Source organism: Oncorhynchus mykiss, chromosome 2 (assembly GCF_013265735.2).
Source record: "Oncorhynchus mykiss isolate Arlee chromosome 2, USDA_OmykA_1.1, whole genome shotgun sequence".
NCBI classification, from domain to species: Eukaryota; Metazoa; Chordata; class Actinopteri; order Salmoniformes; family Salmonidae; genus Oncorhynchus; species Oncorhynchus mykiss.
The window spans coordinates 13825480-13969658 of NC_048566.1; the positions used below are offsets into that span (position 1 = coordinate 13825480).

General features: G+C 43.0%; 7 protein-coding genes across 10 annotated transcripts in view; 3 read left to right on the forward strand and 4 right to left on the reverse strand.

The window, feature by feature from the left end:
- Positions 1–2799: 2799 nt before the first annotated feature.
- On the reverse strand, positions 2800–88897 carry LOC110535394 (copine-4). 2 transcript variants are annotated; one of them, XM_036962010.1, is made up of 16 exons: positions 88628–88894; positions 77382–77575; positions 45414–45593; positions 44000–44071; positions 40439–40513; positions 35511–35594; positions 35337–35426; positions 28919–29017; positions 23365–23451; positions 19810–19869; positions 15210–15343; positions 14820–14874; positions 14207–14258; positions 4984–5117; positions 4538–4774; positions 2800–3586 (listed from the first exon to the last, which is right to left on the reverse strand). In XM_036962010.1, the coding sequence occupies exons 2-16, from the start codon at positions 77550–77552 to the stop codon at positions 3455–3457; spliced, it is 1662 nt and encodes a 553-aa protein (XP_036817905.1). In that variant the 5' UTR covers positions 77553–77575; positions 88628–88894; the 3' UTR covers positions 2800–3454. The 2 variants fall into 2 exon arrangements, with proteins under 2 accessions (XP_036817905.1, XP_036817911.1); XM_036962016.1 differs by lacking the exon at positions 23365–23451 and having other exon boundaries at positions 88628–88897.
- Positions 88898–90258: 1361 nt separating this feature from the next.
- Positions 90259–95062, forward strand: LOC118944102 (ectonucleotide pyrophosphatase/phosphodiesterase family member 7-like). Its single transcript, XM_036962031.1, has 5 exons — positions 90259–90743; positions 91986–92131; positions 92697–93320; positions 93444–93666; positions 93865–95062. Exons 1-5 carry the CDS (start codon positions 90506–90508, stop codon positions 93933–93935), a joined length of 1302 nt encoding a protein of 433 aa, XP_036817926.1. The 5' UTR covers positions 90259–90505; the 3' UTR covers positions 93936–95062.
- A 910-nt stretch (positions 95063–95972) lies between these two features.
- On the forward strand, positions 95973–100411 carry LOC110535355 (transmembrane protein 116). The gene is made up of 11 exons (XM_036961641.1): positions 95973–96571; positions 96933–96979; positions 97086–97149; positions 97359–97487; positions 97897–98013; positions 98109–98158; positions 98348–98431; positions 98685–98826; positions 98912–99056; positions 99183–99262; positions 99347–100411. The coding sequence occupies exons 1-11, from the start codon at positions 96497–96499 to the stop codon at positions 99560–99562; spliced, it is 1149 nt and encodes a 382-aa protein (XP_036817536.1). The 5' UTR covers positions 95973–96496; the 3' UTR covers positions 99563–100411.
- A 290-nt stretch (positions 100412–100701) lies between these two features.
- On the reverse strand, positions 100702–109797 carry LOC110534076 (gamma-aminobutyric acid type B receptor subunit 2). The gene is made up of 20 exons (XM_036962206.1): positions 109454–109797; positions 109107–109244; positions 107647–107817; positions 107365–107466; positions 107172–107237; positions 106792–106980; positions 106365–106607; positions 106178–106238; positions 106025–106096; positions 105761–105905; positions 105451–105583; positions 105240–105347; positions 104999–105121; positions 103813–103923; positions 103496–103720; positions 103112–103282; positions 102802–102962; positions 101213–102358; positions 100973–101120; positions 100702–100816 (listed from the first exon to the last, which is right to left on the reverse strand). The coding sequence occupies exons 1-18, from the start codon at positions 109700–109702 to the stop codon at positions 102190–102192; spliced, it is 2637 nt and encodes an 878-aa protein (XP_036818101.1). The 5' UTR covers positions 109703–109797; the 3' UTR covers positions 100702–100816; positions 100973–101120; positions 101213–102189.
- Positions 109798–110358: 561 nt separating this feature from the next.
- On the reverse strand, positions 110359–112060 carry LOC110535382 (ribonuclease P protein subunit p25-like protein). Of its 2 annotated transcripts, none has more exons than XM_036962145.1 (2): positions 111974–112060; positions 110359–111330 (listed from the first exon to the last, which is right to left on the reverse strand). In XM_036962145.1, the coding sequence occupies exon 2, from the start codon at positions 111312–111314 to the stop codon at positions 110601–110603; it is 714 nt and encodes a 237-aa protein (XP_036818040.1). In that variant the 5' UTR covers positions 111315–111330; positions 111974–112060; the 3' UTR covers positions 110359–110600. The 2 variants fall into 2 exon arrangements, with proteins under 2 accessions (XP_036818040.1, XP_036818045.1); XM_036962150.1 differs by having other exon boundaries at positions 111890–111987.
- Positions 112061–131550: 19490 nt separating this feature from the next.
- Positions 131551–134775, reverse strand: LOC110535305 (protein asteroid homolog 1). The gene is made up of 4 exons (XM_021620220.2): positions 133305–134775; positions 133008–133221; positions 132747–132918; positions 131551–132618 (listed from the first exon to the last, which is right to left on the reverse strand). Exons 1-4 carry the CDS (start codon positions 134604–134606, stop codon positions 132210–132212), a joined length of 2097 nt encoding a protein of 698 aa, XP_021475895.2. The 5' UTR covers positions 134607–134775; the 3' UTR covers positions 131551–132209.
- A 765-nt stretch (positions 134776–135540) lies between these two features.
- Positions 135541–144179, forward strand: part of LOC110535330 (protein asteroid homolog 1) — a 15542-nt gene continuing 6903 nt past the window's right edge. Inside the window, exons 1-4 of one of the 2 annotated variants that reach the window (XM_036961964.1) lie at positions 135541–135890; positions 136177–136273; positions 136398–136610; positions 136705–136863. In XM_036961964.1, the coding sequence (XP_036817859.1) occupies positions 136710–136863 (154 nt within the window). In that variant the 5' untranslated portion in view covers positions 135541–135890; positions 136177–136273; positions 136398–136610; positions 136705–136709. The remainder of the gene's footprint in view (positions 135891–136176; positions 136274–136397; positions 136611–136704; positions 136864–144179) is intronic. The other variant, XM_021620271.2, reaches the window with a different exon arrangement.

Below are 144179 nucleotides of genomic sequence, written 5' to 3' on the forward strand. Positions count from 1 at the left end.
CTCCTTCCTGAGCGGTATGACAGCTGCGTGGTCCCGTGGTGTTTATACCTGTGTACTATTGTTTGTACAGATGAACGTGGTACATTCAGGCATTTGGAAATTGTTACCAAGGATGAACCAGACTTGTGGAGGTCTACAATTTTTTATCTGAGGTCTTGGCTGATTTCTTTTGATTTTCCCATGAAGTCAAGCAAAGAGGCACTGCGTTTAAAGGTAGGCCTTAAAATACATTCACAGGTACAAATGACTCAAATGATGTTAATTAGCCAATCATAAGATTCTAAAGCCATGACATCATTTTATGGAATTTTCCAATCTGTTTAAAGGCACAGTCAATTTAGTGTATGTAAACTTCTGACCCACTGGAATTGTAATACAGTGAATTGTAAGTTAAATAATCTGTCTGTAAACAATTGTTGTCAAAATTACTTGTATCATGCACACAGTAGATGTCCTAACCTACTTGCCAAAACTATAGTTTGTTGACAAGACATTTGTGGAGTGGTTGAAAACGAGTTTTAATGACTCCAATCTAAGTGTATGTAAACTTCCAACTTCAACTGTATGTTACTGTCACTATTGAGAGTGAAGGCACTTACAACTGAATGCAATGTGTTTTATTAGCCACATGGTTTGGTTGTTTTTGGAGGCTGATCCTTCTGGCTGTCTCCATGGTGCTGCCTGTCCAACTCGTCAGATAGTTCATGTTGAACCAGGACAGAATTAATTGACTGCCGGCTGCTCTGGATATGAAAGGGCCCTTGCCTGCCCTTTCTATAGTATTCATCACGCATCTCAGAAATCTCTGTCCCTCTCATTGCTATCAATCCCTCCCTCCATCTCTTCTCCCCATCTCCCTCCCTCTCTCCTTTCCATCTCTCTCCCTCTCTTCTCCCCATCTCCCTCCCTCTCTCCCCATCTCCCTCCCTCTATTCTCCCCATCTCCCTCCCGCTCTCTCCCCATCTCCCTCCCTCAGTCCTCCTCATCTCCCTCCTTCTCTTCTCCCCATCTCCCTCCCTCAGTCCTCCCCATCTCCCTCCCTCTCTCTCCCCATCTCCCTCCCTTCTCCCCATCTCCCTCCCTCTCTTCTCCCCATCTCCCTCCCTCAGTCCTCCCCATCTCCCTCCCTCTCTCCTCCACAATCTCCCTCCCTTTCTCTCCCCATCTCCCTCCCACTCTCTCCTCATCTCCCTCCCTCCCTTCTCCCCATCTCCCTCCCACTCTCTCCCCATCTCCCTCCCACTCTCTCCTCATCTCCCTCCCCATCTCCCTCCCTCCCTCTCTTCTCCCCATCTCTCTCCCTTTCTCTCCCCATCTCCCTCCCACTCTCTCCTCATCTCCTCCCTCTCTCTCCCCATCTCGCTCCCTTCTCCCCATCTCCCTCCCTCTCTCCTCCACAATCTCCCTCCCTCTCTCTCCCCATCTCCCTCCCTCCCTCTCTTCTCCCCATCTCCCTCCCTCAGTCCTCCCCATCTCCCTCCCTCTCTCCTCCACAATCTCCCTCCCCATCTCCCTCCCTCTCTTCTCCCCATCTCCCTCCCTCAGTCCTCCCCATCTCCCTCACTCTCTCCTCCACAATCTCCTTCCTGCCCTTCTTCCAATCTCCCTCCCTCTCGCCCCATCTCCCTCCCTCCCTTTTCCCCATCTCCCTCTCTCCCTTCTCCCCATCTCCCTCCCTCCCTTTTCCCCATCTCCCTCTCTCCATTCTCCCCATCTCCCTCCCTCCCTTCTCCCCATCTCCCTCCCTCTCTTCTCCCCATCTCTCTCCCTTTCTCTCCCCATCTCCCTCCCACTCTCTCCTCATCTCCCTCCCTCTCTCTCCCCATCTCGCTCCCTTCTCCCCATCTCCCTCCCTCTCTCCTCCACAATCTCCCTCCCTCTCTCTCCCCATCTCCCTCCCTCCCTCTCTTCTCCCCATCTCCCTCCCTCAGTCCTCCCCATCTCCCTCCCTCTCTCCTCCACAATCTCCCTCCCCATCTCCCTCCCTCTCTTCTCCCCATCTCCCTCCCTCAGTCCTCCCCATCTCCCTCACTCTCTCCTCCACAATCTCCTTCCTGCCCTTCTTCCAATCTCCCTCCCTCTCGCCCCATCTCCCTCCCGCCCTTTTCCCCATCTCCCTCTCTCCCTTCTCCCCATCTCCCTCCCTCCCTTTCCCCATCTCCCTCTCTCCATTCTCCCCATCTCCCTCCCTCCCTTCTCCCCATCTCCTTCTCTCTCTTCTCCCCATCTCCCTCCCCCTCTCTCCCCATCTCCCTCCCACCCTCTCCTCATCTCCCTCCATCTCCCTCACTCTCTTCTCCCCATCTCCATCCCACAGTCCTCCCCATCTCCCTCCCTCTCTCCTCCCCATCTCCCTCCCTCTCCCCTCCCCATCGCCCTCTCTCCACCCCCCATCTCTTCTCCCAATCTCCCTCCTCCCCATCTCTCTCCCTCCTCCCCAGACACCTCAAAGGGAGAGTCGTGACTTACTCCAATCCTAGGAGGAATTGTCACCGTCCTCACATGGCTGCACATGGACAGACTTGTTCTGTTCAACTTCAATCAGAACATTCCCATCATTTTTATGGAGGTTTTTAAATCAATAGAATATATTTGAAATGCTAAGAAAGTGACCCCAATTCCCAATTCCTTTGAGTATTTTGACATGCACACCAAAATATTGAAATTCTGCCAATTCAGTTCTCCGTATTTTCTACGGATTTTTCATAGAATGATTCAAATTGATATGACCACAATTCCAATTATGTTTTTGACTTGAAACCCAATAGTTTTTTTTAACATAGTATAAGTCACAAGCATATTGATAAAGCTTTTATTATTATAAGTAATTCATCATTTCACAGAATACTGCATTGCAACATGACAACGGAAAATTATGTGGCCATAATATTCTCCAGTGAACTTCCAGAATACTCAATTTGTGCTGTCAACATGCTTCATAGTAGAATGTCCTTTATCCCTACAATACTGTCAACTCTATTGTTCACTAAGAAAACAACATGAACCATGAGAAAACAGTGTCTGCTTTATTACCAGCATGCAAAACAACACTTCATGCATCTGCCTTATCTGCAATATGGACTACTGAGGACGCAGACGTTTCTAAACGCAGGTAGCTAGTTCATTCACTGTGGTCCAAAATGTTTTACAATGTATGAATATCAAGAAATTTAGCAAAATCTCAACAAACTCTTATAAAAAAAGGAACGGGGGTGTTCTATACATTCCTTCATCGATAGTTGTTCATCTGTAGGGATGACAGTTTGGTTGTTCGTTTGTGTGTCCCCCCACCATACCAATGCTTTGAATGATACAGTTGCTTTACAGATGCAAGCCTCGGAGGCCACGCATGCACAATGAAAAGAACAAACAAACGAAGAGCAAAACGGTAAACTTTTCAGTTAGTCAGCGTAAGGTGCTATCTGTTGTATCGAGTGCGTTGGGCCCCTCCTCTCAGGGGGCGAATGTCCTGGAAGACTCGAACTCACTGGGCACTTTGGGCTTGATGCCCTTGTTGTTGTAGTAGTCAACCACCTGGTTGGGCACTTCTGCTAGGACAGTCTTCGCCAGCTCTGCAGGTGAGCCCTGGAGAAGGACAGAGAGAAACCTGTCACTTCCTGTAACACTCAGGTAACCTCCCAGTTCCCCAGGTAACCCTCCCAGTTCCTCAGGTAACCCTCCTAGTTCCTCAGGTAACCTCCCAGTTCCCCAGGTAACCCTCCCAGTTCCTCAGGTAACCCACTAGTTCCTCAGGTAACCCTCCCAGTTCCTCAGGTAACCCTCCTAGTTCCTCAGGTAACCCTCCCAGTTCCTCAGGTAACCCACTAGTTCCTCAGGTAACCCTCACAGTTCCTCAGGTAACCCTCCCAGTTCCTCAGGTAACCCTCCTAGTTCCTCAGGTAACCCTCCCAGTTCCTCAGGTAACCCTCCTAGTTCCTCAGGTAACCATCCTAGTTCCTCAGGTAACCCTCCTAGTTCCCCAGGTAACCATCCCAGTTCCTCAGGTATCCCTCCTAGTTCCTCAGGTAACCTCCTAGTTCCTCAGGTAACCATCCCAGTTCCTCAGGTAACCCTCCCAGTTCCTCAGGTAACCCTCCTAGTTCCTCAGGTAACCCTCCTAGTTCCTCAGGTAACCATCCCAGTTCCTCAGGTAACCCTCCTAGTTCCTCAGGTAACCTCCTAGTTCCTCAGGTAACCATCCCAGTTCCTCAGGTAACCCTCCCAGTTCCTCAGGTAACCCTCCTAGTTCCTCAGGTAACCCTCCTAGTTCCTCAGGTAACCCTCACAGTTCCTCAGGTAACCCTCCTAGTTCCTCAGGTAACCCTCCTAGTTCCTCAGGTAACCCTCACAGTTCCTCAGGTAACCCTCACAGTTCCTCATGTAACCATCCCAGTTCCTCAGGTAACCCTCCCAGTTCCTCAGGTAACCCTCCCAGTTCCTCAGATAAACCTCACAGTTCCTCAGGTAACCCTCCCAGTTCCTCGGGTAACCCTCCCAGTTCCTCAGGTAACCCTCCTAATTCCAGTAAAGACTCACATGTTTGAAGTTGCGGAAGGGGACGAACTGGACGATGTCTCGTAGGCAGGGCTCCCCCTTGGGCGAGCGAAGGATTCCATCATCTCCATCCAGCATCTGCATGTCACTGAAGTCAGCACTTCCCACGCCTACAATAATGATGGACATGGGCAAGTGGGAGGCTTGGACGATGGCCTCGCGGGTGTCTGCCATGTCTGTGATCACTCCGTCCGTTAGGATGAGCAGAATGAAGTACTGCTGCAGATATAAAGGAAGGCAATGACTGGGGAGAAACGTGAGAGAGTAATGTCTGTGGGGTGTGTTGGAAATACATGTTGAGCATAACTCTAAAACGTTGCGGAAGTCTCCCATTGACATCAATACATGATTTAAGCTCAATCTAGGTTCAAGCTATGCTCCCAATCGATTGGTTCCAAGGAGAGGAGGACAACTGACAGCTAGCTTACCATGGCCTCCTTGGTGTGCATTTCCTGTGAAGCGGAGCTGGCTACTTTCTGGATGATGGGGGCGATGTTGGTGGGGCCGTAGAGCTGAAGCTTAGGAAGGCATGTCTGATAGGCCTCCACCACCCCTTGGATACCTGCACACCCATAGACATATGTTGGAAAAACACAGAATAACACACACACAGTAACACTCACAGTCATGTACTTCTGGAGAACTCTGGGTATTTGGGGACACACGACCATCAGCAATGCACACAGGTGTGAAGGTATCTTTGTGGAGTAATTGAGACCCATGATATTCCAGGATATTTGTGTTATAGTTGTGTTATTGCCTACCCTCACCACCTGGGGGCGGCCTGTCAGGAAGTCCAGGATTCAGTTTCAGACAGTAGTGTTCAGTCAAAGGGTCCTGAGCTTAGTGATGAGATTTGTGGGCACTATGGTGTTGAACGCTGAGCTGTAGTCGATGAACTGTGTTCTCACATGGGAGAGGGCAGTGTGGAATGCAATAGAGGTTACGTCATCTGTGGATCTGTTGGGATGGTATGCAAATTTAATTGGAGTGGGTATGTGAATTGGAGTGGGTCCACACAGAGAGAGAGAGAGAGAGATTTAATTTAATCAGTGAGAGGCTCTCCTGATGGGATGAGAGTGTGAGTGTGTGGAGAGGTGTAGAGCAGCAACATTAAGACATCTGGAGGTCTCATTACTGAAAACTATACTGCAGACATCTGGAGGTCTGATCACTGACCACTATACTGCAGACATCTGGAGGTCTGATCACTGACCACTATACTGCAGACATCTGGAGATCTGATCACTAACCACTATACTGCAGACATCTGGAGATCTGATCACTGACCACTATACTGCAGACATCTGGAGGTCTGATTACTGACCACTATACTGCAGACATCTGGAGGTCTGATTACTGACCACTATACTGCAGACATCTGGAGGTCTCATTACTGACCACTATACTGCAGACATCTGGAGGTCTGATTACTGACCACTATACTGCAGACATCTGGAGGTCTGATCACTGACCACTGTACTGCAGACACCTGGAGGTCTCATTACTGACCACTATACTGCAGACATCTGGAGGTCTGATCACTGACCACTATACTGCAATGTGGATGTGGACACCTGCTCGTCGAACATCTCATTGTCATGCTGAAACAGGAAAGGGCCTTCCCCAAACTATTGCCACAAAGTTGGAAGCACATAATTGTCTAGATTGTCATTGTATGCTATAGCGTTAAGATTTCCCATCACTGGAGCTAAGGGGCCTAGCCCGAACCGTGAAAAACAGACAGAACTTTTATTCCTCCTTCTCCAAACTTTACATTGGCATTAGACATGGTTATCTTAGGTCTGTATGCGGCTGCTTAGCCATGGAAACCCATTTCATGAAGCTCCCGACGAACAATACGTTCTTCCAGTTCTGTGAGCTTGTGGCATACTACGTCGCGGCTAAGCCATTGTTGCTCCTAGAGGTTTCCACTTCACAATAACAGCACATACAGTTGACCGGAGCAGCTCTAGCAGGGCAGAAATTTGACGAACTGACTTGTTGGAAAGGTGGCATCCTATGACGATGTCATGTTGAAAGTCACTGAGCTCTTCAGTAAGGACATTCTACTGCCAATGTTTTTGTATGACTGTGTGCTTGATTTTATACACCTGTCAGCAACAGGTGTGGCTGAAATAGCCGAATCCACTCATTTGAAGGGGTGTCCACATACGTTTGTATATATAGTGTATCTTACACAAGCACAAACACCGGCACGTACACACACAGGCAGTCTCAGCTTGCCACTCCCTCTACCCACAGTAATGCAAACGTTCACCTTCAAACAGATATCAATATCAATAATTGGTACAGGCACAAAGGAAGACAGTTTTTGACTGAGCGTGGGTGTGTGCGCGCATTGGTGTGTGTCCACATCTAACAGCATCTGTACGACAGTCAGTTTTCTTGCATGAAAAACTGCAAGCTATGCCCTCTGCCTTGGGAGGTGGGCTGAAAGCTTGCCTGACAGAGGAGTACTGAGACTGGTAAGAATCTCTGGACTGGATCAGAACCTGTCTGGCTCCTCTCCACCCATCCAGGGCAGCTGCCAATCAAAACTAGCAAGATAATAGAGTGACACGAATACAAGGTAGAAAGTGGAGGATGAGCTGAAAAGCTGAAAAAGTGTTAGGGCTATGTGCAGGTAAGCTGGATAGATCAAATGAGATCAATTTAATTAAACTTGGCAACTTTGTAACATATTTAACTCTATGAGAATGAAGCCTCACTTTTCAAGGAGAATCATATTCACTTGATAATGACGCACTTGAAGTCAGAAGTTGACATACACTTAGGTTGGAGTCATTAAAACTCATTCTTCAACCACTCCACAAATTTCTTGTTTTGGAAAGTTGGTTAGGACATCTACTTTGTGCAAGACACAAGTAATTTTTCCAACAATTGTTTACAGACAGATTATTTCACTTATAATTAACCGTATCACAATTCCAGTGGGTCAGAAGTTTACATACACTAAGTTGACTGTGTCATGAAACAGCTTTGAAAATTCCCTAAATTGATGTCATGGCTTCAGAAGCTTCTGAAAGGCTAATTGACATAATTTGAGTCAATTGGAGGTGTACCTGTGGATGTATAGTACGCAAGTATAAACACCATGGGACCACTGATCTGATGAAACAAAAATAGAACTGTTTGGCCATAATGTCCATCGTTATGTTTGGAGGAAAAAGGGGAAGGCTTGCAAGCCGAAGAACACCATCCCAACCGTGAAGCCGGGAGGGCAGCATCATGTTGTGGGGGTGCTCTGCTGCAGGAGGGACTGGTGCACAACAAAGTCAAGGTATTGGAGTGGCCATCACAAAGCCCTGACCTCAATCCCATAGAAAAATTGTGGGCAGAACTGAGAAAGCGTGTGCGAGCAAGGAGGCCTACAAACCTGACTCAGTTACACCAGCGCTGTCAGGAGGAATGTGCCAAAATTCACCCAACTTATTATGGGAAGCTTGTGGAAGGCTACCCGGAACATTTGATTCAAGTTAAACAATTTAAAGGCAATGCTACCAAATACTAATTGAGTGTATGTACACAAAGGATGTGTTTATACCACCTGTTTAACCTATTCGAGGCAGTATTACATTTTGTTTATGTTATAAAACATTTGTCTTGCTAGCAGCTTTAGAAAAGTATTTCTCTCCAGGGAGTTATGTTTTAGACATTCAGAAAACATTATTTCTCTCCAGGGAGTATTACACAAAGGGCTGTTGCGGTGACCGTATTACCCCCACACCGGCGGTCACGAGTCATGAAGGCAGTCAAATTCCACGTGAGCGTTTAGTCACGGTAATTAAGCTTCTCTGAGCTCTGATGCTGCTGATGGTCATTAGTAGCCTACCAAACTAGCTAACTACCTGGTACTCAGAACTATATTGTCCCTCTAATCACTCTGACATCAATGCAAATATAATTGAAAATCTAATCAAACACTTAATGAGAGTCCATGAGCTCATGTGCGCAACATTTCTATAGGCTATGCAATTGGGAGAGAAAACAGAGTGATGGCCTCTATTAAAAAGAGGAGGTTCCCATCAGCTTTCTGTAGGCTAGGCCTACGATATTTATTTTTCAACTTTCCTAATATTAAGTAAATTGCTTATATTTCTAACAGGAGTATAGCCTACCTGGCTGGCATGAAAATGAACCATGGGAAAAGTGTCCTCCATTCACTATTTAAGTGCGGAGATGACATGTATTTTTTCCCCTGCCGCTGTTGTTTTGAGACAGGTGAAGGATAATGGTCCATTCTAAATCAAAACAAATTTCACACATATATATTATTTAGTATATGTAATGACAAGATTAAATCAAGAATAGTCTGATGGGTGAAAATATTAGCTTATCACTTGTGAATTATATATTATCACTTGTGAATAATGCCCAGCATGAGACACATTGCCTTTTTAAGTTGTTTACTTTTTCTAATCATAGTCGCACACCTCATGTAGCCTAGCTCATTGGCCTATATGTTTTGATAAGGTTCGTATCACAACTAAAGTGTCCAAATAACTTCTTAAAATTAAGCACATTAATCCACGTTACAAGGGGTGTAGAGTCTGACTGGCATACACATGCAGTGCGTTAGTTTCACGTTTGAGGAAGATAATTTTCACAAAAGAAATGCACCTTTATAATAAAAGCATTACAAGCCAAATCACATTTGTGGCCACTTTTGATAATGGTGTTTTCCCACTAATGGAACATTCGTGCATATAGCCTATGTGTGCGCATTGCTGCTCTTATAATGTGAAGAAATAGCATAATAGTGTATCACATTTGAAGTTAAACGTTCTAATCTGTTGCGTCAGCCTCATTGCGTAAAAACTTTTTTTGGGGGGGGGGGGGGGGATGCTAGTGGTTGTATTAAATTTGGGGTCTATCACATCCCACAACAGCTCCAGACTATGTTTGGAATATTTATTTATCGCACAGAATAGGTAAACTTTTGTACTATGGGGGATAGTAGATTGACATAGGTTAGTTCTTTTGCTGTTAGTTAGACCTATTCATCTTGTAGGCTGAAAAGTAAGTGTGGACAGTTCTTCCAATATCTTCAATATGCACCTTGGAATTGGATAAGGGCGCGCACAGTTGTGTCCCCAAAGTGTCTGTCTTCACTTGTAGCCTGTGGGAAGACCCGATCACGAGATCGGGTCTCCCGATCACGAGAGCCATGTGAGTGAGAGGTGCTTTGGAGCAGCAGCACTCAGGTAGTAGGGAACAACAGCCACTGGACGCAAAAGGAATGGAGTTTCTTTAGGGTGCATTAGGGCCACACAAAGGGGATGCCGCCGGCAGGGCTTTCTCCTATAGAGCTCCATTTTTATGGAATGGTCTGCCTACCCATGTGAGAGACGCAGACTCGGTCTCAACCTTTAAGTCTTTACTGAAGACTCATCTCTTCAGTGGGTCATATGATTGAGTGTAGTCTGACCCAGGAGTGTGAAGGTGAACTGAAAGGCTCTGGAGCAAAGAACCGCCCTTGCTGTCTCTGCCTGGCCGGTTCCCCTCTTTCCACTGGGATTCTCTGCCTCTAACCCTATTACAGGGGCTGAGTCACTGGCTTACTGGTGCTCTTTCATGCCGTCCCTAGGAGGGGTGCGTCACTTGAGTGGGTTGGGTCACTGATGTGATCTCCTTGTCTGGGTTGGCGCCCCCCCCTTGGGTTGTGCCGTGGCGGAGATCTTTGTGGGCTATAGTCAGCCTTGTCTCAAGATGGTAAGTTGGTGGTTGAAGATATCCCTCTAGTGGTGTGGGGGCTGTGCTTTGGCAAAGTGGGCGGGGTTATATCGTTCCTTTTTGGCCCTGTCCGTGGGTATCATCGGATGGGGCCACAGTGTCTCCTGACCCCTCCTGTCTCAGCCTCCAGTATTGATGCTGCAGTAGTTTATGTGTCGGGGGCTAGGGTCAGTTTGTTATATCTGGAGTACTTCTCCTGTCTTATCCGGTGTCCTGTGTGAATTTAAGTATGCTCTCTCTAATTCTCTATTTCTCTCTTTCTTTCTGCTGCTCCAGTTTCAACTGTTCTGCCTGCGGCTATGGAATCCTGACCTGTTCACCGGACGTGCTACCTGTCCCAGACCTATTATTTGACCATGCTGGTCATTTATGAACATTTGAACATCTTGGCCATGTTGTGTTGTAGTCTCCACCCGGCACAGCCAGAAGAGGACTGGCCACCCCACATAGCCTGGTTCCTCTCTAGGTTTCTTCCAAGGTTATGGCCTTTCTAGGGAGTTTTTCCTAGCCAACTTGCTTCAACACCTGCATTGCTTGCTGTTTGGGGTTTTAGGCTGGGTTTCTGTACAGCACTTTGAGATATCAGCTGATGTACGAAGGGCTATATAAATACATTTGATTTGATTTGATTTGAACAGCCTGCACAAAAAAACAAAGCAGAGCTCATGCCTTTCAAGCAACTTTTTTGAAATCATCATTGGAGTCACATCATGCAGCCTTACAATGTACTAAAAATCAAAACATATAGCCCAACATTTGTAGAACAACTAAAGTTACATTAATAACTCTAAATTAAGCATATAGGAGTACCTATTTCTATGTTAACCACTCAATACAGAATAGCAGCATGTGCGCACTTTCTCAAATCAATTGGAGGAAATATCCTTTCTATTTTATTCAGCTTTGTTCAATTGTATTCCTCATACTATATAATAATGCCATGGAATTCTAACCAGATCTTGTCTGCTAAATGAACTAGTGTATCCCACAGTCATATGGCATAGCCAGATCAGGACCTAACACAACATGCTACTCTGTTGTTCTGAAATAGACTACATTTTCTTCATATCATGTTTCTTTAGACCTGTCTAAAATACATAATGGATTCATTAGACTTTTTAAAATGTAGATGTTCCAAAGGTCTGCATCAGTAGCTTGTAGGCTGTGTGGAAGCCAAAATATGTTAAATGTGTTTATGTTAATTAACGGTCATTTGGAACAATGCTTGACAATTACCGGCTGACTAAATGTTGTGACTGCCACAGCCCTAACCCAGACCATTATTCATTCGGACTGCCAGATGGTGAAGATTCATCACTCCAGAGAACGGGTTTCCAATGTCAATGAGCTTTACACAACTCCAGCCGACACTTGGCATTGTGCATAGTGATATTAGGCATGGACGAAGAGTTCTTGTACTGATGTTTCTTCCAGAGGCAGTTTGGAACTCAGTAGTAGTGTTGCAACCGAGGACAGACGATTTTTACGTGCTGAGCGCTTCAGCACCCAGCGGTCTGTTCTGTAAGCTTGTGTAGCATACCACTTCGAGGCTGAGATGTTGTTGCTCTTAGATGTTTCCACTTCACAATAACATCCCTTACCGGGGCTGCTGTAGCAGGGCAGAAATTTGAAGAACTGACTTGTTGGAAAGGTGGAATCCTATGATGGTGCCATGTTGAAAGTCACCTAGCTTTTCAGTAAGGCCATTCTACTGCCAATGTTTGTCTATGGAGATTGCATGGCTGTGTGCTAATTTTTTTTACACCTGTCAACAACGGGTGTGGCGGAAATAGCCGAATCCACTCATTTGAAAGAATGTCCACATACTATTGCATATATAGTGTACATTACAATCAAATTGCCACTGTAGCCTACTACTTGGCCATTGTTAAAGCAGTCAGATAAAGCTAGTACAGCCTCACTGTTCACAGTAAAACAGTCAAATAAAGCTGGTACAGCCTCAGTGTTCACAGTAAAACAGTCAAATAAAGCTGGTACAGCCTCACTGTTCACAGTAAAACAGTCAAATAAAGCTGGTACAGCCTCACTGTTCACAGTAAAACAGTCAAATAAAGCTGGTACAGCCTCAGTGTTCACAGTAAAACAGTCAAATAAAGCTAGTACAGCCTCAGTGTTCACAGTAAAACAGTCAAATAAAGCTGGTACAGCCTCAGTGTTCACAGTAAAACAGTCAAATAAAGCTGGTACAGAATCACTGTTCACAGTAAAACAGTCAAATAAAGCTGGTACAGCCTCAGTGTTCACAGTAAAACAGTCAAATAAAGCTGGTACAGCCTCACTGTTCACAGTAAAACAGTCAAATAAAGCTGGTACAGCCTCAGTGTTCACAGTAAAACAGTCAAATAAAGCTGGTACAGCCTCACTGTTCACAGTAAAACAGTCAAATAAAGCTGGTACAGCTTCAGGGTTCACAGTAAAACAGTCAAATAAAGCTGGTACAGCCTCAGTTTTCACAGTAAACTCTGCGGTTGCTGTAACCGTTACCCACCCCGGTGTCTGTGCGGTAGTTCTAACCCTCGGGGCTCATTATCTGACTACAGCACAGACCTGGCCTCTCTCCTCCAGACATGATGTCCCTGTGGGGCAGTAAGGGTATTTAGCATTAACAGTCAACTTTAATGTGAAGAAAGGAAGGCTGGCTGCCACCAGGTTGATTGACGTACGTTGATCCCCTGTAGTGTGCGATGACAGCGGCTTCATCCAGGCCTGTCTGTGGGACTTTATGCAGGTCACCTTTGGCTGTTCAACATTTTCCTGACGCCGTTTCGATTCTGAACAACTGTAGACTCACTGGTAAAACGTTTTATTGATGCATCCCTACAAAGTGTTTGGGCCGGCATGAGGAGAGAATGTGATAAATGTGATTTTATTATCTGGTTAATGTGTTATTAAAGACATGTGGTTTTATTGTCTGGTTAATGTGTTATTAAAGACATGTGGTTTTATTGTCTGGTTAATGTGTTATTAAAGACATGTGGTTTTATTGTCTGGTTAATGTGTTATTAAAGACATGTGGTTTTATTGTCTGGTTAATGTGTTATTAAAGATATGTGGTTTTATTATCTGGTTAATGTGTTATTAAAGACATGTGGTTTTATTGTCTGGTTAATGTTTTATTAAAGACATGTGGTTTTATTATCTGGTTAATGTGTTATTAAAGATATGTGGTTTTATTATCTGGTTAATGTGTTATTAAAGATATGTGGTTTTATTATCTGGTTAATGTGTTATTAAAGACATGTGGTTTTATTATCTGGTTAATGTGTTATTAAAGACATGTGGTTTTATTATCTGGTTAATGTGTTATTAAAGATATGTGGTTTTATTATCTGGTTAATGTGTTATTAAAGACATGTGGTTTTATTATCTGGTTAATGTGTTATTAAAGACATGTGGTTTTATTGTCTGGTTAATGTGTTATTAAAGATATGTGGTTTTATTGTCTGGTTAATGTGTTATTAAATATATGTGGTTTTATTATCTGGTTAATGTGTTATTAAAGATATGTGGTTTTATTATCTGGTTAATGTGTTATTAAAGATATGTGGTTTTATTATCTGGTTAATGTGTTATTAAAGATATGTGGTTTTATTATCTGGTTAATGTGTTATTAAAGACATGTGGTTTTATTATCTGGTTAATGTGTTATTAAAGATATGTGGTTTTATTGTCTGGTTAATGTGTTATTAAAGGTAAATTTAAGCTTTTAATATTTAATAGTTATTCAGTGCAAGGGGAAATTGACCCCAATTTTGCCAATTTAAGGTAACAACCCACCCCAGAGCTGGTGTTGAGCATTTGAGATAAAGCATTTTGACAGTCTGATTTCAAAGGCAGGGTGAACCTCTAATCTGTTTGAGGCGAAGCACCTACCTGCACATTCTGGGTTTTCCTCATTAAAATTCACTGCAAAATCGTGAGAAACCTGGAGGAAGATGAAAAATATGGACTATTGATCATCATGGAACAGTGAGACAAAGGAACACACACACACAGGCACACGCACACGCACACGCACGCACATTAACACAGAGTTGGCCAGAAGCAATCAATCACACAATCAAATGTAAAAGTCGACTGATGCATTTATGTGGGTTGGATAATGAGCATAATTGCGAGCCATGGTACCCCCCTCCCCTCCTCTCTGGACCAGAGGCAGCATCATGTGTCAGCCAGGGGTAGCACCAGTCACCCAGGCAGAATGGCCAGTATTTCCTGCTGGGCAGTTCAGTGACTCAGAGAGTCAATCCAGCAGTAGAGAACCCTGGGCTGGACCGGCCCATTCTGTGTGACAGAACAGTGCAGAGCAGAGGCCAGCGGGGTCCAGCGGGGGCCAGCGGGGGCCAGCCGGGTGTCGTAATCACTACAGAAGCAGGAGAGCAGAGCCAGAGTCTCACCTCATCTCATCTTGTCACAGGAGTGATTACGACACCCTGCTGAGGCTGAGCCATAGCCCAACTCTATGAAAAATATGGTTGGAAATTACCTTGAAGTCGGGCGGAATCTGAGCGCCGAAGCCAAACGCTGGGAACATTTTGTCACTGGATTGAAATGCATGCAGGGACAGAAAACAAAAGAGTGATTAGAATTTGAGCGATGGCACACTTGATTTTGAGCCAGGGATTGTTATCTGAAATGTGCATGCCCATAAACAAGTCCATTCTGCTGGTGACCCAGGACTACCATGGGCTCTGAATGACTTCTCATTTACATAACCTCTGAGTCACTGGACAACTAGAGGAAACTTTCACACACAAACTTTGAAAAGTTATTTTTTCAGGAGAGGACAAATCAACATTGAAGTCACGAGCAACAGTCATTGCACAACATTTGATATAATAGCTGTTAATGATTGGCTGAGTGTGATTGGCCTCACCTGTCGTAATCCTGGCAGATCTCCCCTACAGCGACCAGAGCTTTGAGGTACTCGTTAGGCTGGTATGGGTGGATGTAGTGTAGGGAGCAGCTGTTGTGAGGATCTCCGTTCGAGGCGGTGAAATCAATAGCTACCTGGGAAGACAAGTGGCAATCAAAGGGGAGTTTGACTCCAATTACCGCAAATGTATGCACCTTCCCTTTACACCTCTCACTCTGACACACACACCATCCCACCTTCCCTTTACACCTCTCCCTCACTCTGACACACACACCATCCCACCTTCCCTTTACACCTCTCACTCTGACACATACACTATCCCACCTTCCCTTTACACCTCTCACTCTGACACATACACCATCCCACCTTCACTTTACACCTCTCCCTCCCTCTGACACATACACCATCCCACCTTCCCTTTACACCTCTCACTCTGACACATACACCATCCCACCTTCCCTTTACACCTCTCACTCTGACACATACACCATCCCACCTTCCCTTTACACCTCTCACTCTGACACACACACCATCCCACCTTCCCTTTACACCTCTCACTCTGACACATACACCATCCCACCTTCCCTTTACACCTCTCACTCTGACACATACACCATCCCACCTTCCCTTTACACCTCTCACTCTGACACATACACCATCCCACCTTCCCTTTACACCTCTCACTCTGACACATACACCATCCCACCTTCCATTTACAACTCTCCCTCCCTCTGACACACACACCATCCCACCTTCCCTTTACACCTCTCACTCTGACATATACACCATCCCACCTTCCCTTTACACCTCTCACTCTGACACACACACCATCCCACCTTCCCTTTACACCTCTCACTCTGACACATACACCATCCCACCTTCCCTTTACACCTCTCACTCTGACAAACACACCATCCCACCTTCCCTTTACACCTCTCACTCTGACACATACACCATCCCACCTTCCCTTTACACCTCTCACTCTGACACACACACCATCCCACCTTCCCTTTACACCTCTCCCTCACTCTGACACACACACCATCCCACCTTCCCTTTACACCTCTCCCTCACTCTGACACATACACCATCCCACCTTCCCTTTACACCTCTCACTCTGACACACACCATCCCACCTTCCCTTTACACCTCTCACTCTGACACACACACCATCCCACCTTCCCTTTACACCTCTCACTCTGACACATACACCATCCCACCTTCCCTTTACACCTCTCACTCTGACACACACACCATCCCACCTTCCCTTTACACCTCTCACTCTGACACATACACCATCCCACCTTCCCTTTACACCTCTCACTCTGACACACGCACCATCCCACCTTCCCTTTACACCTCTCCCTCACTCTGACACACACACCATCCCACCTTCCCTTTACACCTCTCCCTCACTCTGACACATACACCATCCCACCTTCCCTTTACACCTCTCACTCTGACACACACCATCCCACCTTCCCTTTACACCTCTCACTCTGACACACACACCATCCCACCTTCCCTTTACACCTCTCCCTCACTCTGACACACACACCATCCCACCTTCCCTTTACACCTCTCCCTCACTCTGACACATACACCATCCCACCTTCCCTTTACACCTCTCACTCTGACACACACACCATCCCACCTTCCCTTTACACCTCTCACTCTGACACACACACCATCCCACCTTCCCTTTACACATCTCACTCTGACACACACCATCCCACCTTCCCTTTACACCTCTCACTCTGACACACACACCATCCCACCTTCCCTTTACACCTCTCCCTCACTCTGACACATACACCATCCCACCTTCCCTTTACACCTCTCCCTCACTCTGACACACACCATCCCACCTTCCCTTTACACCTCTCACTCTGACACACACACCATCCCACCTTCCCTTTACACCTCTCACTCTGACACACACACCATCCCACCTTCCCTTTACACCTCTCCCTCACTCTGACACACACACCATCCCACCTTCCCTTTACACCTCTCACTCTGACACATACACCATCCCACCTTCCCTTTACACCTCTCACTCTGACATATACACCATCCCACCTTCCCTTTACACCTCTCCCTCACTCTGACACACACACCATCCCACCTTCCCTTTACACCTCTCCCTCACTCTGACACATACACCATCCCACCTTCACTTTACACCTCTCCCTCACTCTGACACACACACCATCCCACCTTCCCTTTACACCTCTCACTCTGACACACACACCATCCCACCTTCCCTTTACACCTCTCCCTCACTCTGACACACACACCATCCCACCTTCCCTTTACACCTCTCCCTCACTCTGACACATACACCATCCCACCTTCCCTTTACACCTCTCCCTCACTCTGACACACACACCATCCCACCTTCCCTTTACACCTCTCCCTCACTCTGACACATACACCATCCCACCTTCAATTTACACCTCTCCCTCACTCTGACACACACACCATCCCACCTTCCCTTTACACCTCTCACTCTGACACACACACCATCCCACCTTCCCTTTACACCTCTCCCTCACTCTGACACACACACCATCCCACCTTCCCTTTACACCTCTCACTCTGACACATACACCATCCCACCTTCCCTTTACACCTCTCACTCTGACACATACACCATCCCACCTTCCCTTTACACCTCTCACTCTGACACACACCATCCCACCTTCCCTTTACACCTCTCACTCTGACACACACACCATCCCACCTTCCCTTTACACCTCTCACTCTGACACATACACCATCCCACCTTCCCTTTACACCTCTCACTCTGACACATACACCATCCCACCTTCCCTTTACACCTCTCCCTCACTCTGACACACACACCATCCCACCTTCCCTTTTACATCTCTCCCTCACTCTAACACACACACCATCCCACCTTCCCTTTACACCTCTCACTCTGACACATACACCATCCCACCTTCCCTTTACACCTCTCACTCTGACACACACACCATCCCACCTTCACTTTACACCTCTCACTCTGACACACACCATCCCACCTTCCCTTTACACCTCTCACTCTGACACACACACACCATCCCACCTTCCCTTTACACCTCTCCCTCACTGACACATACACCATCCCACCTTCCCTTTACACCTCTCCCTCACTCTGACACACACCATCCCACCTTCCCTTTACACCTCTCACTCTGACACACACACCATCCCACCTTCCCTTTACACCTCTCACTCTGACACACACACCATCCCACCTTCCCTTTACACCTTTCACTCTGACACACACACCATCCCACCTTCCCTTTACACCTCTCACTCTGACATATACACCATCCCACCTTCCCTTTACACCTCTCACTCTGACACACACACCATCCCACCTTCCCTTTACACCTCTCACTCTGACACATACACCATCCCACCTTCCCTTTACACCTCTCACTCTGACACACACCATCCCACCTTCCATTTACACCTCTCACTCTGACACATACACCATCCCACCTTCCCTTTACACCTCTCCCTCACTCTGACAAACACACCATCCCACCTTCCCTTTACACCTCTCACTCTGACACATACACCATCCCACCTTCCCTTTACACCTCTCACTCTGACACATACACCATCCCACCTTCCCTTTACACCTCTCCCTCACTCTGACACATACATCATCCCACCTTCCCTTTACACCTCTCACTCTGACACATACACCATCCCACCTTCCCTTTACACCTCTCCCTCACTCTGACACATACACCATCCCACTCTGTCTGCTCTGCTATCCTCTTCTACTCTGTTGGGCTTGTTCCCCCCCTCTCTCTTTTGTCATCTCTTATTCTTTTTCTCCTCATTTAAAGTCAGTCATCTCTTTGATTCTTTCTCTCACGTCTGTGATCTATGGATACATTGTTCATCGTTAGAAACAGTTAGAGGCAGAACGTTTCTCATCTGTTGTTCAGCCTGGCACAGAGAGAGAGCCTAACACTCTCGCCAAGGGATCTGAAGGAAGTATGGAGCCCATTTAAATGTCAACATCAACCACGGTCGCCTTTTAGGTGGTAGGAATAAAAGGAAAAGTTAGTGTGTCATAAGAGCAAACACTTCCTGGTCAATTAAGTGTACCTCAGTAAGACCTCCCTTGAGAAGTAGTTTCACACAAACACTATTTACAGGCAGGGGGCAGAGGGCATCCCTTAGCCAGAAAAACAACAGATAATTAGAACCCACGTGTTCACAGCTGGGAGAAAGGGATTCTTGAAAAGCTGCAGCTAATGGCAAAGGTTTGTTTCCCAGGTGGTGAAAATGAACCATTTTAACTATCAGAACAAAAGAGGATTATTTATGTAAGCTCCCTCAGCTAATGCCTAGGCTTAAGCTCGGCAGGCTAACTCAGTCTTGTGGCACACATATGACCCTGGTTAAAACCCAGTCTGTCACATATACGTCATCCAACTAAAAAGAGAATAATGAGGGCAGTGCCATTTTTTAAAAGTCATATGCATTATTTTGTGTATTTGAATACATTTTGGCATCCTGTGTGTGAATGTGTGAGTCATGCATGTTAGTGTGAGTGTCAGTGTGAACTCACTGTAAACTGGATCTGACAGCCTCCCATGATGTAATCCAGGAAGGAGTGCATCTTGATGATCTGTGGATGGGAGACAGCAGTTGAGGGCGGGGGACCTCAGCTATCCACAGTGAGAATTGACACCAATCACTTGGGGATGACATGACAGACACAGTAACTGACCACTTAGGAGCATCTTATCCCTTATTCCAGCCAATTACAAAGCAGCTAGTTTAGCATGTTAGCCATTAGCTTTGAGAAAGCAGCTGGCTGTGGGTGTTGTTCATTATGTCTCTGTTACAACTGGTGTCACATGTTGGCCAGTGTTGGGAAATACCAGAGAGGAAGAAGTGGGGATTTACTCCGACCAAAATCTGTCTACGTGAGATAAGCCTTTTTTTTTGGTCTATGCGAGTGTGTCGAATTACGAGGCTTATTTAATCTAACAGAAGTTAAATAATGTTTAGGCTGTTACAAATTATATAAGTGGATGAACATGGCATTCCGGCAACTTTAGGAAATACGACTTAGTTGTGTCTGTTGTTCACACACGTATCTGCCCTCTCATTAGCTAGAATTGTTCCACTTTATCTCCCCTCCTCCCACCTGCCTCCCATCTTTGAGAACATGTAAACTCAGCAAAAAAAGAAACGTCCTCTCATTGTCAACTGCGTTTATTTTCAGCAAACTTAACGTGCAAATATTTGTTTATACATAACAAGATTCAACAACTGAAACATAAACCAAACAAGTTCCACAGACATGTGACTAACAGAAATGTAATAATGTGTCCTCCTCATGGACTGCACCAGATTTGCAAGTTCTTGCTGTGAGATGTTACCACACTCTTCCACCAAGGCACCTGCAAGATCCCGGACATTTCTGGGGAAATTGGCCCTAGCCCTCACCCTCTGATCCAACAGGTCCCAGACGTGCTCAATGGGATTGAGATCCGGGCTCTTCGCTGGCCATGGCAGAACACTGACATTCCTGTCTTGCAGGAAATCATGCACAGAACAAGCAGTATGGCTGGTGGCATTGTCATGCTGGAGGGTCATGTCAGGATGAGCCTGCAGGAAGGGTACCGCATGAGGGAGGAGGATGTCTTCCATGTAACACACAGCATTAAGATTGCCTGCAATGACAACAAGCTCAGTCTGAGCTACAGACCCTCCACTTCCAAATCGATCCCGCTCCAGAGTACAGGCCTCGGTGTAACACTCAGTGAAGAGCACTTTCTGCCAGCCCTGTCTGGTCCAGCGACGGTGGGTTTGTGCCCATAGGCGACGTTGTTGCCGGTGATGTCTGGTGAGGACCTGCCTTACAACAGGTCTACAAGCCCTCAGTCCAGCCTCTCTCAGCCTATTGCGGACAGTCTGAGCACTGATGGAGGGATTGTGCGTTCCTGGTGTAACTCGGCAGTTGTTGTTGCCATCCTGTACCTGTCCCGCAAGTGTTGTCATGTCTGCTCCCGCTCTTTCCTTCCCCTGGCGCTTGAAGGCCCCAGGTTGCCCTGCATCATGCACTCCTGCCATCCATCACGCACACCTGCCTTCCCTCGTCATGCGCATCAGCATCATTGGACTCACCTGGACTCACTTATCACCTGTTAATTTCCTCCACTATATTTGTCAGTTCCCCAGCTCTGTTCCCTGCTGCATTGTATTGTTTGCTGATGCTGTTCCTGTCTCGTTCCATGTCCGTTATTTATTAAATGTTTTACCTGCTTCCTCTCTCCAGCGTCAACTCATGTGACAGAATGCAGCAGCCAACATACGAAGCATCGGGGAGTACTGGCATTCCGGTTGGTATGGTGGCATCGGCTCTGGGTCGCCACCGATGGAACCGGAGGTGCCTAGCCAGCTTGTCGTGCTTCCACGCCCTAGCTGACTCGAGAGGTTTCCTTTCCCCGGTTGGCTTGGAAGGCGCCAATCCCACATCGGGCCTCAGCCGGATTGTCAGTTCTTGTTCGCCCAGCCGGTCCAGGAGTTTTTGTTTTTGTTTTGTTGGTGACGTCGGGGTGGATTCTATGGCAGATGGAACCGGGGGTGCCTAATAAGCCGGCCCGTCGGGCTTTCACGCCCTGGCTGGCTCGGGAGGTTTCCTTGCCTCAGTTGGCTCGGTGGCTTCCCATCCCACGTCACACTCCACCGGATCTTTGGGCTCCCTCTCTGCAGCGGGATCGACAGGCGTCTTGCCTCAGCCAGATCCTCGGGCTTCCATGCCTCAGCTGGGTCGCCAGGCTCTCACACTCCTGCCGGTTTGTCGGGATTCCACGCCCCAACTGGCTTGCCCAGCGCCCACGTCTCGGCCGGTTAGCCCAGGTGGGACGCCTGGGGGGGTACTGTCACGTCTACTCCTGCTCTTCCCTCCCCCTGGCGCTTGAGGGCGCCAGGTTGCCCTGCATCATGCACTCCTGCCATCCATCACGCACACCTGCCTTCCCTCGTCACGAGCATCAGCATTATTGGACTCACCTGGACTCACTTATCACCTGTTAATTTCCTCCCCTATATTTGTCAGTTCCCCAACTCTGTTCCCCGCTACTGAATTGTATTGTTTTTTGTCCTTAGTATTAGTTTTCTGACGCTGTTCCTGTCTCGTTTCATGTCCGTTATTTATTAAAAGTTTTACTCCCCGTTCCTGCTTCGTCTCTCCAGCGTCAACTCATGTGACATGTGTGATGTTCGGATGTACCGATCCTGTGCAGGTGTTGTTACACGTGGTCTGCCACTGCGAGGACGATCAGCTGTCCATCCTGTCTCCCTGTAGTGCTGTCTTAGGCATCTCACAGTATGGACATTGCAATTTATTGCCCTGGCCACATCTGCAGTCCTCATGCCTCCCAATAGCATCCTAAAGCACGTTCACACAGATGAGCAGGGACCCTGGACATCTTTCTTTTGGTGTATTTCAGAGACAGTAGAAAGGCCTCTTTAATGTCCTAAGTTTTCATAACTGTGACCTTAATTACCTACCATCTGTAAGCTGTTAGTTTCTCAACGACCGTTCCACAGGTGCATGTTCATTCATTGTTTATGGTTCATTGAACAAGCATGGGAAACAGTGTTTAAACAATTTACAATGAAGATCTTTGAAGTTATTTGGATTTTTACTAATTACCTTTGAAAGACAGAGTCCTGAAAAGGGACATTTATTTTTTTGCTGAGTTTATTTCCTTTGTTGGAGCGGTCACTCGACTATCTTCTCAATATAATAGATCATCTTGGTAAGTAGCAATCTGCCAATAAAGACACTGAGAAAGGCCAGCACTTATTTAATGGGAATATGTCTGCATTTAAAAACAACATTAGCTATTCCACAGTGTCTCCATGCAGACATAGTTGTCCCCAAAATGGCACTAATTTTAAGGTCATCCGTGGGTTCAGCAGATGGAAGAAATGTCATATTAGTCAGATTCCATCTGATCACAACCATCCTTCACATCCATAACAGCAACAGGATGATAAATGTTCTGGAACCGTCTGCCAATGAGACTTAGACATCAGGTTAGAGAAAGTGGTGGGCGGAGGAAGGATGGAATGAGTGTGTGAATGAGAGAGAATCGTGAATCACCTTGCACTGATTGAGAATGACGATACCAGAGTTCTTGTAATTCTTCTTCTTGATCTGATACTTGGGGTTTATACACTCCCATTGGACCTGGCGTTGATCAAATATAAAAACACTATCACAATAAGTACAGTATCATCCCTACAGTATGTGACTTGGTGGCGGGAGACTGACTGTGCTAAACAGAGTTTAAAAGAATCATTCAAAAATGACAGAATTGATAGACTATATCATCCCATTGGATAACATGGAGCGATGGTAGTGGAGGCCAGACAATGGAGTGAAAGAAAGCAATATGATCCACAGCAATGAGAAGTGGCAAGGAAATGGAACTGTGGAGCGTGTTAGGGAGAATAATTAGCAAATCCAAGCAACAGCAGCCTGACGAGGTTTGGTTTCTGGATCATTTGTTCGTCACTAATGAGGGGAGCATTATCCATTCAGGACTGTTCAGATTAGCCCAGTCATTTCAATCTGCTGCTAAAAAACAGAAAACAACTCCTGTGTTAAAATCCACCACTTTTCCTCTAAGGGTCATGGGAGAGAAAAACAAAACATCAGTCACCTAATCGTCTCAGGGACAGGCTGTCCGTGCCGTTCTCTGTCGTTCTCTTTAGCTTACAAAACCGATTATATGACCATTATCATAAAAGTGGATACCCAACTAGTTGTAGCTCCATGAATGATTAGCAGATAATGGGTAAAAAAAACTAGATATCTCCATCAGCCAAATCACCAATTTCAGTAGGAGTCAAAAGCCCCTGTGTATCCTACAGCATATGTGGCATTGGAGTCAAATGAAATGGGCCGTACTGTAACGGGTTTAATGCCCGCATGTCCTGCAGTCTTCTTAAATTCCATGAAGGAGCCAATTAGTGGTGTGACCGGCCTTTAACCTCTTAGAGCTCTAGGGGCGCTATTTCATTTTTGGATAAAAAACGTTCCCGTTTTAAGCGCGATATTTTGTCACGAAAAGATGCTCGACTATGCATATTCTTGACAGTTTTGGAAAGAAAACACTCTGAAGTTTCAGAATCTGCAAAGATTTTGTCTGTAAGTGCCCCAGAACTCATTCTACAGGCGAAACCAAGATGATGCATCACCCAGGAATTAGCAGAATTTCTGAAGCTCTGTTTTCCATTCTCTCCTTATATGGCTGTGATTGCGCAACGAATGAGCCTACACTTTCTGTCGTTCGCCCAAGGTCTTAGCAGCATTGTGACGTATTTGTAGGCATATCATTGGAAGATTGACCATAAGAGACTACATTTCCCAAGTGTCCGCCTGGTGTCCTGCGTCGAATTCGGTGCGCAATTGCCAGCTGCTTCCACTTTACCATTTGATTCAGGGGAGAAAGCATGTGTCCAAGAACGATGTATCAATGAAGAGATATGTGAAAAACACCTTGATGATTGATTCTAAACAACGTTTGCCATGTTTTCAGTCGATATTATGGAGTTAATTTGGAAAAAAGTTTGCGTTTTGAGGACTGAATTTATGGATTTTTTTTGGTGGCCAAATGTGATGTATAAAACAGAGCTATTTCTAATACACAAGGAATCTTTTTGGAAAAACTGAGCATCTGCTATCTAACTGAGAGTATCCTCATTGAAAACATCAGAAGTTCTTCAAAGGTAAATGATTTTATTTGAAGGCTTTTATGTTTTTGTTAATGTTGCGTGCTGGATGCTAACGCTAATGCTAACGCTAAATGCTAACGCGAAATGCTAACTCTAGCTAGCTACTTTTACACAAATTATTGTTTTCCTATGGTTGAGAAGCATATTTTGAAAATCTGAGATGACAGTGTTGTTTACAAAAGGCTAAGCTTGAGAGATGGCATATTTATTTCATTTCATTTGCGATTTTCATAAATAGTTAACGTTGTGTTATGCTAATGAGCTTGCTGATAGATTTACACAATCCTGGATACAGGGTTTTTTTCATAGCTAAACGTGACGCAGAAAACGGAGCGATTTGTCCTAAACAAATAATCTTTCAGGAAAAACTGAACATTTGCTATCTGAGAGTCTCCTCATTGAAAACATCTGAAGTTCTTCAAAGGTAAATGATTTTTTTGAATGCTTTTCTGTTTTTTTGTGTAAATGTTGCCAGCTGAATGTTAATGCTAAATGCTACGTTAGCCATCAATACTGTTACACAAATGCTTGTTTTGCAATGGTTGAGAAGCATATTTTGAAAATCTGAGATGACAGTGTTGTTAACAAAAGGCTAAGCTTGAGAGCTAGCATATTTATTTCATTTCATTTGCGATTTTCATGAATAGTTAACGTTGCGTTATGGTAATGAGCTTGAGTCTGTATTCACGAACCCGGATCCGGGATGGGGAGATCAGAAAGGTTAAAAGCTTGCTGCGTTTGAGGCCCGAGCACCGTAGGGTTTATTTAGACTACGAAGTGAGCCACATTGTAATATAATTAGCCTAGAAGCCTCAGCCTGGAGCTCCTTTTGTGTGCTAATGAAGACACAGCTGTCTGCCTGGGCCAGTCGGCGTGATGAAGGAGAGGCGTCCAGCGTTGTACGGCACTACGGGTTGTCACCTGTCATCCTCACCTTGAACGTCGACTAATTAAATGCATTCTTTCTTGTTCTTGTTCCAAGGGAAGCTGTTCGGTTTGCAAAACTCTGGACATTAGGTAAAAACTTTAAATGTCTTGAAACAGTCTCCTCAAACTGTCTCTTTAAGTGGTGATGAAGGCTGATCTCAATTAAAAGAGTAAAAAATAAATCTGTCTATATCAAAGTGCCTTCAATTGAAATCAAGGTTAAGTACCCTTTGACCTTTTAGGGCTGCAGTCCCGTTATCATTTTACAGAAATACTCAGTTATACACATGGAATTATAGATATACCTTTCCTTAATGCAACCGCTGTGTCAGATTTCAAAAAAACTTTATGGAAAAAGCAAACCATGCAATAATCTGAGACGGCGCCCAGAAAATAAATAAAATTATCCGCCAGGTTGGAGTCAACAGAAACCAGAAATCACATTATAAATATTCCCTTACCTTTGATGATCTTCATCAGAATGCACTCCCAGGAATCCTAGTTCCACAATAAATGCTTGAATTGTTCAATAATGGCCATTATTTATGTCCAAGTAGCAACTTTTGTTAGGGCTTAGGTATACAAAACGCTCGTGCAGATCCATCCAAATGTCGGACAAAAACATCAAAAAGTTATATTACAGGTCGAAGAAACTTGTCAAACTAAGTATAGAATCAATCTTTAGGGTGTTGTGGAGAGTTCTCCAACTGGAGAATTCCTTTGTGTGTAGAGTTTGGATTTCATCTCAGGTTTTTGCCTGCCATATGAGTTCTGTTATACTCACAGACATCATTCAAACAGTTTTAGAAACTTCAGAGTGTTTTCTATCCAATACTACTAATAACATGCATATATTAGCAACTGGGACTGAGGAGCAGGCCGTTTACTCTGGGCACCTCTGGGCAACTTTCATCCAAGCTACTCAATACTGACCCTGCAGCCATAAGAAATAAGGTAAGGGTTATGGTTAAGGTTAGGGTGAGGGTAGGGGTTAAGGTTAGGGTAGGGATGTCACAAGGATGCCGAATAGCACTAACCATGGCTCAATGGATCCATTACCAAGCATTCTGAGCTGGAAGGAAACAGCAAGGATTCTTTCCCAAACACACCAGGCAGGACAGAACTTTCACTCTCTCACACCCTTGTCCTCCATACAGTGAAGGAGAGAGTGCTGATTTCTGAATTATACTGGTACAGAGAGAGAGACAGAGGAGACGGTGGCTACCGGATGATGGGGAGGCTCCTAGCTGAGAGATATCCATTGTCATTTGTTTGGTTTTTCCTGAAGGCTTCTGTCCTACTCTTCCCTGTGGAGCGCTGAAATATCCTCAGCACCCAATAAGAGAAGTAAGTATCTCCTCCGGGGGAGAAAAATGTCCTGAGCCCCAAATGGCCCCATGCCACTGCATTTGGTCATGTCCCCCAGAGAGAGGACGCTACCCTCTGGTCACATCCCCCAGAGAGAGGACGCTACCCTCTGGTCACATCCCCCAGAGAGAGGACGCTACCCTCTGGTCACATCCCCCAGAGAGAGGACGCTACCCTCTGGTCACATCCCCCAGAGAGAGGACGCTACCCTCTGGTCACATCCCCCAGAGAGAGGACGCTACCCTCTGGTCACATCCCCCAGAGAGAGGACGCTACCCTCTGGTCACATCCCCCAGAGAGAGGACGCTACCCTCTGGTCACATCCCCCAGAGAGAGAACGCTACCCTCTGGTCACATCCCCGAGAGAGGACTCTACCCTCTGGTCACATCCCCCAGAGAGAGGACACTACCCTCTGGTCACATCCCCCAGAGAGAGGAAGCTAGATAAACCTTCAGAGGAGTTGGATGAAAACAAATCTCCTGTCGGCAACCCACATGAGCTCTGCCTCTCTAACCCACTTTTTCTCTGCTCTGACATATCATCTGGAGAGACATACATTGCAGTGAGTACAGAATCATATCAGAGTGTGATTCCTACAGTCTGAGAAGTCTTAGGTATATAATAATGACCATGTTTCACATTGTATAAATGATTGGAGACAAGCGCAGGAATACGTAATAGGGGTTTTAATACTCCACCCAAATTACACAACATAACATGAAAGGCAGGACGAAGCCCAAAACAAACACGTATACAAACACACAGGGATGTAACCCAAACAAAAGAACGAGGTTAAACCTATAATAAATACAAAGGACGAGACCCAGAATAACAATGCACGGGATGAGACCAGTAATTACACTGCACGGGATGAGACCAGTAATTACACTGCACGGGATGAGACCAGTAATTACACTGCACGGGATGAGACCAGTAATTACACTGCACGGGATGAGACCAGTAATTACACTGCACGGGATGAGACCAGTAATTACAATGCACGGGATGAGACCAGTAATTACACTGCACGGGATGAGACCAGTAATTACACTGCACGGGATGAGACCAGTAATTACACTGCACGGGATGAGACCAGTAATTACACTGCACGGGATGAGACCAATAATTACACTGCACGGGATGAGACCAGGAATTACACTGCACAGGGTGAGACCAGTAATTACACTGCACGGGATGAGACCAGTAATTACACTGCACGGGATGAGACCAGTAATTACACTGCACGGGATCCGTAATAACAATTGCATAAAACACGCAGCACGAACGCCAAAACACAGGTTCTCACAGGACCAACAGACATGGTAACAATAATCGACCAGGACAATGGGGAACAGAGGGCACATATGCAGTATACAATTACTAATCAGGGAAAATGGTAACCAGGAGTGCGAAATTAGACAGTTCAGTGAAGCCTAGAAGGCCGGTGATGTAGAACTCCGGAACTGGTGCAGGAAGGAGCAGCAGTACTGGGGGAATCCGTGACAGGCATCTAGAAATGATCATTTTACAAACCTGATTGATGCCTTCGCTACCTAAAAGAAAAACAACCAACGCTATCTAAACCCCACTTATAAACTCGCACAACACCTGTACAGCCTACCTGTCTCCCATCCATTGCCCCTCTCATCTCTTTGAATGTGGCCTGATATTCACCAATATAGTCGTGCTTCCCATTGGAGTCCCAGTCCCACACTGTGCACTGAGAGAGAGAGAGAGAGAGAGAGAGAGAGAGAGAGAGAGAGAGAGAGAGAGAGAGAGAGAGAGAGAGAGAGAGAGAGAGAGAGAGAGAGAGAGAGGAGATGAGAAGAGAGAAAGAGTAGGTTAGAAAAAGTGACTTCAGTTAATGATCAAATACTACGGTGTCAATATGTACATATCACCTAAACCCATCTGTGAATGCTGCAGTTGAACAAGATCTCCAGACTGAATGTGACCAACTCTGTGATGTCATGTAGATTCTGGTATGGTTGAAAGCTCTTCCCCTGGTGTTCACACTCATTACAACTCACTGTGACCAGTTTCAGAACTAGAGCAGACTCCCCTGTGATGCTTCTCCATTAATAAATCAGTAAGGCGACTTTGCTGGAGTTTTAATAGTCTCATGAAATATAGAATTGAGGATGTGAAAGGCTTTTGACATAAGACAGAGAGAGAGAACATTGAATTTGTGTGTATATGTTTATTTTGTTTAACATTATATATTTTTAAGTGAATTCCTACACTTAATTTTTAAGCACACATTTTATCATAATTTCTTATAAAAAGATCTGTCAGCGGTATTTTGCAGAGGGGGAACACTAACTGGACCAGGCAAAAAGTACCCTCTCAACCCCCCTCCCTTTTCTCCTTAGTAAGTGGTTTCTTCCAAGGTGCACCACCGAGCAAAGATATGCTAAGCAGGTCACTAGATACTCTTGTGCATGCAGACAGTATCGTCAGTTGAGGAGGAGAGAGAGTGTTGAGTTACATGCACAGCGTTTGATTTGATTTTTGCTGCCAGTGATGGGCAGGACTCGCAGGAGGAATGTATGTAAATCATTGTCCGGGTCGTTGTCCTGTTGGAAGGTGAAACTTTACCCCAGTCTCAGGTCCTGAGAGCTCTTGAACAGGTTTTCATCAAGGATCTCTCTGTGCTCCATTCATCTTTTCCTCGATCCTGCTTGTCTCCCAGTCCCTGTTGTTGAAAAACATCCCCAACGCATGATGCCGCCCCCACCATGCTTCATCGCCAGACGTGACATTTGGCATTCAGGCTAAAGAGTTCAATCTTGGTTTCATCAGACCAGAGAATCTTGTTTCTCAGAGAATCTTGTTTCTCATGGTCTGAAAGTCTTTAGCTGCCTTTTGGCAAACTCCAATCGGGCTTTTATATGCCTTTTACTCAGGAGTGGCTTCCGTCTGGCCACTCTACCATAAAGGCCTGATTGGTGGAGTGCTGCAGAGATGGTTGTCCTTCTGGAAGGTTCTCCCATCTCTACAGAGGAACTCAGGAGCTCTGTCAGAGTCACCATCGGGTTCTTGGTCACCTCCCTGACCAAGGCATTTCTCCCCCGATTGCTCAGTTTGGCCGGGCGTCCAGCTCTTGGAAGAGTCTTGGTGGTTAAGAATGAGGACACTGTGTTCTTGGGGACCTTCAATGCTACAGACATTTTTTGGTAAACTTCCCCAGATCTGTGCCTCGACACAATCCTGTCTCGGAGCTCTATGGACAATTCCTTTGACCTCATGGCTTGTTTCTTGCTCTGACATACACTGTCAACTGTGGGACACAAGTGTGTGCCTTTCCAAATCATGTCCAATCAATTTAATTTACCACAGGTGGACTCCAATGAAGTTGTAGAAACATCTCAAGGATAATTCATGGAAACAGGATGCACCTGAGCTCAATTTCGAGTCTCATAGCAAAGGGTCCTAATACTTATGTAACTAAGGTATTTCTGTTTTTTACTTTTAATAAACTTGCAACATTTCTAAAAAACTGTTTTTGCTTTGTCAATATGGGGTATTGTGTGTAGGTTGATGAGTATCTGTATTTATTTAAATATTTTAAAAAAAATAAGGCTGTAACGTAACAAAATGTGGAAAAAGGAATGGGGTCTGAATACTTTCCGAATGCACTGTATGTACAGTAACAGTGTGGCAGTTGTACTAAACTCCTAAGGCATAACATTTGTCATAGAATCAACGTGCATCATTCATTAAACTGACATGTGAACAGATAAAGAGGTAAGCTTAGATAGCTTCTGTTTCACTTTTTTTTTTTTGTACATAGTATTAGACATAATGATTATGGCTCTAGATTGCAGGAACAAGCTGTTTCAGTTGTTCGAAAAATACTAAATCCTCAGAATTCCAGAGGGGGGCTGGCCAGTCCCACACACACACACAGTCTTCATCCTCACATACCTCTAAAATAATGGCTGCATGACGCCACTGTTCGTGTGTGTGTGTGTGTGTGTGTGTGTGTGTGTGTGTGTGTGTGTGTGTGTGTGTGTCTAGGTTTCACATGGATCATGGATGAATACACTGACCTCTGACCCTCATTTGGCCATTAGCTATGCTGAACATTCATCTATGATACACATTCACTGCAGTGACAATTCCAGGACAGCCTCCTACATCCATGGTTGTGTCAAGTGTCAGAACCGTGGCATTGTAACGTCTGTTTAATAAATGTGTGTTCAATTAATGCTCTTGTATTATACAGTTTGTGATAAGGAGGTTAACCTGCGCTAACATTAACAGCATCTTGTGAAAAGTCCCATTGGAGGGGAAGACATTTTATTATCCATTAAAACTAGAGGCATATTAACTCCACAGGGAATCATTCACTATCACTGCTTCTGAAACCCACACACACATCCACCCACACATCCACCCACACATCCACCCACACCCCTAACACACATCCACCCACACCCCTAACACACATCCACCCACACATCCACCCACACCCCTAACACATATCCACCCACACATCCACCCACACCCCTAACACACATCCACCCACACATCCACCCACACATCCACCCACACCCCTAACACATATCCACCCACACATCCACCCAAATCCACCCACACCCCATAACACACATCCACCCACCCACACCCCTAACACATATCCATCCACACCCCTAACACATATCCATCCACACCCCTAACACATATCCATCCACACCCCTAACACATATCCATCCACACCCCTAATAAACATCCACCCACCCACACCCCTAACACATATCCATCCACACCCCTAACACATATCCACCCACACCCCTAACACATATCCATCCACACCCCTAACACATATCCATCCACACCCCTAACACATATCCATCCACACCCCTAACACATATCCATCCACACCCCTAACACATATCCATCCACACCCCTAACACATATCCATCCACACCCCTAACACACATCCATCCACACCCCTAACACATATCCATCCATGCCCCTAACACATATCCATCCACACCCCTAACACATATCCATCCACACCCCACACACACTCGGTCATGGAATGGAAATCTGACACTGGATTAAAGGGATCAGAAGGACTTTGACACATGCTTGTCAGCCATCCGCATCTCTCTCCACAGCAACCCCACTTTCCCTCCTTAAGTAACCATGAATACTGCAAGGACAAGAGGGTCATTCCCCTTTAAAGGCCCTGTCTCTCAGCTCCATCCAGATACCCCACCAGGTAGACGGTGAGACTCCTCATTGGGCTTGGCAAGGAGGGCTAAATTGGTGTCTTTTCTACATGACTCTCTTTTCCTCTGGTGAAAGGCTCAACCAATTGGGTAGCTGTCCAATTAACAAGAAGTGATATTCAGGGGGCAGAGAGGTTGAAGGGGAGGGCGGGACTTTCATCCAAAACCATTAGCTTCCCTCATTAACTAGACAGAACTAGAAGAGCTGGGTCATATGGAATCTCTGCTTCGATATCAGAACACTGACATCATCTACTGTATGGATTCTAGATATTCTCAACTCAAGTGTGCAGTTGAAATTACTAAAGAACTTCAAAGAACTTATCACATTTCAATAAGATGATGACTGAGACCCAAAGGAAGAGATAGGCCTACCACCCTCCTTTCTAAGCATTTACATACTGTCACAATGTGTTAGTTTAGCTGACCGTTCTATTTCACAGATTTGTATAATTTAGCATTACTTTTAGATAGCCCTGGCTGGCAAAGGTCTTCGTTTTGTGTAAGGAGGGTATGGATGAATATTATCTGTCCATTGATGGTTGTTGGGAACAATGCTCTTTGCTGCTCGCTGATGTGTCTGTACTTTCCAGCAATAACACTGTTGGGTCCAATAGTCACCATTACTAGCCGTGCTTCAAATATAGCGTTCCCTGACGTTCTAAATGAGCTACCCCTATGATTCTACATTATGGTCTACTATTATGATGCTACCATTATGGTCTACTATTATGATGCTACCATTATGGTCTACCATTATGATGCTACTATTATGATGCTACATTATGGTCTACTATTATGATGCTACCATTATGGTCTACTATTATGATGCTACCATTATGGTCTACTATTATGATGCTACCATTATGATGCTACCATTATGGTCTACTATCATGGTGCTACTATTATGATGTTACTATTATGATGTTACTATTATGATGTTACTATTATGATGTTACTATTATGATGTTACTATTATGATGCTACTATTATGATGCTACTATTATGATGTTACTATTATGATGCTACCATTATGGTCTACCATTATGATGCTACCATTATGATCTACTATTATGATGCTACTATTATGATGTTACTATTATGATGTTACTATTATGATGTTACGATTATGATGTTACTATTATGATGTTACTATTATGATGCTACCATTATGGTCTACCATTATGATGCTACCATTATGATCTACAATTATGATGTTACTATTATGATGTTACTATTATGATGTTACTATTATGATGTTACTATTATGATGTTACTATTATGATGTTACTATTATGATGCTACCATTATGGTCTACCATTATGATGTTACTATTATGATGTTACTATTATGATGTTACTATTATGATGTTACTATTATGTGCTACTATTATGGTGCTAGTGGGCAAGACAGTATAGGACTCACCATGTCCCACTGGATGACCAATCCCAACAGACAAACAGGAAGCTCTTTCCCTGAAACCACTAGTTGTTAAGCAGTGGCTCTGTATAATTTGAATATTTATTTCAAAAAGGTTTGCTGATACCGTGGGTGCAGTTAATATTGGTAGCAATATGGTCAGACAGTTTCTTAGCCTTCAACGTTTAAATGTGAATGATCTCTTTAGCTCCATGTCATTTCCTGCCCTGGGGTTAATTGCTGTTGGCCCCACCAACACACATCCAACCCTACAGTGACCTCATCACTCATACCCCTAAAGAGCACCACCGTGGCAACTGGGGCTGATTGAAATCTTGGGATGGAGAGGAGAGGTGTGATTGGTAACATGGAGGGATTGGGACAAGAAGTAGGTGGGAGGGAGTTGGGGGTGGGGGCAGCGACAGCTTAACCTCCTCCCACCTCCGCACCACCCTCTCTATCTCCTTGACTGGAGAGGAGGGAATGAAGAATAGAGGGAAGGAGAGAGAGAAAGAGAGAGAGAGAGAGAGACTCAGTGCCCCTAAACACAATGAGACACTGCTGCAGCTCATTGTTGGTGCCTAAATGTTTAATGAGAAAGTCTTATTTGTTTAGAGCAGGCCCTTCAGGCGCTCATTAGACTAACTGTAGTTTAATGATTTAGTAATGCCAGGGAGTTAGAAAGGGGGGAAAAGGCAATAATACACACACACACAAACAAGCACACACACGAGGCAATAAAGGCAAAAAGGGGAAGATGCTGACCATGTGAGACAGAAGGAGGGGGGCTGAAAGAGAACACGAGAGGGAGGAAAGAGGAGGAGTTATAAAGGTGGTGGGGGCGGGGCGTTTGAGAGTCTCTCTCTTTCCACTCCCCTGGTCTAATAGACGTCCCCCGTCTTGGTCCTGTATGATCAGGCCAAGCCACAAATGACTCGTCTAGAGAGCCCTCAAACTCAACTCTGAACCTCGATGCCAGTTCATTTTTACATTGTTCCCCTCTAATCAGGGACTGATTGACTGGAGAGGAGGAAATGAAAAATAGAGGGAAGGAGAGAGAGACCAATCAGGGACTGATTTAGACCTGGGACACCAGGTGGGTGGTATTAATTATCAAGTAGAACAGAAAACCAGGGATAAGAGTTGAATACCCCTGCTATAGAGAATCCCCTTCCTCCTTAGTCTAGCACTCCCTCCTGACTCTAGTAGACAAACCCCTCATAGGATTGAGGCCATGGTGCTGAAATCAGTATTGCTCACCTGCCAGTCAGTCCACTACTGTGGCAAAAGTGCACAATCAGGTCCCCTGGGCTGGCGAGAAGACATAGAGCCAAGCACATACATACATACATACAATCAATCAGACACACACGTCTATACCTTTAGAGGCCGGTCATGGTCTCCACTGCAGAGGGAATTCAGGGAAGTCTTGAAGGTTTTCCACACCGGGTTAAGGTTGTTCATAACAGTCTGTGAGTGAAACAGGAAAGAGAAATGGAAATAAGCTAAAGCAATTGGATGGATCTGTTTGAACAAAACGACTGCTGGTTTTACCTCTGTTCTGTGCACAAGCTGTAGCGTGTCGTCATCGTTCATCCTGAAGATCTCCAGGAAAGGGTCTGATTTGCTAAAAAAGTCCTGCACAGAGAGATACATGGTGGGCTTTCAGAAATACATCAACTACCATCTTAATGCCATGCTGAGGGATTGCAATATTTCCCTCCCAACCGCTTTGGCCCTAAAACTGTGAAAGTGGTCAATAAAATACCTAACGTTGTTGTGCGGAAGATGGTTGCCATGTTGTCCAAATTCATGCATTTATCAAAGTCAACAACACACTGAGGTCCTCTACAAACGCTCCTGTATGTGTATAGGTAATCTACATGGAATATATATTACACATAGGATATACTGTACTGACATCTAACTAACTCTCTGCCACTATATCTCTTCCTGTGAGGCTGGTCTTTCTCCTTCCTGTTCATTGATTCATAGAGCTGAGCTGTGATGCAATCTGTAGGAGGGTTATCTCTGGTAACTCCCTAGACGGGTGCCAAAACTCCTGAACAGCTAAATTAGCTGAAGAAATACTGTACCTCATACAATACTCCAGACCCTGAGGTTGTAACTCGTTACAGTATACAGCTAAGACGCCTTTCAAATTGTCTTGGTACTTTGACTTATCTAATAAGAGCAGCACTGGGAAGTAGAAAATCACAGATTGTTCTCAACACTTTTGAACAACAAGTAGAAATGTCAAATTGCAGATTGCATTTCTTCAACAAGCAGGACGCACAGGATGTACTTCAAAATCCCGGTCATTGGAAAGAGAAAGAGACGCAGGTATAGAGGACATAGGGAGAGGTGCCTTGTAAGGATCCGCCAACGGCGAGTGGGAAATCTGCCCTCACCATCAGTATTACTTGCCAACGTACAATCATTGAACAATAAATTAGACGATGATTAGACGTACGATCACGATCACATTAGACGTACGATCACAAATATCCTACCAACAGGACATCAAAAACTGTAATATCTTGTGTTTCACCAAATCGTGGCTGAATGACGACATGGATAACATTCAGCTGGTTGTAACGCCCGGGGTGTAGTGGGAAAGAAGTCAGGCGCAGGAAGCAGAGAGTTCAGGGTAGCGCTACTTTTTAATGCACCACAACAGTGAACAGACGCCATCCCTAACAAATGCCCCAAACACGGGGGACTTAAACAGTCCAGCAAAATCCAAACACATGGACCACCGTGACATACAGCCGTGTACACAGGTACACTGAAAATAATCCTGCACAACCAGCAGGCGGGCCGGCTGGTAAATAAAGCCCAACCAATTAACCTAAACTAAACACAGGTGCAACCAAAAAACAGAAAAGGGGGAAAAGGGATCAGTGGCAGCTAGTAGGCCGGTGACGACGACCGCCAAGCGCCACCCGAACAGGAAGGGGAGCCACCTTCGGTAGGTGGGATATACGCTGCACTGGCTAGATAGAACAGCACACTCCGAAGACGAGGGTGGTCTGTGTATATTAGTAAACAACAGCTGGTGCACGAAATCTAAGGAAGTCTCTATATTTTGCTCGCCTGAAGTGGAGTATCTCATGATAGTGTTCATCTATATTTTGTGTGGCTGTTTATTTACCACCACAGACGGATGCTGGCACTAAGACTGCACTCAGTCAGCTGTATAAGGTAATAAGAAAACAGGAAACTGCTCACCCAGAAGCTTCTAGTGGCCGGGGACTTAAATGCAGGGAAACATTAATCCATTTTACCTCATTTCTATCAGCATGTTATATGTCAACCAGAGGGGGAAAAAATTCTAGATCACCTTTACTCCACACACAGAGACGCGTACAAAGCTCTCCCTCGCCCTCCTTTGGCAAATTTGACCATAATTCTATCCTCCTGATCCCTGCCGACAAGCAAAAACTAAAGCAGGAAGCACCAGTGACTCGGTCTATTAAAAAAGCAGCCAGATAAAGCAGATGCTAAACTACAGGACTGTTTTGCTATCACAGACTGGAACATGTTCCGGGATTCTTCCAATGGCATTGAGGAGTACACCACATCAGTCACTGGCTTTATCAAAAAGTGCATCGAGGAAGTCGTCTCCACAGTGAAAGTGCATACATAGCCCAACCAGAAGCCATGGATTACAGACAACATTCCCACTGAGCTAAAGGGTAGGTGCGGAACTATAACCTGGAAGCTTATAAGAAATCCTGCTACGACGAACCATCAGACAGGTAAAGCGCCAATAAAGGACTAAAATTGAATCGTACTACACTGGCTCCGATGCTCATCGGGTGTGGCAGGGCCTGCAAACTATTACAGACTACAAATGGAAGCACAGCCGCGAGCTGTCCAGTGACACGAACCTACCAGACGAGCTAAATCACTTCTATGCTCGCTTCGAGGCAAGCAACACTGAGGCAACACTGAGGTAGCCGATGTGAGTAAGGCCGCTGGCAAGGCATGTGTTGACCAACTGGCAGGTGTCTTCACTGACATTTTCAACATGTCCCTGATTGAGTCTGTAATACCAACATGTTTCAAGCAGACCACCATAGTCTCTGTGCCCAAGAACACGAAGGCAACCTGCCTAAATGACCACAGACCCGTAGCACTCAAGTCCGTAGCCGTGAGTGCTAGGCTGGTAATGGCTCACATTAACACCATTATCCCAGAAACCCTAGACCCACTCCGATTTGCATAACGCTCAAAAAGATCCACAGATGATGCAATCTCTATTGTACTCCACATTGCCCTTTCCCACCTGGACAAAATAAACACCTACGTGAGAATACTATTCATTGACTACAGCTCAGCGTTCAACACCATAGTGCCCTCAAAGCTCATCACTAAGCTAAGGATCCTGGGACTAAACACCTCCCTCTGCAACTGGGTCCTGGACTTCCTGACGGGCCGCCCAGAGGTGGTAAGGGTAGGTAGCAACACATCTGACACACTGATCCTCAATACTGGAGCACCTCAGGGGTGTGTGCTCAGTCCCCTCCTGTACTCCCTGTTCACCCATGACTGCATGGCCAGACACGACTCCAACACCATAATTAAGTTTGCAGACGACACAACAGTGGTAGGCCTGATCACCGACAACAACAAGACAGCCTATGGGGAGACACCTGGCCGGGTGGTACCAGAATAACAACTTATCCCTCAATATAATCAAGACAAAGGAGATGATTTTGGACTACAGGAAAAGGAGGACCGAGGACGCCCTCATTCTCATCGAGGGGGCTGTAGTGGAGCAGGTTGAGAGCTTCAAGTTCCTTGGTGTCCACATCACCAACCAACTTGAATGGTCCAAACACACCAAGATAGTCGTGAAAACCTTTCCCCCCCAAGAGACTGAAAATATTTGGTATGGGTCCTCAGATCCTCAAAAGGTTCTACAGCTGCAACATCGAGAGCATGGTTGCATCACTGCCTGGTACGGCAACTGCTCTGCCTCCAATCGCATGGCACTACAGAGTGTAGTGTGAACAGCCTAGTACATCACTGGGGCTAAGCTGCCAGCCATCCAGGACCTCTACACCAGGTGGTGTCAGAAGAAGTCCCTAAAAATTGTAAAAAGACCCCAGCCACCCCAGTCATAGACTGCTCTCTCTTCTACCACATGGCAAATGGTACTGGAGCGCCAAGTCTTGGTGCAAGAGGCTTCTAAACAGCTTTCACCCCCAAGCCATAAGACTCCTGAACCGGTAATCAAATGGCTACCCAGACCATCTGCATTGTGTGTCCCCTCCCCCAACGCCTCTTTTTACGCTGCTGCTACTCTCTGTTTATCATCTATGCATAGTCACTTTAACTATACCTACATGTATATATTACCTTAATTAGCCAGACTATCCGGTGCCCCCACACATGGACTCTGTACCCCTGTATACAGCCTCGCTACTGTTATTTTCACTGTCAGTTGACTGTTTTTTAAATTTCTTTACCGATCTATTGTTTACCTAATACCTATTTTTTACTTAAAAATTGCACTGTTGGTTAGGGCTTGGAAGTAAGCATTTCACTGTAAGGTCTACGGCACACGTGACAAATACACTTTGATTTGATTTGAATTGGGGCCAGCAATGGTCATGACATATCCTGGTCTGGTTAGGCACACCTGATGTCTGATCCTAGTACTACAATCAACTTGACTGGATGCTCCAGGAGAAAAATCCCCTCAAAACACCTGCTGATCAGAAGAAATCTGCAGTTCCTAAAACATGAAATCAATCATTTATAAACACGATTCTTACTGATAGGATACTGATGGGAAAGTTAAGAGCACATCGCTTTGATTGATTACATTTCTCCCTGCAGATGCAATGCTGATTTGCAGTTTAGTGCTGGAATAATGTACTTTAGCACCTGTGGTGAGGGAAAACTTATTTCAGTTGAAGGCGGACACACACACACACACACACACACACACACACACACACACACACACACACACACACACACACACACACACACACACACACACACACACACACACACACACACACAGCATCTTCCATTTAGTGGAGATTAACTCATTTAAATTAGACTGTGATTAGAGATACACTGGGGCTGAGAAAGACACCAGGAGACTTAAAAACATCTCTTTGACTTAACCACAAACACACCACACACACCTCTGCTCTCTCTCCTTTCTTATCTCCCCATCTGTGTGAGCCAGAACCACAAACACAGCAGGAGAGACTGAGATGGGGAGTTGGGTGGATCATAGATCCTCATTGAGGAGGGATTGGTTCTCTGTATCTAATGTGTTTCTGTTGTAATTATTCATCTGATGGGATTTTGCCCTTGAAGCATAGCTCTATGTGTATAATCACTGTTCTGAGACCAGTTGATGCCATGGTTAATGGAGAGGATATACAATAATGTAATGCATTCATAATCAATTAACGAGCACAAATTAAACATGTTCTGTAGCGTTGCAACCTTACCTTGTCGTCAAGTTTCCTGGCACTGAAAGAAAGTTCCACATAATCATCATTCCCTGTCAGCTCCTCGGCGGTGACCTGCAGGTACATAACACACACCTGGATCTAATATTCACACACACCTGGTTCTAATATTCACACACCTGGTTCTAATATTCACACATCTGGATCTAATGTTCACACACACCTGGTTCTAATATTCACACACACCTGGATCTAATATTCACACACACCTGGTTCTAATATTCACACACACCTGGATCTAATATTCACACACACCTGGTTCTAATATTCACAAACACCTGGATCTAATATTCACACACAACTGGTTCTAATATTCACACACATGGTTCTAATATTCACACACACCTGGTTCTGATATTCACACACCTGGATCTAATATTCACACACACCTGGATCTAATATTCACACACCTGGTTCTAATATTCACACACACCTGGTTCTAATATTCACACACCTGGTTCTAATATTCACACACACCTGGATCTAATATTCACACACACCTGGATCTAATATTCACACACACCTGGTTCTAATATTCACACACCTGGTTCTAATATTCACACACACCTGGTTCTAATATTCACACACACCTGGTTCTAATATTCACACACACCTGGTTCTAATATTCACACACACCTGGTTCTAATATTCACACACACCCTGGTTATAACCAGAAACCAGAACAAAGTTCTGTTTATGAATGAAATAGTGAACTTGTAATCATTGTAGTAAAACACATGACAGGCATATTGTCTTTCATACTTTGTTCTGTATCTGCCTCCAGATTCATATGTATTTGTCAACTGTTTAGATATGAAATACTGTGGAATCACTCCTCATCTGGTCTAATATAAGTCCTATTGACACTGATGTTAGTTTCTTTCTGCTGGGAGCTCGTTTTTCATAATGACCTTGAGATACCGCTCTATTTAGTTCTCTCTTTATATAGAACTATTGTGTGTGTGTGTGTGTGTGTGTGCGTGTGCGTGTGCGTGTGCGTGTGCGTGTGCGTGTGCGTGTGTGTGTGTGTGTGTGTGTGTGTGTGTGTGTGTGTGTGTGTATACATGTGCGTGTGCGTGTGTGTGTGTGTATACGTGTGCGTGTGTGTGTGTGTGTGTGTGTGTGTTTGTGTGATTTACACTATTGAGAATGCCTTGATACCTTTGTTAAAATAGGTTATTTTCCATGCATAAGCAAACAGGCAATGTGCTTCAGAAACAAAACGATATGTATGTTCATCTCAAACAGACACATGCATGCATATCTATTGGTTAAGTTCAGATGCTACTCTACACCAAACTCAGAAAGTGTAAAAAATAACTCCCGTATCTGAATTAAAGTTTGCCTGGTCATATTTGAATTTAGATTAGGTGGTAGGCTTCTCAAATCAAATCAAATCAAATTGTATTGGTCACAGACACCTGATTAGCAGATGTTATTGTGGGTGTAGCGTAATGCTTGTGCTTCTAGCTCCGATAGTGCAGTAATATCTAACAAGTAATATATAACAAATTACACAACATATACCCAATACACACAAATGGAATGAATTAAGACTATATACATACAGACGAGCGATGTCAGAGCGGAACGGACTAAGATCCAGTAGAATAGTATAGAAAACAGTATATACATATGAGATGAGTAATGCTAGTTAAAATGTAACCATTGTTAAGTGAATGAGATACCGTAGAATAGTATAGAATACAGTATATACATATGAGATGAGTAATGCTAGTTAAAATGTAAACATTATTAAGTGTAAGGCTCCGGGTGTCGTGGGTGTGGAGTCAAATGCAGGAGACAAAGAGTTCAATGCTGTGCGTCTTTTAATAGCACCAACGCACCACAGGGTGCTCACAAAAGTTACGTTCCCAAACACAGGGAATCAAAATGTACAATGGAAAAACTCACGACCAGGCACTAACACGTACCTCTTACAACAGAGCCGAAGGTTACATTGAAATAATCCCGCACAACAACCAGGCGGGCCGGCTGTCTAATAAAGACAAACTAATTAAACATAAACAGGTGCTACCACTAAACATACAAGGAGTGGGAGGAAAGACAATCAATGGCAGCTAATAGGCCGGTGACGACGACCGCCGAGCGCCACCCGCCCGGGAAGGGGAAACACCCTCGGTCGGACTCGTGACATTAAGTGAATGAGATACCGTAGAACAGTATAGAATACAGTATATACAGTACAAATGAGATGAGTAATGCTAGATATGTAAACATTATTAGTTTTCCATTACTTAAAGTGGCCAGGGATTTCTAGTTTATAACTATAGGCAGCAGCCTCTAATGTGCTAGTGATGGCTGTTTAACAGTCTGATGGCCTTGAGATAGAAGCTGTTTTTCAGTCCCTCGGTCCCCGCTTTGATGCACCTGTACTGACCTCGCCTTCTGGATGATAGAGGGGTGAACAGGCAGTGGATCGGGTGGTTGATGTCCTTGATGATCTTTTTGGCATTCCTGTGACATCGGGTGCCGTAGGTGTCCTGGAGGGCGGGTAGTTTGTCCCCGGTGATGCGTTGGGCAGACCGCACCACCCTCTGGAGAGCCTTGCGGTTGCGGGCGGTGCAGTTCCCATACCAAGCGTTGATACAGCCCGACTGGATGCTTTCAATTGTGCATCTGTAAAAGTTTGTGAGGGTTTTAGGTGACAAGACATATTTCTTTAGCCTCCTGAGGTTGAAGAGGCGCTGTTGCGCCTTCTTCACCACACTGTCTGTGTGGGTGGTCCATTTCAGTTCGTCAGTGATGTGTACGCCAAGGAACTTGAAGCTTTCCACATTCTCCACTGCTGTCCCGTCGATGTAGATAGGGGGGTGCACCCTCTGCTGTTTCCTGAAGTCCATGATCATCTCCTTTGTTTTGTTGATGTTGAGTGAGAGGTTGTTTTCCAGGCACCACACTCCCATAGTCCACATCTCCTCCCCGTAGACAGTCTCATCATCGTTGGTAATTAAGCCTACTAGTGTTGTGTTGTCTACAAATTTGATGATTGAGTTGGATGCGTGCTTGGCCATGCAGTCATGGGTGAACAGGGAGTACAGGAGGGGGCTGAGCACGCACTCACCCTTGTTGAGGATCAGCGGAGTGGAGGTGATGTTTCCTACCTTTACCACCTGGGGGCGGCCCGTCAGGAAGTTCAGGACCCAGTTGCACAGGACGGGGTTCAGACCAGGGCCTCAGGCTTAATGACGAGCTTGGAGGGTACTATGGTGTTGAATGCTGAGCTGTAGTCAATAAACAGCATTCTTACACAGGTATTCCTCTTGTCCAGATTGGATAGGGCAGTGTGCAGAGTGATGGTGATTGCATCGTTTGTGGATCTATTGGGGCAGTAAGCAAATTGAAGTGGCTCTAGGGTGGTAGGTAAGGTTGAGGTGAAATGATCCTTGACTAGTCTCTCAAATCAGTTCGTGATGAGTAATGATTAGTTACCTTTGCTGTGCTTTAGACAGACAGACAGACAGACAGACAGACAGACAGAAAGCTAGAGAGAGAGAGGGAGCTAGGTGACAGACTTACCATGATGAAGGACTTGCTCACTGTGCTGCCCTGTTTGAGCAGTGGTTTGGTGAGCTTCCTCTGGGACACAATCTGTTTGGAGAGAGATAAGAGGTGAGACTCCCCTGACTCGGTGCCTCACATCAACAACACAGCAACTCAGGAGAACCAGAGAGGGGAAACTGGGACGAGGGAATCACAGGCAGTCAAAAATAAAGAAAGAAAAAAATGAAGAGTTTTGCACAAATGTCTGAAGGAAAAGAGAGTGTGGTTGTATAGGGTGAGGTTGGGGAGTTCTGATGAGAAGTTTTGCCATAAACACATGCTGGAAAGATGCCATAAAATAATTGGATGCTGTGAGGCTTTCCACATTATGCAAGTAAGATGCAATGTGAGAGTCTTTGTAAAGGTTCAAAGCCCTCTCAGTAAATTCTCAATGCTGGAATTTTTGCATGGTACAGTAGGTCTATTGGATGATTTTGAGAATAAAATATGAAGTCAAACTGTAGAAATACAGTAAAAACCCTTGGCGAATCCTATTCACAATATAAGGTGTTTCTAAATGATGCCTCTTATTTGCATTGAGATGTGCCCACAGTCCCACCGTCTCCTTGTAGATACAACAGAGTGGAACAAAATGAACAGCTCATCCATATGAACATCTCCCAGGAGTCAGAGGGAAAAGACAGAGAGATAGAGAGAGAGAGAGAGAGAGAGAGAGAGAGAGAGAGAGGGGGGGGGGGGGGGAGAGAGGGAGGCAGAGAGTGGTACTTTGAAACTTGGATCAAACTCAAACTAAATACTGCAATTCATAAAACATAAAATTAGTTTCTGGAGAATTCCTCAGTACAACTAGATGAAGATAGCAGGGCCTATGAACCATGTGTCAGCAGTGGTGGGGAAGAATCATTTGCTGTTGGCATAGACACACAATAATACCAGAGAGAGGCTCAGAAGGCTCAAACATTCCAGGCCCGCTGGCGTACCGGACGCCAACTGTTTCAGCCGACAGCTGCATGTAGCAAAACACTCTTAATGCAAGTCTGTGGGATTATTTCATTACGTGCCTTATCGCTATTTGCACGTGGCATGTAATTTTATTGGAGACTGACTGTATGCAAACGTTACAGAGAGCTCCTTTTTGCCGGTGAAAAGGGTTGATATAAAAACACGCTACACTGCCCGACCAACTGCCACTAAACCACTTAACTCGCTTGTTTTTTTACGTTACAGGAAATGACCCGTGCAGAGAGGGAGGGTGAGAGGTAGGTGTTGTCTTTCTTGAGTAAACAGTCTCACTGGGTCTACTAAAAAGCCTCTGCTAACTGCTTTTAATGGTCTCTAAGTTCAGCTCGTCCAGCATTAGCACTTAGCACTTAGCATTGTGTCAGAGATAGCGTGTCGGAGTTAATGTGGCATTGCCGTGAGAACACACCTGTCCCAGTGTGCACTCCATGGCCCCCAGAAAGTCAGCCTCCTTGATGCCGTTGTGATTGCTGCTGATGTCATAGAGCTCGTAACGTAGCCGCTGTACTTCCTCAAAGTAGAAGTCCACGGTGAAGACTTTAGAAAAGGTGGGGCTTATGGAGCTACGGATCACCTCTGTCCTGTCAACCTGCAGAGAGAGAGAGAGAGAGAGAGAGAGTGTGTGTGCCCAGTGGGTTTATTCCATTGGAGGCTCCTCAGAGGAGGACGGGGAGGGCCATCATCCTCATTGAATTTCAGAAATAAATAAAATAGCGAAACATCTAAAAAGTTATCACTTTAAACTAAATATATTCACGTCACCAAATAATTAATTAAAATACACTGTTTGCACCATGGTGTAGACGGAGGACAGCTTGCTTCCGCCCTCCTCTGTATACATTGACTACAAAACAAAACCTACGGAACCCCCTGCCCTACCACTTCTCCTTCACCCAAATCCAGATTAATTAGCATTTTATTGCATGACATAAGTATTTGATCACCTACCAACCAGTAAGAATTCCGGCTCTCACAATCCTGTTCATTTTTCTTTAAGAATCCCTCCTGTTCTCCACTCATTACCTGTATTAACTGCACCTGTTTGAACTCGTTACCTGTATAAAAGACACCTGTCCACACACTCAATCAAACAGATTCCAACCTCTCCACAATGGCCAAGACCAGAGAGCTGTGTAAGGACATCAGGGATAAAGACCTGCACAAGGCTGGGATGGGCTACAGGACAATAGACAAGCAGCTTGGTGAGAAGGCAACAACTGTTGGCTCAATTATTAGAAAATGGAAGAAGTTCAAGATGACGGTCAATCACCCTCGGTCTGGGGCTCCAAGCAAGATCTCACCTCGTGGGGCATCAATGATCATGAGGAAGGTGAGGGATCAGCCCAGAACTACATGGCAGGACCTGGTCAATGACCTGAAGAGAGCTGGGACCACAGTCTCAAAGAAAACCATTAGTAACACACTACGCTGTCATGGATTAAAATCCTGCAGCGCACGCAAGGTCCCCCTGCTCAAGCCAGCGCATGTCCAGGCCCGTCTGAAGTTTGCCAATGACCATCTGGATGATCCAGAGGAGGAATGGGAGAAGGTCATGTGGTCTGATGAGACAAAAATAGAGCTTTTTGGTCTAAACTCCACTCGCAGTGTTTGGAGGAAGAAGAAGGATGAGTACAACCACAAGAACACCATCCAAATCGTGAAGCATGGAGATGCAAAGGGGACAAGACGACTGCACCGTATTGAGGGGAGCATGGATGGGGCCATGTATCGCGAGATCTTGGCCAACAACCTCCTTCCCTCAGTAAGACCATTGAAGATGGGTCATGGCTGGGTCTTCCAGCTTGACAACGACCCGAAACACACAGCCAGGGCAACTAAGGAGTGGCTCCGTAAGAAGCATCTCAAGGTCCTGGAGTGGCCTAGCCAGTCTCCAGACCTGAACACAATATAAAATTGTTGGAGGGAGCTGAAAGTCCGTATTGCACAGCGACAGCCCCGAAACCTGAAGGATCTGGAGGTCTGTATGGAGGAGTGGGCCAAAATCCCTGCTGCAGTGTGTGCAAACCTGATCAAGAACTACAGGAAACACATGATCTCTGTAATTGCAAACAAAGGTTTCTGTACCAAATATTAAGTTCTGCTTTTCTGATGTATCAAATACTTATGTCATGCAATAAAATTCAAATTAATTACTTAAAAAGCATACAATGTGATTTTCTGGATTTTGTTTTAGATTCCGTCTCTCACAGTTGAAGTGTACCTATGATAAAAATTACATACATCTACATGCTTTGTAAGGAGGAAAACCTGCAAAATCGGCAGTGAATCAAATACTTGTTCTCCCCACTGTATATCCATCCTGCCCTGCCTTTATAAAATCTTCAAAAGTCAAGTTAATAAACAGATCACAGACCATTTCGAATCCCACCGTACCTTCTCCACTATTCAATCTGGTTTCCGAGCTGGTCATGGGTGCACCTCAGCTACGCTCAAGGTCCTAAACGATATCATAACCGCCATCGATAAAAGACAGTACTGTGCAGCCTTCTTCATCGAAGTTTGTGAGAGCTTTTGGTGACAAGCCAAATTTATTTAGCCTCCTAAGGTTGAAGAGGCGATGCTGTGCCTTCTTCACGATGCTGTCTGTGTGGGTGGACCAATTCAGTTTGTCTGTGATGTGTACGCCGAGGAACTTAAAACTTACTACCCTCTCCACTACTGTCTCATCGATGTGGATAGGGGGGTGCTCCCTCTGCTGTTTCCTGAAAGCCACAATCATCTCCTTTGTTTTGTTGACGTTGAGTGTGAGGTTATTTTCCTGACACCACACTCCGAGGGCCCTCACCTCCTCCCTGTAGGCATTGTTGGTAATCAAGCCTACCACTGTAGTGTCTTCCGCAAACTTGATGATTGAGTTGGATGCGTGCTTGGCTACGCAGTCGTGGCCGAACAGGGAGTACAGGAGAGGGCTCAGAACGCACCCTTGTGGGGCCCCAGTGTTGAGGATCAGCGGGGTGGAGATGTTGTTACCTACCCTCACCACTTGGGGGCGGCCCGTCAGGAAGTCCAGTACCCAGTTGCACAGGGCGGGGTCGAGACCCAGGGTCTCGAGCTTGATGACGAGTTTGGAGGGTACTATGGTGTTAAATGCAGAGCTGTAGTCGATGAACAGCATTCTCACAAAGGTATTCCTCTTGTCCAGATGGGTTAGGGCAGTGTGCAGTGTGGTTGAGATTCATCAACAACAGTCACCCACAAAGCATCGGTACCCATCGCTCCACAAAAGCCGCGGCCCTTGCAGAGCAAGGGGAACCACTACTTCAAGGTCTCAGAGCAAGTGACGTCACTGATTGAAATGCTATTTAGCGCGCACCACCGCTAACTAGCTAGCCATTTCACATCCGTTACATCAGGTAGGGTGGAGGTGATATGGTCCTTGACTAGTCTCTCAAAGCACTTCATGATGACGGAAGTGAGTGCTACGGGGCGGTAGTCGTTTAGCTCAGTTACCTTAGCTTTCCTGGGAACAGGAACAATGGTGGCCCTCTTGAAGCATGTGGGAACAGCAGACTGGGATAAGGATTGATTGAATATGTCTGTAAACACACCAGCCAGCTGGTCAGCGCATGCTCTGAGGGCGCGGCTGGGGATGCCGTCGGGGCCTGCAGCCTTGCGAGGGTTAACACGTTTAAATGTTTTACTCAAGTCAGCTGCAGTGAAGGAGAGTCCGCATGTTTTGGTTGCGGGCCGTGTCAGTGGCACTGTATTGTCCTCAAAGCGGGCAAAAAAAGTTATTTAGTCTGCCTGGGAGCAAGACATCCTGGTCCGTGACTTTGTCATCCTTTGTCCGTGACTCTACTTTGTCTCTATACTGACGCTTAGCTTGTTTGATTGCCTTGCGGAGGGAATAGCTACACTGTTTGTATTCGGTCATGTTTCCGGTCACCTTGCCCTGGTTAAAAGCAGTGGTTCTCGCTTTCAGTTTTACGCGAATGCTGCCATCAATCCACAGTTTCTGGTTTGGGAATGTTTTAATCGTTGCTATGGGAACGACATCTTCAATGCACGTTCTAATGAACTCGCTCACCGAATCGTCAATGTTGTTGTTGGATGCAGTGCGGAACATATCCCAGTCCACGTGATGGAAACAGTCTCGGAGCGTGGAATCAGATTGGTCGGACCAGCGTTGAACAGACCTGAGCGCAGGAGCTTCTTGTTTTAGCTTCTGTCTGTAGGCAGGGAGCAACAAAATGGAGTCGTGGTCAGCTTTTCCGAAAGGAGGGCGGGGGAGGGCCTTATATGCGTCGTGGAAGTTAGAATAGCAATGATCCAAGGTTTTACCAGCCCTGGTTGCGCAATCGACATGCTGATACAATTTAGGGAGTCTTGTTTTCAGATTAGCCTTGTTAAAATCCCCAGCTACAATGAATGCAACCTCAGGATATGTGGTTTCCAGTTTGCAAAGAGTCAAATAAAGTTTGTTCAGAGCCATCGATGTGTCTGCTTGGGGGGGGGAATATATACGGCTGTGATTATAATCGAAGAGAGCGAGAAAGAGACAGAAAGAGTAAACTATATGTCATATTTCTTTTAACGTTCACTTTCATATACCTAGCAAATGCAGAGAGGGATGCTATGTTAGCTAGCTGGCTATGCTATCCAATACTGGAACTCTTCCAAGTCAAGGTAAGCTTTTTAGGTTTAATTTGTTTATTTCCACCGGGGTTTGCCGGTGTAACTGCTAAACTGCTTGCTACACTGTACAGCATGATTGTAGCAGGTTTACTAATGCGTTCGTTTTCTACTAGCTATGTTGACTTGACATTAGCTAAATAGGTGATAACGATGTAGGCTGTATGTAGCAGTTATGATATAAAGGTTTAGCTTGGAATGTTTTTTTTTTGCACTGAAGTCCACAAGCAAAGGGAAATGTGAGAGAAGGAGAGAGCGTAGATGTGAGAAGGAATTATCCAACGATCAAAATTATCATGCTGTTTGTATATGGGGCGGCAGGTAGCCTAGTGGTTAGAGTGTTGGACTAGTAACCGAGAGGTTGCAAGATCAAATCCCAGAGCTGACAAGGTAAAAAAATCTGTTGTTCTTCCCCAGAACAAGGTAGTTAACCCACTGTTCCTAGGCTGTCATTAAAAATAAGAATTTGTTCTTAACTGACTTGCCTAGTTAAATAAAGGTCAAATAAATAAATATGGGAGTGAAATGTGTTTCTGTAACAGTTGTTAAAGTACTATGTGAATTTAGAAATTTCACCAGGTGTCACACCCTGACCATAGTTTGTGTTGTATGTTTTGTTTGGTCAGGGTGTGATCTGAGTGGGCATTCTATGTTGGATGTCTAGTTTGTCTGTTTCTGTGTTTGGCCTGATGTGGTTCTCAATCAGAGGCAGGTGTTGTCATTGTCTCTGATTGGGAACCATATTTAGGTAGCCTGTTTGGTGTTGGGTTTGTGGGTGATTGTTCCTGTCTCTGTGTTTGCATCAGATAGGGCTGTTTTGGTTTTTCACATTTCTTGGTTTTGTTAGTCTATTCATGTATAGTTTCTTTATTAAAGAACCATGAATAATAACCACGCTGCGTTTTGGTCCGCCTCTCCTTCGACACAAGAAAACCGTTACACCAGGTTCATATATTAATGTGTTGATTTGTTATTATGCATGCCTGCATCCTGGGAGAAGGGGAGTGTGTACTTACGTTTTGCCCTGCGTGCTCGTGCTCAAATCATTTTGATGCACTGAGAGAGGTAGGCACGCTTTTTCTGTCTTCAGAAAAGTTTGATTCTTTTAGGTACAAAGTAATACACACAGTGTTTTGTTCATGAATAATGATGTATATTTAGAGGTTACTCATAAGTGGATGGTATTGTTAAGATGCACTTGTAATTGTACTTTTTAGGATGATATCAACATTCTGAATTCAACATGTGGTTAATAGCTAGCTAAGGTATTAGCAGGCTATTGTATGTGTGAACGATGGCTAGCTCCTCGAATGATCCCAGTCCCTCCTATTGTGCATCTGTTGTAGAAAGAGGCGACGATTCTCAGAACATATGTGCTCTACAAATGTTTTATTTCCTTTTGGATGCAGGTATGTGGTTTTATCTATGTAAAATATTTTATGTATAATAAGGAGAGAGTGTATTAATTTTTGAATTCAAAAATCATTTTGATGCACTGAGAGAGAAAGAGGCGACGATTCAGAACATATGTGGTCTACAAATGTTTTTTTTCCTTTTGGATGCAGATGCAGGATGCCAGAGTGAGTTCTGCTTGATTAAAACTACCTGATCTCCAAAGTCCACGTCTATAGTCTCAATCAACCAACACAATGCAGTGTTACAGCGGTGCAGTATAGCACCAGTTACATTCGCGTCCGATCAGTGGTATATTCATTCTGTTGAAAAAAATATATTAAACAGAACAAAATGGGGATAAACATACTTGAATCTGTCCAAAGGAAACTGTTTGCAACTGTTGGACTAATTACAACACCCTAGATCCGCTAGATGAAGGCAAGAGTGTGCAAGGAGGTATTTAATGTGTCTCTGTCTGTCATCCAATTACTCAAATTTCTTGCAACCTTTGCACTTCAAAACTTCAATTCATAGGCTAGGTTGTAGCAACCTCATGATGGGTATGGGGATAATTAGAGCATCATGTAGTAGCCTAAACCTATTGCTGTTACATTGCGCTAGGTGAATGGAATGTGAATGACAGGCAGCAGGTAGCAAGTGGTTAGAGGGTTGGACTTGTAACTGAAAGGTTGGAAGATCAAATCCCAGAGCTGACAAGGTAAAAATCTGCCATTCTGCCTGAACAAGGCAGTTACCCACTGTTCCTAGGCTGTCATTGAAAATAAGAATTTGTTCTTTACTGACTTGCTTAGTTAAAATAAAATCCAATATGCTACAATAGAAATAAGGCCATGCTCATAAAAATATATATTGTCCTCCCTCATCTTAAATAGCACCAACTGCCACTGGTATATTCTGATAGTGTTTGTCTGAGGGGAGATGGACACAATGAAGAAATAATGATATCTATTGATATTTTAATGTTGCATTTTTTTTGGTTCAGCAATTTAGCTTCAGGCAGGCTTTAATTGGCTGCTGAGAGGTCTTTCTTGGCAGTGCCATCTGGCTGTTAAGTAAAAGTATTGAGATCTAGTGCCAGACTAACAGACCTAACAGGCAGTAAGACAGAGAACAATAGAAGGACCTAACAGACATTAAGACAGAGAACAATAGAAGGATCTAACAGACAGTAAGACAGAGAACAATAGAAGGATCTAACAGGCAGTAAGACAGAGAACAATAGAAGGATCTAACAGGCAATAAGACAGAGAACAATAGAAGGATCTAACAGGCAGTAAGACAGAGAACAATAGAAGGATCTAACAGACAGTAAGACAGAGAACAACAGAAGGATCTAACAGACAGTAAGACAGAGAACAATAGAAGGATCTCACAGGCAGTAAGACAGAGAACAATAGAAGGATCTAACAGGCAGTAATACAGAGAACAATAGAAAGACCTAACAGGCAGTAAGACAGAGAACAATAGAAGGACCTAACAGACAGTAAGACAGAGAACAATAGAAGGATCTAACAGACAGTAAGACAGAGAACAATAGAAGGATCTAACAGGCAGTAAGACAGAGAACAATAGAAGGATCTAACAGGCAATAAGACAGAGAACAATAGAAGGATCTAACAGGCAGTAAGACAGAGAACAATAGAAGGATCTAACAGACAGTAAGACAGAGAACAACAGAAGGATCTAACAGACAGTAAGACAGAGAACAATAGAAGGATCTCACAGGCAGTAAGACAGAGAACAATAGAAGGATCTAACAGGCAGTAATACAGAGAACAATAGAAGGATCTAACAGGCAGTAAGACAGAGAACAATAGAAGGATCTAACAGGCAGTAAGACAGAGAACAATAGAAGGATCTAACAGGCAGTAAGACAGAGAACAATAGAAGGATCTAACAGGCAGTAAGACAGAGAACAATAGAAGAACCTAACAGTAAGAGAGAGAACAATAGAATAACCTAACAGACAGTAAGAGAGAGAACAATAGAAAGATCTAACAGGCAGTAAGACAGAGAACAATAGAAGGATCTCACAGGCAGTAAGACAGAGAACAATAGAAGGATCTAACAGGCAGTAATACAGAGAACAATAGAAGGATCTAACAGGCAGTAAGACAGAGAACAATAGAAGGATCTAACAGGCAGTAAGACAGAGACAAGGAATCCCTCTGGTGCTACTCAGTTTACATTGATCTGGGTTCATGTGTCCAAGGTGATAGCTGTGTTGGTATCAGTCTGTTTCTGGGTGTCAGACTGAACTGAAGTCAGCATTTTACTGGATTCATGATGGCCATTTCAAAGAATGTGTCACTCAATTGTGTTTCCCTTTCAGTTTTATATCATAAGGGATCAATGCTGTGTTCGTACTATAAATTATATCTGCCAACATTGGGTCCCTTGCTCTGTTTTCAAGATTCATTGTGTTATGTCTCAAATCATGTGGTCCCTGATGGTGGAATACAATGGCAACACCAAATAGTCATCTGTCATTTATCTGCTTTGTCCTGTGCCCTTTTCATGTGCCAGCTTGTGTCAGAGTACAGGTAGTCTCTTGTAATAGCCATGTGTCTCCTATAGAGGGGAATCTAGAGGTCTGGCATGTGGCACAAGGCTAGAGTAAAGGCCTCTCTGTGTTCTAGATGCTCCCAACAATAGAAAGGAAATGTTTTGTTGTTGTTGGACATTTTTGTCTCATTTTCACATGGAATAACCCTTCAATTAATCCCTTTGATCCAATGTACCACGTATTAGACATCAGACCACACCTGTCCAACTGCACTGACTTTCAAAACAAACCATTTATTTAACAAAGGGAAAATTGTAATGTACCTAATTGAACAAAATAAACACATTTTCTAAAGGGGCCACTTTTGCACTCCATCTCTCCCTGAGAGCAGGCTCTCTCTCTCTCACCGGCTGGTGAAAAGGTTGTGAAAACATCACCAGCCCATTTAGTAGCTCCAGACAGATGTTCCCTGGTCACCATAGCAACATCTGCCTTATTCTCTAGCTCTGGCACCTACCCATAATGCAACATTGCACAGAAAGAGTAGATAGGAGGGGATCTGGTCATGTCTGACTCCACAGTGCCAGGATGAACACCTGTTATCAGAACTTTATCCAACATACCGACGGGGAGATCTAGTGAGTCTGTTGAACATCTGGTTGATCACAGTGCACCTTCTTTCAGATTCTGCTCCAGGTGTTTGGTTAAGTTAATGGTGCTCAGTTTATAAGGCCGTTGCATTCATATTCTCCATGGCTGAGTCACAGAGGAGGGAACGAACCTTGGAGCAACAGGTCCATTATGCAGGTCAGGAAGAAGATACAAGAGAGACCAATAGGACAAAGCCTCTGGGTTGAAAGCCAGTAGAATAATGAAAAGTATAGGAACATAGCATTAAAAATATTGCACTCCTATCTTTTTACTTACATCCTCTAGACCAAAGGAGAGGAGAGGAGATTGAACATGATTAGATAACAGAGGAAAAGATGGAGAGGAGAGAGGAGGAGAGGAGGAGAGGAGAGAGGAGGAGAGATGAGTGAGGAGAGGAAGAGAGGAGAGGAGGAAGAGAGGAGAGAGGAGAGGATGAAGAGAGGAGAGGAGAGGAGGAGAGAGGAAGAGTGGAAGAGTGGAGAGGAGAGGAGAGGGAAGGGATGAAGAGAGGAGGAGAGGAGAGGAGAGAAGAGAGGAGAAGAGAGGAGAGAGGAAGAGTAGAGAGGAGAGAGGAAGGGAGGAAGGGAGGAAGAGAGGAGAGAGGAGGAGAGGAAGAGAGGAGAGAGGAGAGAGGAGAGGAGAGAGGAGAGAGGAGAGGAGAGAGGTGAGAGGAAGAGTGGAAAAGTAGAGAGAGGGAAGTGTAGAAAGGAGAGGAGAAGAGAGAGGAAGAGAGGAAGAGAGATGGGAGGAGAGAGAGACGAGAGGAGAGGAGATGAGAGATGAGAGGATAGAGGAGGAGAGATAAGTGAAGAGAGGAAGAGAGGAGAGGAGGAAGAGAGGAGAGAGGAGATGAGAAGAGAGGAAGAGTGGAGGAGAGGAGAGGAGAGGAAGAGAGGAGAAGAGAGGAGAGAGGGAGAGGAGGGAGGAAGAGAGGAGAGGAGGAAGAGAGGAGAGGAGGAAGAGAGGAGAGAGGAGATGAGAAGAGAGGCGAGAGGAAGAGTGGAAGAGTGGAGAGGAGAGGAGAGAAGAGGAGAGAAGAAGAGAGGAGAAGAGAGGAGAGAGGAAGAGTGGAGAGGAGAGAGGACGGGAGGAAGAGAGGAGAGAGGAGGAGAGGAAGAGAGGAGAGATGAGAGGAGACAGGAGAGAGGACACAGGAGAGAGGAGAGAGGAGAGTGGAGAGAGGAGAGGAGAGAGGAGACAGGAAGAGTGGAAACGTAGAGAGGAAAAATGTAGAAAGGAGAGCAGAAGAGAGAGGAAGAGAGAAGGAGAGGAAGAGAGGTTGAGAGAGGAGAGAGGAGAGGAGGGATGAGAGAGGAGAGGAGAGAGGAGGTGAGATTAGAGAGTAGAGGAGAGAGGAGAGGAGGAAGAGAGGAGAGAGGAGAGAGGAGAGGAGAGGAGAAAGGAAGAGTGGAAGAGTGGCAGAGTGGAGAGGAGAGGAGAGAAGAAGAGAGGAGAGAGGAAGAGTGGGGTGGAGAGAGGAAGGGAGAAGAAGAGAGGAGAGATGAGAGAGGAGACAGGAGAGAGGACACGGGAGAGAGGGGAGAGGAGAGTGGAGAGAGGAGAGGAGAGAGGAGACAGGGTCCCTAAGATGAAGATAGGGAGAGAGGAGAGGAGGAGCAGGGTCTCTAAGATGAAGAGAGAGAGAGAGGAGAGGAGGAGCAGGGTCTCTAAGATGAAGAGAGGGAGAGAGGAGAGGAGGATGAAGGGTCTCTAAGATGAAGAGAGGGAGAGAGGAGAGGGGGAGCAGGGTCTCTAAGATGAAGATAGAGAAAGAGGAGAGGGGAAGCAGGGTCTCTAAGATGAAGAGAGGGAAAGAGGAGAGGGGGAGCAGGGTCTCTAAGATGAAGAGAGGGAAAGAGGAGAGGGGGAGCAGGGTCTCTAAGATGAAGAGAGAGGAGAGGAGAGGAGAGGAGATGAAATAAGGAGCAGGGTCTCTAAGATGAAGAGAGGGAGAGAGGAGAGAGGAGAGGAGAGGAGGAGCAGGGTTTCTAAGATGAAGAGAGAGGAGAGGAGAGGAGAGGAGAGAAGAGGAGAGGAGAGTCTCTAAGATGAAGAGAGAGGAGAGGAGAGGAGAGGAGAGGAGAGGAGAGGAGAGGAGAGGAGAGGAGAGGAGGGTCTCTAAGATGAAGAGAGAGGAGAGGAGAGGAGAGGAGAGGAGAGGAGAGGAGAGGAGAGGAGAGGAGAGGAGAGAAGTGCAGGGTCTCTAAGATGGAGAGGAGAGGAGAGGAGAGGAGAGGAGAGTCTCTAAGATGAAGAGAGAGGAGAGGAGAGGAGAGGAGAGGAGAGGAGAGGAGAGGAGAGGAGAGGAGAGTCTTCAAGATGAAGAGAGAGGAGAGGAGAGGAGAGGAGAGGAGAGGAGAGGAGAGGAGAGGAGAGGAGAGGAGAGGAGAGGAGAGGAGAGGAGGGTCTCTAAGATGAAGAGAGAGGAGAGGAGAGGAATGGAGAGGAGAGGAGAGTCTCTAAGATGAAGAGAGAGGAGAGGAGAGGAGAGGAGAGGAGAGGAGAGGAGAGGAGAGGAGAGGAGAGGAGAGGAGAGGAGGAGCACGGTCTCTAAGATGAAGAGAGAGGAGAGGAGGAGCAGGGTGTCTAAGATGAAGAGAGGGAGAGAGGAGAGGAGGAGCAGGGTGTCTAAGATGAAGAGAGGGAGAGAGGAGAGGAAAGGAGAGGAGGAGATATGGGAAAAGAAAGGAGGGTCTACTTTGACAAGAGAAGTTATTCCACCACGCGTGTTATCACCCAAACATACAGTAGCTCAGATAATTGCATTTCTCAAGACAAGCCTGTTAAAAGGCTGCTCTCTAAAAATACACTTTTTCCGAGTACTTCTGGTGCGGTGAAGCTCAATGACTCTACCACACTTCAGCCTCATGGTTGTGTTGCCATGGTGCCAGCATTGATATGAGGAGGAAGAGAGACCTGATTTTACAGCAAGCACTTCAGACGGCCCAAAAATGTTAAGCGACTGTCCCAGAGGTATCTCCCTGAAACCCAGTGGGACTAACCAGGCTCCAACGCTGTCTGGAACGGATGCAGAGGGAGGGTGAGAGCGAGAGGTGTGTATATATTTTTCTCTCATGTCTCTCATCTTTCTCTCCCTTCTTCAACATAGGTCCGTGACCCACACAGAATAACCAACCAAGCCCACATTAGCATCTCACATTTCTCCTCAGTTCCTCCTATTCACTCCTCCCATTGGTGGCCACTGGGTTTGATTTCATTCATATCACATAATATAATTCAATATTATTTCACATTCCCACCTCCACATTAGGCAGTCAGAGCGCAGGCTGCGGGTTAGAGGTAGTTTCCCTGAGGCTAATCAACGTTAGCCTTTTCTCATATGACTCTCGTGCAGAATGGAGGACCCACGGGGGCACACGGTGGAGCTGGGAAATGCCACCCTGCATACATTACCATTTTAACCTTCTCTGTGCTCCGCAGCTACAATAATTCTCCTCTTCATTAGTTTGTCATTTTGAAGGCTAAGTGGAGTATAATGTAATTGCTCATATGAACCACTACAGGTAACAGATGACCCTAGATAACTGTAAATAACTGACCATCATGAGATCAAAACAGTTAGTGATAGTCCCACCAACTAGTTTATAAACTAGGGCTTCTCAGAAACCTTCAGAAACATCTAAATGATTTCTTAAACCTTTGAAACTGGAACCTGGAGGACAAATGTTCCCACTTTGGCTGTACTGCTTCATCAGGATGCCAATATCCTGTCTGTTCATCGTCACATTACAGACAGGGATGTCTGAATGGGTTCACAGACACGCCTCCTACATCAGATAGTGTAACTTAATGCTCCAGAGGTGATTACACTGCTCACAAATGATTAGGCTCTTTTCACCATCGCAATAACGCTTTTCTAGATGAGTGCAACTCTTGTGACGAAATGGGAGAGAGAGAGGCAGAAGCTACTGTTTGTTTGTGTGTGTGTGTGTGTGTGTGTCTATATATGTGTGTGTGTGTGTGTGTGTGTGGGTGTGTGTGTGTGTGTGTGTGTGCTACAATTACTGATGGAAAGCAAACTTACGAACGCAAAAGAGATGTTCAGCTCATGCCAACATCTGGTGCAGAAGAGTCAAGCTGAGTGGAGACAAGTGTACACTTCACAGGAGTCAATGCCAGCACTTTGACAAGTGTACACTTCACAGTAACCCAAGACCTCTACTTTATCAGGACAACATCGTATTATTGCTGCATATACAGTAATTCTGCTATTCAACAATGAGACCAATGGGTGATGTTAGAAGTGCCACCCACAACAACATTTATTAGTCTGGTTACCCAGAATACAGTTCAAATGGGTAGTCAAGGAGTCAAACCAATACGGTTCTTTTCTCAAGGTAGGACCTGGTGCTATACCGTATTCTACGATATACCGGTATTGATGCACGGACCGGCTTGGGTTTTTACTTTACCTTCTATAACGATATTTCAATGTTTGGTTTGTTAAATGTGATACGCCGTGTGTAACATCCATTTTTATAGTTTAATTCGCTGCTTGAGTCATCTCTCTCTCCATGCAGCTTTCCACACAGACCTAGCCCCGCCCCCTGTCACTTAAGGAGCGCATTTGTTGTTCCTCGAACAGGGGACACGTGTTCAGTCTGCATGGTCAATGCAGCACATGCAACAATGTTGATGACAACGATGCTGTTTTCACTTTGCTTCTTTATATAAATCCACTAGTGTTTTATAATTACACTATTGTTTTCTGTTTCTTATATCTGCAAACAGCTAGTTTGTATTTTTATTAGCAAATTGGGCCTAAATTGTGTTGGCCTCTAATGCTAATCGCTCTTTAGCTGGCTAGCTAGTTAATAAATGTACTGAATCAGAGCAAACGTAATTAGCTATACTGTCTGATAATACCAGTGATGGTTTAGACCTAAATCATCATGTTGTTTGTGCAACAGTATCTTCTAAATCAAAGAGGAATATGCAAAGCATGAATATGTTAGCTACATGAAGTAGCACATTAAATGTAACCAAATATTATAAGGTCTCCTAGGAAACACTTATCAACACATTAGTTCCTACCCTGTCACAATAACTCCTCCCTGGCATTTTCATTCGTTGTCATGTCAAACAACACTGTATTAAAAGTGCCCACAATTATATTCTACCTATACCTCTGGACCTCTGGCAGTCTCTATGGGGGTGCCACAGGGTTCAGACCTCGGGCCGTCTCTCTTCTCTGTATACATCAATGATGCCGCTCTTGCTGCTAGTGATTCTCTGATCCACCTCTACGCAGACGACACCATTCTGTATACTTCTGGCACTTCTTTGGAAACTGTATTAACTAACCTCCAGACGAGCTTCAATGCCATACAACTCTCCTTCCATGGCCTCCAACTGCTCTTAAATGCAAGCAAAACTAAATGCATGCTCTTCAACCGATCGCTGCCCGCACCTACCCGCCCGTCCAGCATCACTACCCTGGACGGTTCTGATCTAGAATATGTGGACAATTACAAATACCTAGGTGTCTGGTTAGACTGTAAACTCTCCTTCCAGACTTACATTAAGCATCTCCAATCCAAAATTAAATCTAGAATCGGCTTCCTATTTCGCAACAAAGCATCCTTCACTCATGCTGCCAAACATACCCTAGTAAAATTGACTATCCTACCGATCCCTGACTTCAGCGATGTCATTTACAAAATAGCCTCCAACACTCTACTCAGAAAATTGGATGTAGTCTATCACAGTGCCATCCGTTTTGTCACCAAAGCCCCATATACTACCCACCACTGCGACCTGTATGCTCTCGTTGGCTGTCCCTCGCTTCATATCTGTCGCCAAACCCACTGGCTCCGGGTAATCTATAAGTCATTGCTAGGTAAAACCCCGCCTTATCTCAGCTCACTGGTCACCATAGCAGCACCCACCCATAGCATGTGCACGATATTGTTATTTATTTTATTTATTTTGCTCCTTTGCACCCCAGTACTGCTACTTGAACACTCATCTTCTGCACATCTATCACCCCAGTGTTTAATTTGCCATACTGTAACATTTTTGCCACTATGGCCTATTTATTGCCTCACCCCCCTTATCTTACCTCATTTGCACACACTGTATATAGACTTTCTCTATTGTATTATTGACTGTATGTTTGTTTATTCCATGTGTAACTCTGTGTTGTTGTTTGTGTCACATTGCTTTGCTTTATCTTGGCCAGGTCGCAGTTGTAAATGAGAACTTGCTCTCAACTGCCCTAACTGGTTAAATAAAGGTGAAATAAAATAAAAAATAGAATTAGAATAATCATTCTATTTCCATAATAGAATGATTCACTCAAGTGTTTTGCTCTCAATCGCAAGCCAAATCACAATTGCAACATTTGGTTAAAAAGAAGGCCCAGATTGTGCTGCCCAGATTGTGCAGCCCCATGTGGCAGTGTGGAAATGATCTCAAATGACTACAGGAAATGCAGAAATTGATAAAAATGCTGAAAATGATTTTTGGTTGAAGATGAAATGAACAGCATAAAACAATGAGAATGGAGAAAGCCCTTTTGAAATCACTTAGAATATATGTGTTGCCAACCTAGAGTCACACACTACCATTAATGCTTAGGGCTGCAATCCCGTTAACGGGATCGATATGACAACAGCCAGTGAAAGTGCAGGGCGCCAAGTTCAAAACAACAGAAATCTCATAATTAAAATTCCTCGAACATACATGTATCTTATACCGTTTTAAAGGTAATATTGTTGTTAACCCCACCACAGCGTCCAATTTCAAATAGCACCACAAACGATTATGTTTGGTCACCACCAAGCCACAGAAAAACACAGCCATTTTTGCAGCCAAAGAGAGGAGTCACAAAAAGCACAAATAGAGATAAAATTAAGTTAATGCAACCGCTGTGTCAGATTTCAAAAAAACTTTACGGAAAAAGCAAACAATGCAATAATCTGAGACGGCACCCAGAAAATAAATACAATTATCCGCCAGGTTGGAGTCAACAGAAACCAGAAATAACGTAAAGATTCCCTTACCTTTTTATTTAAAAAGGCAAGTCAGTTAAGAACAAATTCTTATTTTCAATGACGGCCTAGGACCAGTGGGTTAACTGCCTATTCAGGGGCAGAACGACAGATTTGTACCTTGTCAAGTCAGGGGTTTGAACTTGCAACCTTCCGGTTACTAGTCCAACGCTCTAACCACTAGGCTACCCTGCTACTACCATTTGATGATCTTCATCTGAATGCACTCCCAGGAATCCTAGTTCCACAATAAATGCTTGATTTGCTCGATAATGTCCATTATTTATGTCCAAGTAGCTACTTTTGTTAGGGCTCAGGTATACAAATCCAAACGCTCGTGCAGGTCCCGCATAACTTCGGACAAAAACTTCAAAAAGTTATATTGCAGGTCTTAGAAACATTTCAAACTAAGTATAGAATCAATCTTTAGGATGTTTTTATCATAAATCTTCAATAACGTTCCAACCGGAGAATTCCTTTGTGTGTAGAGAAGCCATGGAACGCAGGTCGATATCATGTGAAATGTGCCAGGAAATGACCAGGAAATGGCTCTCTGCCAGTAACCTGACTCATTCAGCTCGTATTCAGCCCCACAACACAGTAGAAGCCTCATTCAAGTTTCTACAGACGGTTGACATCTAGTGGAAGCCCTAGGAAGTGCAACTTCATCTATATCCCACTGTGAATTCAATAGGGGCTGGGTTGAAAATCGACCAACCTCAGATTTCTCACTTCCTGTTTGGATTTCTTCTCAGGTTTTTGCCTGCCATATGAGTTTTGTTATACTCACAGACATCATTCAAACAGTTTTAGGAACTTCAGAGTGTTTTCTATCCAATACTAATAATAATATGCATATATTAGCAACTGGGACTGAGGAGCAGGCCATTTACTCTGGGCACCTTTCATCCAAGCTACTCAATACTGCCCCTGCAGCCATAAGAAGTTCATGCAAATTTGGAACTGTTATTATTCGAAAACATGAAATACTGTAAAATACCATCCAATTTGTTTAAAATACCATGATATGATATTTTGGCCATATCGCGCGGCTCTAACTCAAGGTATGGTTAACTGTAGATTCACACACACATACATGTAATCAAATAAAATCAAATTTTATTGGTCACATTCACATGGTTAGCAGATGTTAATGCGAGTGTAGCTAAATGCTTGTGCTTCTAGTTCCAACAGTTCAGTAAGAGGGGCACCATAGGGAAACAAAGAGAGAGGAGAGTGGAGGAAGAGGAGCACCATAGGGAAATAGAGAGAGGGGAGAGTGGAGGAAGAGGAGCACCATAGGGAAATAGAGGGAGAGGAGAGTAGAGGAAGAGGAGCACCATAGGGAAATAGAGCGAGAGGAGAGTGGAGGAAGAGGAGCACCATAGGGAAATAGAGGGAGAGGAGGGTGGAGGAAGAGGAGCACCATAGGGAAATAGAGGGAGAGGAGAGTGGAGGAAGAGGAGAATCATAGGGAAATAGAGGGAGAGGAGAGTGGAGGAAGAGGAGAATCATAGGGAAATAGAGGGAGAGGGGAGTGGAGGAAGAGGAGAATCATAGGGAAATAGAGAGAGAGGAGAGTGGAGGAAGAGGATAATCATAGGGAAATAGAGGGAGAGGAGAGTGGAGGAAGAGGAGAATCATAGGGAAATAGAGGGATAGGAGAGTGGAGGAAGAGGAGAATCATAGGGAAATAGAGAGAGGGGAGAGTGGAGGAAGAGGAGCACCATAGGGAAATAGAGGGAGAGGAGAGTGGAGGAAGAGGAGAATCATAGGGAAATAGAGGGAGAGGAGAGTGGAGGAAGAGGAGAATCATAGGGAAATAGAGGGAGAGGAGAGTGGAGGAAGAGGAGCACCATAGGGAAATAGAGGGAGAGGAGAGTGGAGGAAGAGGAGCACCATAGGGAAATAGAGGGAGAGGAGAGTGGAGGAAGGGGAGCACCATAGGGAAATAGAGGGAGAGGAGAGTGGAGGAAGAGGAGCACCATAGGGAAATAGAGGGAGAGGAGAGTGGAGGAAGAGGAGCACCATAGGGAAATAGAGAGAGAGGGTGAGTCAGATGGAGGGACTAAGAAGAAGGAAGATAAGAAAGAGAGAGGGAGAAAACAATTAAGTCAATATTTCAACCTGAGGCGAAAACTATGAACTGCGACAGGTTTTTTCTTTCTCTATATCCTTTATGTGATTGTGAAATGAACCTTGCAACAAAACAAATAAATTACATGACAAATGTACTGTGTTGATAGTAGGCCTATAGCCTGTTTCTGCCTGGCTAGCTAAGCCCTGTTTCTGCCTGGCTAGCTAAGCCCTGTTTCTGCCTGGCTAGCAAAGCCCTGTTTCTTGGCATAGCGAGTTGAGCAACGATGATAAAATACTGCTTTATCTATGACAGACTTTCACACTGGGCTACCAAAAAGCCTGTGACTGAGACAGACGTGTGTGTGTGTGTGTGTGTGTGTGTGTGTGTGTGTGTGTGTGTGTGTGTGTGTGTGTGTGTGTGTGTGTGTGTGTGTGTGTGTGTGTGTGTGTGTGTGTGTGTGTGTGTGTGTGTGTGTGTGTGTGTGTGTGTGTAATAACTTAACATTTCACCTCATCAATCATTTTGTTCCAAAGCATTCTCGTTTTTGTCATGTTCTTCTTTCAGGTTCCCTTGTCTATGTGTACAGAAGAAGCAGAAATAACAACCAATCATGAAAGCATTGCTTAGCTTTCAATATGGCTGCCAAGCTGATACATTCACAGTAACACTGTTGACAATTAATGGAGGAACACCGAAGGGAAAGTCAGGACAAAGGATTCCACTACGGCATAGTTGGAATGTTGTCCTTTTTTCAAATCTGTCTAAACATGGGCTCATATGCCTGTTTTAATGAGCATGTGTGTGTGTGTGTGTGTGTGCGTGCATTCGGACTGTGGCATTACTTGAGATAACAGATGCTGCCCATTCAGCTCACTGGCTGACAGGCAATCTGCAGAGCAGTGTGTGTTCATGGTGGAGACAGACCCCTATATCAGACAACCACACACAGAGACACACACAGACACACAGACACACACACAAACCTTTTCCAATTGAAAGAAAAATAGACAGGGCTGTAAATAATATATCAAAGATCGAGGAAACCTTCAATTACTTTTTTGTTTAAAGTAAAGGCTACCTGACGGCCTTCCCATTCCTAATTCATACCGTACCTTACGCTTGGATAGCACACACACATTCTATTTTGATTGGAGGGGTGTAACAGCGAAGTCTTTCTCCTACAGAATGGATGGCTGCCCATGATATATTCCCTTGGGCCACATACAAGGTAAGAAGCTGCTCGCAACAACTGTGAGTCGAGCATCACTCTCCAACTAAGCCGAGAAATCCCTCTTCATTAAAATCCCGAGGACATTTCGTTAAAGAGACTCAACTTCATTCCACAGGCACAGCATTAAAGTGTCATGAACAAATAATTAGAATTAGTTCTCTTTCTATGGTCATGAACAGGGCAGAGAACAGTGTTATGATGATGATACTTAACTACACAGGGCATAGTGTTGAAGTCGCCCAAAACAATAAAATGCCACCACATAATAGCCTGGTACACCTAGTAATGTTCAGTGGTATTCAAACCTGTGTGGCGACCCCACTGCAATTTCCCCACGACCCCACTTTACAAACCACTATTAAGCCATAATGCCAGAGAGGCTGTGGTGCATATTGTCACGACTATAGTGGAAGTTAAGGGCAATTCCCCAAAAGAAAGATGGTGGATTTAAAATGTCATTTCAACCAATTAGTACCATTAAATATGTCTAACAATAATGATTAAATATGATTCAAAGACTCTTTCAATTAATTGGTTGCCTTTACCAGAGGCATACAATTAGTCTCTAATTAATGTTCAGCTAAAAATGGTATATTCATAGATGGTGCGTGCCCAGGATAAAATGACAAGAAACACTACTTTAGGCTTAACCAGTGAAGATGGCCATCAAATCACCTCCCAGGCGAAACCAGCCTACAATCACCTCTACAATCACCACCAGGACAGACAAAGACGAAATTGTTAGAGACCCATGAAATGAGACTGCTAACAAGACAATTTTCCACAACATGAACACAATAAGCACCTAGAAGACATCCAGTCCTCCTCCAGACCAGGGGATCAGGGGAGAGAGGTGGCCTGGTTAGGGTGGAGAGGAAGCTGAAATAAACCAACCACCTAGGGGTAGCTGGGGCTGGCATGACCTCCTCTGGGACTGTTAGGTCACTATGGACGAGCAGAGACACACTGGCAATTTAGGGGCAATGAGGGGCATTTGGGGGCATTTCCAGGGCACAGGACACTGGGGAGCTTGTTTCTACGATACATTTAAACATACTGACAGACCGCTTGGAGAGCTCACTGCCGTTTCTGACAGATTGCATGAGAATGAAATATTGATTCAAAGTAGACTTGTGTAACAGAACTTATTCATTATTACCAGACTAAGTAATGGATTAGGTAAGGTCCTGCCTGCTGATTGGTTGGTAAGTGGTAGCTACAAGATCACAGGTCCGAGTTGAGCCTCGTAGCCCACCACATCTAGCTAGTTCAATACTGTGCATTGCATATACAGTTGAAGTCGGAAGTTTACATACACCTTAGCCAAATACATTTAAACTCAGTTTTGCACAATTCCTGACATTTCATCCTAGTAAAAATTCCCTGTCTCAGGTCAATCAGGATCACCACTTTATTTTAAGAATGTGAAATGTCAGAATAATAGTAGAGAGAATGATTTATTTCAGATTTTATTTCTTTCATCACATTCCCAGTGGGTCAGAAGTTTACATACACTCAATTAGTATTTGGTAGCATTGCCTTTTAAATGGTTTAACTTGGGTCAAACGTTTCAGATAGCATTCCACAAGCTTCCCACTATAAGTTGGGTGAATTTTGGCCCATTCCTCCTGACAGAGCTGATGTAACTGAGTCAGGTTTGTAGGCCTCCTTGCTTGCACTCGCTTTTTCAGTTCTGCCCACAAATGTTCTATAGGATGAGGTCAGGGCTTTGTGATGGCCACTCCAATACCTTGACTTTGTTGTCCTTAAGCCATTTTCCACAACTTTGGAAGTATGCTTAGGGTCACTGTCCATTTGGAAGACCCATTTGCGACCAAGCTTTAACTTCCTGACTGATGTTGTGAGATGTTGCATCAATATTAGCCACATAATTTTCCTTTCTCATGAAGCCATCTATTTTGTGAAGTGCACCAGTCCCTCCTGTAGCAAAGCACCCCCACAACATGATGCTGCCACTGCCGTGCTTCACGGTTGGGATGGTGTTCTTCGGCTTGCAAGCCTCCCCCTTTTTACCCCTTTTTACAAACATAACGATGGTCATTAAGGCCAAACAGTTCTATTTTTGTTTCATCAGACCAGAGGACATTTCTCCAAAAAGTACGATCTTTTTCCCCATGTGCAGATGCAAACCGAAGTCTGTCTTTTTTCTGGCGGTTTTGGATTAATGGCTTCTTCCTTGCTGAGCGGCCTTTCAGGTTATGTCGATAAAGGACTTGTTTTACTGTGGATATAGATACTTTTGTACCCGTTTCCTCCAGCATCTCCACAAGGTCCTTTGATATTGTTCTGGGATTGATTTGTGATTTTCGCACCAAAGTACGTTCATCTCTAGGTGACAGAACGCGTCTCCTTCCTGAGCGGTATGATGGCTGTGTGGTCCCATGGTGCTTATACTTGCGTACTATTGTCTGTACAGATGAACATCGCACAGATACATCATTATTTAAAAAATTTATTTCATTTGATTAATTAATTATATTATTTATTTCTGTATTTCTTCATCATATATGATAATGAGGGGGTGTCAAGCTAATTTATGTCGGTGGTATCAAAAAACAACCATTGGTTGATCAATGCCATGGTGCTTTGATGGATTGCATTTGCCTGGGCTTCGTTCAGCATCACAGAATGTGGGGCGGCAGGTAGACTAGTGGTTAGAGAGTTGGCCCAGTAACAGGAAGGTTGCTAGATTGAATCCCAGAGCTGACAAGGTAAAAATCGGTCGTTCTGCCCCTGAACAAGGCAGTTAACCCACTGTTCCCCGGTAGGACGTCATTGTAAATAAGAATTTGTTCTTAACTGACTTGCCTAGTTAAATAAAGGTAAAATATTGGACAGTCATACTGTAATGTACAGCCTATTGTAAAGAACGGCTAGCTGGAGTCGTCTGAGTGGTCGGCTGTAAATGCCCTCACCCGCTAGTCCTTCATGTGATATAATTGGTTGACTCACCGGTAAGAACAGTACAGATACTTCTTAGTCCAAGACTTTTAATATCTTCATCACCACCACACACTAGTATTGAAATCTTCAGTTTCCACAGGATGGACTTGTGGTTCAGAAAGGTAAGAACAGATAAATAATGTGGTGCAATAGAATATCTACACAGGAAAGAATGGCACAGCATCTATACAGGGATATTCACATAACAGCACATACATTTACAGCAGTATATGTAAAAACATCTCACGAGAGAGAGAGAGACAACTAATTAAGACAGGTGTGATTGATGGCCCTCTCAGGACTGGTGGAAATCAGTCATAAATCTTTCTGCGCATGAGGAAAGCCGCGGACAGATTCTGAAACATCTCGCCATGGCATAACAGTAGCGTGAACTATGAAAACACAGTGGTCAAGTGCGTATACAGACTATAGGAAAGAACCATCTGTAAACAATAACATCTACTGCAAAACAGTTCACTGCAATACTGGCACTTATAAAGGACAAGCACATGGAGTATCGGAAATCTACATAAGTACTATACAGTTACAGATGTAACAAGGTAATTAGGCCTAAGGTAATTGCTTGCAGTCAATCACCATAATGTAGCATTAACCCTCCCGATAATAAACCACACAACTCACTTGTTGAACGTACGTGCAATCTTGCTAAAATAAACACACTGACAACTTAGTCGGCAGCCAAACGTGCATCTTCTTCTTCTGTGGGATTGGGTTGGCGGATCGCAGCCAACTGTTAAAGTACATAAGCCTACATTTGTGAAATGAGCAATATTTGTGTGAACTCTTAAAAATCCTCTTAAGGATCAGACACTTTTTTCAATTTTCGCCTAAAATGACATACCCAAATCTAACTGCCTGTAGCTCAGGCCCTGAAGCAAGGATATGCATATTCTTGATACCATTTGGTATTCTTGTTACCAAGGAAACACTTTGAAGTTTGTGGAATTGTGAAAGTAATGTAGGAGAATATAACACATTAGATCTGGTAAAAGATAACAAAGAAAAAACATGCGTTTTCTATTAATTTCTTTGCTCCATCTTCTTTGAAATGCAAGAGAACGGCCATTATATGACTTAGGACTCTAGACGCAATTTAGATTTTGGCCACTAGATGGCAGCAGTGTATGTACAAAGTTTTAGACTGATCCAATGAACCATTGCATTACTGTTCAAAATGTTATATCAAGTCTGCCCAAATGTGCCTAATTGGTTTCTTGATACATTTTCAAGTACATGACTGTGCACTCTCCTCAAACAATAGTATGGTATTATTTCACTGTAATAGCTACTGTAAATTGGACAGTGCAGTTAGATCAACAATAATTTTTACTTTCTACCCATATAAGACATGTCTGTGTCCTGGGAAATGTTCTTGTTATTTACAATATCATGCTAATCGCATTAGCCGAACGTTAGCTCAACCGTCCCCCAGACTACATTTTTTGGGCAAATGAACAAATTATTGTCTTTTGTTGAACAATCCAAACTTGTTAAGCATTATCCAAATATGGCATGTTTACACAATTTATTTCTGTTTTCAGCAGTTTCAATGGGGACTTTTATTTTGAAGGCAAACCAAAAATGATATATTTGTGGCTAATCGTTATTGTAGCTAGCTTCACATAAGTGGTGCTGAAGCGAACATAAGCAGTTGAGCAACGCGCCGACATTGATCAACCAGCATGTGTTAGACACCACCCACAGACCACCACCCATCACCCCATTTGATTGACACCCCCTCATTAAAATATTGGAGGAAGAAATACATAAATTAATTAATTAATTAATTAAATAAATAAAAATTTATAAAAAACAATTTAGTTTGAATAATTAGATAATACATAGAAAAATAATGAAATACATACTGATATGTAGAAAAATGAATACATTTTCATCAGTATTTCTGCATTTCCTTTCTCATTTATTGAATTATGTGTGGATTTATGTTTGTATTCATATGTGCATTTTTTTTCAGGTTTGGTTCTCCATATGAATTAACCATATCAAACATAAATTCCCTACTTCTCGGAATGTGTTTGCACACACTACAGTGAAGGTTGAATAGGCAGTTCACGTACAGAAACTCCCTCAACGTGTCAGCAGAGCAGATAGAAAGCTGATTGTAAACACAAATCATAGGGTACATACTTCTACAACCAGAGACAGAAGCCCAAAACGCAGTCCTACCTAAATCAATGAGCTAGTGCTTAGCGTGCCTGATCTCCTCTGCTAAATCATCCTTTCATAATTGAAATGGCTCTTGGGCATTCCTCTGCTCTGTCAATTACAGAAGAGAACATGGCTACAGATGCAATGCAGGACATTTAAAACTTGTAGTGTATTTGAGGAGGAAGTTTGTAATTTCCACTTTGAAATTTCAGACTTGATTTTCCCTTACGAAAAATTCCCTCTACAAAAAAAATGCCATTCATTATAATACACATAATGATTCACATTATGATAATCCTGTTGTTGCAGGATTATTTTCCTGCTGTAGCAAACTGGCTCAAATTAAGATCCTACATCTGTAACTCCATACTCTGTCTCGGTAGCTAACACAAGCTGGAGAGCATTGCTAACAATACACAAACACAAGGCTAGGGGAAGATTTATCTGTGTTACTGAAAGAACTGTCATTATCACTACAGATGAAGGGCTGTACACAAGACATAGCCGACATAAAACGTTAATATGCAGTGGATGACACCCTCTACACTGAACGCAGACTTTCAGAAATGGTTGTGTGTGCTGATGGCAGATGCACAGTGCATTAGGAAAGTATTCAGATCCCTTCATTTTTTACACATTTTATTACGTTACAGCCTTATTCTAAAATTGATTACATTGTTTTTTCCGCTCTCATCAATCTACACACAATACCCCATAATGACAAAGCAAGTTTTCAGAAAGAAACTGTTGAAAATGTATAAAAACAATAAAAACTTAAATATCACATTTACAGATACTAATATTATTATTATTATATATATAGCAAAATATAGTGTTTGTTAATGATGTTGTCTCTTAAATAGTGTTTATTAATGATGTTGTCTCTTAACAGTAAACTATAGTGTTAATTAATAATGTTGTCTCTTAACAGTAAACTATAGTGTTTATTAATGATGGTGTCTCTTAACAGTAAACTATAGTGTTTATTAATGATGTTGTCTCTTAACAATAAACTATAGTGTTTATTAATGATGTTGTCTCTTAACAGTAAACTATAGTGTTAATTAATAATGTTGTCTCTTAACAGTAAACTATAGTGTTTATTAATGATGGTGTCTCTTAACAGTAAATTATAGTGTTTATTAATGATGTTGTCTTTTAAATAGTGTTTATTAATGATGTTGTCTCTTAACAGTAAACTATAGTGTTTATTAATGATGGTGTCTCTTAACAGTAAACTATAGTGTTTATTAATGATGGTGTCTCTTAACAGTAAACTATAGTGTTTATTAATGATGGTGTCTTTTAAATAGTGTTTATTAATGATGGGGCCTCTTAACAGTAAACTATAGTGTTTATTAATGATGTTGTCTCTTAACAGTAAACTATAGTGTTTATTAATGACGGTGTCTCTTAACAGTAAACTATAGTGTTTATTAATGATGGTGTCTCTTAACAGTAAACTATAGTGTTTACTAATGACAGTGTCTCTAAATAGTGTTTATTAATGATGGTGTCTCTTAACAGTAAATTATAGTGTTTATTAAGGATGTTGTCTTTTAAATAGTGTTTATTAATGATGGTGTCTCTTAACAGCAAACTATAGTGTTTACTAATGACAGTGTCTCTAAATAGTGTTTATTAATGATGGTGTCTCTTAACAGTAAACTATAGTGTTTATTAATGATGTTGTCTTTTAAATAGTGTTTATTAATGATGGTGTCTCTTAACAGCAAACTATAGTGTTTACTAATGACAGTGTCTCTAAATAGTGTTTATTAATGATGGTGTCTCTAAACAGTAAACTATAGTGTTTATTAATTATGTTGTCTTTTAAATAGTGTTTATTAATGATGGTGTCTCTTAACAGTAAACTATAGTGTTTATTAATGATGGTGCCTCTTAACAGTAAACTATAGTGTTTATTAATGATGTTGTCTCTTAACAGTAAACTATAGTGTTTATTAATGATGGTGCCTCTTAACAGTAAACTATAGTGTTTATTAATGATGGTGCCTCTTAACAGTAAACTATAGTGTTTATTAATGATGTTGTCTCTTAACAGTAAACTATAGTGTTTATTAATGATGGTGCCTCTTAACAGTAAACTATAGTGTTTATTAATGAGGTTGTCTCTTAACAGTAAACTATAGTGTTTATTAATGATGGTGCCTCTTAACAGTAAACTATAGTGTTTATTAATGATGGTGCCTCTTAACAGTAAACTATAGTGTTTATTAATGATGGTGCCTCTTAACAGTAAACTATAGTGTTTATTAATGATGTTGTCTCTTAACAGTAAACTATAGTGTTTATTAATGATGGTGCCTCTTAACAGTAAACTATAGTGTTTATTAATGAGGTTGTCTCTTAACAGTAAACTATAGTGTTTATTAATGATGGTGTCTCTAAACAGTAAACTCATACCACCTCATACTTCATTCCCTTGTCTTTTTATCACAACAGTTTCTACCAGTGATTATTCTCCAACCACTCTTTCTCTTATCCTGTTTTCATTGGGTTTGAATTAAGGGGCCATTACTCTGTGAAGAGCTTTGTTCATCATATTGTCTATCACAAGGCGCATTATGCAGCAGTCTCATTCCGGTAGTGTGGGAAAAGCCCTAGGAAGCAGAACGCAGACTAGTTCTAGCCTAGCTGGGAAAACAGGAAATGCTGACTTGATGGTGGATCATACTCATACTGAAAGGATACAGTGGCTTGTGAAAGTATTCACCTCCCTTAGCAATTCTACTATTTTGTTGCCTTACAACTGGAATTAAAACAGATTTTTTTGGGAGGTTTGTATCATTTCATAAATACAACATGCCTACTACTTTGAAGATGCAAAATATGTTTTATTGTGAAACAAACAAGAAATAACACAAAAAAACAGAACCCCCCCAAAGTCAATCCATTGTAGAGCCACATTTTGCAGCAATTACAGCTGCAAGTCTCTTGGGGTATGTCTCTATAAGCTTGGCACATCTAGCCACTGGGATTTTTGCCCATTCTTCTAAGCAAAACTGCTTCAGCTTCTTCAAGTTGGTTGGGTTCCGCTGGTGTACAGCAATCTTTAAGTCATACCACAGATTCTCAATTGGATTGAGGTATGGGCTTTGATTAGGCCATTCCAAGACATTTAAATGTTTCCTCTTAAACCACTTGAGTGTTGCTTTAGCAGTATGCTTAGGGTCATTGTCCTGCTGGAAGGTGAATCTCTGTCCCAGTCTCAAATCTCTCAAAGACTGAAACAGGTTTCCCTCAAGAATTTCCCTGTATTCAGTGCCATCCATCATTCCTTCAATTCTGACCAGCTTCCCAGTCCCTGCAGATGAAAAACATTGGATGGTGTTCTCGGGGTGAGAGGTGTTGGGATTCTGCCAGACATAGCGTTTTCCTTGATGGCCAAAAAACTCAATTTTAGTCTCATCTGACCAGAGTACCTTCTTCCATATGTTTGGGGAGACTCCCACATGCCTTTTGGCAAACACCAAACGTGCTTGCTTATTTTTTTCTTTAACTTCTTGGCGCACCCATCCCGTTAGCGGGATCATTTTCGTCAACATCCGCTAAATTGCAGAGCGCCAAATTAAAATTAAATTACTACAAATATTTAATTTTCATGAAATCACAAGTGCAATATAGCAAAACACAGCTTAGCTTGTTGTTAATCCACCTGGCATGTCAGATTTCAAAAAAGCTTTACAGCTAAAGCAAACTAAGCATTTATGTAAGGACATCTCTCTCAGCAGACAAAACATTACAAACAGCTAGCAGCAAAGTAGTTTGGTCACGTAAGTCAGAAAAGCAATAAAATTAATCGCTTACCTTTGATGATCTTTGGATGTTTGCACTCACGAGACTCCCAGTTACAAAATAAATGTTCCTTTTGTTCCATAAAGATTATTTTTATATCCAAAATTCCTCCATTTGGTTGGCTCGAGAGGTCACGACGGGGCAGACGGAAATTCCAAATAGTATCCGTAAAGTTTGTAGAAACATGTCAAATGTTTTTTATAAGCAATCCTCAGGTTGTTTTTACAATAAATAATCAATAATATTTCAACCGGACCGTAGCTTTTTCAATAGGAGAGAGAGAGAAAATGTCTGCTCCAAGCTGTTGCTCATGCAAAACTCTGCTGGCACCCAGCCATCCACTGACGCGATGTGATCGTTCTCGCTCATTTTTCAGAATAAAAGGCTGTGTCTAAAGACTGTTCACACCATGTGGAAGCTATAGGGGAAGGAATCTGGTTGCTATCCCTTTAAATGGAGGGAAGGCATGCAATGGAACAGGGAGCTAAAATAAGAGGCACTCCCTAGTTGGATTTTCCTCAGGTTTTCGCCTGCAATATCAGTTTTGTTATACTCACAGACAATATTTTGACAGTTTTGGAAACTTTAGAGTGTTTTATATTCTAATCTGACAATTATATGCATATTCTAGCTTCTGGGCCTGAGAAATTGGCAGTTTAATAGGCAGTTTAGTTTTTCATCCAAACATCAAAATACTGCCCCCTACACTCAACAGGTTAAGCAATAGGCTTTTTTTCTGGCCACTCTTCCGTAAAGCCCAGCTCTGTGGAGTGTATGGCTTAAAGTGGTCCTATGGACAGATACTCCAATCTCTGCTGTGGAGCTTTGCAGCTCCTTCAGAGTTATCTTTGGTCTCTTTGTTGCCTCTCTGATTAATGCCCTCCTTGCCTGGTCCGTAAGTTTTGGTAGGCGGCCCTCTCTTGGCAGGTTTGTTGTGGTGCCATATTCTTTCCATTTTTTAATAATGGATTTAATGGTACTCCGTGGGATGTTCAAAGTTTCAAATATTTTTTTATAACCTAACCCTGATCTGTACTTCTCCACAACTTAGTCCCTGACCTGTTTGGAGAGCTCCTTGGTCTTCATGGTGCTTGGTTGGTGGTGCCCCTTGCTTAGTGGTGTTGCGGACTCTGGGGCCTTTCGGAACGGGTGTATATATACTGAGATCATGTGACACTTAGATTGCACACAAATGCACTTTATTTAACAAACTATGTGACTTCTGAAGGTAATTGGTTGTACCAGATCTTATTTAGGGGCTTCATAGCAAAGGGTGAATACATATGCATGCACCACTTTTCTGTTTAAATATATATTTTATTTATTTCCATATACATATATATATAAATAAATATATATGTCATTTTTTTCACTTCACTTCACCAATTTGGACTATTTTGTTTATGTCCATTACATGAAATAAAAATAAAAATCCATTTAAAGTACAGGTTCAATAGGCAACAAAATAGGAAAAACGTCAAGGGGGATGAATACTTTTGCAAGGCACTGTATTATCTCTAACCAGACATGAAGTCCACAGGAGAGCAGCACTAGTAAATATGTTGTTGAGTGACGCAACACACAGCACGGCGCGTTGGAGCCGTCATGGCACATCTGCAGTACAATGCTAATTTGTGTCTCCAGATGGACAACCAGTTAATAACAAATCAATGGAACAAATCAATGGCACAATTAAAACTGTAATTGGATTAAGGGACAAATAGAGAGATCAACCATCTGCTTTGTTGTCATGGTCACTTGGCAGGCACAACAAGCTTCCCCCTAAAGTTAGGAAAGCGGAGTCCCTGCCCATCTCCCAAAAACATCTGAAACCCTACCTCTTTGGAGAGTATCTGAAATAACTCCAACAGGGCACTTCTCTTTTCCTAAAATACTTTGTTCAGAGAAAATGTACTTGACACGATTGTGATGTGTTGTTGTCTCACCTAGCTTGAGTCAATGAGTATCAAACTCTTTGTTATGGCAAGCCTAAATCATTTCAAGAGTAAGCATTTGCTTAATTAACAAGTCACATAATATGTTGCATGGACTCCACACGTACAATTAGCTATAAGGTCCCTCAGTCAAGCTATTAATTCAAACACAGATTCAATCACAAAGACCAGAGAGGTATTTCAATACCTCGCAAAGAAGGGCAGCTATTGGAAGATGGGGAAAAAATCATAAAGCAGACACTGAATATCCCTTTGCTCATCGTGAAGTTATTAATTACACTTTTGATGGTGTATCAATACACCCAGTCATTACAAAGATACATTACAAAGATACATCCTTCCAAACTCAGTTTCCAGAGAGGAAGGAAACCGCTCAGGGATTTCACCATCAGGCCAATGGTGACTAAAAAACAGCTTCAGAGTTTAATGGCTGTGATGGGAGAAAGCTGAGGATGGATCAACCACATTGTAGTTACTCCACAATACTAACCTAATTGTCAGGGGAAAAGAAGGAAGCCTGTACAGAATAAAAAATATTCCAAAACATGCATCCTGTTTGCAACAAGGCAGTAAAGTAAAACTGCAAAAAATGTGGCAAAGAAATTAACTTTATGTCCTGAATAGAAAATGTTATGTTTGGGGCAAATCCAACACAACATATCACTGAATACCGCTCTTCATATTTTCAAGCATGGTGGTGGCTGCATCATGTTGTGGGTATGCTTGTCATTCAAGGACTAGGGAGTTTTTTAGGATAAAAAGAAATGGAATAGAGCTAAATACAGAACAAATCCTAGAGGAAACCCTGATTCACTCTGCTTTCCACCAGACACTGGGAGACAAATTCACCTTTCAGCAGGACAATAACCTAAAACATAAAGCCAAATATACACTGGAGTTGTGTACCAAGACAACATTGAATGTTCCTCAGTGGCCTAGGTCTGACTTAAATCAGCTTAAAAATCTATGGCAAGACATGACAATGGCTGACTAGCCATGATCAACAACCAACTTGACAGAGCTTGAAGAATTTTTTAAAGAATAATGTGCAAATATTGAATAATCCCAGTGTGCAAAGGTGATTCCACTGTAGCCCTCAGGGGGGTGAACACGTAATTACAGAGCATTTTGTGTAGATCGTTGACAGAAAATGACAATTAAATCTATTTTAGTCTCACTTTGCAACACAACAAAATGTGTGAAACATCAAGAGGTGTGAATGCATTCTGAGGGCACTGTATCTTAAGATGAATGCACTAACTGTAAGTAGCTCTGGATAAGAGAGTCTGATGACTAAAATGTTAACACGGATGTAATTTCCAATCATCAGTTTTGGAGGGTTGATTGGGTTTGATAAACACATTGATTAAGACTTTTATGGGTTTCTTTTTTCTTTACTCAGCAAATAGCTTCATTATGCAAATGCATTTCCTGTGAATAAATATATTTTTTGACAGAATCCTCTTGCTTATTTGGTGAAGCATTCAGAAATTCATATCCATGTACTAGGCAAACCTCATAGCTGGTAATACTGTATATTCCACATCCTTGAGGTGAACCAAATCAACATTTAAAAACACATAAGGGATAGTAAGAGAAGGAAACATCTCAGTCCGTTAGCAAGCCAATGTCTTTGATTCGACATACAGAATAATGAGACTTCTTCCTGTATCTCCAACTCTTCAGAAAGTCCATGTAGTCATCTGTAATCACATGTTGAGATCTATCTCACCAAAGAGAGCCCTGATTGAACAGAACCATCTACAGGACATATCCTCCAATTGACCCTTAAACATTACACCACTTTTAACATTGAAGATGGTTCTTATATTGCAAGTTGTAATAAGACTGGCACTGCAATGTTAATTACTCGTCAGAACAGAGTGAGAGGCCACTTACCTCCAGCCACTGTCCGTGGGACTGCATTTTGATGAGTACGCAGGGGTCTGGCTTGGACAGGGCGTCCCGGTCTGAGATGCCCTTGCAGGTCACCCGCAGCTCCACTTTGGCCAGGCACGGGCTGTTGAACAGACCAAGGGTGTTGGCCGCAGACTCATAGATGTTGCTCATGGTGTGTGTGTGTGGCGAGTGTTCTGCGAGGGAGACAAACACACATATCACAGTGATTACAGGGAGTCGTCACTCATCATTCAGCACACGCACGCGCACACACACATACTTCCTCTACTTTATTCACAAATACACACAAACATCCCCAAACACTGTACATTAAGGAAACTTGATTATCACGAGGGCTCTTTGTTCCTTTAGAAGCCCCTCCGCCCCCACAGCTGTCAAACTGCTGCTAATTATCCCATGCTGATTTGATGAGCACACCAGACAGGATATGATAGCATTTTCCTGTCCAGCAATCACCTAATTAATCTCAACCCTCCAATTAGACCGTCAAGGTAAATGAGATCCGTGAGATGTGAAGTGATGATCCCAATCAAGCTCTTGCTGCTAGTGATTCTCTGATCCACCTCTACGCAGACGACACCATTCTGTATACTTCTGGCCCTTCTTTGGACACTGTGTTAACTAACCTCCAGACGAGCTTCAATGCCGTACAGCTCTACTTCCGTGGCCTCCAACTGCTCTTAATTGCAAGTAAAACTAAATGCATGCTCTTCAACCGTTCGCTGCCCGCACCTGCCCACCCGTCCAGCATTACTACTCTGGACGGTTCTGACCTAGAATATGTCAATAACTACAAATACCTAGGTGTCTGGCTAGACTGTAAACTCTCCTTCCAGACTCATTAAGCATCTCCAATCAAAAATTAAATCTAGAATAGGCTTCCTATTTCGCAACAAAGCATCTTTCACTCATGCTGCCAAACATACCCTCGTAAAACTGACTATCCTACCGATCTTTGACTTCGGCGATGTCATTTACAAAATAGCCTCCAACACTCTACTCAGCAAATTGGATGCAGTCTATCACAGTGCAATCCATTTTGTCACCAAAGCCCCATATACTAACCACCACTGCGACTTGTATGCTCTTGTTGGCTGGCTCTCGCTTTATATTCGTTGCCAAACACACTGGCTCCAGGTCATCTATAAGTCATTGCTAGATAAAGCCCCACCTTATCTAAGCTCACTGGTCACCATAACAGCACCCACCCGTAGCACACGCTCCAGCAGGTATATTTCACTGGTCACCCCCAAAGCCAATTCCCCCTTTAGCCATCTTTCCTTCCAGTTCTCTGCTGCCAATGATTGGAACTGAAGCTGGGGACTCATATCTCCCTCTCTAACTTTAAGCACCAGCTGTCAGAGCAGCTCACAGATCACTGCACCTGTACATAGCCCATCTGTAAATAGCCCATCCAACTACCTCATCCCCATACTGTTTTTTTTTGTTGCTCCTTTGCACCCCAGTATCTCTGTTTGGACATTCATCTTCTGCACATCTATCACTCCAGTGTTTAATTGCTAAATTGTAATTATTTCACTACTATGGCCTATTTGTTGCCTTATCTCCCTTATCTTACCTCATTTGCACACACTGTATATAGACTTTTCTATTGTGCTATTGACTATATGTTTGTTTATTCCATGCTTAACTCTGTGTTGTTGTTTGTGTCGCATTGCTTTGCTTTATCTTGGCCAGGTCGCAGTTGTAAATGAGAACTTGTTCTCAACTGACCTACCTGGTTAAATAAAGGTGAAAATAAAAAATAAATAAAAAATAAAAATGGACTAATACCAAATCTCCTGGTGCAGTGTTAGGCTCTTATATTCATTTGAGAGCTTGGGACTAGGTTCTATCTGCAAAAATATGATTCTGAGATAATTGCCATTGAATTGTGTCAGCTATTTTTTACCCACATGAATTGTGGGGTATTTAGAGTACTGTATAGGTAGAGAACATTGAACAGAACAAGGCTATGTAAATAACATAAATCTAACAAATATGCAGAGAGAACCTTATAGTCCCAAGCGCTTGGCTTGATAATAACGAATCGAAAGAAAGTGATACTATGGATCAGAAGACAACAGCAGCTTGTTAAGTCAGACAAGGTTACCACCACAGTAGCCCTGGGAAGCAGACAAGGTTACCACCACTGTAGCCCTGGGGAAGCAGACAGGGTTACCACCAAGGTAGCCCTGGGGAAACAGACAGGATTACCACCACTGTAGCCCTGGGGAAACAGACAGGGTTACCACCACTGTATAGCCCTGGGGAAGCAGACAGGGTTACCACCACTGTAGCCCTGGGGAAACAGACAGGGTTACCACTACTGTATAGCCCTGGGGAAACAGACAGGGTTACCACCACTGTAGCCCTGGGGAAACAGACAGGGTTACCACCACTGTAGCCCTGGGGAAACAGACAGGGTTACCACCACTGTACCCTGGGGAAAGAGACAGGGTTACCACCACTGTAGCCCTGGGGAAACAGAGAGGGTTACCACTACTGTATAGCCCTGGGTAAGCAGACAGGGTTACCACCACTGTATAGCCCTGGGTAAGCAGACAGGGTTACCACCAGTGTAGCCCTGGGGAAACAGACAGGGTTACCACCAGTGTAGCCCTGGGGAAGCAGACAGGGTTACCACCACTGTAGTCCAGGGGAAGCAGACAGGGTTACCACCACTGTATAGCCCTGGGGAAACAGACAGGGTTACCACCACTGTATAGCCCTGGGGAAACAGACAGAGTTACCACCACTGTAGCCCTGGGGAAACAGACAGTGTTACCACCACTGTATAGCCCTGGGGAAACAGACAGGGTTACCACCACTGTATAGCCCTGGGGAAACAGACAGGGTTACCACTACTGTATAGCCCTGGGGAAGCAGACAGGTTTACCACCACTGTAGCCCTGGGGAAACAGACAGGGTTACCACTACTGTATAGCCCTGGGGAAGCAGACAGGGTTACCACCACTGTATAGCTCTGGGGAAACAGACAGGGTTACCACTACTGTATAGCCCTGGGGAAGCAGACAGGGTTACCACCACTGTATAGCTCTGGGGAAACAGACAGGGTTACCACTACTGTATAGCCCTGGGGAAGCAGACAGGGTTACCACCACTGTATAGCCCTGGGGAAGCAGACAGGGTTACCACCACTGTATAGCCCTGGGGAAGCAGACTTGGACAGAAGATTCCACTTCCTTTTTCATTGAAACTGATAGAGTGGTGTTCTAATCAAAGTGTCCTTCTCTGAGTAATTGGATTCAGCCTGACAGGCTAATAGCTAGCGACATCGTGGAATAACAGTCCCACCGACCGATCCCTGAGCAATTAAACGCTCCATGGAGAGAGAGAGAGAGAGAGAGAGAGAGAGAGAGAGAAAATTGATCGGACACCACAGCCTCTAGGCAATCTGCTCTTCTTGTCTGAGGGATTTTTACAAACCATAGGTACACCGTTAGTGGGCATCAGAATATCTGAAAACTGATTATCTATTCATCAGCTACAGTCCCTCAATTATCCAATAGAAACTCTCCTTTGCAACTGTTGGACCACTGAAGTCCACCTAGATCAGCTAGATACAGGCAAGAGTGTGCAAGGTGGTTTTGAATGTGTCATTGTGTCACACCTTGATTACTCCAATTTTTATCTCGACCTGTGTACCTATGTTGTAAACTTTCATTCATAGGCTAGGTTGTAGCAATTTCATGATGGGTATAGGGAAATTAGAGTATCACGTAGTAGCCTAAACCTATTGATGTTACATCGCGCTGGGTGAATGGAATATGAATGACAGTCATTTAATATGCTGTAATAGAAATGCCATGCTCGTAAAAAAAAGAATCGTCCTCCCTCATCTTCAACGTCACCGACCGCAACTGAAGCTCATCCATCAAAACCTCTGTCCTCCATCATCCATCATCCAGCCACCAGAAGGTCCATAACCAGCTGACAGGGTCGTACATTACAACTAAATGAACAGCCATGTTTACATACTGTAACTCCATGAAAAACTCTTTCCCAGGCATACACATTGCCAGCATGTCAATATTAAGCATCCCTTCACACACATACACAGGACAAGTGCACAGCTAGTGAACGACAGTGAGTAAATAAGCAACAACAACAATAACAAATATTTTCCCAGTGGCACTGACTTTGCTGATAAATACTTTATTGAGAGAAAATATACTTGATACGATTGTGATGTGTTGTTGTCTCACCTAGCGATGTTAAAATGAATGCACTCGCTCTGGATAAGAGTGTCTGCTAAATGACCCCAAAATAAATAATGAACAGACCGGCACCGGCACCGACGCCCTGACTCCCCTGCACTTCTGGTCGATTTTTCAAGAACTGTTTTTTTTTTCTGGCTGAGGCCCATGCTATTTCTGTTCTGCTCAAGTAGGCTACTTGCTGGAGCCAACTCTATTCTAGGACACGCCTGTAGCAATGTGCTTCTATGTTTGTAAACGCAGGTGTGTGTATTTGTCTATACAGTATGTGGGATTATGGATGTATATGTGTGCATACTGTTGAAGTGTGTGTGTGTGTGTGTGTGTGTGTGTGTGTGTGTGTGTTAACATATATGTGTCCGTGCAGTAGACCCCTGTTAGGGAAGATTCAGAATTTGTTGGTAACATATGTAAGATGTTTTATATTCATCAAATGTGTGTAAGTTAATTCTCATCAGAATGGTATTTTTGTGTAATTCTGTGGTGAGGTTGCAGATATCTGTTCTATGTCAAACTAAGTTGCCTGGGCCGCTGAGAGGGGAGAGGTCAAAGTGTCATCATGTGTAAACATATATTTCACTCTCTAGCTTTCCCATAGTGGGGAAAGGAAGGTTGCAGTGTCTGGAATCATTCTATGCTCCCTCTTATGTTGTTTCTATCTTAACCTATAGCCTCACCCTCCTCTCCGAGAGCTTGTCCAGGAGGTTGTATTTAGAGTTGGTTACATCTAAATGACAATTTGATATATGCCTGTTGATATGGAGGATTTGGTTTATGGTTTCACGGGTTTGGGAAAGGAGACAAAGCTGAACGATGAGTTATGTCTATGCTGTCTGACTATGTGTGTCTTTGCTATTAAAGGAACTCAGTTGCATTGTAAGGGGGCTCTCAGAGGATTCACTGGGAGACACTGAATCAATCTGAGAGTCATAGGGTTGTGATAGAGCTCATATAATTAAAGATGGACTTTGATAACTAACTCTGACTTGTGTGTGTGGTTTGCTCCCATGATTTGGTAAATAGAGGAAATTTCCACGACACCCCTGACCTCAGACAGTGGCAACCTGTAAAGGCTTTGTTAACAGCTGTGACTGGATGTGCTGCTGCTCTCTGTCACAGCAGGCCTCATAAAAGTGCTGATGCAGACACCATGGCAATGTATTACAGACAGAACACTGGCTGTTGCCGGCACCCTGGTGTTTAATAGCAGAAGAAAGATCAAGAACAAAGAAGCACAACTCAATTGAACACATTGACCTTTATCGAGGGAAGCTAATCTACTCTGGAAGTGCAGTGGACATAAGGCAATAGCCATTCTGGATATGAATGTCTGCTAAATGAATGTCATGTCTAATGTTTCATTTCCAGAGCCGTACTGTGTAAATCCCATTCTGCCTGTCTCCTGCCATCGCACTCTCGGCCTGGCGATGAGCAGCACTCCCCCTGGTCAGGTCTCACAGAGGCTTTAGGTTCATCCACAACATGAGCTGAAAATCCCAGTAGATTGGAGAGGTTTTGCTGGAATCCAGCAGTATATCCTTCCATTGCCTGCTTGACTCCCAGCAGCTCAGTGTGATCTGAGCATGAGGAAGGACTTTATCTGCTCTATGTTCCTTCTTTCAGATGCCACAATATCAACTGAGCTACAGGCTACCCACGCTAAGTCAGGTACAGATGTAGGATCTTCATTTGAGACAGTTATGTACAGCAGGAAAATAATCCTGCAGCAACAGGAAATGTGTGGATTATAGTTAATGGAAATGTTTTTTTTTCCATTTGGGCAAATCAAATCTGACATTTTAAACCTTGAATAAACTACAAGTTTTACATTTCCTGCATTGCAACAGAGTGATCCAATTAAGATCCTACACCTGTATCACTCCCCTGGCACTGGACAATGCAATATCATTGTCACATTATTGCCAGTCAGTTACAGTATAATTTCCCTCCTGTTCAGCTCCACTTCCTGAGCCAGGAGGCCAGTAATCCTGGAGGAAATCAGATGTTATTCACAGCAAACCCAACATAATCTGATTACAGTATATCACTTCAAAACACGGTTGAAATACAAATGTCAATCATCTGAATGTTACACATTCTCCTTCCTCTCTCATTACCCATGATGCCTGAGGCTCAGGGTTGGGGATGACATAATTTATTCTCATGGTTGATGAGATGGACTGATGGTGTTAGAATGTTATGGGGGGAGTATGAGCTGCCACTCACACTAACCTCCATGCTCCATTGGAATCCACACTAAATGGGTCTGCTTGTTGCCTGTGTCAACACCATGGGGGGGTAGAGGCATTGCCTGTGTCAACACCATGGGGGGGTAGAGGCATTGCCTGTGTCAACACCATGGGGGGGTAGAGGCATTGCCTGACTGATGTTAGGGTTAAGGATTGGGCAATATTTATACTGTAAGAAATTTACCCATTTGTTATAATTAGCATATTCTTTGCAGATAATCAGGACGCTACTATGAACTTGAACTATTCATTGCATAATGAGCTCTGACTCGAATGTGGTCTGTATATTTCACAGTTGCCATGGAAGCAAGGGGAAGGGATCCCCTTTTTTTCCAACCTTCATTCTAAAACTCTCTCAGCGTCAGACACACCTTGCTACCAAACCCTCTGCTGTTGTACTGTACTGTCAAAGGCGTGGAGTTGAGTTCCATTTCCCCCCTGACCACCACTTCTACGTGTCATGCCAGGAGAACAGACAAATATACAACTGCATCCTGAGTTCATTGGAAATCCCTGCAGCTCACTGCATATTTTTAAAACCCAGTTAAGCAACATTTTGACGCTAGTAATTACCCTTTCACTGAATGGGTGATGAATGAACCCGTCCATGTGATTCAAACCTGGTTCCACTAACAAAGGCCTGTCTCTTGCTGCGTATTTAATAATTGGGGACGGTAATGGGTTCAGAAGCAACTTTAGAAGTAAAGCTTGGATCAGTTTCAGATGAAAGGAAAGAGGAATATCCCTGCCTGGTGTTGGTGTGTTGTGTGTTGTCATTCAACGAGGTGTCAGAATGAGGTGAGTACCAATGGAGGCTGCCCGAGGGGAGGATGGCTCATAAAAATGGCTGGAATGGAGTGAATGGAATGGTATCAAACACATGAAAACTATCCTCCCCTCAGCAGATTCCACTGAGTGGGTAGATACTCAGCTTCCACTGAGTGGGTAGATACTCAGCTTCCACTGAGTGGGTAGATACTCAGCTTCCACTGAGTGGGTAGATACTCAGCTTCCACTGAGTGGGTAGATACTCAGCTTCCACTGAGTGGGTAGATACTCAGCTTCCACTGAGTGGGTAGATACTCAGCTTCCACTGAGTGGGTAGATACTACGTTCAACATGTCACTCCCACTGGTACAATGCTACAGCTACACTACAACACCTGCTCACTCTGACAGTGTCAAACTATAGGAATGCTTTTGCTTCGGCCCAGCACTAACACACCGTATTCATCTACTTATGATAAAACCCTTTGAATCAGTTGTGTCGGTGCTGGACTGAAACCAAAGCTTGCACAATCCGCAGTGCTCCAGGGCTATAGGGTTTGAAAAAGCATAAGTCGCTCAGCTCAATTACAGGTGAAAGGATACTTTCTGAATTTCACCCTAGCCACTGAAAACCAGATGCAGGGACATGAGGGGGGGATCATCTCGGACTCTCTGTCTGTAGTCATGGAATTCTCTGCAAGGCGAAGGACACATTTGTGGGGGGATTAATTTTTTGGCCCGTTTATTTTATGTCTACATGTCACTGTCAGTCTGAAGTGATGCCTCAAGACGTCATGGTTTCAGTAAGCTGATATCTCTCAATGATAAAAATGCCTCTTCGCTATTCATGGAAACAGAAGGCAGTGAGAGGAACACCTCTTACTCGAAACCTGAAAACAATGAATCATACAGCAGTCAGTGTGCATGGACTACTCATTACTCATACGTGCTCTCAGAGGCAGACCAGAAACTGACAATGGATTTCAAAAGCAACAGGGTGTTATTAGTTGGATTTCCATTATTTTACCTTTCCAATGAATGTCCTTATTTATTTAACAGTGGTCAGTTCATCAGGTTGACCAACGCATGTCAGTGCTAACAAACCCCAGCTCTTCATTCTTTTTAAAATGGCAGAGAATGAATGACTTGTCTTAATTCATTTACACACACACAGAAGCCAGGGTAGGATGGAATGGAAAGGCATCACAAGAGGCTGCTGAGGGGAGGACGGCTCATAATAATGGTCAGAACGGAGCAAATGGAATGGCATCAAACACCTGGAAACCATGGAAACCATGTGTTTGATGTAGTATTTGATACCATTCCACTCGTTACGCTCCAGCCATTACCACAAGCCCATCTTCCCCAATTAAGGTGCTGTCAACCTCCTGTGAATGCCCTCAACATGAGCAGTATGAGTTAGACTCAGCTGGCAATAACACATCAGCTATGTTTTTCAGCCACTCACAGGAGAGAGATTCAGGTGTATTTGCATATTCATAGAAACATCACGATCAGTTCCTTGTTGGCTTCTTTTAGGGGGAACTCCCTCTAACCGCTCTCTCTCTGAGCAACTGTTTGTGTGTAGGCATGCAGCTGCACTTGATCAGACAAGATCATTTGGTTAGGTATAATTCTCTTGATCAATTTACCATATTTTTTGCTAATGCCTGCATGTGTGTAAGCTACAAGTCTTTATTTAAAAAGTAGTATTATTGTTACTATTTTACATGCCTTCAGAAGGGAGCCATTTTTATTGTCAATCACGATTATTGGTCAGTGCTTGACTTGGACTGAAATAGGTGCCGGTACTCATGTTTATATTTAGGAGCAGGAGACCTAAAATACTTTTGAGCTAGTATTCTATAAGAGGAACAGGAGATCAAGCAGTAGAAATGTTGAGGTGCCAGTACTCAGCTCCGGTGAGCTCCTGCCCAAGTCAAGCACGGTTCTTGGTTCAAATTCAGGGTGTTGATTGCACGCCCTCCATAGGTCAGGAAAAATAGTTCTATTGAAAGACTGGGAGAGATGTTAGACTGAAGTAGGGCAGTGCTACAGGGTGGCAGGTAGCCTAGTGGTTACAAGTGTTGGGCCAGTAACTGAAAGGTTGGTAGCTGGAATCACAAAGCTAGCATCTGCTAGATGACTAACATGTAACAGCATACACAGCTAGCAAATTTAGTTCCTTGGAAGTTGTAGGAATGTACATTATTGATTCTGGGAACGAAGTCATAAGTTTCCTGACCGTTAAAACTGAAAGCTATTTAAACATTCTGAGAACGGAAGTAAACATTTCTCCTGTTCTGGGAATGTACATTTTAGGTTGTAGGGAGGTTCTGAGAACATTTTTCTATGGTTCCCGGAAAGTTTACCTGGGAGGTTTTATTAACGTTCTGAGAACGGAAATGATAGGTTATTTGAAGGTAATTAAATAGCATTCTGAGAACATGTTTCGATAAGACTGCTAGCTTAGTTGAACTGTTTTGAACTCCAAGCACAAGCAAGACACATGGAAATGTATTTGCTTAGGCATTAATCATGGAAACACATGGAAATGTATTTGCTTAGGCATTAATCATGGAAACACATGTATTGTTATTGTGGCATGGCATCGGGCTCCTGAGTGGTACAGCGGTCTAAGGCACTACATCTCAGTGCTAGAGGTGTCACTACAGACACCCTAGTTTGAATCCAGGATGTACCACGACCATGATTGGGAGTCCCATAGGGTGGTGCACAATTGGCCCAGTGTCGCTCGGGTTTGGCAGGTGTAGGCCGTCATTGTAAATAAGAATTTGTTCTTAACTGACTTGCCTAGTTAAATAAAGGTTACTTTTTTTATTATTGTGAGATTCAAACCTATGATTTCCTGCTCCCTATCCATGAAATTAGTCGACCACGCCATCAGGATGGAGCTGGCATGACATGTTTTTTTTACTCATAAAAAGCTGTTCATTTTAGTCTATTCAAACAGACCCTATGTCAAAGGAAACAAGCACTCATTAACATCAGATGTGGCCAATCAGTGTGTGAAGCCAACACACCTGAACACACTTAACCAGATAGAGGATAGAGGGTTTTGTTGATACTGAGAACAGAACGTATATGTTTTCAAATAATATTCTTAGAACCTTCTTTGAACTATACTTATGTTTTCTTGTGGTTTTTATGGAAAGTTTTCTTAATTCTCTGACAACATGACTTTAAATAGAACCACGAGGAAACCTGCAGAAAACGTTATGCTTTTAAGTACTGAAATTCCCACAGAAGAACGTTGTTTCTTAACGTTCTCTGAACATTCTGAGAACATGACTTTGAATAGAGGAAACCTGTAGGAAACGTTATGGGAAGGTTGTATGCAAAATAACCGTAGTACAACCCCACTCTCGCCAAGCACTAAGAAACATATGGTTCTGAGAACATGATGTGCTAGCTGGGTTCTCTAGTGACCTGCAGCACAAACTACATCAGATAACCATCCCTGTTCATATTAGGTGACGAGACCATAACGACCCTGCCCTGTGAATCCATTCAGGGTGAATGAAGGACGCTCATAACTTCATACAGATTAAATAAAAACCACCAGGTTCCACAGCCCAATTCAGTTGCGTAATAACACAGATTGGCAAGAGCAGGTACGGTGACAGGTAGATATGACCTCATTGTTGCTGGACATATTTGAAGTACTGTTACCAACACATTTTCCTGCAACACTTGCAAAAGATATGATTGATGTAGCCTTTCCTACAACCTGTCAATTATTCAACCTTGGAAAAAAAAGCCTTGAGAATCTACAGGCAGGTGTCACACATAATAAACTAGGCCTATGTAAAACTGGGGGAATTCCAGCATCAGAAACATTTTGATCAACAAAGTGAATTATAACAGATATTATTTAAAAAATGTTCAATATCAACAATTTTCAATGCATGTTTATGCAAATACTTTGTCATTAATTCTAAACTCACCTTATAAAAACATGAACAAAAATAATCCCAAACCAGTGAGTGATGCTGACAAGAAAAACTTTTCAAATTCAAAGGCTCCGATTTGAGCAAACTCGGCTAAGAAAGATGACTTCACCACACAGAAAACCAAACCCCATTCTCAATCCATTGTTTATATCAGCAGCGATAGAGGAGCCTGCCCTCTTGACGTTCAATGTAGTTGTGTCTCCCCCTTTCCTCTTTATGAAAGACGGTTGGAGAACAGTCCCAAAGATGATTTCACTGGCTCCCGCATCACTTCAGATGCACCCTCTTCTTCAATGAATGTTGCTGCGCGCTGCGCTATCACTATCTTGACAATACTGCCCTCTGGTGGCTGTCGTTTTAAATTAGTTTACACCTCCTGTCACACTTGAAATATCTTGTGCTTCGTACCCACCACATACTCTCAAAATGATAAATAGATGCTTTCACGTTAGTTCACCACTCTGTATTGATCTGTTAGAAAGCCATTCGTCAGATCTTGTTCACTCTATGGTAATCGGCCTCTCACACATAGCCCTAGGTTTAGTGACTAATTATGTTAGTAATTGCTCTTGAGGACAAGACAGAGGATATGAGGGGTGTAAGTATTGATAGGCTTACGAAACACGTTTTTACTATACGGAACAACTTTATAAACAAAACATGCAACAATTTCAAACATTTTACTGAGGTACAGCTCATATAAGGAAATAAGTCAATTGAAATACATTCATTAGGCCCTAATCTATGGATTTCACATAACAGGGAATACAGACATGTGTAACGGATGTGAAATAGCTAGCTAGTTAGCGGTGGTGCGCGCTAAATAGCGTTTCAATCGGTGACATCACTTGCTCTGAGACCTTGAAGTAGGGGTTCCCCTTGCTCTGCAAGGGCAGCGGCTTTTGTGGAGCGATGGGTAACGATGCTTTGTTGTTGATGAGGGTCCCTGGTTCGCGCCCGGGGGGACGGGCTAAAGTTACATTGATGCTGTTGACCCGGATCACTGGTTGCTGCGGAAAAGGAGGAGGTCAAAAGGGGGGTGAGTGTAACGGATGTGAAATAGCTAGCTACATTCCAGCCATTACAATGAGCCTGTCCTCCCTCCTATGGCTCCAGAGCGACTACAGTTAATTGATTCATTTTAAGATAGCTAGGTGAGAGAACCACATACAGTATCACAGTCATAGAAAGTCTAACTTTTCCTCAATAAAGCAGCTATCAGCAAAGTCACCTGCTGCGACCCCTAATGGGTTGAGACACTGTCTGAGGTCACCTAGATAACATTACTATCATGTACAATGACATTTTAGTAGATTGATTTTAGGAAAGTTCATATTTCAAAGTCATTTTCAGGGTCATGTTTTATTGTTTTGTTGATACGGTGGATTGCCTTGGACAGAAGCTGTTGGTGGAGTATTTTGGACATCAAAGGTTAAAAAAAAAATATAATAATAATAAGATCTGCCTACTCAGGTACAAAGCATAGAAGTAGAGGCTGTCAAATACCTTGTTTAACCCCAGGGCTCTGGCATGCTGTTTAGAGCATCATTACAGGGTCCTACCTGACCCATTACTTCACTCACAACTAGAGATAACTTTACCTATCTGCTGAGCAGCTGAGTAGACAGTCTTGGGTTAATGACACTCTTGGGTCCATAGACTAATCTCTAGGCATCTTAGGTGAAATCTCTCTTCAGATAACAATTGATAACACCCCTCCTGTCTATTAAAGCAAGGCACATTCAAGGTTTGTCCTTTGAAGATAACACTCTTCAAAGAACACATGTTATCTTCCTGACCACAATGATGACTATAAATGACATCCATCAAGCCCAACAGGATTAGTTAGTGCAGACAAGCCAAGACATCAAGATGTGGTTGGATTTGTATTTGGGAATGGCAGTTGTTCTCAGTGTAGAGTGCAAACCATTGAACAAGGGGACACACAACAAGTTGCTAGTGATCTCCTTTGATGGTTTCCGATGGGACTATGATCAAGACGTAGACACCCCTCACATGGACAAGTTAGTGGTAGATGGAGTGAAGGCAAAGTACATCACCCCTCCGGCTATCACCATGACGTCCCCATCTCACTTTACCACCATAACTGGTAAGGCAGAAGAGTTACAAAATGCTGTTGACTTGTTGCGTGCATTTGAGCAGCGTGTTTGAAGTTCTCAATCAGGTGCATATTCATCAAAAATAAGTATTTCCTTGGGTAACATGTGACTACGGGCCCAAGTTACTGTTTCAAAACTGGTTTTGAAGTCAAATGTAGCCTACTACTGTAGATGGATTATTGACTGTTGATTTCCTTGGCCAAATATTTCAATTCTTTCATAAAAACAGTTTTGTTTGTGGCATGTGCCCAGAAAATGCCAGTCCTGACCATGATCTCACTCACGTTACAAAGTAGTCTCACTTGCCAGTGTTCTGGGTGGCAGGTAAGCCTAGTGATTAAGAGCTGACTAGGTGAAACATCTGCCGATGTGCCCTTGAGCACAGCACTTAACCATAATTGATCCTGTAAGTCGCTCTTATCTATGCTAAATGACTCAAATCTAAATGAAATGTTCTTTCTGATTTTTAGGACAATCTATTATGTCGTTCTGCCCCTGAACAAGGCAGTTAAGAATTAGTTCTTAACTGACTTGCCTATTTAAATAAAGGTACAATTAAAATAAAATAAATCAAATGTACACTGTATATGTGCACATACTGTACATATCCTTTGGGTCCTAACTATTTAAATACAAATCTGGTCAAACTTGCTGCTTACTTTATCTCTGGGCAATTGACCTCACTTTAATCTGACCCTAGAGTTATTGTTGAGAAATGGAAATCACCTTATGTTTTCATTTGTTAATGCAGGAAAAACCTACAAATCTACAGACAATTTCTAAATGTTCTCTTATATGACAGTGATAAAAAATATATATATAGTACAGCAATTAAAGTTGTAAATGCCATCTTCGATATCCTTGATAAGACATCACTGAGGTTTTGGATACTGTTTATCATAATGTCATGATGAAAAGACAATTCAAACTGGAAGGTTGCTGGTGTAACAGTATAGACTTTACGTCCGCCCCCTCGCCCCGACCTGGGCGCGAACCAGGCACGCTCTGCACACGTCAACAGTCACCCTCGAAGCATCGTTACCCATCCCTCCACAAAAGCCGCGGCCCTTGCAGAGCAAGGGGAACCACTACTTCAGGGTCTCAGAGCAAGTGACATCACCGATTGAAACGTCACTAGCGCACACCACCGCTAACTAGCTAGCCATTTCACATCGGCTACACTGGCATTAGAAAATATTTACATATCATTCTACTTCTCATATCTCTCACAGGGAGATGGATAGAGGATCATGGAGTTGTTCACAATATGATGTTTAATTCCACAACTCATCAGAAAGTCGTCCATAAAGCTACCTTGAAGAGGTCTGAGTGGTGGGACAATGGAGCCTTACCGTTGTGGATTACAGCACAGAACCAGGTGAGGAACTGGCCATGATTTAATCCTGGACATAAAATATCACAAGTGTTATTTGTCTAATATGCAGATTTAGCTTACAGTCCTCCTACCCACAGCTACAGAAACCACCGTCAGACTATTTACATTGACCCCCACCCCATTTGTTTTGTACACTGCTGCTACTCGCTGTTTATTATCTATGCATAGTCACATCACCCCTACCTACATGTAAAAATGACCTCAACTAACCAGTACCCCTGCACACTGACTTGGTACCGGTTCCCCCTGTATATAGCCTCGTTATTGTTATGTTATTGTGTTACTTTTTATAATTTATTGCATTTTTTACATGAGTTTATTTGGTAAATATTTTCTTAAACTCTTCTTGAACTACACTGTTGGTTAAGGGCTTGTAAGAAAGCATTTCATGGTAAGGTGTTGTATTCGGAGCATGTGACAGATAAAATTGAATTTGACTTGATTATTTTTAGGTGAATGAAGTTGCTCTAATGAAAGTTAAGACCCCTACTACTCCCTGTAATTAGAAGCATACATACAAGCATACATACCTTTTCTTATCTTTCAGGGCCTGAAAACAGGCTCCTTTTTCTTTCCAGGAGGAGCCGCCAACTACAGTGGTCAAAGTGTAAACCGGGCGGTGGTTGAGGAAACAGGTCAACAAGATGATAACGAAACAGAGTGGCAACAGAATATTGACACTGTGTTGAGCTGGTTCACCGAAGAAGATTTTGACTTTGTGACTCTGTACTATGGAGAGCCTGACAACGTGGGTCATGCCAAAGGACCAGACCACCCTGACAGGAAAACCATAATAAAGCAGATTGACCGCACCATCGGATACCTGAGGGAGGCCATCCAGCGAGATGGTTTGACAGATAACCTGAACATCATCATCACCTCTGACCATGGCATGACCACCGTCAAAAAAAGACCTCTTGTAGATGAGATAATCCTCTCTAAATACCTGAATTTCTTCAACTTGGTTTATTTTGAGCTCCTTGACTACGGCGGGTTTGGAATGATCACACCGAAGAAAGGAAAGGAACAGCAGGTTTATGATGCTCTCATGAAGGCCCCAAACCTCACAGTCTACAAGAAGGAAGATATGCCAGAGAACTTTCATTTGTCTAAGAATGACAGAATACAGCCTATTATTGTCATTGCTGATCTAGGTTTCAACTTAAACTCGGTAGGTACTGGTATTCACTTTAAAAACACTTCATATACTATGTATAAAGTAAAAAATGGTAAAGTAAAAATATCACAGATTTAAAAAATAAAAACAATTATGATATGCATGTCATTTCAACAGCGGTTCATCGTCTACGTAAACAAAGGAGATCATGGATTCCACATGGACGAAATGGACATGAAGACCATCTTCCGTGCTTTTGGACCAGATTTCAAAAATAGTTATCTGTCCGAGCCCTTTGACAGTGTCCACATCTACCCTCTAATGTGCAAGCTGCTGCAGATAGATCCAGCCCCTAACAATGGTTCCCTATCTATCACTGAGGGCATGCTGGTGCAGAACGGTACGAGCTGGGAGCTTCTCCTAGAAAGCATTTTAGTATCAAAATGCATGAAAGTGTCTATTAATTCATTCTAATACAGGAATATATCAACCTTAATGTGTGCTCCACTGATGATACTTCTTCTATAAGATAATTATCAAGACTGACATGACAAATGGTTATATCACATAACTAATGGCGCCATTCTTCTCTACACAGGTGGGAGAAGAAATCAGATGTCCCTTGGTGTTTTGGCATCGATATTTGTCTACATTTTATTTGTCATGTAGTTATTTATGATGTTGGTTATTTTCCATAATGTTCGTTAACTGAAAACAATTGCATAGCTGAATCAATAATAAACAAAACTCCAACAAATATTTTTAAGGAGGATCACATTCACTATGATGTTCATCAACAATATCCATCTGATTGTATTATACACTCAGTTTCCCGTTAATTAGGTACACCTATCTAGTACCGGGTCGGACCCCCTTTGCACCAGAACAGCCTGAATTCTTCAGGGCATGGAAACGTTGCTCAATTGGTATCAAGGAAAAACATTCCTCGCACCATTACACCGACAGCCTTTATTATTGACACCAGGCAGGATGGGGCCATGGACTCATGCTGCAATAGCCCATCTGTGACAAGGATGGATGTGTTGTGCGCTCCGAGATGCCGTTCTGCACAGCACTGTTGCACTGCGCAGTTATTTGCCTGTTTGTAGCTTGCACAATTCTTGCCATTCTCCTTCGACCTCTCATCAACGATCTGTTTTCGCCCATAGGACTGCCGCTGAACGGATGTTTTTGGTACCATTCTAGGTAAATCCTAGACAGGGTTGTGCTTAATATAATAAGCCCAGGAGGCCGGACGTTTCTGAGACAATGGAAACGGCGCGCCTGGAATCGACGATCATACATACCATGCTCAACGTCGCTTAAGTCACTAATTTTGTTCACTCTAAAGTTCAAGCCTTCTTTATACACTGAGTGTAAAAAACATTAAGAACACCTTCCTAATATTGAGTTGCATGTCTATGTCATGGAAAGAGCAGGTATTCTTAATGTTTTGTACACTCAGTGTATAGCAAGCCACAGCCACGTGACACGCTGTCTGCTAACCATTTTTGGGAACGTGGTGGTGTGCCTAACAAACTGCCCACTGAGTGTATGTTTAATAATCAAACCAGTCAGCATTGGCTCAAATAACTTCGTCTAGAACCTACATTTAATAATGACACCCTCCCACTGATGGTTCAGGGGTTTCAAGTAGCCTGATTCCTTTGAGAAGTTGTTGCCTTTCATTCTAAATGTCAGATTTTATTTGGAGTCATATTTTTGTTTAAATATTTGTTCCGACTGTATATTTATTTGTTGTTATTATGCTTTAATAAACGTGCACGATGAATGAGTATTGCAGTTTTTAAATTAAAATGTTTAACAGGAAACAGGATTTGGATCTAAGGTGTTATTACCACCTGCAGCCAGCTGGGGATATCATTTTTTAAATAAATGTAACCAATATTTAACTAGGCAAGTCAGTTAAGAACACATTCTTTTAAGAACAAATTCTTATTTACAATGACGGCCTAGGTACAGTGGGTTAACTGCCTTGTTCAGGGGCAGTTAGACAGATTTTTACATTGTCAGCTCCGGGATTCAATCTAGCAACCTTCCAGTTATTGGCCCACTCTCTAAACACTAGGCTACCTGCCGCCCCAACTGTATACACATATTCCAACAAATGGAAATGTTACAGAACAGACCGATCTGAAAACACAGATGGAGGAAATATAAAACGTACATAATCTCCGTTGGCCCTTTATTTCATACTAAATATTATGAAAGCCTCCCTTACTAAAACAAATTGCAGTTGTGAAACTGCAGTAAAAGTGTAGTAACTGCAGTTAACTGTGGTATTTTGGACATAGTAATTGCAGAATAACTGCACTCTAATTAAGCAAAAGGCACGAGGAGGTGTGGTTTATGGCCAATATAACACGGCTAAGGGCTGTGTCTAGGTCGTGCGTTAGAACAGCCCTTAGCCTTGTTATATTGGCCATATACCACAAACCCCGGAGGTACCTTATTGCTATTATAAACTGGTTACCAATGTAATTAGAGCAGTAAAAATAAATGTTTTGTCATACCTGTGGCATAACTGCAGTTATACTGCTCTTTCAATGACAGTCTGACCAGGTGAATCCAGGTGAAAGCTATGATCCCTTATTGATGTCACTTGTTAAATCCACTTCAAATCAGTGTAGATGAAGGGGAGGAGATGGGTTAAAGGGAGATTTTTAAACCTTGAGATGATTGAGACATGGATTGTGTGTGTACCATTCAGAGGGTGAATGACAGGACAAAATATTGAGTGCCTTTGAACGGGTATGGTGGTAGCTGCGCTAGGCGCACCTGTTCTTCGTGTTTTGTACAATCAATGTATATTTTTCACATTGATGCCGATTATTTTTGTCATCGCCAAGGTTATTGTAGGGTTAAGTGGTGAATTGAAATTAAAACAACAAGGGTGATGAATAGGCTACGGGCTATTGCCTAATGTAAATTATAAGATTATGAAACCAGCCATGAAGAGTGGCTACACTTGTTGCGGTCATGTGACGAAGCATTAACGGGTTAGGTCAAATGGAGAGTGAGCGCGCCCTGCATTCTATGTGACGTTAAACTGCTGTACAATCACTTCAGTTTTGGATCCGTGCGTGTCTAGGTTAATCAGCCTAAATCACAACTAGTCTCTGATGTTTTAAGCTATGGCTGGATGTTTTGGGAACGACATAGCTATATATATATTCTACAATTGGGTTAAGTCTTAGAATAAATAAAAAATGTTACATTTCGTCTTGCAAGATGTCTCAAACAACACGGAGCAAAACACAACAACGCCTGAGGACTGGACTGTTGTAAGTCATTTACAAGTATTGTATTAAGTATTGTGATTATTCATGTGTAGTTGTCCTGTATTTAAACTACTGCAAAGTGTACAGCAATGTGTATTTCTTAGTTGTAGCTACATCGTTGCAACATGTGTCTGCTGCATGGCTTTTGGGGGGTGGGACCACCCTCTAGCACTGTAGAAAGTGGATGAGATTATTCTCCTCAGTTGAGGAGTGTAGTGTTATAGGATAGTGACTGTTTTGGTTTCTAATCAACACCTTTCCCCAGTAAAGGGGTACTTTGCAGTCAGGTGGATCCAGTTGACCAGAGTAGTGTTATAGGATAGTGACTGTTTTGGTTTATAATCAACACCTTTCCCCTGTAAAGGTGTACTTTGCAGTTAGGTGGATCCAGATGACTATGGCAGTGCTGAGGTAAGCAGGGCGCAGCATTTACAACCTCTTTGTAATTGTACAATCTGGTGATCACACGGGTCAAATGAGGAGCTCTTCCCAATGTGTTTTTTCTTGTTGTTTGCAGCATTGTCGGTTCAGGTTCCATAATTGTTTATGCAACTTTCCAACACCTTATAAGGACACCTGAGGTTAGTTACAAACACTACAGATGATCCCCTCTACAGTTGGTTTTAATTGTTTCCACATTTAAGCCTATATTATACCCTACCTTAGTTGGTAGAAAGGCGCTATATAAATCCAATCGGTTTTTGTTAATTATAACAATATTATTAACCTACCTACAATACCATGACTGCTTTAGACTCCAAAACAATGGCCAATACCACCTCCTCTGCAGATCCAGCCATTGTTCTTACTGAGTGTGACAGACTTGCTGCTGGCAGTCAGCTGGCTGGTAGGAGCAGTACTGTTCACCCAGGACTGTGATAGCCATGCCACCTGCTACAACCTACACATCGTTGAACAGGTATGTACACAGACGTATAATACATTCATTTACAGTAAGAATTGACTTAATGTTTTACTGAGAAATAGATGGCCAAGGCCGATCCAGATCCGTCCCATATGAAGTAGAGCAGCAAATCTAGCCCAATTTGACGCCTCTTCAATTCTGTTAGATCGGGACAAAGGAGTCTGGATGTGGCTGACCCATTTCCCTTGTACTTGTGCACTGGAATATTCTGTACCAAAAGGGAACATGATATATAACCCCACAACAAAACCAATGATGGTCCTAGATATCTAATCTTCATGGATATGCAGAAAGGGAACAACATTTCATTGACACGTCATACCACGCTTCTCACCACTAAAATATAAGTAAATGTTGGTTGACTCATGGTGACCACTGACGGAGAACCCCTGTCTTTTAACAGATCCTGTATATGACCTCGTTCTTCTACACATTGAACTATGTATGGACCCTGTACTCTGGGCTAAATAACAGATTCTACAGTAGCCTTCATGGATACCCAGCCCAAGTAGGTGCTACCTGACAAATTATCGTTTTGATGTCTGACACATTTGGTTGTCTGTAATTCCTCGTATTCAACTGTTTGGTTAAAGTCTGGCCTCTGTTTTGTTGAAGTGCGCCACCAATCTGAGAAGTTTCAGCAAGATTGCTGCAGTCCTGTCATGGTAAGCATGGACTATTTTACAGAAAGAGTATTTCATTTACATGTATTTATTTAACCAGGCAAGTCAGTTAAGAACAAATTCTTATTTACAATGATGGCCTAGTATATGCTTGACCTATTTAAAGTTCAGTAGATGTCATTATACATCCAATAGAGGGAGTATGCTACATGTCCCCATTTCTCCTCCCAGTGTCCTCCCCGTGCTGCTGATGCTGCCAGTGTTTGTAACAGGAAACATGGACCACTGTTACACAAACTTCAGCCAGCCTTACAAGTAGGTCTGAAGTATGCATCAAAGTAGGAATATTATCATGGAGAGAGTTTATTTTGGGATAGAGATAATTGTGTGTCAATAAGGTTTGCAGTTTAAGTAAGGCAATCAGAATTCATATCAAGCACATCCGTGCTAAATGTTTGATCAATGAATATGATTTAATCGTCATTTTTAATGTGTTTTTTTATTATACATATCTCGTTGATTTGAGGTGCATAACAGTTTGACTAAAGTCCCTCTCCCTGCATATTAGGTGCCTTCTAATGCACACAGAGGCACTCTTCATGTCCACTGACTTGAGCAAGATGGAGGTGGACTCAGCTTGCCGCCTGGGACACATGTACAGTATTGCTGTCTTCCTGGCAGTGTTCCTCCTCACCTTTGTTGGCATTGTGGTGAGTCAGCCTATCCCATGGTTACCAGCTTATATTTATTTTATTCAAACGTATCTTGGCTTCACACGTCTTTTGTCTACACCAGGTGCTCATGGGAAAAGCCCGCACTGTTTACAGACGTTGTGTGAGTTCTAGCGGTTTCCTCGGCGACAGGCAGTGGGCGTCGCTTCGTGTTCTGGACCGACACATGCTCCTCTACCCCTCTGTCTTCTTCTTCTGTTGGGGCCCAGGTAACTACAGTACTGTTCACCCAGCTCAGAATCCTAGGGCCCCCCCGGGCTTGCTAAATGATTTGTAGCAGCTGAAAATCACATTCTCCTTTTTGATATATTGCCTTGTTTACCTTGTCATTTCAGCAGTGTTCCTGTCAGCCATGATTCTGTACAACCCCAAATCAGTGGAGGGAGTTGTGGGCGTCATTCTCTACATCTTACAGGTAAAACTGCCAGCTGCTCTGAAACCTACATCCAAGACGTGTGCAACCTCAGTCCATGGCTTAACTTCTACTTCCTCATCCCAGGCCTTCACCTCATCCTCTCAAGGCCTTCTGAACTGTGTGGTGTACGGCTGGACACAGACACACTTCCGCTCAGCTAGCAAAGATGCTCTAAGGGACATGGACACCCAGACGCCACTTCTGAGATCTCAGAAGAAAGGCTATAAAACTCTATGGTCAACACCATCCCACAAATCAGATGATATAGAAGGATCTGGTATTCTACCGACACCACATTAACTTACTATGGTGGTTGTGACACTGGCAAAAGAAATGAAACAAAGCCTTTTGTGCCAGACTGGGAGTGACGGTTTGGTTTTGAATCTTGGGGACAGTACCTTGGGAAGCACCTGTTATACCAATGAAGCAAGAACACCCTCGGCTGTACACAAGGGACAGCAGGGTCCAACCAGACAGAGGCTGAACTGCTGAGGTGTAAAAAAGGGAAGAACCAGGGAATTTACAAGGAGAGGAAGAGCAGCTCTGAAACAGGATCTGAGAGCTCTGTACTTTCATAGGAATCAGAGTCACTCCCTCCCTCACTTGTTTTGACTGCATCGCTCGTGCAAACATTGTCTCTACATTAGTGTTTAGAATTTCCCACAGTAGTTGGGGACAGCCGAGGATATTTGTGAAAGGCTTTGTAACTGACTGGCATGTCTTTGATTTAGAGGGGCCCTGATTGAGCCCAACCGTGTGGAAACAGTGAGCAGCCTGTCACTTTTCATCTTGATGGAACAAAGGCCCTCCATTCACAGAGATGCTGCTTGACGTACGAGTTTGGCCCGTGGTGTTGTGTGATGGTCGTAGATACGCAAGTGTGTGCAATGTTTAGTTTTCGCCCTGCATGGGCTTGGTCACAGAAATGTGACTGTAGGTTTATGCTCACTCCTTGAGTTAAATTCTAAACTTTTATCAAAGGGGACAATTCTTGCCTTGCATGAGGCATGAGTTACAGGATAAATACATCACCACAACATACAATTTCTTTTTTTCTGAGATGCAAATGAAACTGAATGAAAAGAATGTGAATTTCCGGTCTGTCAATGCATTGGACTTTATTTCTGTTTAACTTAATCCATCAATATGAAATGGCTATTGCAGCTCAAATATAGTAACTGCTGCAGCCTCATCAAAACAATAAAATATTGTTTCACTCCCACATCCGACCAGCTGCGTCATGGCAGTTATCAAAGATGAGGCTGTAGTCAGTGCCTCCAGCTTTGACGAAATCAGAGACCGTCTTACTCCCTTTAAAGTTTTTGGTTTCAACTTTCTGCAAAAAGTTTTAAAAAAACAATGTTTAATTGAACGACTGCGTATTTGCCACTACAGAGTCATTTCAATAAAAGATGCTTATGAAAGAAAGCTGATTGAATACTTGCCTTCCAGTCTCGACCCATGTGGCGTGCAGCCACCACTACAGTCTGAGAGCTGATGCCAAATCCATCCCCTTTATGGACAAGCCACTGGGAGCCATCAGCCAAAGTCACTCTGTGGATCAACAACGAAGGATTAGACATAGCGGGTAGTTTAGGCCATTTCTTAATTAACAAACATGATGTTGCTAGATATGCAGTAACATACAACTGACTTTTGTGGGTTTATTTATAAATATCATACGCATTTCATAGATAATATGGTACTCACCTGACTCCTGAGTGGCTGAGAACCCCCACCTGAAAGGACATGCCTTCAAGGGGTCTCCTCATTCTGTCTGCTTCATACACCTTGGAGTTGTACAGCTTCCTCAGGTCAGACATTTTAGATATGTCATAATTGTAGGATCCTCCACCACCTATTAGAAACGTTATAATAACCCATGAACAACATAACAATAACATCATAATACTGTGTAGATATGTCTACAAAATAGTTGTTGAAACTTACCACCACTGAAAGAGGATTCCACATTTACAACCAAAAGGGCCAGAAGAGCTGGCAGGATGAATGCGGTTCTGATGGAGAACATGGCAGGATCCTTTTCCCAAGGATGTTGTTGTGGATACCTAATACACTTTCTGCAGTGAGATAGATGTACCTTTTTATAAAGCCCAAGTTGAGACACTCCTCCCTTATTTGTTCTTGCAGCACATCAAATAGAAAGTACTGTCTGGCACACAACAGTGGATTGCAAAATAGTTGTAGCACTTGTTTTTATATAGATATTTCTTCTTTTTTTTTTACAAATATGCACATTTAAAGGTTATACTCTCAAACCGATTATTCATCATCTTTGAAAGACTGATAACATAAACTTGAATTTGCCTAGACATAGCCAAGATGTTGTTTTCTCACAGGCAATGTTTGGAAAGACAATCAATGATTTATTTGACTGCTGTAAAGGGTTAACTTCTGCCTTGGAACACAGTTTAAAGTTCATTCCGGGGCTTTAGCAAACCAGGAAATTCCCAGAGTGACAACATGACAGAGCAGTACCAGAGAGCAGTACCAGAGAGCAGTACCAGAGAGCAATACCACAGCACAGAGCAGTTACCAAGAGTGCAAATACAGTCACTGCCAGTATCCTGCTGCAATACAGGATACTCCCATGTTGGGAAACAGGGGGAACGGCCAACATGTTTTGTTTCTCCATCAGGAGAAAACTTCTATGAGTTGCACTGCAATCAATCTACTAAAAATACATAAAGAAAGCAGCCATTGTAATTTACCACACAACTTTAGTCAGCACCACACTGCATGTAGAACTTGTCTGGACGTGAACATGACTTCAGATGTGAATGATGCTGTGGCAGTCCAAGTAAAGGAAGGTCATTTGACTTCCAGCTGCCAGTGGAACCAGAGGCAGTTCAATTAATATTGTAACTTTTCCAGCGTATTGTCACTCACTGTAGAGGGAAATACAGTCACAGCCCGGTGACCATGACCCGATGTGATGGTGGCATATGTCTCTGTTGGGCACTGGGGACATCGGGACTTCTCAGAAGGCTGGAACAGCTGGCAGTCATTCCCCCAATGGCTGGCATGTAGGCGTGGTGAAGAATTGGCAGCTGCACGGACCGTCTTCGTTGGATGCTGCAAAGGAAAACAAGTGTGTAGGACGTTTCATTTCAAAATATATAGTGTAGATATTTCTATAAAAAATATAGTTAAATATACACTGAGTGTACAAAACATTAGGAACATCTTCTTAATATTGAGTTTGCCCTCAGAACAGCATCAATCGTCAGGACATGAACTCTACAAGGTGTCAGAAGTGGTCCACAGGGATCCTGGCCCATATTGACTCCAATGCTTCCCACAATTATTTCAAGTTGGCTGGATGTCCTTTGGGTGGTGGACCATTTAACAATATAATAAAGGATCATAGTTTTCACATGGATTCACCTGGTTAGTCTGTTATGGAAAGAGCACATGATCATAATGTTTTGTATACTCAGTGTATATATAGAAAGTATAGAAAATATTTGTATTGCATAATGTATCTTTTAGTATCAGAGTAATATATTTTCCTGTACTGTTCAGGTGAGTTGATGTCATCAAAGAGTTCCCTGTTCGTCCTGGGCACATCCTCAGAGCACACCTGGGCTCTCAGTCTCACTTCATGGCCCTGTGGACTGGGAGGACTCAGCTCTTCCTCTAGTACTTGCATGGCGACATCCTCCAACTGGTCACCAATCTGCAAAGACCATTTCTATGTTCATTCCCAAAGTTCTACCATCTGAAATGGCATTAATGATTATTAGCTCCACAACAGATGGGTGTTCAACCTACAACGGTTAAAGTTCTGTGAATTGTTTAGACTCAAGACAAGGGGTCAGAACTCACCTCTGTGATTCTCCTCCAGAGCTGCTGGTTTTCAGTCCGCAGGCTTTCAAGAGATCTGCCCTGATTGAGACTGCTAGAGGAACTGGAGGTCTCCGAATCCTCCTTGTGAAGATCACATTGTAACCAGCTAGTTGGATCCACTTGGTTGGGATTGTCTCGGATTTTTACAAGCTAGGATACAAGACAGAAGCATTCAATTATATTTTTCAAGACGAGTGTTTACATCCAACATCATCTAGCATATACACCAATTTGTAAACAATATACATTGAGAAATGGAAGTAAAACGAGAACATTGAGATAAATGAGATATTTGAACATGAGAGCTCAACATGTATACAAGAGGAGGTTTCAGAGATGATGCAGAGATGATGCAGGTGACACCTTGGGCAGGAACACCAGACACAGAGTGCAGGTACAGCAGGAGATCACCACCAAAGCCATGATGAAGAGCTGCACATTAGGGTGATACTGGGTCAGGAAGCACCCCGATGCTCCAATGATAGACATGACGGTCACGTGGTACATGCTCAGCCTTGTGTACTTGCTGTCATCGAGGAGATGGATATGTGCATGCCTTGTTCTCAAGGCCAGGAAACATCCAAGAAACTAAAGAAAATATGGAAAACCATCAACTAGATTATCAGCTTTGTTTGAAAAGGATCTTGGGTATTGAACATGGTTCTGGCAATTTCTCTCACCATGAGAAGCCCTTTGTAGCCATATACAATGGCGAGCCATTTAGTCAGGTTTGTACTTTCACAGTGCTCCAGGAAGTGCCTTGTATTAACATCTTCACCACCAGGAGCAGTCTGAAACACCACAAAAAGGAAAGACTACTTTAATATTATTGATCTCCCTCCGAGGTTCACATTTACTACGACTCTACCACACGGTCGACTCCAGACCAGAGCCATTCACTACCACCACACGGTCGACTCCAGACCAGAGCCATTCACTACCACCACACGGTCGACTCCAGACCAGAGCCATTCACTACCACCACACGGTCGACTCCAGACCAGAGCCATTCACTACCACCACACGGTCGACTCCAGACCAGAGTAATCCACTACCACCACACGGTCGACTCCAGACCAGAGCCATTCACTACCACCACACGGTCGACTCCAGACCAGAGCCATTCACTACCACCACACGGTCGACGCCAGACCAGAGCCATTCACTACCACCACACGGTCGACTCCAGACCAGAGCCATTCACTACCACCACACGGTCGACGCCAGACCAGAGCCATTCACTACCACCACACGGTCGACTCCAGACCAGAGCCATCCACTACCACCACACGGTCGACTCCAGACCAGAGCCATCCACTACCATCACACGGTCGACTCCAGACCAGAGCCATTCACTACCATCACACGGTCGACTCCAGACCAGAGCCATTCACTACCACCACACGGTCGACTCCAGACCAGAGCCATTCACTACCACCACACGGTCGACGCCAGACCAGAGCCATTCACTACCACCACACGGTCGACTCCAGACCAGAGCCATTCACTACCACCACACGGTCGACTCCAGACCAGAGCCATTCACTACCACCACACGGTCGACGCCAGACCAGAGCCATTCACTACCACCACACGGTCGACTCCAGACCAGAGCCATTCACTACCATCACACGGTCGACTCCAGACCAGAGCCATTCACTACCACCACACGGTCGACTCCAGACCAGAGCCATTCACTACCACCACACGATCGACTCCAGACCAGAGTAATTCACATAAACAAGGTCATCTAAAAGGCAGTTAAAATTGAAAGGCTAACTTCAACAACGTCTGCATCCCCTACACAACAAAAGATAAGAGAGCAAGACCAAGGTTAAAATAGAAAATGTAATTGAAGTGTTTTACCTCTTGGCTGAACTCTTCCACTGTTCGTCTGAGTGGATCCACCATCTGCCAGCAGGTTAACAGACACAGATCCATTAGCAGCATTCCCCCGACAATTATCCATAGTTGGTCATCCTTAATAATCTGAAGAAAGAACAGAGAGGGAGAGGATGAGTATTAAATATTAGACAGGAGAGATGGCGATTAAGAGGCCTGTACTTTTTGAGTTTCTTTAACTTGATCTTTTGAACTTTGAGTTTACCTTTTCAATTATCTCCTTATTTTTGACAATTGTCCAGACCCTCCAAGTTTTCGCAAACAATGCCCCAAAGGTTGTGGTGTATCCTACAGAAAGAATATATGTGCGAATCTGTGACAAGAGGGAAAAAAATGAAAGAATGTGCATCCCTTGAAACAAGGGGTTCCTTCCTTATCACTGAAATGCTTAGATGTTTAAACTCATGTGTACTCACAGGGCAAAGCATAACAAACACTTTGTCAGTCACAAGGGATCCATCCAGCCCATAGAGGAAGACGGAGGTACAGGCCAGCATCGTACCCAGGATAATGAGGTAGTTCATGGACAGACTGGACTTCTTCATGACCCTATGGGAAAAACAAAATATTGAGATCAACGGGCAGCCTTGTCTGAGCAGAGCATGTGAGTAAGTAAACTGGATAATAACGAAAGAGAGAACAACCTTGTGTTTCGATGAAAGCTACCTCAGAAAGTATCTAGTTCAATAACAAGCCAATACAAGATGCTTGGAATAATGATCATACCAATGGTTGTGATGCTTGATGTGGAAGAAGAGGAAGAAGAGTGCCATGAGCATGGCCAGGCCAGTGGTGGATAACAAGATGATGTAGAGGGGAACACTGACATCCCACCGCTGGGAGTGTGTCCGGTCTTTAGGCGGCTGCATGCCTATGAAAGGCACAAAAAAGTAGAATGCAAAGACTGTTACAAAAACAAACATTTTTTGTGTGCTTGAGGTGTCATCATCAGATGTCTTAATGCCTTGTCCTAACAGTGTGGCCACCTACCTTGAAACTTGATTAAGTGGTTGAGTTCTAATTCTTCAGCATTATACTGACCTATCTTAACCTCCCGGCCCTCTGTGGAAACACATGCAGTTGATAAATATTTCACAAAGAATGTTCTCTAAATTCATGGAAACACACATATGTAATGTTTACCTTGAAATTGGCTTAATTTAATAGTTCCCATGCGTTCCCCATTTCTAAACATAACTTGACCCTAAAAAAAAGAAGAAGAAAGGAAACTCAATTTGACAAGAATATTTGTAAAGCACATCTTATCTTTAGTCTTTTGGAGCAACGATCTATCTAAAATGGAATGTTAACAACAGTCATGCTAACTTACAGTTACACCCTCAAAGCAAATCTCCTTCATGGAATCCAGGACCATTTGTCCAATCTCCTTGCTGCTGACTGTGAAGTTCCGGTGGATGTCATATCTCTCTCTGTGACGAACAGACTCAATGACCCTGGTCAATGCTTTCACCATCACCCAAACTCCATCATAGGCAAACCCATGGAACTTGCTGGCAACCAACCCTCTCTGCAGCAGCTCTCTGTTGTAAGTCTCATCATACTCTTCTGGGGTCTAAACAGTTTGTTTGACTTCTCTTAATGGTCTTGCATTACCTTTGCTACACTGCAAATACACTGTTTGATGTTTTCAACATTACATCCACATTTTTTGTTATAAACACAAGTTATCCATTGGAGAGAGCATGGTACAGTATCGACAGAATATGTTGTCCCTTGCTGAAAACCTCAGTACCTACCCTTCCTGAGATGCCTTTAATCTGTCTGTTACTGAGGTGTGTGAAGTCCACAGTGATGTAGCCTTCCATTGCAGTCAGCAGGTTGTTTGAAGCACAGTTGGAGGAGTTGGCCTCCTCCCACCAGCTCCCCTGGTAACCGCCAGGGAGGATCCACTGATACCTCCCGCCAAACATGTTCAGGCTGTAAGCCTAGAAGACAAAGGTTATATGGTAATTACAAACACAAATGGTTATCATAACGATAATTCAAAAGTAATTGTATGATGAATGCGCTGTTAAACTGCTATTAATCTTTGTCTCAAACAAGTGCTAATCATTAATGATGGCACTGTGTTGCAACGCATCATATTGTAATGTAGGTTTTCTGGTTGTGTACTCACACAGCAAAATACTTTGGAGGCTGAATTCTCGTCAAACAACCCAATAATGATCGTTACATCCATATCCTGTCGAAAGGGACATGATACAAAACAGATTGACACGCTGAGGATGCATCTGCAATTTTCTGAAATAATGCAATTCAGTGCCAAATTCTAACTTTGTAAGTAAAGATGATTTGGGCCTATTACTCACCTTCAATTTCTTTACATTGACACATGGGTCAGTGGACAGGCTTTCAGTTACAGCAACCATAACATCAGCCTTGCTCAGTTGTTTAGTCAGATCTCTCCTTATCTTTCAAAGACAGGACAATATAGACTTTACAATTCATACATAAGACAGCATAGTTGTCAGCCGTCTTAATCAATAGGCTAATGCCGGATACCCTTGTATCCCTACTTGTAAATGGCGATAACAGCTACATTGTACACCAAACAGGCATGTGACAGAAAGGGTTACCACGGTCAGTGGTACCTCTGAGATCCTCTGTACATCCTGGGTCAGCGTCCCTACACGTCTCCACTTGTAGTTCTGTAGGATCTTCACAACAGCCTGATTGACTGTGTTGTCCGAGGTGACCATTCGGAAGAAGTTGGGATATTTTTTCTCATCATCTAAAACAGGCGTTGTTGCAGCGAAAGACAGCTGAAATATTGAATGTGCAATAATGTTAGGCTTGAAGAGCACTAAATCATTATATGAAGTACTAGCAATTGTGTTACTTGCATGTATGTCACCTATTAAATAACATGCTCTATTGTGATACACAATACAGTGTGATGTAAAATGGTTGCTCAGTACCTACAATACAGTGTGATGTAAAATGGTTGCTCAGTGCCTACAATACAGTGTGATGTAAAATGGTTGTTCAGTGCCTACAATACAGTGTGATGTAAAATGGTTGCTCAGTGCCTACAATACAGTGTGATGTAAAATGGTTGCTCAGTGCCTACAATACAGTGTGATGTAAAATGGTTGCTCAGTGCCTACAATACAGTGTGATGTAAAATGGTTGCTCAGTGCCTACAATACAGTGTGATGTAAAATGGTTGCTCAGTGCCTACAATACAGTGTGATGTAAAATGGTTGCTCAGTGCCTACAATACAGTGTGATGTAAAATGGTTGCTCAGTGCCTACAATACAGTGTGATGTAAAATGGTTGCTCAGTGCCTACAATACAGTGTGATGTAAAATGGTTGCTCAGTGCCTACAATACAGTGTGATGTAAAATGGTTGCTCAGTGCCTACAATACAGTGTGATGTAAAATGGTTGCTCAGTGCCTACAATACAGTGTGATGTAAAATGGTTGCTCAGTGCCTACAATACAGTGTGATGTAAAATGGTTGCTCAGTGCCTACAATACAGTGTGATGTAAAATGGTTGCTCAGTGCCTACAATACAGTGTGATGTAAAATGGTTGCTCAGTGCCTACAATACAGTGTGATGTAAAATGGTTGCTCAGTACCTATAATACAGTGTGATGTAAAATGGTTGCTCAGTGCCTACAATACAGTGTGATGTAAAATGGTTGCTCAGTGCCTACAATACAGTGTGATGTAAAATGGTTGTTCAGTGCCTACAATACAGTGTGATGTAAAATGGTTGCTCAGTGCCTACAATACAGTGTGATGTAAAATGGTTGCTCAGTGCCTACAATACAGTGTGATGTAAAATGGTTGCTCAGTGCCTACAATACAGTGTGATGTAAAATGGTTGCTCAGTGCCTACAATACAGTGTGATGTAAAATGGTTGCTCAGTGCCTACAATACAGTGTGATGTAAAATGGTTGCTCAGTGCCTACAATACAGTGTGATGTAAAATGGTTGCTCAGTGCCTACAATACAGTGTGATGTAAAATGGTTGCTCAGTGCCTACAATACAGTGTGATGTAAAATGGTTGCTCAGTGCCTACAATACAGTAAAAAAGATACCTGTACCAGGTTCCACCCCTGTAGTGATTCAGCAATGACGGATGTGACTGATGGACACACACCTCCAAAGATCATTAAGTATTTTGGCCCAAAGCATATGGCATCAAAGTAGGCTTTAAGTCCTTTGGCAATATTACACTAAAAGACAAAGAGAAAACAAAGAGTGAACTGTCCCACTCCATTCATCATCATTATGATTCCAAATGCACTGAACAGCTTACATGTCCTTTTTTTGCATTAAAATACACTACTTTTAACCTTGTTCTCCACATAAACAATGTACACCCCACTAACAGAGGCTTGTTGGTCCAAAAACACCAGTCCACGAACACACCAGCAAACGTTACCTCTGAATCTATGACGTGAAAATTGATCTCATAGTTTCTTAGAGGAGTCTGCTGCCTGCTCAGGTCGTCTAGAGCGAGCTGGACAGCTGGCAACAAGGACGCCGTAAGGTTTCCCCGCCCTGGATTGTCTGTCAGTGGCATGATCCACAAGACTGGCAGAGAGTGGCGAACCTGGGACAGAGAAGGAACAACGACCAGCCATGAGAGAACCAGGATCTGTCCTGAGCTTGCCCGTCCACCACCACTCATCCTTTCTCCCTGTCACTTCCCAGTCTCCACTCCCTGGTGTATTTCTCCTCCTGACTAGCACACCTCCTGTAATGGAGTCAGGTCCTAGTTAAGACCCCTTAATCCTCATCTGTTCCAGCCAGGCCATTCCACACACCGCAGCTGCTCCCTCAAGAGAATCCACTGAAGAGGATAAAGGGATAAGGTGCTGGCAGTGACTGACGAGGTTACCTACATCTGTCACTCTGATCCCACTGCACACATTCACTGATTGCTATGGTCTGGTTTTATTCTAGAAGGAACTTTTAATATAACTTTTCAATATTTTTGACATTTACTTGTAGGTTATTCCCCTGTGGATTATGAAAAAATGTAGCTCCACAACCAGACGTATAGGTTAAAGAAAAGTCTGATTGACAGCTGATGTTTTTACAGGGAAAGAATACCTTTATGTTCAAGACCACTCAAACCTTCAAACTCTGGCATCATTACATTATCACCACAAGATGGCAGTGTTGTTCAACTTCTCAAAAGAGCTCAAGCAGAACGTTCAATGAAATCCTTTCTCCAGCAATAACATTCATTCATTTGAAAGTGTTATTGTTCTGCATGTAGTTGCAGAACAAGCTATAATACATTTTCTATAAAAAAATCAAACATCAAAATGACCAGTGCAATCATGTACAGGCTAAACTTTATTTACTTATAAATGAGACAAAATATTGAACTTAAATATAAGCGCACAAAAAACCTATGAACTTAGGCACTCGCTCACATCCTCTCTCCCAGAAAGTGAGTCATAACACAATAACGGAAAAGTTGGAAAGGTTGATATTTTGTGCACTCATCGGCCGATGGGGGACTGTCTTGTGATTATAACAGGTTGGTCCAAAGGCCTCTTCCACACACAGAACACATCTCATTCCTGCCCTGCCAGCGCCCCCTTACCACGACTCTGGCCTTTTCCTGGCTCTCTGGATCGATCAGTCTGTCTGACAGGGCCTCCTGGTCCCTTACCCCTGCCACCACCACCTCCCCTCTTCCTCCTGCCCCCATGTCTCTGTCCACCAGCCACCCCTGCATCCTCCTTGGCAGCCTGTGCCCACAGGGCATCAAAGTTCCCTGGAGCCTGGTATCCAGGCAGGCTGGCATCCAGGGGGTCTCTGGAGAGCAATACCCAGATAGCAGGTATGTTCCTACTGACGGTGAGGCTGTCCAGGCCTGCCGCAGGCTCCAGGGGTTCCCACACCTCCAGGACAGTGCTGAAGAGCAGCCTGGTCTGCTGGTGCAAGCCTTTCACACGGCGCTTCAGGATCTCCACACACGTGATGGCCTTGGAGACCCCCTTCCCCATCCCAGTGAATACTATCTGCCGGCTAGGCATCTTTTCCAGTGCCTGGGAGCATGGTGCTTCCTGGACCTCGGTGGTGCTACCCCCTTCTTTGCTCTTAGGCTGCCCCCCCTCGCCTTCCAGCGCTCTGGGTTTGACCTCCATGCGGCTCAGGGCGTAGCGCATGAGGTTGCGGATCTTGCTGCCATCCTTCACTCTAACCTCATTGGTGTCGCTGGAGAGGCCGGGGAATGGGCAGGGGCAGGGCTGTTCCACCGTCCGCGCCTTACTGTAGTTCTCCATGTCACCTGTACCTTATCTTTGTAGACAGAGACACACGTACAGAATATTTGATCAACACGGTATTAGAGCTAGCGTACAGTAGCCTCAGACTTTTACATAATAATCTTGCTGCCATATCCCTTAATTCTCTAGCTAAATACTCTGGCTGTAGCTGGCCAAGTACCTCATTAATAAAATACAACCACTGACTGTTTCGTTGAGATTCAATTGCCACATGCGCGCCGTGTTAACATTTTAGAGCAACGACAATGAGAAACAGTATGTGGTTGTATTTGATTACCGTTTTATTAAAAAAGGTATGGATTTCAGCAAACAAAAAAGGCACACAACGACAGAGGACAAACATAGGTACACGATAAGGGTTTAAGAATTTTAAAAATGTGAAGTATCGACTGCATAGCGAATCGAATGAGTTTCATTTAAAAAACGGAGATCCGTTTAAAAAACGTCGCTCAACTCCGTAGAGTTGCCTACTTGGCAAACTCTGCCTGTGACTAGCTACTGTTAGGTAGGTGTGTCAGTCGTGAATTTGACATATGCTATCTAATTAAGATTAACTTTGTTATAAAACTCACGTATTTACAAAAACCCAGTCTTAAGCATCGGGTGTGTTCTGATCAGCCTGGTTAACACAGTCAAAAAAACAGTTTATTACTTACCCGAAAACATAGGACATCCGTATGTCGCAAAGGGCTCTGATCGTATGACGTTCGCCGCTGCTGCAAAAAGCATTAAAGAGCCCCGGTACATTCTGGGAGTTGTAGTAGATATATATATATATATATATATATATATATATATATATATATGCAATCCTTTACTTTTTAAAACATGACTGACTGGAAATAACAACAGAGTTTCTAAAACCATACTAAACCACCTTTGACATAACCACATTAGTAGGCTGGAAGTGTTTGAAGTATAATAATAAGTTGTCTCAGAGAAAATATATGTTTTAGTAGTTTGCTAGAGCAATTTCCTCTGGTTATCTATATTGCAGCATGTTTCGTTAGCAAATGATTATAAGGGACACTTGCCAAAGATGCCATAAGTGATTACGTGTGCCAGACACACCGTTTGTGTTCCTCAGCTAGAGCGTCATTAGGCTACGTCACATTGTTAGGGTTCGTTTTCGAATGTAGGTTACCAATTAGGGATTTTGTGTTGCAGATATGTGGTAGGGGAGTAGGGGCACGAGGGAACACACTTAATGTGTTGTGAAATCTTTTGTGAATGTATTGTAATGTTTTTAAAATTGTATAACTGCCTTGATTTTTCTGGACCCCAGGAAGACGGGGCTGTAGTGGAGCAGGTTGAGAACTTCAAGTTCCTTGGCATCCACATCACCAACAAACTAACATGGTCCAAGCACACCAAGACAGTCGTGAAGAGGGCACGACAAAACCTATTCCTCCTCAGGAGACTGAAAAGATTTGGCATGTGTCCTCAGATCCTCAAAAGGTACAGCTGCACCATCAAGAGCATCCTGACGGGTTGCATCACTGCCTGGTATGGCAACTGCTTGGTCACCTACCGCAAGGCACTACAGAGGGTAGTGCGTACGGCCCAGTACATCACCGGGGCCAAGCTTCCTGCCATCCAGGACCTCTACACCAGGCGGTGTCAAAGGAAGGCCCTAAAAATTGTCAAAGACTCCAGCAACCCTAGTCATAGACTGTTCTCTCTGCTATCACATGGAAAGTGGTACCGGAGCGCCAAGTCTTGGTCCAAGAGGCTTCTAAACAGCTTCTACCCCCAAGCCATAAGACTCCTGAACGTCTAATCAAATGGCTACCCAGACTATTTGCATTGCCCCCCCCGTCTTTTACGCTGCTGCTGTAACAGTATAGCTTCCGTCCCTCTCCTTGCCTCGAACCAGGGACCCTCTGCACACATCGACAACTGACATCCACAACGCATCGTTACCCCTCTGCAAGGGGAACAACTACCTCAAGGTCTCCGAGTGAGTGATGTCACCAATTGAAATGCTATTAGCACGCACCCCGCTAACTAGCTAGCCATTTCACACCGGTTACACTGCTGCTCTTATTATCTATGCATAGTCACTTCAATAACTACATGTACATATTACCTGAATTACCTTGACTAACCGGTGCCCCCACACATTGGGGGAGTACACATGACTCTGTACTCTACACATTGACTTGCTATTGTTATTTTTCTGCTGCTCTTGAATTATGTTACTTTTATTTCCTACTTTTTTAGGTATTTTTCTTAACTGCATTGTTGGTTAAGGTTACCTGTTGTATTTGGTGCATGTGACAAATACAATTTGATTTGATTTGATTTGAAGAGTAGCTGCTGCCAAATTAGGGGTCTTATACCAAATAGGGCTATCTTCTATATATCACCCCTACCTTGTCACAACACAACTGATTGGCTCAAACACATTAAGAAGGAAAGAAATTCCACAAATTAACTTTTAAGAAGGCACACCTGTTAATTGAAATGCATTCCAGGTGACGACCTCATGAAGCTGTTTGAGAGAATGCCAAGAGTGTGCAAAGCTGTCTTCAAGGCAAAGGGTGGCTACTTTGAATAATCTAAAATATATTTTGATATGTTTAACACTTTTTGGTTACTACATGACTCCATATGTGTTAGTTCATAGTTTTGATGTTTCACTTTAACTATACAATGTAGAAAATAATAAAAATAAGGAAAAACCCTTGAATGAGTAGGTGTTCTAAAACTTTTGACCAGTAGTGATTAGTAGATAGATTAAAAAGGTTGTCTGGCGCCGAACTGTGCATGTGCAGGCCATTAAAGGCACTCCTTCGATATATATATATATATATATATGTATATATATATATTAACAACAAATCAATACAAAAAGTACATGGGGAACACAAGTACATATAAAGAATATACAAAGGACATTTGGGCTAGGGGCGGGGCTAGGGGCGGGGATAGGGGGTACAATATCCCATTACACAAGGACATTAAGGGACATACACACATTTATAATTCTAACATAGTATTTAATTGTCTTAGAATATAGTTCAATTTCTTTTTGCAAGGTCATGAAATGTGTTTTGTTTGTAAATTTACATTTCTGAATAGGAAATTTGGCCAAAAGAATAATGAAATCAATTACATAAAATTATTTTCACTTATTTATATCATAAGTAAATAATCCAAGTAACACATCTCTCAATAATTGTCACGCCCTGACCTTAGTTATCTTGGTTTTCTTTATTATTTTGGTTAGGTCAGGGTGTGACGAGGGTGGTATGTGTGTTTTTGTCTTGTCTAGGGTTTTTTTGTAATTCTATGGGGTTTTGGTATATGTAGGTCTATGGTGGCCTGAATTGGTTCCCAATCAGAGACAGCTGTTTATCGTTGTCTCTGATTGGGGATCCTATTTAGGTTGCCATTTTCCATTTTAGTTTGGTGGGTTATTGTCTATGTGTAGTTGCATGTCAGCACTCGTGTTATGTAGCGGCACAGTCAGTGTTCTTTCGTCCATTAAAAGAAGATGTACGCTTATCACGCTGCGCCTTGGTCTCCTCACTATGACGAATGTGACAATAATAGTGTAAAATCTTTATAAATGTGTTAAATGATAAATCTACTGATGTCTTGCCACAGATTCCTTACATGAATGCAACGGGAAAAAAAGATGCAACCCTGTTTGTGGCCGTTAAAAAAGGTCCAATTTGTTATTTTTTAACCTCTTCAAATAGTGGTTGTTAATAAGTAGGTATGTGTGGTAACATCCAAACTTTTTTCCAACAGACATTATCAATAAAACCATTCCTATAAGGCATGACATCCTGTTGAAACAAGGCTCTTATAGCTCTGTTGTTGAATGGAATAAAATAGAAATATTTCTTACTGATGAGTCAACGGGTTAGTTGTAGGTATGTTCTGGGGGTCAGGTCTTGACACTTTCCTGAATAATAAAGCAACACCTGAGGGAATGGCATCTAAAACAATTGTAAAGTCTTTAGGTGTTACAGGGACCTTGTAAAGTGATAAGAATTCCTTATAATTAAGTAAAAGCCCCTCTGCATTTACCAGTTGGCTCACAAATAAGATATTTCGGAACCAATATTCTAAAAACAGAAGTATTTTTATACAATATGTCCCAATATAATATGTCTGGAGAAAAATGATGCTTGAAGGAAGGACCTCGACAAGAAAACCTGCTGATGAAAAGCAGAAAGTTTCACTGGAACTTTGTCAATATTATAATTGCAAAACAACATGAAGTTAAGGCCACCACAAGTACAGAAGACATTTTTTGTATTTAAAAAAATGTATCCTTTATTTAACTATGCAAGTCATAGTTAAATTCTTATTTACAATGACAACCTACAGGGGAACAGTGGGTTAACTGCCTTGTTCAGGGGACAGAATGACAGATTTTTGCCTTGTCAGCTCAGGGATTCAATCCAGCAACCTTTCGGTTACTGGTCCAACTCTCTAACCACTAGGAATTACGAATAAAGTTCCACATAGAAGTGGGTCACTTCTTGAAAGCGTTTTTTACTAATGGGGAATGCAGTCAGAGGCTATAATGGGGCTGCAGATGACAGTCTCCTCAGTTCTCTCTCTGCTGAAGCCATGAGTGCACGTTTCAGTGCCCAATTTGTTCAGATGTCCAGGAGGAACAAGAGAATAATGATTTAGAAGAGGAGGAGGTATCTGAAGAAGAAGACGAAGAAGAATACAACTCAGAGCACAATGCATCATCTTCAGATGAAGAAGAAATCCCCCAAGCTGATATTGAGACATTTTTGTCAAAGAACAGCAAAATAACATGGTCCTTGTCACCATATGACAACCAGGGCAGGATGGCAGCACAAAATGTCATAAGGATGACCTCAGGGCCCACAATACATGCAGTTGCCCATGCCCAGGACATCGCCTCAACATTCTACATGTTCATTACACCAGCCATCGAAAAAATCATCCTGGAGATGAGAAATTTGGAGGGTTTCCATATATATGGAGACAACTGGAAAAGGATGGATGAAATTGACCTGCGTGCCTACATAGGGCTGCTAATCTTGTGTATAGGTCCCAAGGCGAGGCTACATGTAGTCTCTGGGATGCAGAGAGTAGAAGGGTGATTTTCCGTGCCACGATGCCACTGAAAGTCTTTCACACTTTCTCAAGAATGCTACGATTTGATAACCATGAGTCAAGACCTGCAAGACATGTGAGAGACAAACTGGCGGCCATAAGAGAGGTCTGGGAGAAATGGGTGGAGCCATAAGAGAGGTCTGGGAGAAGTGGGTGGAGCCATAAGAGAGGTCTGGGAGAAGTGGGTGGAGCCATAAGAGAGGTCTGGGAGAAGTGGGTGGAGCCATAAGAGAGGTCTGGGAGAAGTGGGTGGAGCCATATGAGAGGTCTGGGAGAAATGGGTGGAGCCATAAGAGAGGTCTGGGAGAAGTGGGTGGAGCGTCTGCCATACTGTACCTCTACAACCCTGGGCCTGAAGTAACAGTGGATGAGCAACTGGTTCCATTCAGATGTACATTTTTATTTTCATATCTGTAATGTAAGTGATTTTCACTGTTAATTTTATTATGTATTGCTATAATATCATTGATTTATGTGATTGTTTTCGGTGACACTGATACTAATTACTGATAGTAATCTCTTTTGTCAAAAGGTCGCTGTCCTTTCCGGCAGTATATGCCCAGCATGCCAGCAAAATATGGCCTCAAGATATGGGTGGCCTGTGACGCACAATCCAGCTACGCTTGGAAGATGCAAGTCTACACAGGGAAGCCGACCAGTGGAGGCCCGGAGAAGAACCAGGAGATGCGGGTTGTGCTAGATGTGACAGATGGACTGAGGGGGCACAATGTCACGTGTGACAATTTCTTCACCTCTTATGAACTCAGCCAGCAGCTCCTGAAGAGGAAGATCACCATGATTGGTACAGTTAGAAAGAACAAGCCTAAGCTCCCCCCTGCACTCCTCGCAACAAGGGTGAGAGAGGCCTTCTCATCAAAGTTTGTCTTCACCACCACTCTAGTTTCTTACCTCCCAAACAGCAACAAGAATGTGGTCCTTCTGAGCACACTGCACAAGACGGCTGAGATCAGTGATCGGGAGGACAGGAAGCCAGTCATCATCCTGGACTACAACCACAACAAAGGAGTTGAGGACAACCTGGACAAGGTGATTGGAACTTACAGCTGCAGGAGGATGACTGCCCGCTGGCCCCTGGTCATCTTTCATAGCATCATTGATGTGTCCTCATAAAATGCCTTTGTGATATAGAACAAGATCAACCCTACCTGGGTGCCTGATAAGCGGAACAAGAGGAGAGTGTTCCTGGAGCAGCTGGGAAAGGCACATGTAACCCCACACAATCCAAGAAGGGAGCGCCTCCCCTGCACAGCAGCCTCTGCAGAGCTTGTGAGAGCTGTTCAGGGGGCTGAATCTAGTCCTGATCCACCTGAGGCTGTAGCTGGGGCAGACAAGAGGAGGAGATGCCAGTTCTGCCCCCAAAGAAGGACTGAAAAACAAATACTATGTGCTGCCCATGTGAGAAATACATCTGTAAAGTCCATGTACACACACTAGCATACTGTCCTACATGTGAGAAATACATCTGTAAAGTCCATGTACACACACTAGCATACTGTCCTACATGTGAGAAATACATCTGTAAAGTCCATGTACACACACTAGCATACTGTCCTACATGTGATAAATACATCTACAAAGTCCATGTACACACACTTGCATACTGTCCTACATGTGAGAAATACATCTACAAAGTCCATGTACACACACTAGCATACTGTCCTACATGTGAGAAATACATCTGTAAAGTCCATGTACACACACTAGCATACTGTCTACATGTGAGAAATACATCTGTAAAGTCCATGTACACACACTAGCATACTGTCCTACATGTGATAAATACATCTACAAAGTCCATGTACACACACTAGCATACTGTCCTACATGTGAGAAATACATCTGTAAAGTCCATGTACACACACTAGCATACTGTCTACATGTGAGAAATACATCTGTAAAGTCCATGTACACACACTTTCATACTGTCCTACATGTGAGAAATACATCTGTAAAGTCCATGTACACACACTTGCATACTGTCTACATGTGAGAAATACATCTACAAAGTCCATGTACACACACTAGCATACTGTCCTACATGTGAGAAATACATCTACAAAGTCCATGTACACACACTAGCATACTGTCCTACATGTGAGAAATACATCTACAAAGTCCATGTACACACACTAGCATACTGTCCTACATGTGAGAAATACATCTACAAAGTCCATGTACACACACTTGCATACTGTCTACATGTGAGAAATACATCTACAAAGTCCATGTACACACACTTGCATACTGTCTACATGTGATAAATACATCTGAAAAGTCCATGTACACACACTAGCATACTGTCCTACATGTGAGAAATACATCTGTAAAGTCCATGTACACACACTAGCATACTGTCCTACATGTGATAAATACATCTACAAAGTCCATGTACACACACTTGCATACTGTCCTACATGTGAGAAATACATCTACAAAGTCCATGTACACACACTAGCATACTGTCCTACATGTGAGAAATACATCTGTAAAGTCCATGTACACACACTAGCATACTGTCTACATGTGAGAAATACATCTGTAAAGTCCATGTACACACACTAGCATACTGTCCTACATGTGATAAATACATCTACAAAGTCCATGTACACACACTAGCATACTGTCCTACATGTGAGAAATACATCTGTAAAGTCCATGTACACACACTAGCATACTGTCTACATGTGAGAAATACATCTGTAAAGTCCATGTACACACACTTTCATACTGTCCTACATGTGAGAAATACATCTGTAAAGTCCATGTACACACACTTGCATACTGTCTACATGTGAGAAATACATCTACAAAGTCCATGTACACACACTAGCATACTGTCCTACATGTGAGAAATACATCTACAAAGTCCATGTACACACACTAGCATACTGTCCTACATGTGAGAAATACATCTACAAAGTCCATGTACACACACTAGCATACTGTCCTACATGTGAGAAATACATCTACAAAGTCCATGTACACACACTTGCATACTGTCTACATGTGAGAAATACATCTACAAAGTCCATGTACACACACTTGCATACTGTCTACATGTGATAAATACATCTGAAAAGTCCATGTACACACACTAGCATACTGTCCTACATGTGAGAAATACATCTACAAGTCCATGTACACACACTAGCATACTGTCTACATGTGATAAATACATCTACAAAGTCCATGTACACACACTTGCATACTGTCCTACATGTGAGAAATACATCTGTAAAGTCCATGTACACACACTAGCATACTGTCCTACATGTGAGAAATACATCTACAAGTCCATGTACACACACTAGCATACTGTCCTACATGTGATAAATACATCTACAAAGTCCATGTACACACACTAGCATACTGTCCTACATGTGAGAAATACATCTACAAAGTCCATGTACACACACTAGCATACTGTCTACATGTGATAAATACATCTACAAAGTCCATGTACACACACTAGCATACTGTCCTACATGTGAGAAATACATCTGTAAAGTCCATGTACACACACTAGCATACTGTCTACATGTGAGAAATACATCTACAAAGTCCATGTACACACACTAGCATACTGTCCTACATGTGAGAAATACATCTGTAAAGTCCATGTACACACACTAGCATACTGTCCTACATGTGAGAAATACATCTGTAAAGTCCATGTACACACACTAGCATACTGTCTACATGTGAGAAATACATCTACAAAGTCCATGTACACACACTAGCATACTGTCCTACATGTGAGAAATACATCTGTAAAGTCCATGTACACACACTAGCATACTGTCTACATGTGATAAATACATCTACAAAGTCCATGTACACACACTTGCATACTGTCTACATGTGATAAATACATCTACAAAGTCCATGTACACACACTAGCATACTGTCCTACATGTGAGAAATACATCTGTAAAGTCCATGTACACACACTAGCATACTGTCCTACATGTGAGAAATACATCTGTAAAGTCCATGTACACACACTAGCATACTGTTCTACATGTGAGAAATACATCTACAAAGTCCATGTACACACACTAGCATACTGTCCTACATGTGAGAAATACATCTGTAAAGTCCATGTACACACACTTGCATACTGTCTACATGTGATAAATACATCTGAAAAGTCCATGTACACACACTAGCATACTGTCTACATGTGATAAATACATCTACAAAGTCCATGTACACACACTAGCATACTGTCCATACTGTTCTACATGTGAGAAATACATCTGTAAAGTCCATGTACACACACTAGCATACTGTCCTACATGTGATAAATACATCTACAAAGTCCATGTACACACACTAGCATACTGTCCTACATGTGAGAAATACATCTGTAAAGTCCATGTACACACACTAGCATACTGTCTACATGTGATAAATACATCTGAAAAGTCCATGTACACACACTAGCATACTGTCCTACATGTGAGAAATACATCTACAAAGTCCATGTACACACACTTGCATACTGTCCATACTGTTCTACATGTGAGAAATACATCTGTAAAGTCCATGTACACACACTAGCATACTGTTCTACATGTGAGAAATACATCTACAAAGTCCATGTACACACACTAGCATACTGTCCTACATGTGATAAATACATCTACAAAGTCCATGTACACACACTAGCATACTGTCCTACATGTGAGAAATACATCTACAAAGTCCATGTACACACACTAGCATACTGTCCTACATGTGAGAAATACATCTGTAAAGTCCATGTACACACACTTGCATACTGTCCTACATGTGAGAAATACATCTACAAAGTCCATGTACACACACTTGCATACTGTCCTACATGTGAAAATTAGAGTTGATTACTGTATATATGTGATAACCTTTGTATGCTTGAAAATAAAAGAGAGCGGCACACTCTAGGAGCTCAGATGCAAAAATGTAATACCAACGTTTCGACAGCCAAGCTGTCTTCATCAGGGTATAATCACAAACACTGCGGGATGACTCGTTTATATAGTGTCAAAAGACACAGGTGTCTGTAATCATGGCCAGGAGTGGCCTAATATCATTGGTTAATAATCAAATATTAAAATGTCATACAAAGAACAGCATACAAACAAATGGATAGCATACGATCATAGATTAATTTGACTATATAAGTTTACAAACAATTACAATGGCAAAGTCACAATAATCACAAGAATGGCTTCAGATCAAAGTCTACGTTGAGACTGAAGGGCGCAAGGGTCTTTAAATCAAAGATCCAGGCAGCCTCTCGTTTTAACAATAAATTATCAAGGTCACCCCCTCTCCTAGGGAGGGTGACATGTTTGATGCCAATATAACGCAGAGATTAAATCGAGTGGCCTGCCTCCAAGAAGTGGGCCGCAACTGGATAAGTAAAGTTTTTACACCTAATGGTGCTACGATGCTCTGAGATATGGACTTTTAATTTGCGCTTTGTTTTACCCACATCATTTTTACCACAAGGACAAGTTATAAGATAACTTGAAGAATAACTGCCTTAGTGGAGCACGTAATAACACCTTTTATTGGGATCGATTTCCCTGTTTGTGGGTGTTTGAAGGATCTACATTTATAAGTGCCATTGCATTGAGCACAGCCATTACATTTGTAATTTCCATCCAGTAGGGGCGCAAAAAGACATTGTTCAGGAATATCTTGGGGTGGTAAATCAGAGTTTACCAATTGGTCTCTGAGATTTCTGCCCCGCGAGAATACGACCAAGGGAAGGTCCGAAAACACATTACCGAGACTATCATCGGATTTTAGGATGTGCCAATGTTTGTGAACAAGTCCCTTAATTTGTTCAGAGCACTTTGAATAGAATGCGTCTTTTTGCGAGACTGACCTTGAAAAAGGTTTTGAATTTTCTCAATGGCAATATTAATCTGATCATTCTTGTAGCCCCTCTCCTTGAACTTTCTTTGTGTCTCAGCCATATTTCTGTCGAAATCGGATTGTTTTTTGCAAATTCTTTTGATTCGACAGAATTGGATGTAGGGCCAACTATTTTTCAAGGGAAGTGGGTGACCACTATCAGCCCTCAACAAACTGTTACGATCAGTAGGCTTCCTGTAAAGATCAGTGTATAGAACATTATCTTCATACAAGATCAGAAGATCAAGAAAACTGATTTGATGTATCAGATTGCATAGTAAATCTCAGATGCTCAGAACAGGAGTTAAGAAAAGCATGGAACGCCTGGAGCTGTTTTGCATCACCCCTCCATAGAACAAAAATATCATCAATATACCGTTTCCAAATAATGATGTGAGGCAAGAAAACATTTTTGAGAGGATTGAAAATAGACTGCTTCTCCATGTAACCCACATATAAATTAGCATAGTTAGGAGCCATGGGGGATCCCATAGCAGTACCTTTCGTCTGAATAAAGAAATCATTTAGAAACATGAAATAGTTATGCGTGAGTACTATTTCAGCCAATGTTACAATGCATGCACTGGAAGGTAGTTCATTAGGGTCACGTTGCAGAAGAAAATGTTCCATAGCTTCAATACCGCCCTCGTGTGGAATATTGGTGTATAATGACTCAACATCAAAAGTAACTAACAAGGTATTCTCGGGGAGAGGATCAAGAGATTCAATGATAGAGATCATACTGCTGGTGTCCTTTACAAAGGAGGGGAGCTGTTCTGCGAGTGGTCTAATAAAAAAGTCAACAAAAGTAGATAGAGGGGCTGTTACTGCATCAATGCTCGCTACAATAGGGCGCCCTGGAGGTTGTGTAACATTCTTGTGTAATTTCGGCAAAGTATAGAAAGTGGCAATTTCAGGGTGTTGAATAGCCAAAAAAGCATGTTATTTTTTGGTTATCTGACCAGAACTTAAATACCCATCTAGGACAGACAAGATAGTATTCTGAAATTGGGAAGTGGGGTCACTTCTGAGTTTCTTGTAAAAGGTGTTGTCAAGCAGCTGTCTATGACACTCATGTACATAAGCTGTCCTATTCATGAGTACAACCGACCCACCCTTATCAGCGGGACGAATAAGGACTGACGTATCAGATTGTAAATCAAGCAAAGCTTGCTTTTCATTCTTGGGTAAATTATGGAAAGATTTGGATCCCTGTTTATTCTTAAGGAGAAGTCCAACATCATTTTTCACAAGTCTGCAATATGTCTCGATAGAGTGATTGCGATTGGCTGGAGGTATAAAATAACTTTTGCTTCTAAAAGGAGTCGGAGTATGTGCAGGAGAGCAACCTACTGGTTCAATAGAAGTGTCAGAATTAGGGGAGTAAAGTATTCCCTTAAACGGATGTTTCTAAAAATCTTAAACATGTCTACCTTAACATCAAAATCGTTGCACTGAGTTGTAGGCACAAAAGATAACCCTTTATTAAGCAAAGAGACATGGGCAGGGCTCAATATCCTGCTTGATAAATTAAAGACACTCAGTCCCGTGGGTTCTGGGAACGTGTGAACGGTCTCCTCTGCCTCTGATAGTCGTTTCTTCTTACCCTGGCGGCCTCCTCCGCCCTTCCGTCCATCCAGTCTCTCGTTGAATAAAAAACTACCACTGGAAGCCGATGAGGCGCTGGTTGTAGAGCGTTGATCAGACAAGGGTGGATAGAAGTAAGCGGCATCCCTCCTGCGTCTGTCATGGAGAGGGGGAGCAGGACCTCTTTTGTCAGGGTTTCTCCAGAAGTAGACTTTACCATCGGCCTTGTCTTTTTTGTCTTGGTTGAATTTCTTGATTTTAAGTTTTTTTTTTCTGTAGACAACTTGTCCTGAAGCGCTTGGTTAGTTTTCATCAGTTCATTGAATATGCCATCATCATTAACAACTGTTTGTAGAGCTGTGCGTTTGTCTTTAATCGTGTTATCCATTTCAATAAAATCCTTCTTCAAATGGTCAATAATTAATGTCATTAAATCAATAGAGCATTTGTTCAGGATGGCACACCAGCGCCCACAGTAATCATCTGTGCGCTGCCTCAATGATGGTTTTTGCCACCTGAGTCCCCGTGGAATAATGCCTTGACGCACATAATCACTAAGAGTGACTATATGTAGTTGCGTTCTCGTCTGGTGCTTAGATAAATGTAACAGTTATTTCGAGAGGTCAGACTTACCTCCCGGCATGTCAAAAAGGGACTCCGAAATAATGATCTTATCACGCTCCCTTTGGCTATATTCAAAGTAATCTTGTATGGGTCTATGACCAGTGTCAGGAAAATAATTATCATTCGGCATCGTTTAAGAGCTTTTTTATCAGTAGGGTGCTGTTTACTGGGTAACAGAACGATCTAGAAGAAAAATAAACGCACACCTATTAAGACGAGGTGCTGGCTAGCGGAGTAGAAACTTGAAAATAAAAGAGAGCCGCACACTCTAGGAGCTCTAGCCGCACACTCTATGAGCTCTAGGAGCTCAGATGCAATGCGTAATGATGGAAAAGTACTGGGTAATGGAGATGTACTGCTTTACTTCTCAGGCTGAGAACTGCTTGCACCTGCGGATAGTCACGCAGCCTCAAGGCCGAGATAGTAGAGTGAGAAACCACAGTCTAGACATTTGGTTCTCATTTTAGATACTTTTTATCTAATCCAATGCAACAATGATATATCTTCTTAGGGATAGGCCCCTTTTTTCTCCACTTCCTGTCTGAATGACGTGCCCAAAGTAAACTGCCTGGAGCTCAGGCCCTGAAGCCAGGATATGCATATAATTGGTACCATTGGAAAGAAAACAATCTGAAGTTTGTAGAAATCTTAAAATACTGTAGGAGAATATAACACAATAGATATGGTAGGAGAAAATCCAAAGACAAACCAACCAGAATTTATTTTTGAGAGAGAACATCCTCTTAGAAATGCAAGAGAAAGGTCATATTGTAAAATAGCTCCCTGGATGCAATTCCTATGGCTCCCACGGGGTGTCAGCAGTCTATGTTCAAACAAATAAGAAATAACAGTTTTTGTAAGAGGACAGTCTGGGAAACCCATGTTTCTGTGCGCCATGACGAAGTTGCGCACCTGCTAAAATCGGTTTCCTATTGAACATACTTATTTTCCTACATAAATATTATAGCTTGATTACATTTTAGGGTGTCTGAGGAGTAAATAAAACATATTTTGACTTGTTCAACCAAAGTTTAGGGGTAGATTTTCGGATTCCTTTCTCTGCAAGTTGAACGAGTGGATTACTCAAATTGATGGCGCCAACTAAACAGACTTTTTGGGATATAAAAAAGCTGGGACCCTTTGGATGACAAATCAGAGGAAGATTTTCAAAAAGTAAGTGAACATTTCATCATTATATGTGAATGTATGAAATCTGTGCCGGTGGATTTTTTTTTTTATGTGGTTCGCAACCTCAAACAATAATCACTGTAATAGCTACTGTAAATCGGACAGTGCAGTTGCATTTCCCTGCATTAAAGTCTCCGGCCACTAGGAGCGCCGCTTTTGGATGAGAATTTTCCTGTTTGCTTATGGCCGTATACAGCTCATTGAGTGCGGTCTTAGTGCCAGCATCAGTTTGTGGTGGTGAATAGACAGCTAGGAAGAATATAGATGAAAACTATCTGGTAAATAGTGTGGTCTACAACTTATCTGGAGATAATCTACCTCAGGCGAGAAAACCTTGAGACTTCCTCAGATTTTGTGCAACAGCTATTGTTTACAAAAAATACACAGACCGCCACCCTTGTCTTTCCAGAGGCTGCTGTTCTATCCTGCCGATTAAGCGTAAAACCCTCCAGCTGTATTTTATTCATGTCGTCGTTCAGCCACGACTCAGTGAAACATAAGATATTACAGTTGTTAATGCCTTGTTGGTAGGATATACATGATCGTAGTTCTTCTATTTTAATATCCAGTTACAGCTAAAGCAGGCTGTACATGCGGGTCCTAAAAACTAAAGTATGAACATCTAGATCCAAAATCCATCCTTGTTCTCTCATTGTATGCAAAACACATGTCATGACAATGAGCTTCGCATGCCAACTCCTTAACAGTGGTAACCCATGCCAAGCTCATTGTTATGACAGCCTTTTATGACATGTGTGGGAAGAACGACAGATTTGTACCTTGTCAGCTTAGGGGTTTGAACTTGCAACATTCCAGTTACTAGTCCAATGCTCTAACCACTAGGCTACCCTGCCACCCCTAACTGTGACTGTACGCTGATGAGAAGTGATCCTATTAGATGTGATGAGGAACATAAACGTTTTACATACAGTCTATAAAAGTTACCTGATAAGAAATGGGACAATGATTAACCATTATCTAATGAAGAAAGGACATTGCTTGTTATTACGGTACCAATAGTATGCTCCATATTCTCACCTAAAACTTAACTAAACCAGGAAAGACTATGGACAATAAATCGGCTACATTTTGTGTAAAATAACCGTTTCTATAGAACAATATTAGGAACTGGAACAGAATGACTGATGATACATTTATTACACATTTCTCGGGACACATCAGTGATGTTTTCAGTGACAAAAAACGAAATATTAACAAATGAGTATCCTTGATAATAACATCCCCAAAATAAATCATCTGATAAACAACACAAAAAACATGTGACAATAATAAATATCGGCCTAGAAAACAATTAAACTGTGGTTGAGCTTGTTTTGTTCATACTGCATTGAGCTGCCAGTAGCCAACCATTTTCATTGGTAAAGCAGTCAAACCAAAACGATTAGTCTAAAACCATTCAAACATTACTCAGTCATCGGTACAAACATTACTCAGTCATCAGTACAAACATTACTCAGTCATCAGTACAAACATTACTCAGTCATCACTACAAACATTACTCAGTCATCGGTACCAACATTACTCAGTCATCGGTACAAACATTACTCAGTCATCAGTACAAACATTACTCAGTCATCAGTACAAACATTACTCAGTCATCACTACAAACATTACTCAGTCATCGGTACCAACATTACTCAGTCATCGGTACAAACATTACTCAGTCATCAGTACAAACATTACTCAGTCATCAGTACAAACATTACTCAGTCATCAGTACAAACATTACTCAGTCATCAGTACAAACATTACTCAGTCATCAGTACAAACATTACTCAGTCATCAGTACAAACATTACTCAGTCATCAGTACAAACATTACTCAGTCATCAGTACAAACATTACTCAGTCATCGGTACAAACATTACTCAGTCATCACTACAAACATTACTCAGTCATCGGTACAAACATTACTCAGTCATCAGTACAAACATTACTCAGTCATCAGTACAAACATTACTCAGTCATCAGTACAAACATTACTCAGTCATCACTACAAACATTACTCAGTCATCGGTACAAACATTACTCAGTCATCAGTACAAACATTACTCAGTCATCAGTACAAACAGTACTCAGTCATCAGTACAAACATTACTCAGTCATCAGTACAAACATTACTCAGTCATCGGTACAAACATTACTCAGTCATCACTACAAACATTACTCAGTCATCACTACAAACATTACTCAGTCATCAGTACAAACATTACTCAGTCATCAGTACAAACATTACTCAGTCATCAGCACAAACATTACTCAGTCATCAGTACAAACGATGACAGTCGGCTTAAACAGCACAATCATTTGAAGTGATCATTTTGTGCATCATTATTACAAGCATACAACGCTTTGTCATTACATTACATTGTATCTAGGCTTACATGGCACCTAAATTATCTGTTTAAAAACACAGATCAGCAAGAGACACTATGCTGGCTGATTCTTGAATTTGATAGGCTTATGGCTGATAATGCACAGTGGAATGTACTGCTGTCCATTGGGATGGCATCCGGTGTGTACCGGGGGTTATAGCTACAGCAAATGAGCCATTTCAGCATGAAGCCTTGTTGAGAATGATAACTGGAATATGCATTACCATAGTAACCATACACCAATGTATTATTAGACCACTACATTAAAGTTATAGGACAAACGTTTTACGTTTTATAGGACAAACGTTTTACGGTTACGTTTTACTGCTAACCTACAAAGCATTACATGGGCTTGCTCCTATCTATCTCTCTGATTTGGTCCTGCCGTACATACCTACACGTACGCTACGGTCACAAGACGCAGGCCTCCTAATTGTCCCTAGAATTTTTAAGCAAACAGCTGGAGGCAGGGCTTTCTCCTATAGAGCTCCATTTTTATGGAACGGTCTGCCTACCCATGTCAGAGACGCAAACTCGGTCTCAACCTTTAAGTCTCTACTGAAGACTCATCTCTTCAGTGGGTCATATGATTGAGTGTAGTCTGGCCCAGGAGTGGGAGGGTGAACGGAAAGGCTCTGGAGCAACGAACCACCCTTGCTGTCTCTGCCTGGCCGGTTCCCCTCTTTCCACTGGGATTCTCTGCCTCTAACCCTATTACAGGGGCTGAGTCACTGGCTTTACTGGGGCTCTCTCATGCCGTCCCTGGAGGAGGTGCGTCACCTGAGTGGGTTGAGTCACTGATGTGGTCATCCTGTCTGGGTTGGCGCCCCCCCCCCCCCCCCCCTTAAGTTGTGCCGTGGCGGAGGTCTTTGTGGGCTATACTCAGCCTTGTCTCAGGATGGTAAGTTGGTGGTTGAAGATATCCCTCTAGTGGTGTGGGGGCTGTGCTTTGGCAAAGTGGGTGGGGTTATATCCTTCCTGTTTGGCCCTGTCCGGGGGTGTCCTCGGAGTGGGCCACAGTGTCTCCTGACCCCTCCTGTCTCAGCCTCCAGTATTTATGCTGCAGTAGTTTATGTGTCGGGGGGCTAGGGTCAGTTTGTTATATCTGGAGTACTTCTCCTGTCCTATTCGGTGTCCTGTGTGAATCTAAGTGTGCGTTCTCTAATTCTCTCCTTCTCTCTTTCTCTCTCTCGGAGGACCTGAGCCCTAGGACCATGCCCCAGGACTACCTGACATGATGACTCCTTGCTGTCCCCAGTCCACCTGGCTGTGCTGCTGCTCCAGTTTCAACTGTTCTGCCTTATTATTATTCGACCATGCTGATCATTTATGAACATTTGAACATCTTGGCCATGTTCTGTTATAATCTCCACCCGGCACAGCCAGAAGAGGACTGGCCATCCCACATATGCTCTCTCTAATTCTCTCTTTCTTTCTCTCTCTCGGAGGACCTGAGCCCTAGGACCATGCCCCAGGAATACCTGACATGATGACTCCTTGCTGTCCCCAGTCCACCTGACTGTGCTGCTGCTCCAGTTTCAACTATTCTGCCTTATTATTATTCGACCATGCTGGTCATTTATGAACATTTGAACATCTTGACCATGTTTTGTTATAATCTCCACCCGGCACAGCCAGAAGAGGACTGGCCACCCCACATAGCCTGGTTCCTCTCTAGGTTTCTTCCTAGGTTTTGGCCTTTCTAGGGAGTTTTTCCTAGCCACCGTGCTTCTTCACCTGCATTGCTTGCTGTTTGGGGTTTTAGGCTGGGTTTCTGTACAGCACTTTGAGATATCAGCTGATGTACGAAGGGCTATATAAAATAAATTTGATTGATTGATTGATTGAAACGTACTCTGTATCTCATTGTCAATTTGGACCACTACATTTAAAGTTATAGGACATAAGTACTCTGTATCTCATTGGACCACTACAGTTGAAGTGGAAAGACACATAAGCGACAATATAATCAATTTAATATTAACAATATTACATACTTTCTTCCTAACATTCTTAGATCAACAGGTGCCACTCTGACAGCAGGTAAGTTAAGTGTGATCCTGTAATGTTTATGTACACTATACACAAGGGTTGGGCTCAAATTAATTTCAATCCAGGCAATCCAGGAAGTAAACTGAAATTCCAATTCCATTTTAAAATGTTCTCCATGCTTTTCAATGAGATTAAAATTGTGAATTGGAATTTACTTCCTGAATTGACTGAATCAAAATGGAATTGGCCCCAATCCTGCTATAATGACCGGTGATAAGGCAGCAGAATTTGACTTGGGGCTAGTGCTACAGAACAGCCTAAAAGAGCTCAGCACAGAGACAATAATCAAAGGATAAATGACATAGAGAAAGACAGAATAACTGTTCATATTCCCACCCAGAGAGACAATAAATACTTAGATATCTTCATACTAGCTTTAAGTCCCCAAAGCCCCATGGTTCTATTCAAGTTCCAGTTCAGTCAAAAACTAGATTTCCCTGTGTTTTGTATATATTTCAGGTTGGAATAATACTGTGAAATTGGAAAAATTATGATAATGCTCTTTTAGTGTTTGAAAATAATTTCAGCCTGTTTTGGTGGGATCAGGTTACATCACCAGATGGTAAATTAGTTCCAAACCTCTCTGCCAATAACAGCTAATTCAGCTTTGGTTGAATCATCAGCATAAATGGACAAACATGCTTTGTTTAATGACAGTGCCAGGTCATTGCTAAAAATAAGAAAGAGTAGAGGGCCTAGAGAGCTGCACTGCTGAACACCACACAAACTGTTTGTAAATGCCTTATCAATGGTTTATTATGGACCCTTGAAATAAAGTTTTACCTACAATTTTTGTAATTATTTTAAGTGTCTGCTAACTGGTTTGAGAGTCATACATGTTCAGTTTAAGAGTTCCATATAAAATATTCTGCCAAAGCAGAGATAGACTTTAGTGTGTATAGCCAATAATTCTCAAGAACAGCTGGTTTAAATGTTATTTTTCATTTTTTTGATAAAATGATAAAATATGTACAGATCAGCAGTAATGTCATAGTAACAATAAATGGGATTTATAGAGCTATTTTCAAAGACCAAAATAAAACAAAGTGAAACTTATCAGAACTTCTATTATAGTTCATGCTAAAAACAATGTAAATTAAGTCATAAAAGGTACTGTCATGGTCATTTCCTGTATTACTAAGTGAAAGGAGAGTTTACAAACCACACACAAGTCAGAGTTATACTTTAAACTTCATATTTTATTAATATGAGCTTCACCATAGCCCTTTGACTCTCAGATCAATTCAGTGTCTATACATTTATTCTGAGAGTGCTTACAAAATAATACTTCATCTTTTATAGCCAAGATACACCTCTCTCAACTCACAATGACGAACCACAGATCTTAGGAACTTAACAAAGGGCCTTTTACTTGAGAGAGGAGTATTCCATAGCCAGATAGCATTAGCTATAAATTATCGTTCAGTTTGGTCTCTTAGACGAGGTTCTACTTCTCCTTCTTGGTACTTCATATTACCAAAACATTACCTCATCCAATGGCATATATCAATTGTCAATTCTAGATACTCCCATCTCAAATACAACCCACCCCTGGACAAGCTCCCTGAGGGGAGTGAGCCTCTAGGTCATATACTATGAAAGACAAGTTTCAACATCAGAGGGGACATACAATGGTTCTAGACACTGCCATACTCCTCCCCCCAATGGGAAAAGGAGGGAGTGACTGGAGTACAGACATAGTGGAGCCCTTCACATGGTTTCACAGATATATTCATTATGAAGATTTTGTTCAAACCTGACCTCTCCCTTTCTGATATTCTGCCTATTACCAGACATGTAAAAGACAAGCCTGACCTCTCCCCTCTCTGGGCCCCAAGTGACTTTTCCCAAGAGAAGCATATTATGAGAAAAAAGAAAACATCTTATTTATCAATGTTACCTAACTAATTCTGATTCAGCTACGACAGTACACACAAGAACAATAAAAACATTGAAGAGTTGAGCAGAACGTCTCTATATCTAAACCGTTATATAATGGTCCCTCCCTATTCCCAGCCGATCCGCCCCTGCTTCCGGGAGAATTCTGGATTCCTAGCTCGGTTGAATCTGTCCTTGCTCTTGTGCCTGGTCCGCACTGAGACCAACGTCCAACCCAGATCGTCCTCTGGCTTGGCCTTGCTCCCACCTCCAGCACCATCATCATCATCATATTCCAGAGCCAGAATGTGTAGATGGGCCGTCAGATCGTCCAGTGGCTGTGTCAAGGATGGAGGTGTGGCCCTCTGTGGCCCAGACACCAAGGGGATGACAGCGGCATCATGGGAGTTGAGTATGGCTCCCAGCATGGCCCTATACAGCTGCCCAGAGCAAGGGCCTCCCATCAGGAGAGAATCCGGGGTTAACCCCCCTCTCAGTTTGGTCACAAGCTGGTGCACCAGAGTGCCCTTGTACAGCCTAGACGCCACCCAGGAAACAAAAGATGGTTGAATTAGCTCTGTTTCTGATGGGATAAAATACAATGCGAATGAATACCACTGCTCTAAGTTTAGGGGCAAGGGTTGACTTAGGAAGGGACACCTTACCAGGCACACTGAGGCTCGGCTAGAGGGAAGCACAGCAGTTGGTTGAGGTGAAGGCTTTCTTTCAGGCAGCACTGCCACTGGCTGTAGGCGTGGGCCACACACAGGTTGAGACTCCTTGTCCCTCTCTGAATCAGCCCTCTCAGCCTCTCCAACACTGGTCCCTCCATAAACCCTGTTACAAAAAAGGAGGAGTCAGTGGCTACACTTCGATATTCATCAATTCTAAATGGTGTGTTTTCTCGTAAATGCTCTGGGCCATACCTCTTTGGCTCTTCCTCTGTCTGCAGAGCTCTCCGTACACCAATCCTAGTAGCAGGGCCTGCAGGACAGGGAGTTCTGGAGGGGGATGGGCATGCCTCAGCCAGTAGCAGGTGACAGCCACAGGAAGACGCAGATGAGGCGGGACACCGCTCATAGTGGACTGGGACACACCAAGTGTCTCCAAAAACACCTTAAGCTGCACTAACCTTGGAGCCTAAGGAACACAGCAAGAGAATGAGAATCAACAGTAGTATGTTTGAATATACTGTATACTATATCATACACATGTATACATACCTGATGCAGAGTGTCTAGCTGTATATGTTCTGCAGCACTGGGCAGGATGGCTTCAACCATGCTGCTGGTCAGGCTCTTGCCTTCCCTGTAATACTCCTCCACTTCATCCACTGGGGGTCTCTGACTGCTGTGGTCTGCCCTCCTCCCACCCAGCAGCAGCCCGTAGAGTACCTGTCGTATTGACCGAGAGGTGTTGTTCCCACATGGCAAGCTGGGATCTTCCACCTGGGCACCCTGCATCATCCTTCCCAGCAGCATCACGTCTACCATGCAGGAGGGAAGTCTACCTTCCATCAATGGCAGCAGGGTCCAGTCTGGAAGGACCCTCAGAGGCTCTGGGAGACGGCCGGGCCCTGGTCCCACTCCATCGTTGAAGAACCGCTCCAGGCAACTAGGGGGAAGATGGTACTCTTCTATGCCCAGGGAGAGGCCATGGAGGACAGCACCTGTTTTCTGTCTGTTGTTACTATGACTGATGAGCCTGAGCACGGAGTCCAAGGCATCCTTCTGCCCATGGAAGTGGGCCAGCCAATTCAGCAAGCCGTCGAAGCGGGCAAACCTTCCTTTCATTGACGAGTATTCTTCCCACCTGAGGGAAACACCCATGTTACGCAACTTGATGTAGTCATTTCCTGCCACAGAGGCAAAGACCGGGAGAACTTTTCTGTTGATGTTGAAGTGTCTGCAGAAGCTTGTTGTGGTGTACTGCTTGCAGGGAATGTATCTTATAGAGCTCCCGCGTTGCATAGACACTCTCTGCCAGTGAAAATGGGAGATAGGCAGAAATCCTGCCTGGATGTCAAAGATATAAAAGTCACTGTCATTGGACAGCACTGGACAGTTCCAACTTCGAGCCAGGGAGGCTATTTCTTGGTCTGCCTCACAAATGCACTGTGCGTACGGCACATTCAGGCTGATGATGACCTGTTTGAAGACATATTTGATGAGGGTTGGTAATATACCACCGCTCCCCTGAAGCCCCATGGACAAGTCATTGGCAGTGTTGATCCTTGATTGAGCTCGTTCTTTGAGAGTTTCAAACTTTTTGTCGGTGTAGTCGGAGCCCCCATCTACAATCACAAAGGGGTCAATGTCGCAGTCTCTCAGAGCCTTAAAGAACTTGCAGACCTGGTCCTCAAAAGCATCATAATCCCCTCCATGACTCTGATCCAAACGTGAGTTAAAATAAAGCAAGTTGAACAGATTACTGCCATCGATGATCAACTTGCTGTTTCTGAGGTGAACATCTTTTAAAATGTTTCCATTCTCCTCCATGAAGCTGGTCAATCCCTGGACGCCCATGGTGTGCTCTGTCTGGGATGTGATGTATTTCTTAGTGAAGAGTTTCAGCAGTCATGGGAGTGACTGAGTGAGGCTAGTATTATTACAATGGGTGAGTTTTCCTTTCCTTAAGTTTCATTTTCCTTACCTCATATCTGTCACTCCCATATTGTATCTTGTCACAGTAGGCATATAATAGTTAATGGGACATTATATGACGGTAATAAGGGTGGAAATGTGTTTTAGATGTTTTTTTGCAATTATAGTAAAATTATGTTCAGCACTTATCTTATGCATAAGAATCTGTGCTTAATTTGAGCCTCTCATGGCATGAAAAATAATTGTCAATGTTTGTCAAATTTGAGTAATAACAGCGATCAGAGTTAAATCAAGTTGACTCCTTGTCAATTCTCTTGCCCCCACAAAAACATAATGTGAAAATGCAGATTTTCATCCAGAGCCTGTCTTTCTTTTGAGAATTGATTCAGGCGGGTTGGGGAAGGACTAGGTTTGGGCAACATTGTATGTTTTGTAGCCTACATTACATGTGTAGGTTTAAAGTGTTTTTTAGTATAATAATAAAAAAATAATAATATGGAAATAGTCCCAAGTGTTGTTCTTTATGTTTAAGATAAATGGTTTTGTATGGCTTTATGTTGTATAATGTCTTTTATTTGTATGGTTTGATAAAGCAATTTCCTCGGGGCTAAATAACATCCGTTTGGTTTTCTTCATGTGAAGTTTAGTTTCAGTTTATCTCGGTTTCGTTTAGCCTGTTTGACTCGCGACCCACGTGACTACACAACGACCTATGAAGAGTTGCCACGTTCATATACAAATCAAAACTAGGATACTCGGAAATGTCCGACTTGTTAACTGTTTGATAGCGGCACATGTATACATACAACCAAGTCTGAAATGTCCGAGTTTCCAAGTTTTGACCTGAACGCAGCAAGAGGCACAGAGTTTCAAAAACCAGAGACGCAACATTGCGAGACTTCGTGGAACGTTTACCTAAATTGCAACATTAAAACATCTAAACACATTCCCATGACTGTCATATAAGTTCAAATGAACTAGTCTATGCCTACTGTGACCAGAGACAATATGGGAGTGACTGAGATGAGGTATGGAAAGTGAAACTTAAGGAAAGGGATAGCCTCACTTAGCCAGTCCCATGACTGCTGAAACTCTTCACTAGGAAAGACATCACATCCTAGACAGAGCACAGCACACCATGGGTGTCCAGGGATTTCCCAGTGTTGCAGTGCTGCAGAACAGATGCAGCCAGACACTCTGGATCAGGTATGTATACATGTGTATGATATAGTATACAGTATTGTAATGATCATAAAGGAACAATTGTCCAGACAGAGGGTTGAGTTTACAAATTGACGGTTTATTAAACCAACTTTACACAGGCTACTGTTTGGCAATAGCCCACGCCAAATAAATGAAAGATAACCCACAAGCCAATCGTGACCTTCTCTTGAGGAAGGCCAGGCATAAGAGAGAGAACAAAGGCTAAACCTGGTCTTAACTTCCAATGCTCCATCCCCCTGCCCAACCCCCCTCCACGCCACTCCGCCAGCCGCCAGGGTGCCCGGCATCAGAACATTCCAGGCATTCCCGTGATTGGCAGATAGCAGGTTGATTGACATGTCAGACACCGCGAACACTGGGTACTGGTAAGTACAACACAACCACCTACTAGCCTAACACATAACACACAGCTGTCTGTGCGGGTCGCTACAGTATATTCAAACATACTGCTGTTGATTCTCAAATTGATTCTCTTGCTCTGTTCCTTAGGCTCCAAGGTCAGTGCAGCTTAAGGTGTTTTTGGAGACCTTGGGTGTGCCCAGTCCACTTTGAGCGGTGTCTCACCTCATCTGTGTCTTCCTGTGGCTGTCACCTGCTACTGGCTGAGGCATGCCCCTCCCCCACCAGACCTGCATATCCTGCAGGCCCTGCTACTAGGTTTGGTGTACGGAGAGCTCTGCAGACAGAGGAAGAGCCAAAGAGGTATGGCCCAGAGCATGAACGAGAAAACACACTATTTAGAGTTGATAAAGTGTGTGAAGTGCAGCCACTGACTCGTCCCCTTTGTGTGTAACAGAGTTCATGGAGGGACCAGTGTTGGAGAGGGAGAGGGACAAGAGAGGGACAAGGAGTCTCAACCTGTGTGTGGCCCACGCCTACAGCCAGTGGCAGTGCTACCTGAAAGAATGCCTTGACCTGAACCAACTGCTGTGCCTCCTGAGCCTCAGTGTGCCTGGTAAGGTGTCCCTTCCTAAATCAACCATAACCTCTAGACCAGTGTTGCTGTCATCCCCTTGGTGTCTGGGCCGCAGAGGGCCACACCTCCATCCTTGACACAGCCACTGGACGATCTGACGGCCCATCTACACATTCTGGCTCTGGAATATGATGATGATGATGGTGCTGGAGGTGGGAGTAAGGCCAAGCCAGAGGACGATCTGGGTTGGACTTTGGTCTCAGTGCTGACCCGGCACAAGAGCAAGGACAGATTCAACCGAGCTCGGAATCCAGAATTCTCCCGGAAGCAGGGGCGGATCGGCTGGGAATAGGGATGGACCGTTATATAACGGTTTAGATATAGAGTCATTCTGCTCAACTCTAACCTTTTTATTGTTCTTATTTGTACTTATTATGACTTCATTTACATTTGTTTTTAGAATTAACTAGCATTAACTATAAAATAGTTTACGAAAGATACAGTCGGGCAAAAAAGTACTTAGTCAACCACCAATTGTGCAAGTTCTCCCACTTAAAAAGATGAGAGAGGCCTGTAATTTTCATCATAGGTACACTTCAACTATGACAGACAAAATTAGAAAAAAATCCAGAAAATCACATTGTAGGATTTTTTATGAATTTATTTGCAAATTATGGTGGAAAATAAGTATTTGGTCAATAACAAACGTTTCTCAATACTTTGTTATATACCCTTTGTTGGCAATGACAGAGGTCAAACGTTTTCTGTAAGTCTTCACAAGGTTTTCACACACTGTTGCTGGTATTTTGGCCCATTCCTCCATGCAGATCTCCTCTAGAGCAGTGATATTTTGAGGCTGTTGCTGGGCAACAAGGACTTTCAACTCCCTCCAAAGATTTTCTATGGGGTTGAGATCTGGAGACTGGCTAGGCCACTCCAGGACCTTGAAATGCTTCTTACGAAGCCACTCCTTCGTTGCCCGGGCGGTGTGTTTGGGATCATTGTCATGCTGAAAGACCCAGCCACGTTTCTTCTTCAATGCCCTTGCTGATGGAAGGAGGTTTTCACTCAAAATCTCACGATACATGGCCCCATTCATTTTTTCCTTTACACGAATCAGTCGTCCTGGTCCCTTTGCAGAAAAACAGCCCCAAAGCATGATGTTTCCACCCCCATGCTTCACAGTAGGTATGGTGTTCTTTGGATGCAACTCAGCATTCTTTGTCCTCCAAACACGACGAGTTGAGTTTTTACCAAAAAGTTATAGTTTGGTTTCATCTGACCATATGACATTCTCCCAATCTTCTTCTGAATCATCCAAATGCTCTCTAGCAAACTTCAGACGGGCCTGGAAATGTACTGGCTTAAGCAGGAGGACACGTCTGGCACTGCAGGATTTGAGTCCCTGGCGGCGTGGTTTGTTACTGATGGTAGGCTTTGTTACTTTGGTCCCAGCTCTCTGCAGGTCATTCACTAGGTTCTTGTGATCATTTTGACCCCACGGGGCGAGATCTTGCGTGGAGCCCCAGATCGAGGGAGATTATCAGTGTCTTCCATTTCCTAATAATTGCTCCCACAGTTGATTTCTTCAAACCAAGCTGCTTACCTATTGCAGATTCCCAGCCTGGTGCAGGTCTACAATTTTGTTTCTGGTGTCCTTTGACAGCTCTTTAGTCTTGGCCATAGTGGAGTTTGGAATGTGACTGTTTGAGGTTGTGGACAGGTGTCTTTTATACTGATAACAAGTTCAAACAGGTGCCATTAATATAGGTAACGAGTGGAGGACAGAGGAGCCTCTTAAAGAATAACCAAATACTTATTTTCCACCATAATTTGCAAATAAATTCATTAAAAATCCTACAATGTGATTTTCTGGATTTTTTTATTCTCATTTTGTCTGTCATAGTTGAAGTGTACCTATGATGAAAATTACAGGCCTCTCATCTTTTTAAGTGGGAGAACTTGCACAATTGGTGGCTGACTAAATACTTTTTTTCCCCCACTGTAGATGTAGATTTTTATGAATGTTAAAAGACGTTAAAGTTTATAATATACTGTTACGGTGCGTGAATGAGGACCCAAAAGCGAATCAACTTAAACAGAGCTTCTTTAATTACCAAACATAGGTAGGCTCAGATGGACCGGCAGATTCCGACAGGACAGGACAAGGTTACAGCAAACATGACGACAGTCTGGTTCAGGCATGAATGACACAAACAAACAAGAATCCGACAAGGACAGGAGCAGAAACAGAGAGAGATATTGGGACCTAATCAGAGGGAAAAAAGGGAACAGGTGGGGAACGGGGTGAATGGGTAGTTAGAGGAGACAAGGGACAGCTGGGGGAAAGCGGGGGAGAAAAGGTAACCTAACACGACCAGCAGAGGGAGACAGGGTGAAGGGAAAGGACAGAGACAAGACAACATGACAGTACATGACATATACAATATATAAAAACATTTGACTTTGTTTAATATGTTTTTATTTCTTTGCTCTCTACTGTAAAGCGTATTTTGGTCTTTGAAAATAGCTCTATAAATCCCATTTATTGTTACTATGACACTACTGCTGCTCTGGACATATTTTATCATCATTTTATCATCAAAATGAAAAATAACATTTTAACCAGCTGTTGTTGAGAATTATTGGGTATACACACTAAAGTCTATCTCTGCGTTGGCAGTATATTTTATATGGAAATCTTAAACTGAACAAAACTTTACCTCAATCTGAGCAAAAATGTGTTACGTCAGTGACGCTGAAAACGTGTGACACTCAAACCCTTCCCCAGTTAGCAGACACTTAAAAATAATTACAAAAATGTAAATGTACTGTACCAGTCAAAAGTTTGGACACACCTACTCATTCAAGGGTTTTTATTTATTTTGACTATTTTCTACCTTGTAGAATAATAGTGAAGACATCAAAACTATGAAATAACACCAATGGAACCATGTAGTAACCAAAAAAAGTGTTAAACATATGACTTTGCCTTGATGACAGCTTTGTACACTCTTGGCATTCCTGTCTCTCTTGGCTAAGCGTTGAGGAAACACTGACTTCTTGTTTTTATAAGAAACATTCATGTGTTGTAAATTCCAAATTGTTTGCATAGTCAACTTACACACAGCACTGACACACACACACTTACCCCACCAGACATGCCACCAGCAACCCTTCATGGCACAACGCCTCTCCCCCATGTGACCTACTTGTTGTGTGTATGTACTGTACTGACGTGTGTAATGCGCACACACACACACTGTTAATGTTTTTAAATGTACTGACGTGTGTAATGCGCGCACACACACACTGTTAATGTTTTAAATGTACCGACGTGTGTAATGCGCACGCACACACACTATGCTAATGTTTTTAAATGTATGTAAATTGTAAAGTATTTGGTCTGTAATGTCTTTTTCGTTGTGTCAGATCATTGACATCGGCTAATGGGGATCCTAATAAATAACATTTTTTATTTTTTATTAATCATTAGTCCCTGCGATGATCGTCTCATGTACTCCGTCCATTGATCTAAATAAAATATGAACACTGACGATTATTTACCATTGATGAGAACCACATGTATTTATGGATAATAATTTGGGTTAGAAATGTCCTCTTGATTCTTGCTGGTCACCTGTAAAAGATGAGAAATGTGTATTTGAGTTTGGTGTCAACATATGGTTTATTGCCGAAACCTACCGTTGTGCTTCTCTCTGTAAAATGTTACTCTTTCTTTACTCATGTATGTAGTGGTCAGAAGTTACCTCTATAATGTGATCATTGAAATGTTAAGGTGAATCTTCAGAAATGTAAATTATTACCTTCTATTCCTCGTTTATTGATGAGGGTTCTGTTAATTTCCTGTTCAGAGAATTGACGGGCAAATGAGGCACTTTCGAGCGCATGGTTTTTCATTGATGGGTAATGGCGTAGTAGCTTATCCATGAGGATGTACATGTTTGCATCCCATATTGTATTTATGCTTAAAGGGACATTTGAAAAATGTTCAAGTTCATATTGATCATCTCCAGCACCACTCCAACATCAACATATGTGAAAATGGCACTTTGTTACAGTTGAATTCGGAAGTTTACATACACTTCACAATTCCTGACTAATCAAAATTACCTGTCTTAGGTCAGTTAGGATCACCACTTTACTTTAAGAATGTGAAATGTCAGAATAATAGTAGAGAGAATTATTTATTTAAGCTTTTATTTCTTTCATCACATTCCCAGTGGGTCAGTTTTACAAAAGCACTTCAGGTAAAGAGCTTTTTTATGTCTTAAAGGGGCAGTGTTGTATTTTGAGACAGGCTTCAATAAGATAAGTAGCCAATAGGCAGAGGGTAGCATAATGTGTCTGATTCTCTATAGTAATGGTATGGGATTAATAATGCATTTGGTTTTCTAAAGTGGTTTCTTGCATCAAACAACACAACATTTTCAGTCACCTCCTTGTCTGAAGAACAAGTGGATAAACAGGTTAATGTCAAGCCCTGCATGATTTTATCAAAAGTCTCAAGGAATGTACAGTTGAAGTCGGAGGTTTACATACACCTTAGCCAAATACATTTAAACTCAGTTTTTCACCATTCCTGACATTTAATCCAAGTAAAAATTACCTATCTTAGGTCAGTTAGGATCACCACCTTATTTTAAGAATGTGAAATGTCAGAATAATAGTACAGAGAATGATTTATTTAAGCTTTTATTTCTTTCATCACATTCCCAGTGGGTCAGTTTACATACACTCAATTAATATTTGATAGCATTGCCTTTAAATTGTTTAACATGGGTCAAACATTTTGTGTAGCTTTCCACAAGCTTCCCACAATAAGTTGGGTGAATTTTGGCCCATTCCTCCTGACAGAGCTGGTGTAACTGAGTCAGGTTTGTCGGCCTCCTTGCTCGCACACTCTTTTTCAGTTCTGCCCACAAATGTTCTATAGGATTGAGGTCAGGGCTTTGTGATGGCCACTCCAATACATTGACTTTGTTGTCCTTAAGCCATTTTGCCACAACTTTGGAAGTACACTTGGGGTCATTGTCCATTTGGAAGACCCATTTGCGATGGGATTTAACTTCCTGACTGATGTCTTGAGATGTTGCTTCAATATATCCACATAAATTTCCTCCTCATGATGCCATCTATTTTGTGAAGTGCACCAGTCCCTCCTGCAGCAAAGCACCCCTCCACAACATGATGCTGCCACCCCTGTGCTTCACGGTTGAGATGGTGTTCTTCGGCTTGCAAGCTTCCCCATTTTTCCTCCAAACATAACGATGGTCATAATGGCCAAACAGTTCTATTTTTGTTTCATCAGACCAGCGGACATTTCTCCAAAAAGTACGATCTTTGTCCCCATGTGCAGTTGCAAACCGTAGTCTGGCTTTTTTATGGTGGTTTTGGAGCATTCGCTTCTTCCTTGCTGAGCGGCCTTTCAGGTTATGTCGATATAGGACTCGTTTTACTGTGGATATAGATACTTTTGTACCTGTTTCCTCCAGCATCTTCACAATGTCCTTTGCTGTTGTTCTGGGATTGATTTGCACTTTTCGCACCAAAGTACATTCATCTCTAGGAGACAGAACGCATCTCCTTCCTGAACGGTATGACGGCTGCGTGGTCCCATGGTGTTTAAACTTGCGTACTATTGTACTATGTGGTGCCTTCAGGCATTTGGAAATTGCTTCCAAGAATGAACCAGACTTGTGGAGGTCTACAGTTGTTTTTCTGAGGTCTTGGCTGATTTCTTTTGATTTTCCCATGATGTCAAGCAAAGAGGCACTGAGTTTGAAGGTAAGCCTTGAAATACATCCACAGGTACACCTCCAATTAACTCAAATTATGTCAATTAGCCTATCAGAAGCTTCTAAAGCCATGACATAATTTTCTGGAATTTTCCAAGCTGTTTAAAGGCACAGTCAACTTAGTGTATGTCAACTTCTGACCCACTGGAATTGTGATACAGTGAATTATAAGTGAAATAATCTGTCTGTAAACAATTGTTGGAAAAGTGACTTGTAGATGTAGATGTCCTAATCGACTTGCCAAAACGATAGTTTGTTAACAAGAAATTTGTGGAGTGGTTGAAAAACAAGTTTTAATGACTCCAACCTAAATGTATGTAAACTTCCAACTTCAACTGTATGTTTTGTGGGGAAAAAGATAGAGGAAGATGTGTTTGCAATGACATGCATGATCCTGTATGCATTGTGTGATTTAAACCAATTATGATTGGGCATTGTCTACTAATTGGTTGATGATATTATTGGAAGGACTTATCTTTTTTTCTACAAAACATAAAAATATGCCATTTTCACACATGTTGATGTTGGGGTGGCTCTGGATATGAATATAAAGTAAAAAAAATATATTGAAAGGTATCTTTTAAGCATGGTGCACCGTTATTGATGGTAATATGTATGTTTATGACCTGAGAATGTAATGAATGTAATTATTGTCTTTTCAATGTTAATTGATCGTTGTGTCATGCAATGTTCCCTCTGCCACCCAGCGCAGAGTGCAGCAACATTTCAGCTCACTGACAGAAGCACAACATTGAACTTCACTGAACTTTCTAGAGTTTTCCCTGTTATTTAACACTATCAACGTTTCCCTTTACTGTGGGTATTGTGATCGAATCAACGCAATATTAGCCACTTTCAATGCAACATGCCAGATAAAAAAACGATGCAAAAAAATGTTGTTATAGGCAGAACGCATCGGAGTAAGATTCTATTGCGCAAGACTCAGTCTGTACTCTACACAGACCAGTGAGGCATAACCAATCAGATCTGCAGTAGGCCTATATGCAAATCAATAATTTCCATATATGGATCTGTGCCATTTACTTTGATCTGGACTGTGTTTACAGCTGTGGTCATGAGTAGATGCGCTTGTTTTGAGATCAAAGCAACAGCTGCATGTAGCCACTATGGTGGAGAAATGACAAGATTATGTTATAATACTGTATTGAATGGTTTTTTTATGCAATAGAATAGGCTTCTATTAGTACTCTCACATCTGTGTCTGTTTGAACCTGAGGCTCAACACTGACAATTGATTTATGAATGGTTTGGTGACAAAACCTAAAGCATGCATTCCATAGAATGAGTTGGTGTTTGTGTTCTGTAAGGTACCAGGGAGAGATGGCTCAGGTATAGATAATGATGAGAGGAACATTGTCTTAGGGGCCAAACTCTGGTTTCCCAGCGATCCGTCCAGGACCAAAAGCTGCATCCCTGTGACTTCATGTCCCATCGTCTCAACTCTGCAGAGAGGACCTATGACGTTGGGAACCGGGAACTCCTAATGGGTAATATGGCTCTGGAAGAGTGGAGACA

Excerpts from the sequence above, each read along its gene's own strand:
- LOC110535394 (XM_036962010.1), bottom strand. The coding sequence starts at position 77,552 with ATGAGCAACATCTATGAGTCTGCGGCCAACACCCTTGGTCTGTTCAAC. Across the intron at positions 29,018-35,336 it reads ACCATGACCGGCCTCTAAAG|TGCACAGTGTGGGACTGGGA; the intron begins GTATAGACGTGT and ends TCTCTCTCTCAG. Across the intron at positions 3,587-4,537 it reads CCTTCCGCAACTTCAAACAT|GGCTCACCTGCAGAGCTGGC; the intron begins GTGAGTCTTTAC and ends GTCCTTCTCCAG.
- LOC118944102 (XM_036962031.1), top strand. The coding sequence starts at position 90,506 with ATGTGGTTGGATTTGTATTTGGGAATGGCAGTTGTTCTCAGTGTAGAG. Across the intron at positions 92,132-92,696 it reads GGATTACAGCACAGAACCAG|GGCCTGAAAACAGGCTCCTT; the intron begins GTGAGGAACTGG and ends CTTATCTTTCAG. Across the intron at positions 93,667-93,864 it reads GGGCATGCTGGTGCAGAACG|GTGGGAGAAGAAATCAGATG; the intron begins GTACGAGCTGGG and ends TTCTCTACACAG.
- LOC110535355 (XM_036961641.1), top strand. The coding sequence starts at position 96,497 with ATGTTACATTTCGTCTTGCAAGATGTCTCAAACAACACGGAGCAAAAC. Across the intron at positions 98,014-98,108 it reads CAGCCCAAGTAGGTGCTACC|TGCGCCACCAATCTGAGAAG; the intron begins TGACAAATTATC and ends GTTTTGTTGAAG. Across the intron at positions 99,263-99,346 it reads TCATTCTCTACATCTTACAG|GCCTTCACCTCATCCTCTCA; the intron begins GTAAAACTGCCA and ends TCCTCATCCCAG.
- LOC110534076 (XM_036962206.1), bottom strand. The coding sequence starts at position 109,702 with ATGAGTGGTGGTGGACGGGCAAGCTCAGGACAGATCCTGGTTCTCTCA. Across the intron at positions 109,245-109,453 it reads TTCACGTCATAGATTCAGAG|TGTAATATTGCCAAAGGACT; the intron begins GTAACGTTTGCT and ends TTTGTCTTTTAG. Across the intron at positions 107,467-107,646 it reads ATGTACAGAGGATCTCAGAG|ATAAGGAGAGATCTGACTAA; the intron begins GTACCACTGACC and ends TGTCTTTGAAAG.
- LOC110535382 (XM_036962145.1), bottom strand. The coding sequence starts at position 111,314 with ATGGAGAACTACAGTAAGGCGCGGACGGTGGAACAGCCCTGCCCCTGC.
- LOC110535305 (XM_021620220.2), bottom strand. The coding sequence starts at position 134,606 with ATGGGCGTCCAGGGATTGACCAGCTTCATGGAGGAGAATGGAAACATT. Across the intron at positions 133,222-133,304 it reads AGCTAGACACTCTGCATCAG|GCTCCAAGGTTAGTGCAGCT; the intron begins GTATGTATACAT and ends TGTGTTCCTTAG. Across the intron at positions 132,919-133,007 it reads ACAGAGGAAGAGCCAAAGAG|GGTTTATGGAGGGACCAGTG; the intron begins GTATGGCCCAGA and ends TTTTTGTAACAG.